Source organism: Amia ocellicauda, chromosome 1, assembly GCF_036373705.1.
Source record: "Amia ocellicauda isolate fAmiCal2 chromosome 1, fAmiCal2.hap1, whole genome shotgun sequence".
Taxonomy (NCBI): Eukaryota; Metazoa; Chordata; class Actinopteri; order Amiiformes; family Amiidae; genus Amia; species Amia ocellicauda.
Genome location: NC_089850.1, coordinates 32827806 through 32944878, shown reverse-complemented (window position 1 = coordinate 32944878; position 117073 = coordinate 32827806). Strand labels below are relative to the sequence as shown.

General features: G+C 37.7%; 4 protein-coding genes across 10 annotated transcripts in view; 2 read left to right on the top strand and 2 right to left on the bottom strand.

Annotated features, from left to right (window-relative positions):
• Positions 1 to 1284: 1284 nt before the first annotated feature.
• On the top strand, positions 1285 to 11602 carry pgm3 (phosphoglucomutase 3). Of its 2 annotated transcripts, none has more exons than XM_066702376.1 (13): positions 1285 to 1579; positions 2332 to 2540; positions 2699 to 2883; positions 4466 to 4533; positions 4723 to 4856; positions 4948 to 5143; positions 6118 to 6275; positions 6576 to 6659; positions 6916 to 7014; positions 7413 to 7532; positions 7926 to 8048; positions 8412 to 8585; positions 11034 to 11602. In XM_066702376.1, exons 2-13 carry the CDS (start codon positions 2334 to 2336, stop codon positions 11121 to 11123), a joined length of 1638 nt encoding a protein of 545 aa, XP_066558473.1. In that variant the 5' UTR covers positions 1285 to 1579; positions 2332 to 2333; the 3' UTR covers positions 11124 to 11602. The 2 variants fall into 2 exon arrangements, with proteins under 2 accessions (XP_066558473.1, XP_066558464.1); XM_066702367.1 differs by having other exon boundaries at positions 1528 to 1707.
• Positions 11603 to 12567: 965 nt separating this feature from the next.
• dop1a (DOP1 leucine zipper like protein A) lies at positions 12568 to 38942 on the bottom strand. Of its 4 annotated transcripts, none has more exons than XM_066702324.1 (38): positions 38608 to 38942; positions 34658 to 34848; positions 33302 to 33483; positions 32747 to 32917; positions 31703 to 31892; positions 31440 to 31538; positions 30864 to 30963; positions 30302 to 30411; positions 29702 to 29816; positions 29285 to 29405; positions 28864 to 28983; positions 28381 to 28495; positions 27619 to 27648; positions 26782 to 27015; positions 24649 to 25267; positions 24164 to 24438; positions 23833 to 23985; positions 22999 to 23099; positions 22378 to 22640; positions 19635 to 21651; positions 19400 to 19511; positions 18877 to 19092; positions 18408 to 18533; positions 18012 to 18146; positions 17831 to 17886; positions 17614 to 17718; positions 16945 to 17011; positions 16714 to 16858; positions 16264 to 16343; positions 15935 to 16044; positions 15641 to 15790; positions 15498 to 15559; positions 15140 to 15292; positions 14650 to 14786; positions 14399 to 14454; positions 14007 to 14171; positions 13609 to 13738; positions 12568 to 13152 (listed from the first exon to the last, which is right to left on the bottom strand). In XM_066702324.1, the coding sequence occupies exons 2-38, from the start codon at positions 34793 to 34795 to the stop codon at positions 12847 to 12849; spliced, it is 7464 nt and encodes a 2487-aa protein (XP_066558421.1). In that variant the 5' UTR covers positions 34796 to 34848; positions 38608 to 38942; the 3' UTR covers positions 12568 to 12846. The 4 variants fall into 4 exon arrangements, with proteins under 4 accessions (XP_066558421.1, XP_066558440.1, XP_066558430.1 ...); XM_066702343.1 differs by having other exon boundaries at positions 18877 to 19059; XM_066702333.1 differs by lacking the exon at positions 27619 to 27648.
• A 572-nt stretch (positions 38943 to 39514) lies between these two features.
• On the top strand, positions 39515 to 75237 carry ube3d (ubiquitin protein ligase E3D). 3 transcript variants are annotated; one of them, XM_066702301.1, is made up of 10 exons: positions 39518 to 39738; positions 46554 to 46753; positions 47477 to 47567; positions 48337 to 48568; positions 51917 to 51986; positions 55454 to 55529; positions 56200 to 56308; positions 56867 to 57036; positions 64669 to 64811; positions 74978 to 75237. In XM_066702301.1, exons 1-10 carry the CDS (start codon positions 39644 to 39646, stop codon positions 74992 to 74994), a joined length of 1203 nt encoding a protein of 400 aa, XP_066558398.1. In that variant the 5' UTR covers positions 39518 to 39643; the 3' UTR covers positions 74995 to 75237. The 3 variants fall into 3 exon arrangements, with proteins under 3 accessions (XP_066558408.1, XP_066558398.1, XP_066558390.1); XM_066702293.1 differs by having other exon boundaries at positions 39520 to 39738; positions 64669 to 64807; positions 74974 to 75237; XM_066702311.1 differs by lacking the exons at positions 64669 to 64811; positions 74978 to 75237 and adding an exon at positions 59123 to 59428 and having other exon boundaries at positions 39515 to 39738.
• Positions 75238 to 112270: 37033 nt separating this feature from the next.
• tpbg (trophoblast glycoprotein) overlaps positions 112271 to 117073 on the bottom strand; it is a 5816-nt gene continuing 1013 nt past the window's right edge. Inside the window, exon 1 of the mRNA XM_066702279.1 lies at positions 112271 to 117073. This exon is cut by the window's right edge and continues 1013 nt beyond it. Within this exon, the coding sequence (XP_066558376.1) occupies positions 116269 to 117073 (805 nt within the window). The 3' untranslated portion in view covers positions 112271 to 116268.

The window sequence follows — 117073 nt, the reverse complement described above, 5'->3', positions numbered from 1 at the left end:
TTATTTCTTGCTACTAGTGTCTAATGTTACAAACAGGCATCCAAACAGCAGGGTATTTCATTAATTCTTCTTGAATGTTCCACATTTGCTATTGCATCAGCAGGTGTAAAAAGCTGAGTAAAAACAGTTGTTGCTGGAGTATATATCTGGTTCAATGAGGACATGACAGAGTATCAGTCTTCACAGCCAAATGTGTTGTGATTAAGATCTGTTAGGGGAAAATCCCCAGGATTACTTTGTAGTCTGCAACCTCACCATCTAATTGATATGCCAACGTTTCTTCAGACTCCAGCAAAGCGTGGATACATTCTGCTAGCTTTTAATTTTTTTCTATGTGGTATGATTAAACAAGAACTATGACCCCCCCCCTCCACACACACACATGCCTTATGTTAAATGCTTGTGCTTTTAACATTTTAGATATAAGTATTTTGTCAGGCACGCTGTTTATATACTGGTATACAATATTGGTAAATGTATACTGTTTCATGTTTAATTGAAAAAGAAGAGGTGGGGTGTGTGTGTGTGTGTGTGTGTGTGTGTGTGTGTGTGTGTGTGTGTGTGTGTGTGTGTGTGTGTGTGTGAGAGAGAGAGAGAGAGAAGAGGTGGGGTGTGTGTGTGTGTGTGTGTGTGAGAGAGAGAGAGAGAGAAGAGGTGGTGTGTGTGTGTGTGTGTGTGTGTGTGTGTGTGTGAGAGAGAGAGAGAGAGAGAGAGAAGAGGTGGGGTGTGTGTGTGTGTGTGTGTGTGTGTGTGTGTGTGTGAGAGAGAGAGAGAGAGAGAGAGAGAAGAGGTGGGGTGTGTGTGTGTGTGTGTGTGTGTGTGAGAGAGAGAGAGAGAGAGAGAGAAGAGGTGGGGTGTGTGTGAGAGAGAGAGAGAAGAGGTGGGGTGTGTGTGTGTGTGTGTGTGAGAGAGAGAGAGAGAGAGAGAGAGAGAGAGAGAGAGAGAGAGAGAGAAGAGGTGGGGTGTGTGTGTGTGTGTGAGAGAGAGAGAGAGAGAGAGAGAAGAGGTGGGGTGTGTGTGTGAGAGAGAGAGAGAGAGAGAGAGAGAGAGAGAGAGAGAGAGAGAGAAGAGGTGGGGTGTGTGTGTGTGTGTGTGTGTGTGTGTGTGAGAGAGAGAGAGAGAGAGAGAGAGAGAGAAGAGGTGGGGTGTGTGTGTGTGTGTGTGTGTGAGAGAGAGAGAGAGAGAGAGAGAGAGAGAGAGAGAGAGAGAGAGAGAGAGAGAGGTGGGGTGTGTGGGTGGGTGGATGCTGCAGGAGCTGAGAGAGGGGCTTCAAACAGCACTGCACTGAAAGGACTGCATGCTTGGAATTGATATTACAGTCATACTCATTCATACTTAGACTTTTTCCCATATGCTGTAAATCATTTATAATTGTAATTAAAACATGCTTCTTTTTGGAGCCGGTTTGATGGCCTGTATTGAGCTCTCGTCAGCCGGCACTGCGGGCTCGAGGCGGGCTGGTTGCCACGCAGCGGGTCTTGGCGTTTGAGGGGCGGGGCCGCGGTCACGTGTCCGGAAGTGCAGCCACGTCGCCAGCGCAGCGCAGCTTCCAGGAGCGCTCGACTCATTTCTCACTACAGTAAGGAAAACTGAACATCGGTGTTTATTTTCTCAGGATCTGTTTTTAAATTTAATTTTGGCAAGGCTACGAAATCTCCTAACGGCAGGAATATAATACAAGTGATACTTCTATCTTAAGTGCTTAAGGTATAGACAGCTGGATTTTTTTGATCTTTGATTTCCGTCCCAAGTCACTTACGCTACGGTTTCCACACAAAGAAACTTCTGAATTTAGACTATTATCAACGACGATGTTCATAATCATGTTTGAACTAGATGCAAGCGCAATCATCTAATTACGTATTGTGCATTATGTCGCTTTTGTAAGTGCTATTGCAGTGATCAATATTAGTGATTAGTTTACATGATGCTGATATTTAATTTAAACTATGACCACTTATTTTAAATGTTTTTTTTTCGAATCACTACGAAAAATGTTGTCAGCTATATAAACTAAACATGAAATAATAACTGATATTTCCTAATAAAACATGACGTGGAACAATGTAGTCATCCCGGAAGACACGCATTGAACTCAAACTTAAATTAAATTGTAATGTATGTATTGTCACGCACATTCAAAGTCTGTAGCACCTGAAAATGTAAATCAATAAAATGGAAAGTGTCCGTTTAGTTTTATGCATATGTGGTATTAAATGCTTGATTAAATGTAAATGAGTATTATTAGCTGCAGTCTCTCTCTCTCTCTCTCTCTCTCTCTCTCTCTCTCTCTCTCTCTCTCTCTCTCTCTCTCTCTCTCTCTCTCTCTAGAAATGGCTCAGTTTGAGAAGGTATCCAAAAAGTCTGCTCTTCACCCTAAGCCTGCTGGATTGGTTCTCCAGTATGGCACAGCGGGATTTCGCACCAGTGCTCAGCAACTTGACCACATCATGTTTAGGATGGGACTGCTGGCTACACTGAGGTCCAGAAAAACTAAATCTACCATCGGAGTAATGGTTACTGCCTCCCACAACCCTGAGGTACAGGCTTTAAGACACGGTATACATTTTGACAAATGATTTGTCTTCATTTTCAAAAGTAATACATTTAATATTGAGTAGAGCATTTTGATTTTAAACATTAACAGCAGGAATCTGATGCCTGCCTCCTGTTCTAATCTGTTTTTCCCTCCATAAAGGAGGACAATGGGGTGAAACTAATAGACCCTATGGGAGAGATGGTGTCCGCTGCTTGGGAAGAGTATGCCACACAACTGGCTAATGCAGAGCAGGAGGGATTACTGAAAGCCTTAAAGGATATAATTGAAAAAGAAGCTGTGGACATGAATCAGGAGGGCTACGTAGTCATGGGGAGAGACACCAGGTAATCACAGGCGGAACGGGGCAGAAGGTGGTGCTGTGTGTAATTTGTTGAAAAGCGAGGCTGCCTTGTACCACCTTGTAAAATTAGCTTATATTCCCATCATTGCCATTTGCTTGATTGCTTTATCGACCTCCATATTGTTTCTTGCCAAACTGAATTTCAATTTCTTATCAAAATGTATTGGCTGAAATGGAGAAGTGGTTCTCCTTTGCTTATATAATTGGACATGTATATCATCATAATGTCTTCATCGGCCTGTATCGATCCACTGCTGGATGAAGGCCTCCCCAAGATGTTATACACTCACCTAAAGGATTTTTAGGAACACCTGTTCAATTTCTCATTAATGCAATTATCTAACCAACCAATCAGTTGCTTCAATGCATTTAGGGGTGTGGTCCTGGTCAAGACAATCTCCTGAACTCCAAACTGAATGTCTGAATGGGAAAGAAAGGTGATTTAAGCAATTTTGAGCGTGGCATGGTTGTTGGTGCCAGATGGGCCGGTCTGAGTATTTCACAGTCTGCTCAGTTACTGGGATTTTCACGCACAACCATTTCTAGGGTTTACAAAGAATGGTGTGAAAAGGGAAAAACATCCAGTATGCGGCAGTCCTGTGGGCGAAAATGCCTTGTTGATGCTAGAGGTCAGAGGAGAATGGGCCGACTGATTCAAGCTGATAGAAGAGCAACTTTGACTGAAATAACCACTCGTTACAACCGAGGTATGCAGCAAAGCATTTGTGAAGCCACAACACGTACAACCTTGAGGCGGATGGGCTACAACAGCAGAAGACCCCACCGGGTACCACTCATCTCCACTACAAATAGGAAAAAGAGGCTACAATTTGCACAAGCTCACCAAAATTGGACAGTTGAAGACTGGAAAAATGTTGCCTGGTCTGATGAGTCTCGATTTCAGTTGAGACATTCAGATGGTAGAGTCAGAATTTGGCGTAAACAGAATGAGAACATGGATCCATCATGCCTTTTTACCACTGTGCAGGCTGGTGGTGGTGGTGTAATGGTGTGGGGGATGTTTTCTTGGCACACTTTAGGTCCCTTAGTGCCAATTGGGCATCGTTTAAATGCCACGGCCTACCTGAGCATTGTTTCTGACCATGTCCATCCCTTTATGACCACCATGTACCCATCCTCTGATGGCTACTTCCAGCAGGATAATGCACCATGTCACAAAGGTCAAATCATTTCAAATTGGTTTCTTGAACATGACAATGAGTTCACTGTACTAAACTGGCCCCCACAGTCACCAGATCTCAACCCAATAGAGCATCTTTGGGATGTGGTGGAACAGGAGCTTCGTGCCCTGGATGTGCATCCCACAAATCTTCATCAACTGCAAGATGCTATCCTATCAATATGGGCCAACATTTCTAAAGAATGCTTTCAGCACCTTGTTGAATCAATGCCACGTAGAATTAAGGCAGTTCTGAAGGCGAAAGGGGGTCAAACACAGTATTAGTATGGTGTTCCTAATAATCCTTTAGGTGAGTGTATATAGTAGAGACTAGAGAGATTCATATAGATATATTTGCATCTAACTGAAACTTTTTTCCCTGTAGGCCAAGCAGCGGGAAGCTTTCACAGGCTGTGTTTGATGGGGTCACTTCCCTAGGAGGCAAATGCCATGGTATGCTTACATTTCTACGTAGAAGAGCAGTGCTGCTTAATCCTGACATTAAACGAAACGCACCATTCCGTGATATTAAGCATACTTTTCTCTGCTCACCCCTATAGATGCTAATAGCTTGGACCTATACCTGCTGATGGTGCTAGTGATTTGTGTGACTTGTGATCTTGAGTGTCACTCTATTGACAGATTACGGCCTGGTGACGACCCCACAGCTGCACTTTGTGGTTTGTTGTCAGAACACGCAGGGCAGGTACGGCACAGGTACTGTAGAGGGCTACTACCAGAAGCTGGCCCAGGCTTTCATTCAGCTTACAAAGCAGGTAAGGCTATTGTGCTGAATGCTTCGCTTTCAGCCCTCCACCTATATTACCTGCAAACATGGGGTAGAATTAATGTGTATTCCTTCCTAAGGCACCTAACCGCACAGACGACCAGAAGCACATTAAGGTGGATGGTGCGAATGGCATCGGGGCCTTGAAGCTGAAGGAGATGGAGCAGTTTCTGCAAAAGGAGCTGCAGATATCGCTTTACAATGATGGCAGCTGTGGAAAACTCAACTACCAGTGTGGGGCGGATTATGTCAAAGTACAGCAGAAGCCTCCACATGGTAGGCAAGAACTTTGGTACAACCTTATCAGCTGCTTGGGCCAAAGGTTGATCATTAACATGATTATTTTAAAGCTATAAAGCAAATGTCAGATGTCAGTGTATACAAAGAAGGCAATGGGATCTTGTCATTTTGCCCTCCATTCACATACATAATATAGAGGAAAACACAAGAGATCACTGCTGTTGCAGCTGTTTATAGTCCAAACTGACTTTACTCTGGCAGCCACTGTACTATATTGTAGTGTGATCTAATTCTGTTTAGTTTAGATTTAGCTTTGCAGGCAGAACTGAAAGTAGGTAGTGTCAACAAGTGTTCCTGCATTTTCTTTAATGTAGTGTTTCCTGCTACCAAGAAACGACAAGATAATACATGATTTTAATGTTGAGGTTTTTCAGGATTTATTCAGCTTGTATTTATGGTCTGCCTTGAAAACATTAAACACTTAGTAGTGGCAGCATTAGTAGTGTTTGTGTATAGGCTACTCAAAATGGACAAATAAATCACAATAGGATTACATTTACATTGATTTATAATGCAAATGTAAAAAAATCTAAGTGTGCTCTGTTTAAAAGCCATGGCTCCTGTTTAGTGGATGTATTGAGGGGAATCTTCTATATAGCAAATACCATTTCTAACCACAGGAGGGAGGTCATGTATATGAAATAGAGTAGGCATGAAATTGATTGACTTGTATATCATATGCAGAGTGGCATAAAACAAATTAATGAAATTATTTTTATGAAGGTTTTAATCAACAATGATCAACTTTTTTAAATGTTCCCATTGTCCTTTTTGGTTTTTACTGTATACCAAAGAATCTTCCAGTTTTTAGACCCAAATGTTGATGTATCATCATAGCTTTTGGCTGATATTTTCTAGAGCAGAGTTACACCCTTAAAACTTGCATAGAAAATATGAGACTGGCACATTATTTCCTTTTCTAACTGATATTTTCTTTTTTGTTCAATAAGGTCTCCAGCTGACAGTAGGGGAACGCAGCTGCTCTTTCGACGGAGACGCTGATAGAATAATTTACTACTACGTTGATGCGGCTAAGTGCTTTCACCTGCTGGATGGAGATAAAATCGCAATGTTGATCAGCACCTTCCTCAAAGAGCTCCTCGTACAAGTAAGTCACAAACATAGAGTTGACCTGGATAAGGCATTACATAGCTTATAGTTGCATTATCTGTACTTGGCATTGATTGAGGAATGTTTGTATGTATCTTCATGGACCTCCAAATGGAATGTAGTATATTATTGGCATCGATGTCCTTAAAACCTGACGTTGAGATTTACTGTCTAAATGTTTGTCTGCTTTTAATGATGAATCTGTGTCATAGTGCTGTGCCTCTGAAATGTGCACATTGTGAAATGCATTGTCTGCACTGAAGACTGTTTCTCTAGCCGTGTCCCTTTTGTTGTCCAGGCTGGCTTGGATCTACAGATCGCAGTGGTACAGACTGCTTACGCAAATGGCAGCTCAACTCGTTACCTTGAAGAAACAATGAAGGTGATTATAAGTTACTGCAGATGTGATTGAATTCTTCTACTTCTGAGTCATTCTGTGTGAAATGTATTTACTTCAATACATGATATGAAACGTAAATATGTGTATGTAATATTAGGGACTTGCACACCCTTAATGTATTTATATTGATGTATTCTTTCCACTTGTTTAAACAATACTACCAATCTTGTGTAATTTAGTGATATGTGTGCATGTGCTACAGAAGTGTAATGTGTGTATGTGTTTTTTGAATCCCCAGGTACAAGTACACTGTGCAAAGACAGGGGTCAAGCATTTGCACCATAAGGCTCAGGAGTTTGACATCGGGGTTTATTTTGAGGCCAATGGCCACGGCACTGTAAGTATCAAAATAGTCAGTAGTATTATTCTATTCAATTAGATGTGCTTATTTTGTCATTTTCACTTTGTCGCACACTACTGACAAAAAGACTAGAAACGCCAAACGCGGAGGGATGTTGAGTGAGGATTATATTGTTCAGGTGTCCTTTCTCTGAACCCTGCAGTACTAATATTGTAAATGCATTTAAATAATGAATTCATTCTTTATCTGTATTCAGGCTTCTTTGATACTTTATTGAATTGTCTAGTTTGAATGATAAAACCTATTTTGATGAAGAACATACGTTTTTCCCTTTTATCCTTAAAGTTGTTTTTGTGCGGCATTGGGTGTTGACTCCATTGTAAGATATAAAGCTCCTTCACAGCAGCCTGAATTGTGGCCCTCCCTTGTCACAGGTTCTGTTCAGCAAAGCAGCTGAAGAGAAGATCAGACAGCTGGCACTAGACCAAAATATAAATGATGAGAAAAAAAGGGCAGCGAAGCTCCTGGAGAATACTGTCAATCTAATCAATCAGGTGAGGAAATACTGAAAGAGGCAGGGATCTGAGTACAGAAGGGCCCTGTTCCAGTTTTATTGCCGGTCTTGTTTTATTGTGTATTGTTGTTTTACATTATAGAATCCCATTGAAAAGTAGACCATGATTACATTTTGTATAGATTACACATGATGCAGTAAATTACACTTCTTCATTTACAGTTTACAGTTACTGTAAACCTATGATGGTACTACTTTAGGGCAAAAAAGGAACTGTCAAATTCAACATTATGCACAAGTGAATAGGTGTTTAGTTTAGTTTGTTGGTACACAAAAAACAGTAATACGTTTCATTACCAGATATATCGCACAATATCTAAATTGTTGAGCACACGGTAATCACGGTGTCACCTGCTGTTGCTTTGTTTTGCAGACGGTGGGCGATGCCATTTCAGACATGTTGGTAATCGAGGCTATCCTGGCTCTGAAAGGCATGAGTGTTCAGCAGTGGGATGCCATGTATACTGATCTGCCAAACAGACAGCTCAAAGTCAAGGTCAGAGCCTCCTTTCACCTTTCAAGGCGGGAATGTTGTGTGAACATGTTTAGCATGATGATAATTTAATTATTCCCTCTGTTGCTAATGCCCGGTGCTATTATGTTACCTGCTTTGAAAATAGTAACCTGTTATTGAAACTAATATACAAAACGACTTGATGAATTAGGTTGGTCCAAATAATTAGTGCAAATGATATCCACTTAAATTAAAAAGTGTCTGAGTTGAGCTGGCGTGGTGAGCTGTGGAGTCGCAATTAATTAGTGACCTTTCCTCTTGAATACATGATGTCAGCTGCAGTTTTGCTTGATGAAATATTTACACACGGTATGAAATAGATGTGTGCTTTGTCCCGTCCTTTAGGTGATCGACAGGCGAGTCATTGAAACGACGGATGCAGAGAGGCGTGCCGTGACCCCGGCAGGCCTGCAGGATGCCATTGATGCTCTTGTGGGCAACTACAGCCTGGCAAGGGCCTTTGTCCGCCCGTCGGGAACCGAGGATGTCGTGAGGGTGTATGCTGAAGCAGACACACAGGTACAATCACTTCTACACTACCAGTCAAAAGTTTTAGAACACCCCCATTTTTCTAGTTTTTATTGAAATTGAAGCAGTTTAAGTCCAGTGAATAACCTGAAATGGTACAAAGGTAAGCGGTAAACTGCCAGAAGTAAAAAAAAAAAAAAGGTTAGGTTACAAAAAACTGAAAAACAATGTACATTTCAGAGTTATATACTGTTACTACACCCTCTTAAACATTATTTGGCAGTGTTATGTGCAGCTCCTGTGCATGGAAGTGACACTGTATTCCTACAATGTGCACATTGTTTGAAAGCTTATTCTCTTGGCTACCAGCGCGTTTCATTCTCAAACATCCGATTTACAGTTTCCATGTTGCCCGCCGTCATTCAGAGCCCGGGGGGTAAACGCGCAGTCTGCTCCGGGGTAGGGGATCTCATTCAGACAGTCACAGTAATCACTCAGTTTTCAATCAGTAATCAATCAGATTTCTTTGCAACCTAACGATTAATCCAGTATTATTATTTGATGTTCTATCAAACACAGAGAAGTTCAGATCCAATTATGTCAAATCATTGTGTATGAGTACACTGTAAACAGTTTTCCATCTTGACATTTTGAGCTCTCTATGGGTGTGTGTTGCTTCTGCCAAAACGTGGATGGTCTTGTTTTGATCAGTAGACTGTCTGGTTCCAGAATATGTCATAATTGTCAATATTTTCTGAGATTTTGTATTCCTACTCAGACCAAGTATCCCCCCACCCCCCCATTTCAGAATGCAGGGGGGTATAAATACAACATTTTTCACATCAGGGTCTCAGTATTCATGGGATACCATGCACTTGGCAAACAACATAACAGTGAAGAGCACACATGGGATTAAAGAGAAGCACATGGGTTTGGTGCCCTTTTAAGGGTACCAGAGGGGTTTGTCAGTTTAAGGAAATCTTAAGGGGTTAAATTTTGGTAAACAAAACAATTCCATGATTTATTTTTTATCTCCAATTGTTTATTTGTTCTATTCTTTAATATCAGTGTACATTGAGACATTAAACTGTGTAAATGTTAATAAAAACTGGAAAGATTGACTGGAACTTTTGACTGGTAGTGTACACTCACCTAAAGGATTATTAGGAACACCTGTTCAATTTCTCATTAATGCAATTATCTAATCAACCAATCACATGGCAGTTGCTTCAATGCATTTAGGGGTGTGGTCCTGGTCAAGACAATCTCCTGAACTCCAAACTGAATGTCTGAATGGGAAAGAAAGGTGATTTAAGCAATTTTGAGCGTGGCATGGTTGTTGGTGCCAGACGGGCCGGTCTGAGTATTTCACAATCTGCTCAGTTACTGGGATTTTCACGCACAACCATTTCTAGGGTTTACAAACAAAGGTGTGAAAAGGGAAAAACATCCAGTATGCGGCAGTCCTGTGGGTGAAAATGCCTTGTTGATGCTAGAGGTCAGAGGAGAATGGGCCGACTGATTCAAGCTGATAGAAGAGCAACTTTGACTGAAATAACCACTCGTTACAACCGAGGTATGCAGCAAAGCATTTGTGAAGCCACAACACGTACAACCTTGAGGCGGATGGGCTACAACAGCAGAAGACCCCACCGGGTACCACTCATCTCCACTACAAATAGGAAAAAGAGGCTACAATTTGCACAAGCTCACCAAAATTGAACAGTTGAAGACTGAAAAAATGTTGCCTGGTCTGATGAGTCTCGATTTCTGTTGAGACATTCAGATGGTAGAGTCAGAATTTGGCGTAAACAGAATGAGAACATGGATCCATCATGCCTTGTTACCACTGTGCAGGCTGGTGGTGGTGGTGTAATGGTGTGGGGGATGTTTTCTTGGCACACTTTAGGCCCCTTAGTGCCAATTGGGCATCGTTTAAATGCCACGGCCTACCTGAGCATTGTTTCTGACCATGTCCATCCCCTTATGACCACCATGTACCCATCCTCTGATGGCTACTTCCAGCAGGATAATGCACCATGTCACAAAGGTCCAATCATTTCAAATTGGTTTCTTGAACATGACAATGAGTTCACTGTACTAAACTGGCCCCCACAGTCACCAGATCTAAACCCAATAGAGCATCTTTGGGATGTGGTGGAACGGGAGCTTCATGCCCTGGATGTGCATCCCACAAATCTCCATCAACTGCAAGATGCTATCCTATCAATATGGGTCAACATTTCTAAAGAATGCTTTCAGCACCTTGTTGAATCAATGCCACGTAGAATTAAGGCAGTTCTGAAAGCGAAAGGGGGTCAAACACAGTATTAGTATGGTGTTCCTAATAATCCTTTAGCTGAGTGTATATGTTTATATGAATAGGGTGAGATCAGACCCCTCCAGGTGCCTGATCTGCACAGCTTGAACAGAAAAACAAATCCACTGGGGGGGTAGAATTGTTGAGCATTATTAATATTTGTATCTTTGCAATTGCAGGAGAACGCAGACACCCTGGCATATGAAGTGAGTCTGGAAGTGTACAAATTAGCAGGAGGAGCTGGAGATGAGCCAAAGCCACTACATTAACTACAGTCGACTCTAGTTTGTCCTGTATACGCTTTGAACTCAAGATGAATGTTTTCTGAAAATCGTATTAAGTTTTATAAAACACTATGTGGTGTTTATGGATGGGTGAAATTTGACAATGATTTTGTTTTGTAATGTACTGTTTAACCTCGGCCAAGTCAAGTGCTGCCCATGTCGTCCTGAAGCTTTGCTGGACTTCCCAAACAAAGCGATCCACACTAAATGAAGGATTAGTACACCATATTGTTTATTGCAGTGTTGACAATATTGGGTGATTGTATTTGTGTGAGAGAGGGATTCACTTGCCCATCACTGTTCTCTAATGGTACAGTTTGGGATTTTCTGTTTTTGTCTGTATTTTCCATGTAAGTCAATCATGGTGATATTTTTTTTAATTGAATGTTAATTCTATTGTATTTATATTTTTCTGCCGATATCAGCAATTTGTCCAATAAAGAAATTCATAATATTAACCTTAATGATGACTAACTCTGCACATGTGATCTAACCATCTCTAAATATGTTTGTACTAAAACAAACACTAGACTTTATATTTTTGATATTTGAAGGAGCTTTCCAAAATTGACCCTGTAAAAGACCTCTTAATCTAAAGAGCCTACTGCATACTGTATTTTTCAAATGTGACACTACCTTTGGTTGATAACTCAGAATTTAGGGAGGGGTTACATGATACCCTCACTCTTCAGTGTACTGTAGCCTTTAACTTGCCCTTAAGAACATACAAGTCTCATATGTTACTACATCCTATCTGTGTAAGTGCATTATGTTATTGAAGTTAATTTAAATATTGTTAATATTCTTTTATATAAAATTTGAGATTTGTATTCCCTAATGGCACAAAAATACATCCATATTTTCATGTAGAAATGTTTAATCAAGATAATTGAATGGAGAGCATATATGCAATAAACTGCTATCCAGATGACAAATTGTTTTATGCTGCATCATTCAAAATATGTTATGAATCTCTCTCATCACTGTGGCACTGAAAACTCCTAAGTAGCATTTTAAGTGAAACGGCGAACTGCCTGATCTTAGGTCAGTGGCCAAAAATGCATTCATATTCTGCTTTATATATAATCTTACTGCCACTTTCTGAAGTCTGCTAATGAAGTCTTTGGTTGAGTCTTGAGCATAAAGTATATTTTTATATTAGGGCTGTCCACCGTCCAGCTCTCCAGATCTGGACATATCAATGGAAGGTGGTTTTGATTGACATTTAAGATTCTGATTCTTAGCAACTGCCTAAATATAATATTTCCATTGATCAATACCATTCCCGTTAAATTCTTAAAACTAATTTTGTCTTAAAAAGTAAAACCCAACGCATTAAATATTGCTACAGTTCTCGTTCCAGTTCTTCCCAAAACCAAACAAAATGCATTTGAATAACGTGTTCCATAATTAAACTAATCCATGAATGTAATGATAAGATTCTTTATTTAGTAAGACAACAGAAGGGAATGATACAGTCATGTATACACAGGCCAAGGAATAAACCAAAGCCAGACAGTTATAATTTAGTCAGCCTTCACAGTTGTTCCATATATACAAATAAAATTATTTAAATTAAATACATACAGCTTTTAAATGTAAAATGTGTTCATTATAAATACAAAATGACATTTACAAATTTCCTTTTTTTTATTTTGTTCATTCATTTGTTTCTTCAGTAATCGATCAGTGCCATCATTCAGTTCACTTATGTTTTAATCAGTCCTTCGAGGAAGTCCTTCTCCACCATCTCCTCGATGTTCTGCCTGGCTTTGCTCCAGAACACTTTCTGGCTCTCCAGCTTGATGTCCTTGCTGGGGAAAGCGTTGGTGTTGAGGACAGGGCTCCCTGAGTGTCCCGCAGAGCGGCTCGTCACCTTGCTGTTGAACACCTGGCTGAGCACGTTGAAGAAGGGCAGGAGCTGCTCCATGCTGCGGATTGTGTACAGAGTCAGCAGCAGGTGGCCCGGCTCCCAGGCTATGACCCTAGCCGTGCAGTCCTCCTCGGGGTTTTTCTGTTTTAAAATGATGACAAATGAAGCACAAAACTCAAACGTAATCTAATAAGTAATTCTCTTGTGCTTGGTAAATGCTGCCCCCACTTGGTTCAGGAATGGAAGAACATTGGAAACACTTCAGGAAGCAACCAAGGCGTGTCATTGCTAAGCCTGGTGCTCTGTTTCTTCTATCAGCTGTAGCAATCAAAATACACTGCTTTGGAACCCAATCTGGAGTGCATATGAGCGTAAGTTTAGTCGACAGTTGAAGCGTTTCCCTTTTAACACAAGGTAGATCTAGTAGATGATAAGGAGGAACTAGACAAAGCTACCAATTGGAATAAAAGGGTAACTCATAATAAACTGAGCTGCAAAACTGCATTAGATATTGTAGGCCAGCCAAACTCAAAGAGAAATGCTCCCTATACTCTAACTATACAGTTAAGCTCTCTGGGGCTATAGGTCATGACTAACCTTTGCTCTCTTCCTTAACAGTTTTGCTAGGCGAACCACATAGGGCTTGAATTCCCTTTGGTGAGTTCCCTGTCTGCGGACCTCCAACCCAGAGTCATCGGATGCCTCGGGAATGAAAGCCCACCGATACCTGCAAAAGGAAAATGCACATTAAGCTTAAACAGAACTGACAGAAGTTGTATATGCACCCACAAGTTTGGATTCATTTTTCAGCTGCTCTACCATTTGAGAAACTGAGCAGAATGTCATTACCCTTGATTAAATACTCATAGCCACCAACAACTGGACTAGGTTTGGACACAATTATTTGTTTCCAGGCGAGTCCGAGCTGTGCACTGAACTAAACATGTTATTTTATGTTGACACTTCTGCACTATAAGCAAAATCTCCAAACTTACATCTGGAATTGAGGCAGGCTTTCAGAAGGCAAAGCCAGGGCCAAATCAAGGAACTTGCAGGCAGAGAGGTAGAGGTTGAGCCAGCGCTGGCTGTTGTAGGAAGTGGAAAATCCATTCCCCCCTGTGTAAGTGGTTTCCAAGCCTGCAACTGAGGGGCCAGCAATCCTACAAACAAACCGTTTAAGTATTAGACACCAATCGGGAAAGGAGTGTAACAAATTGTTTTTAAATCAGATGAGAGATTTATTTCAGAAAGTTGTATATACAATATAAGTCTCAAATTGCTATACACAGATAAGCTTGACATCAGGTTATGCTGAACCAGTTTAAGCCATATTTCTAGTTAAAAAACTGTACTGGAAACAAAAGTCATGTGAGACTCCTGTATTTACCTTGAAATGTCTTCATCAGCTGTGAGTTCCTGTTCCATGAGTAAAAACACCTGGACCTGATGGGAGTAAAAGACATTTGTTAACATTTACACACACACAAAATAAGTTTAATAAAAAAGCACATATTTAAGACTTGACCTTCCTCGTACCCACTGAGAATTTTGGTGAGGAGAGGTGTAACTGTAATAAGAACGAAAACTCTTTGTAAAGAGAGAAACCACTTCCACTTCCACAATAAGGCTCTCTCTCACCAGCTCTGTGATCATTGTGGGCCACAGGGAGGTCAGGTGCTGTGGAGACATTCGCAGGAGCAGGACCCGGAAAAACAGGAACACCTGTGCGTGGAGCGTCGGGACCTGGGGCAGGCGGAGGCTCTCCACTAAGCGCTCTGTCAGGATGAAAACACAGGCAGAAAATGAGGCTTTAATGATGATTAATACAGCCCCTGCTATGTTTGCTGTGAGTACAGACTGAGAAGAGTCCTCAAAGTTTACAAATGAGTAATATGAGTAAAGGTAAACTATTTAAATGCATAATTAGAGATCCATGTAGAAAATAAACTAAAACCAAAATTGTTGTATCCAAGATTGAATTTGGACTATGCTTTTATTGCTAAATATAACTGTCAATATAAGTACTGCTGCTGCTGCAGTAATTTTCTTTTAAGTGAATTTAATCTAAAAAGGAAAAGGTTTTGAAAGTGTCCTTGAACATCAAACGACAGGAACAGGAAGTGCTGACCCTGGATGTCTGGGAGGTACTTCTGGTACTGGTCCACCTCGCTGCTGAAGATGGTGAAAGCCAGTCTCTTGAGGAGCATGGCTCTCTGCTCCAGCTCAGCATCGCGATTCGTGAACAGGTTGAGGGAGCTGCTCTGAGCCACGGCCACCCGTGCTGCACATACATTAACACACACAGTTCAAACTCCAAGACCCAAAAACACATTCTAGCGTGGAAAATTAAAGCTGAAAGAGGTCATTTTTGCACGGGAGAGAGAATGTTATATACAGTAATGGTAAATACCAATGCTACCAAAGAAGTTCTTAAATAGCAGAACCTGTCCATTGTATTAATATCTCACGGTAGAAGAGAGACTTACTCATCAGGTCTCGGAATGTAGTTTTGTCATGCGTCATCAAGTGGTCCATTATGGCTCTCCAGCTACAAGACAGTTTCGAGGGTTTACGTTTCATGGATATCACACCGCGATCATATTATAGGCTAAAGAAGAACACAACTTACTGGCTGACACAAGAGCAGTCCATCTGGAAGAATGTATGGTCCATGAAGAGATCAAAGGCCTCCTTCTTCCAAGCCCTCCTTGTGTACTGATAGCCACTCAGGCTGCTCAGCAACTGCACACATGCACGATAGCTGGGGGCATTATGGGCACTGTATGAAAAGCACACGATTCGATCAGTTTTACCGATAGTGTCAATAGTGAAATTTGTATAGTGTCCAACTAATGTCCAGCATTACCCAATGGGGATAAAGACTGAGAATATGGTCTTGAGTTGCCCCAAGAGAAACCGTTACCTGTGGTTGCGGAGGTAGGGCACAACGTAGTGCATGATGTTGACCAGGAGTGGAATAACCCTCTCCTTCTCATCACTGTAAAACACCATGTCCAGGAGGTGAGCCAAAACCTGAAATACACAGCACTGTTAAAAACAGGAGTTTCACATCAGGCTGTGAGCACACAATTAGCTGAGAGGATAATTTTAACCAGTCCACACAAGAATAAGAATACAGTAAGCCAGCTGTCAAGCAGGTCTGAGCATTCACCTCCCTCTTGATCACTTATTCACTATAAAAATAAAAAAAAATCTGAAAAATTATTTGAGCAAAAGAAAAATAATCTTCACCTCAGAAAGCAAAGTCAACGCGTGGACACTGTACAGAGATGGAGTGAAGCTGGAGGCCTCCATCACTGTGAGCATCAGATCTGAAACACAGAACACCAGCATTCATTCAGGAATAATGGGATTTTTCACAACTGCAAAGACAATTCATTATGATAATGTGAAGTTCTGTTCAAATCTGCAGAAACTGTTATTGTATAACTGAAAATGTAAAATAACAGTAGTTATTAAAGAATAAATAAATAATTAAATAATGCATAAAGAATAACAAACTTAATATTTGAAGTGTCGCATTAACACTGCATTGCAGCTTGAAGATTTAAACTGAAAGACATCACAATCAGTAAGTGAAACCATTCTATTACCTGAATACATAAATAAACAATCAATATTGTCAATATACACAAATTAAAACATGGCACACAGTACACTTCAAGTCCAAAATGTCAGTACCTTCCACGTCCGTTTCCAGGCTAGCTCCATCTACTACAATCTGAGGGGAGGCCTTTACTTCCAGGTTCCTCCTCAGCCAAGTGGTTTGCTCCAAGGAAGAGCCAGCAATATTTCCAATAGCCTCAACTATTTTGTGTGTCACATCCTGTTGAAGACGAGCAGAAGAGAACCAGGTCAGACTGGTCTCTCAACAACGAGAGAGGAGGAACCGTTGTATCACAAAACACTCGCCTGCAGTTCACGTTGGTCCTTCTTATTTTCTAAATTGGGGTTCTTCAAGATAAACTCATTCAGGATTCTTTAAAAAATAAACACATAGAACAAATCATTCCAGTTTTTCAAAAGCACAAAAACGTATCATGTTACCTTTTCAGTCAAATAGGCACAATCCTACTTCATCACTTTCAATCTACATTTTAAATAGCCACAATTATAACACATTTTAATTACTTGCAAAGGGTTTTAGAAATTTCATCCATTGCACTATGCATGCCTAATCACAGAACAAGCTTCATATATGTTCACTAAAGCATCTTTTAAAAGCTAGGAAAGCAGAGTGATTTCTAATACCTCATTACTGATTGCTGGGGTGTGAATATGTGTGATTACTGTGTATTTAGAAATATATACTTAATTATTTTCAACATAATATGGACACACATTTTTTCCATATATTAATTTATGTCAGAAAATACTGAATGTATACTGAGCCTTTATTTGTTTGACTAAAGACGCTTTTAGCTACATTTTGTTGAGGGTATGAGGAGATGTGGAAGCGACTGTATAAATATAGCACTCTACATCTAATATCTGACCTTGATATACCTTTTTAAAATGAAACAGACAGCACAAACATAACACAAAACAATGCCATCGATTTGTGTGGTCTACAGCCCGTACCCGAGTATAAGAAACTGTCCCGGGGAGGGAAGCCCAAGCTGCACAGATTCTTTGAGTAAAGAGAGCAAGGATGGCCAGCTGTCCACCAGGTTTGACACAGGTATCCTAGGAGAGATACGAGATCTGTCAGCATTCTTGAAAAAGGTGAACTTCAATGAAGAAGACAACTGCTGAGAAATCAACAGTGGCAATGGACAAGTGTCAACTCACATCTCACCTTTGGACATACGCATAGAAAAACTGCAACATGCAGACTTCCAGGGACAAGTGTTTCTGTGAAGAAGAGAAATGTATTACACATCTAAGAAAGGAAGTAAAATAATGGAAAACATGTGTCAAACGCTTTAAAATGCAGAGGTATCTGGTGAGATAAATTAATGTGTAATTGCAGAACACACCTTATCCTTGGCTATAGCTGGTGGCTGCTTTAAAACCTCTTTCACAGTCTGCATCACCGTCTCTGTTCTCATTGCACTGATGGAGCGCACTAGCTCCACTAGAAGGAGCTGTTCTTCACTGGCTGTGGGGATGACCTGGAAAACAGATCCATCCCATACAATTTTAATGTTAAGAATGAGTCACATAACCATTTGCATTAGTCAGCATTTCTTTTCCTTTAACTTAAAAATGGAAAGGTTGTAGTATTCTGTAGTCACTTTTCCAGAGATACTCAAAACTACACAATTTACCTACTAAAATCATGACAGCAGTTTAGCATTGGTTGATAATAGGAGATTCAATGCTGAATCAGAAAACATTTTTAACTGTTATTTGAGCCTCACACCGTGACTTACTTTATTGCGCGAGGGGTTCTTGCCATGCTTCCTTTCGTTCCACACATACGCAATAGCTGCCATGAAGTGAGCCCCGTGGTTCATGGAAATGGGGCCCAGCAGCTCCAGAATCTGCTGTCTGAGGTTCTGCAACACACAGGAGCAGACCGAGCAGAGCAGACATCAATACTAGTGTAGTTGGAAAACCCACAAACACTTTTTATATCTATTACCGGGACATCATATATATTTGTAATACTTATTTAAAGCTTCCTATATTAAATTATATTATAAAACCATATATTTCTATATCAGAGTTAGTTATTTATAACTTAATTTATGGATTTATTTATCTTCATTTTCACCCGACACTACTTCAGATTGTATACCTCAGTTTACACAAAGGATGCTTTTGGATGGAGGAGCTAAGGTTACTTTAAACCCAAGATGACGTGATCATGTTTCCCGGGGGGAAGTAAGTCAGCAGTACCTTGGTGGAGCCCAGGTTGATGGTAGTAGTGGTGGAGGCCGAGGCCACGGCTGGCCGGTCGGTGCTGTCAGCCAGGTACAGGACGCTCCAGAGGAGAGTCACGGATGACATGATGGTGTGCAGGATGGACAGGATCCCAGTGCGAGCTTCTGACAGGTGCTTCTGGTCCACGTTTACCAATAGCTGCCACACCAAGAGAGATTGATGACGCCAGGGCTACTTACATTCAAGAGGTATAAAATGAAGAGAACTCTGAATGGTTTTTATTTGTGGCACTCCTTTCTGTCTTATGTTCGAAAATATAGAAACAAGATACTGAAGTAAAATGTACTGTAATTGGGGAAAATTCCCCTTTGGTATATTAGTGCTTTTTACAATGTTTTGAAATATATTTTATCATTGCGGTTCTATGCTGGTCCTCTAGTTCCATCCAAATCAGTTGTTACGCAATATAACGAAAGTAACACTTTTACTTCTCTCTTAGCATTGCATGTTTTACATTACATATTGTACATGTACTCACTTGATGGTACTGAGAAGATGGGTCTAGAAGGCAATAATGAATAATAGTGGTCATTCCCTCCAAAACGGTCAGAATCATGTCTGGTGGAATACATAAAGCCACCCATAGAGGTCTACATGGAGAAAGTGCAGAAAGAATAATCATGTTTATACCCTTCCTCAAGCACTGGGTATTAATAGAAATTGACTATTATCATTGCAAATACCACCCATTCATTTGAGAGATGAAGACGTACCTGTTTTGTGATAAACCCGTCTCGTATCTGTACTGCTGGATTAGGTTGTCTAGGTTACGACACAGCTGCATGGTGACTGATGCGACGACCCTCCTTAACAGTTTCCCCATATAGGGCAAGGTAGCAGTGATCAAGGTGATCCACTGTGGGTGCATCTTGCAGGTGTAATGCTGATGCAGCGCCCTGATTACAGCACAGAGGAACATGCCTTGCGAGGTAATGGGCTGGGAGTGTAAATACTGAAGGGAAGTCATGGGCTGCTGGGGGCTGATGTGCTCCACCTCTGTGCTGATGAACTCGTAGCCAGCTTCAGCCTCCTCTGGATGGACCATGACCCTGTGCTCCAGGATGATGAGGCTCTGCAGGAGACGCAGCAGCTGCGACTGGACCGTACTGCAGTTGTCAATCTCGTCCTCTGAGAAGTTGATGATGCTGTCTTCGGACAGGCCCTCTTCGACGGCTGCTATGTTTCTGCCTGCCACCCTCTCGCTGTGCCATTTCTGGGCGCTGAAGATGGAGGACAGGAGGCAGTGAAGGATCACCTTCTGAACCTTGCACTTTGACAGCATGTCTGAGATGAAGCTGGCAAAGCCCTTGGCCGATCCCTCTGTGACTTTGGTGAGCTCAGTGAAAAGCAGCATCAGGACCTCGATGCTCATCATCTGCATGTTGCGGTTGCCCGAGAGGTCCTGCTGCAAGGCGGGCACGTGTGTGGAGTAGTAGCTGCGCAGGAAGTACAGGCACAGTGAGATAATGATCTCGATGAACATAGAGCTGCGGAAGGAGTGGTTGTGAGAGTCTATGGGTATGTGGCTGTAGAAGTCTTTCCCCATAACGGAGATGCGGTGGCGGGCCAGCAGGTTCTGCAGGAGGGACAGCTGAGGAGTGTAGGTGTTGTTGATGCTGGTCGTGGAGATGGCACTGACGAAGCCGGTGGGACTTGCCTTCAGCATGGCAGTGATGGCCGAGAGAGCATGAAGAGCACGGGAGGAGTCGTACAGCTGAAGGTAAAGCAGGACATGCTGATAGAGGGGGTGAATGTTGAATCTTGGGGGTGTGGCAGATCGCCGCACTCCTGGGGAGCCAACATCACTCTCAATCTCTGAAACCTCCCCCTCTCCACAGCTGTACCAGTTCTCTAGGTCTAAGCTATCTCCAAAGAAGATGTTGGGCTGCTTGGCCTTTTCTGCTTGAGCTTTCTTCTTCTCTTCTTTTTTCTTGCTGCTCTTGACCTTGGGCTTGGCACCTGGCGATTTGTCCACTAGCTTCTCCATGATCTTTCCCTTAAGGCTGAGCTGGATACTGCTCTGGCTTCTCTTACGCGATTGTGGGTCTTCAACTTGTAGGCCGGGTTCAGGGGTGGCATCTGGGATGGTGACGATGGAAGGTGAAGAGCTGTGTCTGGTGATCATGTCAGGAGGTTCCTCGTCTCCAGTGTCTGAGGTCACAGAAAGAAACTCAGGAGTTCCATTAGCTTCAGAGTCAGGAACTCTTTCTTTGAAGGCAGCGTTTTTACTTTGCGTCAGGTCATAATAAGCATCCAACCCTGGTGGGGCTGAAGAACTTTCTGAGCTGGAGCTGTCAGAGTCTCCATGACTCCATACCACTTGACACTTTGAACCTTCCTCAACAATCTTGGTTACTCTGTCGACCAGCTCAAACACCACCTGTGGAACAACAACGTCTATTGACTCCTCCAGTACGGAGACTTGCGAGTTATCAGGTGTCCCTGTAGGGTTGATGCCGTCTGGCTCCTCAAAGCTGGTATTGTCCACTGTGGAGGAATGGGAACCTCCTGACTCAGAGCTCTGGAGGATCTCCATCTGCTGGTCAGGCAGGTCAAAGTCTGCCACTGCCAGCTGGAGGTTTTCACTGCTGGTGCTGAGCAGAGACAGGCTGTCACTAAGGGGATTCACAGTCAGGCTGAAGTGCTCAATCTCCTCCAGAGTGAGGAGTCTTCCGTGGCTCTCCCTCACAGCCCCTGCCTTCCCGTTTTCAATGGGCATCTGACTGAAGTCTATAAGGAGAAGCAGGCCAAAACTCATTTAAAACAGGAGAAGTTCAATATGAGTCTCGTATCAGCTAACAGCTTGCTAAACTACGGTTTTTGAAACAGACCATGGGAATGAAAAAAAAAAAAAAAATCTAATTACTTTAATTTCACTGCCTGACAAAAACAGTGGTTACCCATCATTTATAAAATGTATCACAATACTAATTGGCTTACTACATCTTCAGTAAGACAGGTACTAAATTACTGCCTCAGTGTTGCCTAGTGTATAAACAGATGGATACAAACAATCCTGCCAACTGCTAAGATTTACAGATTACAAAACATTTGGCTAACATAAAGATATGCCAAATAAAACGACAAAGACAAGTTGGAAAACAAGCATACAGAAAAGTAACCACGTCCCACTATGACAAAGATCAATTTCCTTGATGTAAATGAAACTCCTGGGATTTCTGAGCTAGATTTTGAGAAGACATGTTTGCAGACCTTATCTAACACCTGGCATAAGAGAAATTAAACAGCCTGATAAGCCTGGTGCGAAATTACACATGGTCAATATCTGAAACAGACAGTTGACATAAGGGTTCATAAACAAGCTCCAATAACATGTTCACAAAACCTAGATAAGAACACACAGTATTTTTTATCAGAACAAAGAAATCAGTCTTTGCAAGTATACAAGTCTCTATCTTTAAACTGAGCTGCGGGTGAATCACTGAGCCCACTCACTGTCTATGAAGTCGGAAGGCCTGGCGTAGCCGGCCACGCTGTCCTCCTCCTCATGGGGGCCCCGGGCTCTGCTCCAGTGGCGTTCGGCCTGGACTCGCTGCACGGACACGCGGTGCGTTTTGGGATGGAGCAGGAGCAGCAGCAGGGGTTCCAGTAACCTGGCGATGTCATGTCTCTGCAACACCTGGTTAAGCCAAGCCTGGCCCACAGAGCAGGTGGAGGCATCCCAGCTGCTCAGACTGTCCAGCATGATGAACAGGGACCTAAACACAGCAGGAGTGGAGGGGGGATTACAAGTGGACCAAAGCTTAAGGATGTGAATGTGAACTGAGGTCTCTACTCTGCGTTAACCTTGTTTAAATAGTAAATGTCACAAAATCAACCCAGATAATCTTGTACTCAGTAAAAAAAAATACAATAATATTAATGATTTAAAAACGAATTCAGAACATGTTCAATGTAAATGTAAATCACTGATTTGGTTTGTTGTATTTTGAAAAATAAGCCTTCAGGAATTTTAACCATTATCTTATTTTTCTTTTGAATGCTTCGCTTCGAATTAGAAAAAAAACAACCTTGAAACATAGATAACTTTAGAGAAACCTATTTTTCAAAGCCTACCTGTCGAAAGTGCGATTGAAAGGGGAAGATTTGGCGATGTTCAGGTCCCGGGTGAGGTGCCACAGTACAGAGAACTTCACATGTGCCTCTAACCGGATTTTCTGAAAATGGAACACAAAACCAGTAAGGCCAGAGTATGCCTGTACAATAATGCTGCTTGATCAAAATAAAATAAAGTGAAATAATGGATTTATTCAAGTTCTGTCACATGCAGACAATCCTAATGCTTTACAAAACACAATTTAAAAAAGCAAGGCCTTGAAATATGAAATAGTTCATTAGAAAGAAAAAAATCTGTTCAGTGTTGTCACATCTACACCTTAAATAAACCGGTATAGTCTGGTATTTTTGGTTCTGCTGAATTTAATGTTTTCCTAATACAGTATATAACTATTGAATTTAAATTTGCTGTGAATCTTAAAATTAGTTAATTACTCTTATTAAATGAAGTGGTTAACAAAAGATCTAATCTAAAATTAAGCAAGAATCTAACGTCATTCATGACATTGAAAAGTTTGATCAGATATAGTCTGCTAATCATACTGGCAACACAATATTACAGACCATTCATCATGTCTCTACTGCACACCAATTCTAATGAAGCATCCTTTATTTCACCCCCAACAAAATAAATCACTCTCAGATTCACTCAATCACCCTTTATGTTACATTTTTCATACGGTCAATGAGTACCAGCTGTCACATATTTGATCTGTAACACCTAGAACTTTTCATATATTGCTGTATTACTTTTCCTTTAAGGAGTCAACTGTGTGTATTTATTTCTTGTCCTGAAGAGCTGCCTTGTTCTTTCCAGTTACTACAGATCTTTACCTTGTCTCTGTGCATCAGCTGCTGACTAATGACATCCTCACAGATGCTGGAAGAAGGGACCATATTGTGCAGCTGATAGAAGAGCTCCACACTCCTCTGATGGTGCTGTGGGGTTCCTTCGCCCAGCTGGTTCCACAAAGTCAGTGCAATGTGCTGACAAACAACAGCAAAAGTCACTTACTGTGCAATAACAAAAACATTTCTCTACTTTTCAATTTCTTCTTTTGACACTATCTTGTTCTGGGTTTAAAGGGAAAGGCGTTCCAATAAAAGATGCCAGGATACAAACAAACCCGGTTGCCAAGGCTGTATAACATTAACTGTCCCTTACCTTGAAAAACTCAGTCTTTTCAGCGATGAATCGCAGGATGCCCTGGGTGAGCGGGGGCCTGATCACTACCGCCACCCTCCCCTGGCTCGGGCTCATGGGCTGGGCTGTGTCGAGGCTGCCCACGTTCTCCCCAGCTACCATTGCGACCGACTGCGTGAGCCCCACCAAGTCCATCACCAGAGAGATGGCAACCGCCTGGATACTGAACTCACTGGCGAAGCAGCAGGCATCCATGAGAGTCTGGAGCCACACGGGAGGCTTGACCTGCTCATAGTCTGTGAGAGAAACAAATACCAGCATTGCAGAAAAATAAAACTGGATTGAATCTGAACTTTTTAAATACAATTTTAGGGCACAATCCTAAGGTGAAAATACAACTAAACACAATTAAGTTGTTGCAGTTTTTACTTAATTGAGTGTCTTGCAACAAAAGACTTAGCAGAAGGCAAGCAGGACTCTGAATGGTAGCAGTGGAGAGGGAGTACCTTGCTGTGTCTCGGCCTGAGGCGAGGACTTCAGATTGCCCTCGGCGATGTAGACAGGGAAGCTCGAACACTCCAGGAAAAGCTGGCAGGCGGCGGTGAAGGCCCCCAGGCACTCCCTCTGGGCCGAGCGGGAGCTGGCCCTGCTCTTGGGTGCCGGCTCTCCGGCCCGCACCACCTCCCCCCTCACAGCCTGGTCGCCCTTCAGCACGCTGCAGAACTCACTGGTGAAGGCGGGGGAGGCAGCCGTGCAGGGTGTGATGTACAGCGTGACGAGGCGGGTGAGGAACTGCTGGAAGTACTCCAGGCAGCACTGCATCACCGTCTTCTGCTTGGCTTTGCCCCCGCGGGCCGACGAGGCGTGGCCCATGGTGGGAGACGGGTGCACGACGGTGTCCTCAGAGCCCACCGTGGAGGCTGTCTCGGTCTCGGAGGAGGTGCTCCCCACCGGCAGAGCCCCGTGCTGGCCCTGGCAGTTCCCCGCAGTGTGGTCGAGGTCCTCGTTCTTCTCGGCCTGATACTGCACGAACTCGGTGAAGCCGCTTTCGGAGGAGCGACTGCTGGGGGGGTTCTCGCTGTCTTCGAACACCTCGCTGGTGCTCTCCAGAGCGGCAGGGAAGAGCTAGAGAGAGATGAGAACCGTTACATGTGGGAAACTAAGCCTGAATTTCAATGATTAATACCAATCCACATTTATGTTTGTTTTTTGAGGTTTAAAAACCAATCTATTCAGCAGCAGAAATATAATTTAAGGCCATAATAATTAGACAATTATTGCTAAGTAACACGAAATTGTCCTGTGTTATACATTACAGAAATTAAATAAATGTGAAAATCATACCTAATTATTGAATATACAGCAAGACTCATTGCTTTAGCAAAATATAGCTCTGTTCAGACATACATATCCTTTATAACATTTACTTTACTCCCAAGGTAAAACTACTGTAGTGATTCTTCAACTTGACCTGAACTTCTCTCTCTCTCAATTATTAACCAATCTGTTCTTGCTATAATACAGTACTGTATTAATAATCTGACTTTACAACATCTCTGCTAAAGTAAAGTTTTCCTTTTACCCCAAAACTTAAGGAAGTTATCAGGTCAGCAAAATGAAAAAAGGACCTTCGGGGTAAATACAGTAGACACCAATGATATTTAGTGTGAAAGCAACCACACAGCATCCTTACAAAATACATGCTTCCTTGATTTAGGCAAAATCCCAGAGGCCCATGCGGCAGCTTGGCTTGCTCATCTCCAAGCTGGCTCAGATGGCCAACGACAGTCCCACAGTCCTAAATGTACGCTTGCACACCAATGGTAAGGACAGACATGCTAACCCTCTGAGGGCTGCAGCCACACGACTCTGACCCAGTCTGCTGCTGTACAGCATGTCTTTTCAGGGCCCCTGTAGGATTAAAGGTACGGATGAAAGGACTCAGCTGCTCCATGCAGCCTCTTGCCATGTGTCCATACCTTGGGAATCCAGGCAACTTTTTACGGATCACTGAAAACAGGCAAATTCAAAAGATGTGCTGAGGTAGCCGAGCCTGTTTACACTTTGAAACCTTGCTTTTTTGGGCCAAGAGATAAATCTTTAACGTCTGCATTCCCTGCTCACATGGCAGTGCAAGAATAAATACATTCAAGTGCCATACTTTCACCAGTGCACTTGTAGGTTTTGAAATAATTAGAGCATCTTGTTGTGTAAATACTGTAGTTTCTGTGGCAGATGCTACTGGCTCATTTATGACTTGAAACCCTACTTATCTCCCCCTAGGAAGTACATCCTACAGAAATCTTATTCTCTGACCTACTACCAACTACCTTTTTAGAATAAAATAATTCTAATAGTGAACTATCTTAAGTGTGGCACACATTTGTTTTCTAGACAGCTTTACAAAACATGTAGTATAATCAATGTTCTCTATTAACAAAGATGTATTTAAAACACTAACACCTAAAGTAAATTGTAGGCATGTGCATTTGAAAATATTTAATCACCATATTCATATTTTGCCCTCGGTTGGTAGAAACCAGAAGTACTTAATGGCTTGTGGCTCAATGACAAACTTAAATCCATAGCTGGAATCACCCATCACTTCATTACCCCCAAAATAAATAAGATCAGCTTACCTTTTTCTCTTCCTTCTCTCCGACTGAGCTAGCCTTCCCCACGGAGAACTGCAAGCTGCCCTCGGCTCCAGGAGACACCAAGGGCGGCTGCACTTTGCTGAGTATCTTGGAGCAGAGCCGCAGACAGTCGGTCAGCTCTGCCAGACCCAGGGCTTGGAGATGGCTAGTCAGGGCCGACACCATCCGCAACAGCAGCTGGGGCAGGTGCTCCGTCTGGATCTCGATGTATGTTTCCTGTGGATTGCAGAGAGGACAATTCAGCAGCTTCCTCCTTCACATCAACGCTAAAACTCAATGTGAAGAGGAAAGTAATTCTAATTAACTTCCTTTCCATTAAGGTTTAATAGGTTTTAGATGGTATCCTCTTACAAATCTGTAATTGACCTAAGCTCAGCGTGGGTGGATATAAAATATACAGCAGAGTTGATTAATAATTTTCTGCATATAAAAACTCAATTTAAATAAAATGTATTCTCTGGTACCTGTGTAACAAATATGAATGTATCTTCATATTCTAATAGAGAGACAAGTGTTGTGGTTTTGTATATTATTTTCCTGATAAAAACACAAACAATTATGTCCCTTTTAAGTGCACTGCTTACATTCATATCTCATGGTTTTAGGAGATCACAAGAGACTGATGGGAATTACATTTTCATTATGGTTCTGCTGTGCACACTAGTACAAGAATGTATGCTGAAGTATAGACAAAGTCATTGTTACCAGCTCCAACTCTAACTTAAAATATAATGAATATATGTTTTTAAGTAGAATTCAAAGCCTTAATAAAGGCTTAAGCAAGGCATGGAAAGATAGAAAACTGCAGAAATACCGTACCTGACAGATCACTCTCATACTTCTAGTAGGCTTTAAAAGAAGAAAGCAAAGATTTGAACAGAGAAGACAAGAAGAATAAGAAATGTGCGCCACAGAAGCAAGCAGTAACAATTCCAGTTAAGAAAAAATAGATAGAGGACACAAATAAGAAAGGAAAAAACAACAACTCATACTTCCTTTTATGCTTCTACTGATAAATGCTATTATTTATGTATACATTTGCTTTCTCTAACTTCAAATATGTACTTTTCAAATAAACAAAGAAAAGTGACAGATGGTAGCCAATATACACTTATACACAGTATTTTTCAAGTGGGAGACAGAAATCAAACGGTTTGATCCATACAGTCTCGGTTTCCAGTACTCTAAAAATGCTTCTCTAAAAACAAATGTTTTTTAACCTACACTCCACAAAGACACATTCTTGGTGACAGAGACATCTATTGTGTATTTTGTGACACAGAAATCAATGGTATTGTCTTCATCTTGGAATCCAAATCACGATGCTGTGATAGACGTAACATGGTACAGTGCTCAGAAACAAACGTGGCAAATGCACAGATTTCAGACCAAAAGAGAAAAAACTGCATTTTTTTTTTTGCTGGCAAATATATACACATTACTGATAATATATTTGTTTCACACAAACATGTAGAAAAAGCAGGACATGTATGTATGTATAACCTTGGGATAACGTCCAATGTATAATGCAACTATTCTTCCCTACAAGCTTTTCTTCAGATTGTGATTTGCAGATCTTACCAATGATACGATGTCCAACAGGAAGTCAACCAGCAGGCAGAACTCAATGAGCGAGAGTTCAGAAGGCTCACAGTTCCCACCGGGCCCAGCCTGCAGCCTTGCATTCAGAGTCCTCCTGGAGGGATTAAGAATCCATTAACTGCACCTTTCCCTGACCTCCAGCTCAGACAACCTACTATAAACAGACACTGAATGAAAAGGTAAACATACATGAAAAAGATGCAAGTCAAATCAAATCTAATCCTTATCAAGCGAGTGAGACATAGAAATGTATGTATGTTTCAAGAAGGAATAGCATCGCAATGCCTTATATTTAGCTTCTTTGTGATATGCCGTATTAGACATTCTACCTCTCAAGTCATCAGTTCAGCCGGAAAAGCGTCACACATTAAATCCTAGTGGATTTTTAAGATTGCGCATAGGTTTACTGAATATTTGCCTGACTGTCACTAGAGTGTGCAGATTCCAATCCTCATGACATACCGGCAGCACTCTTCAAACCAGCGGGCGATATAGTCCCACATATAGTACGGCTCAAAGGAGTTGAAGAGGAGGTTTGCAGTCTTAATTAGTTCTGCAGTTTTCTTATTCTCCCTCAATTTGCTGAAAAAGATCACAATGAACATGATCAGTGATGGAATAACTGTTAGAAAACATTTTAACCCCCCTCACCCAAAAAATAAACCAAAAAAAAACAGCAACAGAGTTTGTATAAAGCAAAACGAAAGTAATAATGCCATGTGGTATATAAAAAAGAATAAAAATAGAACATACAAATGGAAAGATGCTTTCTGCATTTCCAGAACAATGCATAATTTAAGATTCAAATTAAGAACTGCAGCTAAACAAATTATGTGAGTCAGGTATTCTTATTAAACTGATACAAAGCCCAGCGACAACCTACCTGCTTAACTGTGTGTGGTCCTTACTGAAGGGAGACTGTGTTTGCAAGTCGAGTTCAGCTTTGCACTGTGAATGCAGAGTCCTGAACACTTCAATCAGAACATCTTCCAAAATGGCTGGCCCTGGAATTACATATGTGAAAAAAAGCAAGATTTATTTTTTGTGGTTCAGATGCAAGGTGAGCAATGTCTGTCTCGAAAATGTACAAATAGATTTATTAAGAAGAATAAACATATGCACATTAGCTGATACTGTGTTTTTAAATCTTGGATCCCTCAATGACCAGTTCAAGGCTGTGTTTGGATCACTTGAATGTGAGTTCAGAATTTGAAAACCTTATCAATCTTTACTGCTGCTGCTGTGGTTAAAATGTCTATAAAATACAATTATTTTGATTTAATAGGTGGGTATAGATTACCGAGTTCAGGTTTATCCAGAAGACTTATTAAAATACGGAAGGGTTTAAGGTCATGCATGAGAACACTCTCCTCTTCTCCACCCATTGCTTTTCCTTGCAGGATTCCCACCATTGCCTGAAAGGAAAGAAACATCGTACTACTTACTGTATCTACAAAACAATTTAGAAAAGACAACAAAATGCACAAAACTTGGTAAACTTTAACTTTAAGAACAACAACAAAAAAACATTTTACACTTTACAGACACAATGGCAGATTTGTGTGGGAATCAAACCTCCATGCGGGACCTTGCATTCTCACGGGGCAGTCTCCACAAGTGATTTAAACAGATGGCAGATGTAAAAGAAAAATTAAAATCACTCCACTTGTACTGTGTACCAGAAGTATCAAAAACAGCATCCCAGTCTGAGCATATGAATGCGCTTTGTGTATTACACAAGTCATTAGGGAGGGCCCAATTTTCTGCGGCAAACCATGCAGATAAATTGTGTCGATTACTAGACCTTCAAAAGACCTACAGACTGAAAGCTTGGATGTGTAGGAGCATGAAGAGGGGAGATTAGCACTTATGGCAATCTCATTTTTCCAGCACACAATACCTGAACTAACATGTCCTTGGAGAATGTATTAAAGTAGTAGGTGGCGTGTTCCTCGGGATTGCTGTGCCTCGTGCTCCTTGGGCCTATTTTCACGCCATTGTTGTCAAAGCCTAAATCACAGGCACATACGGACACACAGGAAAAAATAATTGGAATGGTTAAGATACAATTAAAAACACATCAAAGTTCTTTAAAACACAAACATCACACAAACACCAGGGACTTACCAAGCGGTCATCCACAATCAGTCAGCGACAGAAAACAGAACAAAACAAAGAAACACTATAAAATATTGAATGAAAACACTTGTATGTATGTATTGATGCATACTGTAAGATTAATACACACAGTTAAAAACTTTAGAGGTGACAAACCATGTAATGGACGATGTTCATCATTACTTAAATCAAACTATTTCTAAACGTATTTGTGAAGTTTTGCTTTGTGTCGGAACTAGAGATTACAGGGGAGAATAGAATATGTTTACATTCAATTGATCAGTGTAGGGCACATACATCTGTGTCTTGGGTTAAAGACAGCAACAAGTGTCAGTAAAGCTTACCAAGAAGCCATGCATAGAGTCTGCGGTTCAAGGACATGTCCCTGCGCAATACAACGTGCAGTGCTGCGGACAATATCCGAATCATATCTGGACGAGTGGCCTTGGAGCAAAAACAAAACAAAACAAAACAACACAGAATCATAAAATAATGCATAAGCAAACAGCGACCAAAAATGTTAACAAGATCATCTCAGACTTTGCATATCAGATCACTATGGATGAGGTAATTCCTATTCTAGAATATAGAGATTTTTTAAAAGAATGAAACATATATTAGTAAATCAACAGTGGTTTACATTTGCCTATCCCTAATCATGATATTTAATATTGAAGTCTGAATATTTATCATTTTCTTAAGAAGAGGAGACATCTATACAATTATTGGCTGAAACACATACATACAAATTATATTTCAGATAAGCCTTTGCTCTTTGGATAATTACTTTAGGTAGAAGAATAAACACACTTCAATATCTTACAATACTGACCTACACAAAAAAATTAAATGATTGTGCAGAGATTCATTTAGATTAAATAATACATACTCTTTACATTTCAGTTACTGAAGCCAATTACCTGACTCATGTGGAATGGGAAACAGAACAGTATGAGGTCCAACGTGCTCCTCTGCACAAGCACACTGGAGTCCTGCACAGAAGTGCTCACAGCTTCAACCTGTATGTAACAAGGAGACAGAACCACAGTCAGTATTAATGGAATGAAACAACACACATGGCAGTCTATGGCTCTGTCAGTTCCATCTCCACATTTGAAAACAAAATCATGATGAGATGAAAAGTGTGGTAAAACATCTAAAGAAATGGTACAATGGACTTTACCATGAGCTCAATGTCACTGCCGATTATATACAGCTGGTCTTCCATGGAAAGCTTGCGATTGAGATGCAGGAGCACGTATGTAATCCCTGGCAGGCGCACCGCTGGGCTGGTCAGGATGCTGCCCCACAGGGCGCTGTAGAAAGCAGACTGCTCCACTGCCGAGGCCACTTTCTCCAGCAAGGTGTTTGTTCTGATATAAATACAATGCACAATGTGAAAGTAGGTTCTATGGAAATCAATGAGCAGCAGTGTAAAAAACTGGAAGCATTAGAGGCTAGATCAGTGTTCAGCAATAGGAATCCATATAATCTAAATTACAATATTAAGCTAACTGAATTAATAGTGACTCAAATGAAGAGTGGAATACTATCAACAAGTTTATCTATATACAATAGACTGAGAAGGAAAGCACACTGAGAACACAAACCAGTGTTTCTGAAATACTAATGAAAACCCTAACATGCTAACAAGAAACATGTATGTTTTTTTAATTTATGTGTACCTTAATACTGTGATCATTTAGATTTCCCTTTGATACACTGTGGTGCAATCTACTCATTGTAGTATTTAAAGAAGTGAATAAGTGATAATGATGTAAAAGTATTTACTGTCCATTAATATTTTATTCTGAATATAAAATATATGAAAGTCTTAGTCCTAGTCTGGACACTAATTAAGAGTACATTTGGAATTGCAAAGCTGGGCAATTATAAGAGATCATTATTTAAATACGATTGGAGATGAGCAACAAACTTGTTACATATTCAAATATATGCTTGTACATTATATATGTGCATAATCATTAGGGGAAAAAAAGGCTCATTGAAGTGGTGGTGAAAAACAACAACTCGGCTGGTCTCAAACAGTGGCTTTCTTATGAGTTTATTGAGGAACTAGAGCCAACTCAAGGAGGCAGGCAGACACTCAAAAAGAAGAACAGAAAACAGCTGAATAGAGAACAATTTCAGTGGAATCTAAAATACAGTACTGTATTGTGGCACTACATAGCTCACTGGTGTTGATGATAAGGTAACACTGCATTACCTGTCATAGTACTCTGAGCCTTCCTCTAAACCTGGGAGCACTCCAGTCAACAACCCCTGCAATCCTGGTTTGAGAGTTTTTCCCAGAGGCAGATAGTAGGTCTCATATAGGCCCAGGAGAGCTGGTTTTACAGACATGGCAGCATTGGTAAGAAGAGGAAACAGACCAGAGCTGAAAAGAGAAAAGAAAAAACAAGACCCGAGATATACAGTTTAGTTTTCTTTGCACTTATTTCTGTGAATTAATTTTAATAAACAAAACATCCGATTAACAAGCATTATTTCAAACTAGATAGGGATTTTAAGATTTTAAATAAAATAAATGTAAGTTGTCATCTGGATAGTGCTTAAATTGTTAAATCTCACAACTCAACAGTAAAGGCTTATTAAGCACTCACAAATAATGGATATTTTATAAAAGTATGCTTAACAAAAACTATGCACAAAATTGCATTAACAAAACGTATTATCAAAAGTTACTTATGTCAGTAACATGAGTGTTTATGAAAATAAAAACAAAAAAAAAGTGTAGTTTTGATTACACTAGGATAAGCACCTGTACAAGAAGAGGTCTTTAGCCAGCCGTTTCGGCCCAATGATCTTGAAGATTATTTCGTAGGTCTCCAGAGCCTTGCGGTGGACTCCGCTGGGCAGAGCAGGGTGAAGGCATTGTGCCAGCCTTTTCCCAATCGTTAGCTTTTTGGGCACAACCTGGTACTTGGCATTGTTCTGCAAAACCTAATACATAAATACATAAAATATATGCATCATAATATGCAATTAAAATAAAATGTATAGCATTGCTCAGCACATATAACATGGGTTTGTGGATTTGGGATCAGAGTTAAATTAAACATATACATCTTTCATTCACACATGGAACTACTGAATTCCAATGCAATGTAGAATTATACGTATAAGTGAAATCATTACATATTGCACGCTAATTCAACGTCATGACTGATCAGCAATAAAAGTGAAAAGTGCATTAACAAGGTTCTCCATTCATTCTAAAATGTTTTTACTCATATGCTCATTTTCTCAAATACAAATTAACCTAGTGGCTAGCTTTCAATAACCAAAGACTTTATAATATAAGCCACTCATCTATTTTTAGATTGCTTAGTTTCTGCCAAATCACTTATGTGATTTAAAGAACCACAGGATAATTATTGAGAGGCGGATTCCCTGTTGAGTGTCTTTCAATAGTTTTTGACATCATATTTTATTAGTCCTTTCCTGTAACAGTTCTATAACTCACCACAGAAGTAGCCCTATAATATAAATGCAATGCCACAATCTGTTATTTATTTATTTTCCTTTTTTCTCAAAAGCCCTCAAAACAAAATGACCATTACAATTAGGTTGCTCAAGCATACACATAAAAACAATGCATCTTTTAAATCACCTCTTCAGTTCCTACATATTCCTGTTTTGAAAGAAATTAAATGGTTTCTATACATCTATCAGAAGCGTGTATATTTACTGTGATAGGGTAAAGGCCCCGTTGATCGGCAGACCAGGTATGTCCCAACTAAAGACAGGTTCCTCGTTTTCCTTTTTATAATTTAATCCCATCACTTTCCAGCAGTGGGTTCTGTTCTCTGTGGGTGTCGTATCCAGGCATTACTCACCTCTGAGGCCAGGACAGAGTAATGACAAGTCTAAACCTAATTAGACAGCTTGTGTTTCTTCCACTGTCGATTAGGGATGATCATAAATCTCAAGCACTGTTGTTCCTTGCTCACTATTTAAGAACATTATAAGCCTCAGCTGTTATACATATCTTGTACAGTGTCTTGAGTTTTAGATTATATTCCATGTTTTTTTTTAATACTACACCAAATTAACTTCTTTACACTGCCTTGTTGAATGTGAGTCTCGGTGGTGTTATTATAAGAGGTGTTATTACCTTATTAAGCTTCCCCAGAGCAGATATCAAATCTGCCCACTCGCTGGAGTACTCAAAGCTTTTAAGGGCTTTGTCCACAGCAGCTACATAATTTCTATACTTTGAGTCACTGAGCAGTTCCAACTCCTCTGTATTCATCCTCCTGTACAATACTGCTACTGGCCGGCACCGCGCTCATGCACAATCATCACCTTGGGAGGACAGAAAAGCAGAAAAGAAGCGATTGCAAATGAAATGAAACCAATTACAATAACCCAATCAAACATACACAAAGTAGTGCTGTATTTCTGGATTAATTTGAGACTAAGGAATAAAACTAAACCAACACTGCAACAACTCTCTAATAATTTAATTGTTTCCTATGGAGAAAGATAAATAATACATCTTCTATAAATCACTAATATTGATAAACATGCAAAGCATACCACTACAAAATGCCATAAATTCTAAAAAGGACTCTCCTACACTATGGACATTTATATATAAATACACAGATCTCTGTAAAATAGAGTACTAAAGAGCTGCATTAATTGCATATTAAATGCACACAACACAACAATGCAATTAAACATCTGGAATTAGTTATGACATTAAATCATCCAGATTGCAGATGGGCAGGGAAACAGTCCACAGCTCTACTGCATTAATCACAATAAACGAAAACACAGTTTCAGATTAAAAAGGGTTCAAAATAATTTTGTACAAACAAGTAATTTGTAGGCTATACAAAACAAGCACACATAATAGACTACTGGTTGTCACCGTGAAGGTAATGATTAGAAACATTTACTATCACTAAACTTAATTGAAATACAAAATTTTGAGTAAATATTTACCAAATACCTACAAAGAACCACACATAATGACATTTTAGTTAATGAGGCGCTAATCTAATATAAGGAATTAAATGGATTGAACAAATGCTTTAAACAAGAAGATTATGTTAACAAAACAAAACAAAAAACAGAAGGGGAGGAGTAGGAGTGCATTAACACTGGGAGGTAAATGCCTAAAAAGAACGAACAAGGGTGTTAACAGGAATCTTTTCTTCAAATATGACAAACAGAAAACAAAGGGAGGCTGAAGTGACTAGACTATTTTTAATCTCCGCCACGCCTCTGTGTTTCCAAAGCTATGAACAGAATTCTGCAGTCCACTAGAGCTGGAAGTTCATTCATTCACAATGTCCCATGGGCAAGGGCTGTAATCAGACGTATACTACTGTTCAAAGCCATTGACTTATATTAACTGACAACAGGCTATATGGTTAGATAAATTACATGCCAAACATCTTCCGATTGACGATTGTGCTGATTTACAGTGACTTGCATGCAAAGCTTAGAAAGAGAAATGGACAGCACAAGCATATTTCCTTTTTCCACTGTGATGTGTACAAAGATTTCTGCACAATTGTATCATATCACATTTAAAGACAAACTGTAATAGTAGAAGTTAAATTACTCATCATTAACTGGCCTACTTTGTTATATGGTATTTAAGATCTTACTAACAGTAGTAATAATAATCTTTAGTTTTCCATTGCTATGGTCTCTGTGCATTATGTAACTGTATTCATATTTCTTCAGTATACAGAATGGTGCAACTGGTGTGTTTTTCCTATATTAAGGCTGCTTCATTACCCCAGATGTCAAAAATCATTCATTTAATTGGATAACCAAATCCAATGGTGTACAACACAGTTTTGATTAACAATAACTAACAAAAGGCTGTATGGTCAGTTGAGTGACATTTCAATGTATTTCAAGTGACGAGTGTGTTTATTTGTAGTTGAAGTGTCACTGAAATTGTTGAGTCAAGCAAAATACTGTCCAACTTTCAATATTCCCTGCAAGGTAGGGTTATGAATGAAGAAATTATAGCATAATTGTAACATTTTTGTAAATATTATCATCAAATGTAAATCAACAGTCATTCCATGTCAGCAAGAGCTTCCCACATCAAGATACAGATTTTGTAAATATTTAATACAGTCAGGTATGAAACAATACCGGGCAAAACATTTAAGGTCAATAATTATTGGTGTGCTGAAGTACTTGCAAAGGAGAAGAGACATCACTTTCAAATGTATTTAATTTTTTATGCAACTCTGAAACAGTCTGTGTTCTTTAGTTACATTACAAATGAGTTGAACAGGTCAACATATTTGTTTATAGATTCAAGTTTTAAGGACTATAAATGATTTGGTAATCTGGTCTCTTCTTGTTCCAGTGGTATAGAGAAATGCAGTTCTTACAAGTTTTTGATATTTAATTACAGATACAATTGTGTGTGAAACGATACTGAAATATGACTGAAAATTATCAAATTAAATGTATAGAAAAGTAAATTTAAGGATACTGAGCATATAGTTAGCACTGCTCTTGTGGCGACCAGTAGCAGGTGTTTGCGTGTCTGTGAATAACTTGCTGTTTTAGTGTTTAAGTGAGTTCTGTTTTTCCCTCTTTGTATTTAATGTTTAAATATTCAATGGTTGAAATTCAATCAGAAATTTTGCCTTTTTTTCCCCCCCATTTGTTTTGGTGATTAGTTTTAACCTTTTTTTCTTCTGAAGGACTTTGAGCTCCTACTTTGAGCACACCATGTCAGGGTGCCCAAAATAAGAATTAGGAGATCTAAGGACTCATTTGTACTAATGGCTATAAATAGACTGAATCTACTGAGGTAGGGGAGTCTGTTTTACTTCTGCACTTTAGCCCTGCTACTCTTGCACTTTACTTCTCCTGCTTATCTTTGTCTCATGACTGTATCTCGATGCCCTCTATGTACTGGTGTTGTATGTTGTTTGTTATTGTTGTTAGGCCACTGAATGTTTTACCACTGATTCCAAACCTAATATCCCCTTCGGGGTCAATAAAGATTTGATTGATTGATTGATTGATTGATTTTCCTCAGACATCACAGGAGCATTAGTCCAGAACACAGATGCAGCAGCAAACATTAAATGGCTATACCACTTAGAAAATATATTGCTTGGTTCATGTTGTTCCAAAAGGTCTATCAGCCATTCATAAATATGGCCTTTTCCCAAATTTACATAATGCAGTCATCCAAGTGCAGTCTTTAAATCTGACAGTACAGTTTGTAGACAGCTAAAGAGCTTCATACAAGCCAATTATTTAACTTAAATATGTGACCTGTATCACCCACTACACAAGCTAAGGTAGGGTGCATTTCTTGAGGTAGGGATTTTCCTGATTTGGCTGGATTTTACATGGAATGGTCCTATGGTTACACCCATCACATGCATATTTTCACAACAAAATGTATGTTTATATTTGAGCAGTGGCGAGTTAACACGTAGCAGCGAGAACAGGAGAAACACCACGCAGTACCAAATGAAAAGCATACCCGCGAATCGCAAACTACAAACCTGTATTTCTACTACTAAAAATTAAAATAGGGTACAAGACTGTCATTTAGGTTATCACGGCATATCAGAGTTTCCATTTGGTCTAGTCCCGAGTCTCTGAAATCCTAAAAAAATACTGACCATTCATATACAGACACAGCTGATTTGACTGTTCGTTGTGAATATGATAGAACCATACAATATACCATATTCTGTAAGGAAACCATTTTTAAAAATAATACATGTTTGATTCATTTTTACAATCCCACATATTACACCTGTCAAACATGCTCTCCGTTCTCAGACACACGGGCTCAGGTATATGTGAGATAATCAACGTGGCAGTAATTAAAAGAAGAAAACAAAAGCGAAACGAAAAACCACAGGTTTCATGAACAGAGTAGCATGAACAGTCATAATAAATTAAAACAATACACGCAATTTTGACTGACATTTCAGCATAATGGATTTGTGACTCATGTCACCATAACCCCCGGCTATGACTTTAGCCAATGTAAGGGATTCGCACAATTTGTAATTATAGGTATGATTAAAAATATGCCGACATAAAAGTGCTTACCGTTTCCAGGTTATAAACCAGTCAATAAATTATGGAAAGAACAAGAAGGCTGCCTACGACAGGGCAGGACAAGGATGGATAATAACAGGTATAATGACTATAGTATATTGGGCCCTTGACACTCGGGTAAACGTAGACACTACAGAAGGAAGCTAACAAAATACGCAATCGTGTAAAACTGGTGTGGATTCTACATAATTCCGGGTCAGCACAGTGTCGGAGACCGGCCCCTGGACGCTTACAGTCCTTCGCCCGTATTTCCTTGCTGCCCTGACTGCAAAGATGTATGGCTGTGAGACACACAAAGCCCAAGCACAGCTGACAGCTCCCAGACGCCACTGCGCGCCGCGGGCCGGACCGCTCACCGCTCCCCCGGACCCGACGAGCGCCGGCGCAGAGGTTCCGCGTCCGCCCTCCGCATACCTGCGCACCCAGTGCAGCTGTAGTCATCCATTTCAGCAGGGGAAATACGCTTTGTAAAGCAAAGCAAAAGGAAAGGGATTTCTCAAAATTAAAAATAAATGCAGAGAAATTAATACATGCATGTTGAAATAAATACACGAATAATAAACGTTGAACTAAATGTAAAATTAGACTGGTTTATACAGTAGAATAAATATAGCATTGGGTAGCATTAGTCTTTCATTGTATAAGTAAGATAAGACATGCATTATTATTATTATTATTATTATTATCAACCATTTCTTGCACATGATAGTAGCTGCTCACTTCAGTCTCTTTATTACATTGATTGATGGCGAAACGCAATTGTAATCAGAGCAATCTGTTAATACAATTAAGAATTACGAAACCCAATAATGTGGAGGACAGATGCACTGAAACAGCTCAGTGTCGCTGTTGACATTTCTGAGCATCTCAAAGGGTCGGACATATCGGCCCATGTGACCCGGACAGAAACGAGTTCTTCCGGGTCATTCTGTGTTGCGGTGCCCGGCGTGCAAACGTGAGTGGAAGTGCTCGTGTGTAGTTGCATGTGTGACACTTTACTTGTGTAAAGAAGCGTGACTGGTGTTACATGAAATACATACATAAAATGGATGAAACCGAGAAGCAAGTTGGTGTGTTTTTGGAGCTCAGGAAGAGATTACAGAGCGGACATTTAGTTTTGAGGTAAATATTTCCCACCTTAAACCCAGCTATATTAAGTGAATATGTAGCTGAAGACTACCGCGTTTTTGTGATGAATCCAACAGTATGCATTGTGTTTGTAATTGAACAAGGTTTTTTTTATGATCTGAAGACAGACAACTTCTTCACTGTTGTAGATGTGTAGTTAAAACCCCTTTGTCCTTTATTCATGTAAATACAGGTAAAATAAATATGAGAAATGCACATAAATACTTGGAATACAGACGTGTGATGTATTAAAGTCTGAGCTGTATCCACTGTGGAAACTAAATTCCCAAGCTGAGGAATGTACTGTGTGTATTTCCCCCCCAAAACAAAAGCACATGACTGAAAAGTTATCTATACTTTCAGTGTCAGCTGTTTCAGGCTTTAGGTTTGATAGCCCTCGAGTCGAAACAGTTTCTGTTATTTTCTGGATAAGATTGAGTTAAAATAGTGTCAATCAAATATTGGCTATACATACATAAAGATTGAAAGTTAACACCCATACACCATTAAAACAAATACCAATTGTTGTGGTCTGTAGTCTGTCTTGATGCTCTAATTAATCTGAGTATGCATTGTGACTGTCATCCAATAATGTAAGGAACATCATATTTTGAAAAAAAAAAATGTTTTGTAGGCCATTTTCAGAAGAAAAGTAGTAAACCTTAGCTTAAAATGACTGAAGTATTTAGGTGCTGTATTATGAGTTGACACACAAGAAAGTATTAGACATTTAAGACATTATATGTTTTCACACTTCTCTAGAAACACCTCAGTTATTCCAATTGTGAATTAAAATAATAATATTTTGTACAACAAGCAATTCCACTGCAAAATAATTGGCTTTGTTTTTTGTATTTTTTTGTATTTTATTTGCATCCATGCTTTTGTGTCAAGGACTCCAAGGGGAATCAAGGGCTCAATTATTTTTCAATGGGATTTGATTTGATCTTCTTACTATTAGTCAAACAAACCTTTGTTCTTAGCCTGGGCTCTTTCTAATTGACCTTGAATAAGGAATGCTTTAGATTTCATATAGCTAATGCAATTCTTTTTTTTGTTTTCTATTTCCATAAATGTTAACTGTTCAGCATTGTTTTAATCAATGAGGTGTTAATTATGGTCCAACATAGTTTTTTCTATGTTATTACTTAAAACATACATTTATGATCAAGCTGTTCAGTATTTATTTGTCTTTGACCAGGATTAATTTAAAGTTTGAACTACCATCCAAAGTCACAAACTATATGCAAAACTATATATATATATATATATATATATATATATATATATATATATATATATACACTCACCTAAAGGATTATTAGGAACACCTGTTCAATTTCTCATTAATGCAATTATCTAACCAACCAATCACATGGCAGTTGCTTCAATGCATTTAGGGGTGTGGTCCTGGTCAAGACAATCTCCTGAACTCCAAACTGAATGTCTGAATGGGAAAGAAAGGTGATTTAAGCAATTTTGAGCATGGCATGGTTGTTGGTGCCAGACGGGCCGGTCTGAGTATTTCACAATCTGCTCAGTTACTGGGATTTTCACGCACAACCATTTCTAGGGTTTACAAAGAATGGTGTGAAAAGGGAAAAACATCCAGTATGCGGCAGTCCTGTGGGCGAAAATGCCTTGTTGATGCTAGAGGTCAGAGGAGAATGGGCCGACTGATTCAAGCTGATAGAAGAGCAACTTTGACTGAAATAAGCACTCGTTACAACCGAGGTATGCAGCAAATCATTTGTGAAGCCACAACACATACAGGCGGATGGGCTACAACAGCAGAAGACCCCACCGGGTACCACTCATCTCCACTACAAATAGGAAAAAGAGGCTGCAATTTGCACAAGCTCACCAAAATTGGACAGTTGAAGACTGGAAAAATGTTGCCTGGTCTGATGAGTCTCGATTTCTGTTGAGACATTCAGATGGTAGAGTCAGAATTTGGCGTAAACAGAATGAGAACATGGATCCATCATGCCTTGTTACCACTGTGCAGGCTGGTGGTGGTGGTGTAATGGTGTGGGGGATGTTTTCTTGGCACACTTTAGGCCCCTTAGTGCCAATTGGGCATCGTTTAAATGCCACGGCCTACCTGAGCATTGTTTCTGACCATGTCCATCCCTTTATGACCACCATGTACCCATCCTCTGATGGCTACTTCCAGCAGGATAATGCACCATGTCACAAAGGTCGAATCATTTCAAATTGGTTTCTTGAACATGACAATGAGTTCACTGTACTAAACTGGCCCCCACAGTCACCAGATCTCAACCCAATAGAGCATCTTTGGAATGTGGTGGAACGGGAGCTTCGTGCCCTGGATGTGCATCCCACAAATCTCCATCAACTGCAAGATGCTATCCTATCAATATGGGCCAACATTTCTAAAGAATGCTTTCAGCACCTTGTTGAATCAATGCCACGTAGAATTAAGGCAGTTCTGAAGGCGAAAGGGGGTCAAACACAGTATTAGTATGGTGTTCCTAATAATCCTTTAGGTGAGTGTATATATATATATATATATATAAATGCTTCTAATTAATTGAAGCCAGCTGCACACTGTAATCTCTTATAGGTAGGTGGATCAAAGTTTTGGTATAAGAAATAGGTGATGCAGCATATAGCACCTCAATTTTCCACTAGGTGGAACTACTGAACTGTTTCACGGAAGCCAGGATTGAAACGGCCTTACCTTGCAAAATGTAATCGGCTTATATACAAAAATATTAGTGGTCCTATTCATTATAGTATTTGGAGTTACTTTTATTATTTTCCAGAGTTCATTAACTTAAAGAGTTACACAACAGCTGTCCTTTGTGAGATATTAATGTGCTTCAACTTATAGTTATTTTTTCTACTAACAAGCAAGCATGATTATAACAGTTGACTGTAATGGATGGGAAGTCTCATCTACAGATTGTGAACTTTTTTATTGAATTAATACGAGACAAGCAAAATGTAAGGCTGGAACTGGGAAAGCACAATGTTATAAAGAGCTGCTCTATAATGAAGCTATGTGCCCTTTTGTTTCTACTTGCACAATAAACAAGCAAAAAAACAGCATACACTTTATTTAATTTGAGCTTTTTTTTTAAGCATTCAACCACACATATTGTTGTGTTGGGTCTTTTAAAAACAAAACCTAAAACTATGTGTATATCTGTCTCAAACACAGATGGTGTCCAAGGCATTATGACAGTCCTGAGGCTTCTTCAGGGACAATCATTTTGTGATGCAAACTGGCAACTCACAGCAATGTGTTAGAATCCCTGTTATAGGCTAGGTGTTTCCTGCCCTCTTGTTATGAGATTCATGCCTCTGAGCAAAATGTCATGTAAATGGAAGCAGGCATCATCGCCTCACCAATGTATACCAGCTTGTTTGTTATTAAGCTAACTTTATAATTGGGAAGTGTCACTACTGACAAGCATCCATAAAGCTAATTGAAAGTAAACAAAAAATAATAACGTGTGATTCTATAGCATTCTGCATGGCCTGGTCTTTATCACTGCAGATGTCTCTGTGTGGGAGGTTACAAGATGCATTTGAATAACCCCTGTAGAGGTTGAATCATCTTAGATATAGGGAAGATATTAGTTTTTGGTGGGCAAACCTGAGTTGGAGTAGGTGGTAGATATATTACTTGGGAGGCAGAAAACAATTGCATGAGGTGTGGAATCTAAAGTGTAGCCCTTGAACTTCGGTGCTTCAGAGAGGAAGGTTGCCATCAGCACTGAATGCCATTTGAAACGGCATGTATTACTACACAGCTCAGAGCACAGTTTACTAGCCAGACTGTTTCAAATGCAGCAGAAGGTCAACATAAATCAAAGGAAACCATAGGTTTTATAGTGTTGTACGATGTTGTATCTATTTTAAATAAGGTTAAATATATTTGTATAAAATTTCTATAATGTTTTTATCTAACACCATAAGTCTGCACGATGGTGGTTTGATAAGAGTTTTTAAGCACATAAAGAACTGTCCCTTAGGTATATGTCCTGGAGTCTCCAGATTATATATTTTAACCAGTTATTGTAGGGAATTTTGTGACATTTAATTATATTGGTCCTGCAAAAAAATATACCATATGTATACTACCGGTCAAAAGTTTTAGAACACCCCAATTTTTCCAGTTTGTATTGAAATTTAAGCAGTTCAAGTCCAGTGAATAATCTGAAATGGTAAAAAGGTAAGCGGTAAACTGCTAGAAGGTTAAAAAAAAAAAAGTTTAGGTTACCAAAAACTGAAAAATAATGTACATTTCAGAGTTATATACTATGTTACTACACCCTCTTAAGCATTGTTTGGCAGGGTTATGCGCAGCTCCTGTGCATAGATGTTACACTGTATTCCTACAATGTGCACATCATTTGAAAGGTTATTTTCTTGGCTGCCAGCGGGTGTCATTCTCAAACACATCTGAATTACAGTTTCGGATTTCTTTGCAAATAGGCTTGTTTTGTTCAGAACAACTTCATGATTAATCCAGTATATATTATTTTATGTTCTATCAAACAACAGAATATGTCATAATTGTCAATATTTTCTGAGATTTTGTATTCCTACTCAGAAGAAGTATGCCCCCACTCCCCATTTCAGAATGCGGAAGGGGGGGTGTAAATGCGGGGTGGTATCAAAACAACATTTTCACATCAGAGAATGCTTCATATCGATATGGGATACCAAACACTTGGCAATCAACACAACAGTGAAGAGCACACATGGGATTAAAGAGAAGCACACGGATTTGGTGCCCTTTTAAGGGTACCAGAGGGGTTTGTTAGTTTAAGGGGTTACATTTTGTTAAACAAAACAATTCCCTTTTTATCTCCAATTGTTTATTTGTTCTATGCTTTAATTTCAGAGTACATTGAAACATTAAGCTGCATACATTTACACATAAACTGGAAAAATATTATCATTCAACATGTTTGTACTCCAGATTACTAGTCAAACAGTGCACATGGGATATTTATGTTAGTCGTTTCTAGGGATTTTACCCTGTACTTACTCTCTAAAGTTTCTTGTTCTTTGATTAAGGCTGGTGACCACACTCAGTAAAAAATAAAATAAAGTTTTATTAAAATTCTTTATAGATTCACATCTGTTCATTCTACAGGCTCATTATAAAATTGGTGAGCATGCTTAAGCAGCACAATGAAGTCAGAGAATAAGGCGAGGAACAGCAAATGAGGAAAAAACAAGAGAATAAATGTATTCTCTACAATTTTTAAGCACTCCAGTTTGGCTTTAAAAATTGTAGAAACTTGCTTATTAAAATAGCAATTGCTGACTTGAAATATCCTATTTTCTCGCAGTGAGAAGGACATCCCGCTCCATTAAGCCATGGGTGGCCAATTATAGCGTGGCCTTGACAGCCAGGGTCTAGTGGATGCCTTGGCCTCTTTCAGGCCTGTTTTCTGGCACAGCAAGGAGCACTGGACACACTGAGATAGTGAAAGTAAATGAGCAGCTTACCTGGGTGAAAACGGGAAAGCACTCATTCAGAAAGTGCTTCCTGTGTGTTTTGTAATAATTCTTGGCTGATTGTTTACTCAGCTTTAAAGCTTCTATTTCCCTAATTAGTGTTCAAATGTGTAATTACTCTACATGAGTTTTAGGTGAAATCTAGGGAACCAATTTTATACATTTCCACCCCAGCTAAAATATTCATAATATATCTTATAGAGCAATGGTTCTCAACTCTGGTCCTGGACGACCCCCTACTCTGCTGTTTCTTGTTCTAACCAAGCTCTCAATTACTTAATTGAACCCTTAATTGGAGTAATAATTTGCTTACATTTTACTTTTTAAATCGTGTACTGGTTGGTTTCTTCAAAAGATAATAAATTCCATGTACAATTTTATACTTATCTTAAAACCCCTACAGTTTAAAATAGCTGAACGGTTCTGATTTAGGAATTTATTTGTTAAATTAGGAGTCCAATTAAGTAATTGAGAACTCGGATGGAACTAAAAAACAGCATGGTAGTGGGTCCTTCAGGATCAGGGTTGAGAACCACTGAGTTTCACTTTGTACCTGAATTACTGTTTATAAATAATCAAAAACAAATAAAGACAATGACATCTATCTCTGCCTTGATTGTTGTCATATTGTAACATGGACAATACAGTTTCAGCTAAACTGACAGCAATATGGTATTATTATTTATGTTTAAAATACCATGTAAAATCATGTGCAATAACAGTTGGTTGATTTATATGTGTGTTTGCTATTGAAATAATAAACATGGACTTGAAACCTTTCTTCATTTACATCTGGAACCTCGGAGTGTCCTGGAGACGCCCTCTTTTATGCAAATGCCATGCACCAAGTGGGCCATATTTAAATTAGGTAGGGGGGCCCTGTACCATATTGTTAGTTACATTTTTATTTGCTGACAAATAGCAACATTAATATGATGACCAGAATACTGTGAAAAAATAATTTACTACCTGCCATATTTGGGCTGTGAAAGTTTTCATATTCCCAGTTGACTTCTATAGCAGCTTTACATTAGGCCACTTAACAAGCTCATTAACATTTTCACATGCAATCTATAAACACAAATATTTCACATGAAAATGAACCTTTCTTAAATAAAAAATGTGGACCACTTTCACAAGCTTTACTTTTCTGTGTGCAAGTGAATTTCCAATTCACATGAGAATAAGTACTCGTATAAGTGGGTCCAATATCAATTGTGATTGAAAACTATACTACTGCAGGTTATTGCACAAATCACAATTGAAATGTAAGTGTTTACTAATAGTACTTTTCTGTAACCCTGCAGCCCTGACCTTGCCAAAAGTGCATCGGAGGTGGATGTCTCATGTGGTCCATCATGCTTGCAAATTAAGACTCCTGGCAGCTTGGTGGATGTACAGCTTCCAGTAGGTGTCTCCGTCGTTGCGGACTCCTGCAGGGAAGTGCCTGGTGCAGCACGGGATGGGCTGCATATGAGGCTGCAACTCAATAGTGATCATGTCACAGGTACAGTCCCAGATGACATTGTGTTCATGGCAGGACCATAAAAAGGAATGGAAGACTAGGACCTCATATTGCTTATATTGGGTTGCAACTATGGTAAAACAGGTTAAAAAAAATAGAAACACTTTTTATAGGAGAGTGTATGCTTGAATCTGTACTTCTAAAAAAGTATATTTCTAATGTGTGTTCTTAGAATTCTTAGAAATACCTCCCTATATGAATAATCTCTTTGCTGTTTGTCTAGAAGAAAAAAAAAACTTGATGCTTATCAATGCACTAGTTGTATTGTAGTACAAAAAATGACTGCCCTTCTACTGGTCTTCAGTATGTCTTCTCAGAATAGAGCTGAATATATTTATTATAGCCTAAGGATAAGCTATAAATGTCACACAATGGGTTTAGTGAGTGCAAACTGATGCCAAAGGTTATTGCAAATCCACCCCCCCCCACACACACACACACATACACACACACAGATGTTACAAATTACTGTAATCACCAGGCATCAGACAATACTTTCAGGGTTCCAGGGTGTCTTGTGTGTATAGGCAATGCTGTTGTACAGATTGAAAAGAGAGGAGTTCAAGGACAATGGGAAACTCTGATACCTTTGAAGAGATTTCTTGTCATGTGTAGTCTGATATGTTTTCTCTGTTGGTTTATTTATAAGTTTGGCCAAAGCACAAGATTAACTTTTTTTCTTTTCTTTTTTTTTTTCTTTTTTAGAAGTGGTTCCAAGTCTGATTGAAAGTTTGAAAGCCCAGAAGAGTTATTGGTTTGCCTGCCAGTCATGTGGGGAAAGTGTCTTAATGGAGCGGTAAGGAGCAAGGTTTATTTATTTACAGGCACTTTGAAGGAAAGCCACTGTAGTTTAAGTGAACTTATAGTTTAAAGTTACAAGCAATAAAGATGAAATGTCCTTATGTTGAGATTACACTGGCTTAGATATCCACCTCTACTTCTAAAGTGAAGCTGCATTAGTTTTGTCCTACAATGACTGAGCAGTATGCAAGAATGAGGCCTCTTTTGTTTAGTGGTAGAGGACACAGGATTTTGCAATGTGAAAAATACATCTATTTATAACTTCTGAATTGATGATCTTCAGACACTTTCTGATTATTTATGCCCAATACCATTTGATGTTACAATACAGGAGTTTGATTCCTACTTCCAACATACTGATGCTACAGGACAAAGTTAAAAGGATTTTTAATTTTAGTATTTTTCTACTGCAAATAATCTATTGCCAAACCTATGTGTTTTCAGATGATATCTCTTTTATCATCCATATTAGGCCTAGGTATTAAATACATTGTTTATGCTTGCAATAGTGTTTTCAAAAATAAATCCTGCTTTCTCTGTGAAGATAATGTGTGAAGAAACATTGAATTGTGTTGTTTTCCACTTTATATCCGTGTTACTGCAAATAATACTTGAATATATTCAAAGCATTGTATATATGCAGCAGAGTACGATTGTGGTCATGAAAACTTTTGCTTTCTGTTGAAGTCTCTGCCATATAAACAAGTTAAATCAGCACTGTGTATTTTATGATGTGTGAAGATTAAGGCTTTGTTTAATTGCAGGGTGTTCCTCAGAGTGCTTCCATTGCCAGGTGGAAACTGGAATACACTGGTGGATGACTGGTGCTGCCATCCTGACCCATTTGCCAACAGGAAGCTGCTTCCCAGGAAGGAGGACTGCCTACTGGGGGACACCTTTATCCTGTTGAACTGGGACTGTGAGAGTAGCGAGACAATGACAAAGGAACCGAAGACCACTGACACACTCATCAGCCAAGACAAAGACTTAAAACAAGTAACGATCAATGTAACTTAAAACTGTTCATCCCAACAGCCTGTTTTTCGACTCTCTCCATCTCTCTTTCTGTATATATGCACATACAAATGGTTTTCAGTGAAAGTTTTAACACCCTTCGTTATGAGCAGCTGTTCCTTAGTTTAGACCAGGGGTGTGTAGATGTATGATGGTCACCCCATAGAAATCACTGCCATAGAGTGGCACTCAAATGTTTACACTTCACACACTGTTCAATTGATAGGAATCTTGAAAGTTTTCTGTAGGTTTTTAATTAACAATATTATGAAGTCAAATGAAGGATGTGATTACCTTGAACTCTCTCTCTCACTCTCTATCTCTGTATATTATATAATGTTGGCTAGTCATTTACGGTAACAGGTGCATCGCTGTGCATCACCTAATTCCAGTTTAAAGAGTGTCCTTTTATTTGAAAGCAATTATGAATGAATGAATGCATGATTCATCATCAGATCTCTGTGATTTATTTGGGCAGCGGACATGGGTTAACAATACTAATTAAAGCCTTAAAGTCAGGTAGGGACAGCCAGAAAATGTAAAAGTAGGCAGCTGTAGAAATGGTGTGCTCTCACCACCAATCAATATAAATAAATATAAACAGCAGGGATGGGCAGTATTTATGATACATGTATTTAAAATACATATTTTAAATACAAAATAGGATTTTGTAATTTGTATTTGATATGGTTGATGAAAATGGCTTCATATTTTGTATCAAAATACTTTAGTGATTTGTATTTTGTAGTTTAAAAATACTGTAAAATACTTTGTGAGAAGTCTACATGATGACATCATAAAAATGCTGCCTCTGATTGGTGCCAACTTGCCCAGACTTGTTGAGATCAGAACAGAAAATTGATCCATACCCGAAGAAGAAGGTCAAGGTGAGAAACGTGTAGGTTGCCAGCTTTCCATCGATTTTTAGCATACATTGCTACAATTTTTAACAGTTCATGTTAAGTTTTGGTGTTCGTTTTAGTAGCCTAGGCTAAATTGTTTAACACAATCATCTCATCCTCGGCTCCAGTAGAGCGTTTATTTTCCTTTAATGGACTGATCAACCGGCCCCATCGATGATGTCTAAATGCCACACTTTTTGAAAAGTTAGTTGTGCTTAAAGGCATCAGTAGCTAAAGAGACCTCTGCAATGTAGGCCACAGGGCACACACACTCTTTCAATACACTCCCTCTCTCACCCACACTCACACACAGGTTTGACTGTTTTTGGTAGAACTTTTGAACTGTTTTGGAATACCTGGTCTGTAGTATCTCTATTGTAGTATTCTCTATTGGAGTTTAAGTAATTGTTCTCACTACACTATCAATGTGTATGTGTCCTCTATACCTATATTCTGAGGCTCTCAATAAATTCAGTGGTTGGAGTTGGGTTAATACTCCTTGACAAGTTCTGTTGTTACTTTCTGATTATGTTTCTGGCTACATTTAAAATCAAAACATATTGATCATTTAATAATTGTTGACAAAGTGCTAAAATGTTTGTTTTCAACTTCCAGATAGGTGTCCAATGATTGATAATTAAATAATTGATTGCTAAATGATTGTACCGTAATTGAAGTAGCTGTTTAGTATGATCATGATTTTGCACACCATTGCATGAATGACTGCCTAACACATAATTTATTATTATATTTATGATTAACAATCAAATTACTAATTACTTAGAAACTAGTTGCTATGAATAAAGGTACCATCAGTTGTCGTCTTATGAATGACTTGTTTGTCATTGAGTCAGTGTTGCTGATGCAAAGTAGGCCCTTCATTACCAAACACCAAGTAACTAAATTAGGATACAATTATGAGTCATTAGCAAACTGTTAGTTAAACATTAAACTGTTGGTTACTTTAAAACTAACCTTCATCTGAGTGATCACAGGGAAATGTGAATTTGATCTGTTAACTGGTTAATGTCAGATTTATTGCACGACTCGTTAGACAGAGGAAAGCTGTTGCTATCAAACATTGTCTACTTAATCAACCGAGTCAGTGTACTGGTGAAGGGATAGATCAAATAGGCTGATAGATGGAAGGTTTGCGAAGTGATTTCATGCTCCCTTGTAAAAGTATTTTTAGTATTTTTAAAATACCAAAATACAGTAGTTTATTTTGATACATTGTGTGGCTGCTGTATTTTGAAGTTTATTTTGATGCACTTAAAATTAAGGTATTTGGTATCTTATTTTAAAATTCATTTTGATGTATCTTTGCCCATCCCTGATAAACAGCTTTTGTCATCATTAGAAAGGTTAAAATTTGCTATTTAAGACAAATTAAGTGAGACCTATACCTGGTTTCATGGTGGAGAGCCACACACTTATTATATTGTTTGCTTTGTGCTTTCAGAATAAAACTTTAAAAGGACAATCAAATATAATTGTTACAGTCTATTTGTTTATTCCATATATTTATAGTTATTACATAGTCTACAAATACAGTACTATTGAAAACGGTTGTGTGTTTGTGTTCGCATATTTAGCAGTTAATGATTTGTTTGCATTGCTGAGGTCGCTTATTTAAGCAGAGGGCAGTAATCAACATGGTTTGGAATCGGATAGCTCATATCCCATTGATATCACATTTAGTGCTTAAATGGTTTGCAGCACTCAGGGTCTGTAAACGGACAGTAAGTGGCAGTTAGTTTCAAGGAAAGCTACAGTTAGTGCAAAGCAGACGCCTGACCCAGGGTTACCCACTGCATTCACATGTAACTGCACTCATTAAGGCCTTCACCTGGCTATTGATTGTGTTATTTAGCTTCAACAAATACAGCTTGAACCCATGGCCACAGAATCCATTTCAGCAATAATTTGGAAGTGCTTGCTGTTTATTTCAAACTGAGAACATCTGGGTTATTTTATCCTCGGCTGAATGTTTATAATATATTTTGTTGTTCATGACTCTCATGGTAAATCCATTTCTGCACAGCTTTGAACATGTGATTCATGTTTAAATTAAATAAACTGATATTTTTTGGGCTGTTGAATGCTTAGGTTTCAGGCAGTTGTTTGTTTCATTTGAGTTCTGAAAACAAAGCTAAATTAGTGGGGAATTCAGTTATTCTATTGTTTTTATCAGGGAAAACAACAGAATGACTGAATTCCCCACTCATTTAGTTTTAGACCAGAAAAACACCATGTACGTATTTTAAATTGTTTTAGTAGACCATTCTTTTCATATTTTGTTGACCTTTTAATGCCACATTAAAAACCAGCTATCGTTAAATGATACATGTTTCTTAACTTTTGGTTGAAATTAATTAATCCTTCAGTGCCAACAATATAATAATTAATTGTTTTTTGTTCTCCATAGAAATCCAAGCAGAATGACAAAGTGATCTGCAAGAGTTGTGGAGCATTACTTGGAGAAGCAATATCACCAGGTACTGTGTTATTAAATTTCAGGATAGAAATGTTTCACCATAGGGTAAAGGTGATCACTCAGAATAACTTTGTAATGATTTGTAGTGACCCTTCCCTCTAAGTGGACCCAAACCATGCCAGGAAAATGCCCCCCACAGCATAACAGAGCCTCCGGACCTCCTCACTGTAGGGGTCAAGCGGTGAGGCCTGTACCGTTCTCTTGGTGTCACCACACATGCACTTGTCCAGAATATGGTGACAGATGACTCATCTGACCGTACCATGTTTTTTCCACATCCCTGTAGACCAGTGCCTATGGTTTTTGCACCACTGAACTCTCAAATTTGCATTTGTCTTTGTAATGAGGGGTTTATACACTGCAACCCTACTGTAATATCCCTCTCTGTGTAGTTCTGGACGGACTGTTCTTGCTGACACAGTCTGATCATGTCCTGCATTGACATTCTCAGTCACCTGGGAAAGAGTTGCTCTTCTGTTTTTCCTTACATATGCCAGTAATGCACAAGCATCACGGTCATCGAATGTGCGCTTTCAACCACAAGTTCAAACCCTATTTACTGATGTCTTTCCCACAGATCCAAATGCAGATGTAACTTTAGTTACTGTTCCTATTGAAACACTAGCCAGTCACACACTAGAGCAGTCTTTGTGACAGAAGCTCCTGCCATTTGTCACTTAGATCCTTTCCTCTTGCCATCCTGATCCAAAATCGAGCTCAACTAGGCCTGCTCAGCATTTTTGTACATGCCCCAGCGCATGATAGAATGATAATTGCTTAATTGTATCATGCAGTTTGCAGGCATCTGCATTTGTTATGTTCCTCCACTCATTTATTCAGGTTTTTCCTTTAGTTTGTCACCTGTCTGTATGTATATATAGCTATATATATATATATATATATATATATATATATATATATATATATATATATTATAATTATAATTGTTTTGCATTAGTGAAACAATCATTTTAATTCACTATATTTAAGATTCTTAATTATTATATATTAATTTATATAGAAGATTAATATTCATAATTCAGTGTAAAAAGTAAATGAAATATTAGGCAATAGGTTTGCCCACTGACAAAGAAATGATCAGTCTATAATTGTAATGGTAGGTGTATTTTAACAGTGAGAGACAGAATAACAACAAAAAAATCTAGAAAAACGCATTTCAAAAAAGTAATGAATTGATTTGCATGTTAATGAGGGAAATAAGTATTTGATCCCCTATCAATCGGCAAGATTTCTGGCTCCCAGGTGTCTTTTTATACAGGTAACGAGCTGAGATTAGGAGCACTCTCTTAAAGGGAGTGCTCCTAATCTTAGCTCGTTACCTCTATAAAAGACACCTGTCCACAGAATCAATCAATCAATCAGATTCCAAACTCTCCACCATGACCAAGACCAAAGAGCTGTCCAAGGATGTCAGGGACAAGATTGTAGACCTACACAAGGCTGGAATGGGCTACAAGACCATCGCCAAGCAGCTTGGTGAGAAGGTGACAACAGTTGGTGTGATTATTCGCAAATGAAAGAAACACAAAGTAACTGTCAGTCTCCCTCGGTCTGGGGCTCCATGCAAGATCTCACCTCATGGAGTTTCAATGATCATGAGAACGGTGAGGAATCAGCCCAGAACTACATGGGAGGATCTTGTTAAGGCAGCTGGGTCCATAGTCACCAAGAAAACAATTGGTAGCACACTATGCCGTGAAGGACTGAAATCCTGCAGCGCCCGCAAGGTCCCCCTGCTCAAGAAAGCACATGTACAGGCCCATCTGAAGTTTGCCAATGAACATCTGAATGATTCAGAGGAGAACTGGGTGAAAGTGTTGTGGTCAGATGAGATCAAAATCGAGCTCTTTGGCATCAACTCAACTCGCCGTGTTTGGAGGAGGAGGAATGACCCCAAGAACATCATCCCCACTGTCAAACATGGAGGTGGAAACATTATGCTTTGGGGGTGTTTTTCTGCTAAGGGGACAGGACAACTGCACCGCATCAAAGGGACGATGGACGGGGCCATGTACCGTCAAATCTTGGGTGAGAACCTCCTTCCCTCAGCCAGGGCATTGAAAATGGGTCGTGGATGGGTATTCCAGCATGACAATGACCCAAAACACACAGCCAAGGCAACAAAGGAGTAGCTCTAGAAGAAGCACATTAAGGTCCTGGAGTGGCCTAGCTAAATTGTTGTTATTCTGTCTCTCACTTAAAATACACCTACCATTAAAATTATAGATTGATCATTTCTTTGTCAGTGGGCAAACATACAAAATCAGCAGGGGATCAAGTGCCTCCATTAATAATTTGGTACCTGGTATAGTTGCCTAAATGGTTGCTTAGAAAATACTGAGGACAAATACGTGCTCAGATATGTGCGAGAAATATCTCTTATAAAAAAATAAAAAGTATTTCCTTTAAACAAGCTTAACTGTTTGATTGATCAAGTCTCTGAAATATGTATTTAGTTTATAGAATGTTGCCATTCCAGTGATGTTGACAAGTTAATAGGACTTCCAGCAGTGTTAGGTTAAACACTATAACAAGTTATTCTAATCTTTCTATAACAAATACATGTCAATAAATGGGATAAAACTAACTTGTTTAATTTGTTCCTTGTAAGGAACCCAAAGACCAGTAGAGTAATGGCTGGGCTGATGCACTTAAGGCCTCTTTTGTTGTTTCTTGTGGTTCACAGCGCTGAGGGGATGGTGATGTGTTTGAATCTGCCATCTATCACCCTTGTTTAGGGGAGCTTTGCAGAAAAGCTGGTGTAGGAAAGTGTAGGAAATATAGATCTCAGAAAGTGAAACTGTTAACGTTAATGAATGTTGTGATAGTTGACAGAAACAGCTGCTGGTGACTAAATAGACTGGAAGCCATTGACACATTATCTGGCTCTGGCAGGTTACTTGCCTTGGCTTTTCTCTTCCTGGCACACAGCCCCCTTTGAATAAGGGCTTCACTTACACTGGGAATGTAATACTATATTTTTTTATTAATAGCTGTAAAGACTTTGTTGTTATGATGATGATGATGATGATGATAATAATAATGTATTTTTAAAGGAAAATAATGTACTTGCATAATTGGCTAGACCAAACTTTGATCTACCAGTGAATCTGCAAAGTACAAACCTCTATCCTATTGCATTTTCATCTATTGTTAGAAGCTACTACTTATAAATCAAAACGCAATACATCTGTGTTTCACAGAAAGGTCAAAGTTTGTATTTGGTCTAGCCCTATGACACTATATAAACAGGATATTTAAAAAGTTTTTGTTTTGTACTTTAATATCCTTTCACAGAGTTCTATGAAGCTGACTGAAAAGTAATTTCCCTAAATAATTTGGTTAATACAGATTATTATTTTACAGGAAAATACATGGTTTATATTTTGAAAATAAGCAATTAGTGTATACTGCCATTAAAAAAGTGTGTGATCTTGTTGTTTTTAGACACTTTGAAGCTTTACATAACTGAGGTGACTGTGAGGTTATGTGAGGAAAATGAAAATCCCAGTGTCCATAACAGGTAATTAAGCCAGCATTGCATTACATGTTTTATTTTTTATTATCTAGGCATATTCAATTAAAAAGAGATAGGTATGTATACTGGGGGAACAAAGACCTTGACATTGTTTTATTTTCTTATAGTATTTTAAAGATAACATTTCCCTCAGTATACATTTATCTTGTGTGCCTTACCATTTGTGCGAAGAGAGTGAAAAATTACTTAATTTACCATTCACATGGGGATATTCTTATTGTAACCTAATTTTGTTACAGAGTGTTTCAGTGTCTGAGTGTTACAAATACATTTCTGACTTATTTTAATAGTAAGGTCTTAAACGCTTTAAAAGACCTTTAAAAGCCTTCAATGCAACTTTCATTTTTTACAGTATATTATCTGATCATCACATGATTTCTCATTCAGGTCTTGTCTAAACACAGTCATGGAAAGCACTAGATTATTCCACACAGCCTGTTCCTTTTTCCCTAAATTGTCAAATGTGAAATATAGTTTCGATTTAAATATAGAAACAAGATTTTTGCACTTTAAATAATTTTCTGCTACATACTGCAGGCACTTACTTACCTTTAATATTTATAATTTCTTTGATTAAGCATAACTTAGTTATGTCCTGGTATGGGTAATTGAAATATAATCTTAAAATCTTCTCTTTTTTTAATCCCTAAAACAGGTCTCTATATGTGGAAAATGTAATTGCAGCCAGACTTGTGGAATTGTCTACTACACAGAGTACATTTCGATTTTCAGTCCAAGATCCCAGTGGAAAAGCATATATTTTGGTAAAGGTTTTTATTGCAAGTATAGTGTTTATTTGGGTATTTCTAATTTTTATTCTTTATTTAATGAAATTAACAATCTTTTCACAAAAGAAAATCTATATGAGATGCATAAGAAAACTCTGTCTCAGAAAACTCATTCAGAAACTCACAATAATCACCAGCCTGAAAAAGGCTTTTATAATTTTTTAACTGGTTAGTAGTCAAAGCACACAGCCTTTAGCTATATTTTTGTAAATACAATTATTATTGAGTCTTTTGTGTCCCCTCACACTAGCATACTGACAATTTCAGGCATTGCAGTACCAAGCAGACTGAAGGAAGTGCCAATGGAGTACTCGACATCTTCAAAACTATTTAGTTTCCTGTCAAACTCAACAGCTGCTATTTAAAAAAAATATTAAATAACAAGGAGAACATTTTCTGTGTGTTTTTAACCATCTTTATTTTTTTTAATGGTGAAGGTAATGTGTTTGAGCCACAGGTATAACAAATGTGAAGGAGTAATTACTCTAAAGATTTATATGATTGTCATTGAACTGCGTTCCTCTGTTTTTACAGCTCTGGCTTTTAAACACTGACACACTCCTCGTTTCCTCCATGGAGACATCCATCTGTAGTAGTGCCTTAATTTCATCCCAAGACAGTTCCTGCACTGAACATAAATCACAGGAAGCCAGCAGTGTCATTAAAGTTCTGTACCTTCCTTGTTTAAAAAGCCAACACCAAGAGTAAGTAACATTTATTAATTTACTGAAGGAACTTTAGCTTGGATATACTGAGAAAAAAACATTTTTCTGTGCTTGTGTGTGTGTGTGCGCATCAGAATTTATTTTTGAACTGATGAAGTGATGTAGTATTCAACACTGCTAACACAGGTGTTATGAAGCAGTCATTGCAGTTCATGTATAAATAAAAGCATTATCAAGTAAACAAACATACACCTTAACTGGACATAGTCCTGATTTCTAAACCTATTTTCAAATTTCCTTTGGGCTCATTTAAGCATTTGCGTTGCATCGGCACAGGACTGACTTTTTGGTCCGTTGGAAATCATGCATTAAGCTAATATCTGTTGATTAATTATATTGTTGTTGTACATTGATGCTTCATCTTTGTAAATTACTTCTGAAAGCTAGAAAATGTGTGTAAAATAAATAATTATATATAGAGAGAAATGTGTGATGCTTAGATTGGCAATGACCATGTAAAATACTTGGTGAAATGCCCTTGGGAATTTTAGCCATATGCTGGAAGAAGTTAAAACAACTGCTTTTATCCCTTTCAATGCGAAAATGAATTATTTTTCCTGAGTTAAACTCTGTGAAATGAATTGTCCCGTGTTGGTGTAGAGCTCACCAAGCCACAGTATCCCACAGTTGTGTAGGCAGATTTTAATAGTTGACAACTGAACTGTGATTAAACACATAATGCTCTATCTAAAATGTAATGCCTTGAGGCCAAACATTAACCACCTTTTTTGGTAACCTTGACATGCAGAATTGAGGCCCCTTAAAATTACACACAGTAACTCTTATTGACGTGTCTTTTAATTTCAGTGAGAAAATGTATTTGGAATTTAAATTATTTGGAATCATGGGAACTTTAAATTGTAACCAATCATAGTATGAATGCAACATTTTTGGAGGAAGATTTTATTTTCCTACTTGCTGTAATTTGACATGGAAAAATGTTTATATCAAATATATTTGATATAATTCATTTTTTATACAGAAAGGCAATAAAATAAAGATGGAAAGAAGGAACAAATGAAATAAAAGCTCAGAACTTAATTTCTGTCCATGTGTTATCATGGTTGAGAGTATAGTGGGATAATAACTAAGAATTTCACTTCCCAATCTAATTGCAGTAATATGTTACTTTAAATGCAGTAGAAGACATTCTTAATACCACTGTACTATGACATTATTTTCCTCTGTATACATTGAGTAGCTATATTTTCATGTTATGAAGAAGAAGAAAAAGCCTTGCATGTTTTCCTCTTGCAATTCGATAGGTTACTCTCATGCTGAACCTAAATATGACAGAATAAATTAGGTTTTCAGCTAAATGCCTCTCTTCTCACATGCTAACTTGATTTTGAGATCTCAGTTTTGCTTCCAGCTTCACACCTGTTTTTGTTGTTGTTGTTTTTAACCTTTTACATACACATCAGTTTTGCTTCATTGCTTAAAAACCCTTGAACAGATTGAAACCCATTGACAGGCAGCCTTGTGGTGTGTTGACGTTTTTATTGAGCCATTAATTTTGTTCCCCTCCAGTATGAACATAACTAGATGTTCAGATTGTGGAAATATATGAGATGCAGTGCTCAGTGGAACTATTCACAGTAAAATGTCAACTCCCAAATATTTTATGCAAAAAGGTCAAAAGGCACCTGATTGCTGTTGAATCATTTGAAAATCCATTTGAATATAAATCACACTAAATCCTTTGGAAGACATGTTACATGTCCAGAGAGACTGCAGTAATTTAAAGCAATTAAGAGATGACATGGGTGCCTTTTATTGTGCTAAACCATCCTCTACCCCCCCACCCCCCTCCATCTACATAATTGTTGCATAACCAGTAGTAGAGATTCCTGAAGTGAAGCATGTGAATTTGTCATTCATTACAAAAGTAGCATGTAGACTAGAGCCTGTGTTACAATCAGAGAAGAGAAAACAAAGAAAAACACAAATGAGAGTCTCTGAGGGAGCAGATAACTTACAGTGACTGAGCCTAGAGGTTGAATGAAGAGGGGAACAAATTCCAATAGGCAGATGTTGGCTGAGGAAAGATGTCATGTTTCTTTAGCTGTGGATCTGGTGGGGATGAGTTGGAGCTGCTTAGCCTGGCCTCCAGACTTCGGTGGGCTATCTGATGTGAAGATATCTGGGCTTCTCTGACAGACCTGCTGTGATTGTAGAACAATATCAAGGAAGCCATATTTGTTTGCTTTCAGTATAGCAACTGGTACTGCTGGCCAGACCAACATTCCCTTTTCTGGTGTTATATTGATGGTATATTTATTCAAAATGTACATGCAAATAAATAAATGTGCTATCTGGATTGTTTCATTTCAAAAATAAATAAATAAATAAATAAGAGTGTAATGGGAAATTGATGTACTAAAGAACATCTTCAAAATTGTATTAAAACGTTGATGCCTAAATGCTTATAAGTAAACTAAATAAACAAAACTCCCAGTTCAGTTAATTAATACATTTTGTTTAGTAATATATTTTTTCCATGTAGGGCACATCTTTTGAATGTCTTGAGTTATTAATGGCATAAACTTTCTTATTATATTTTGAGATTCAAGGCTATTAGCACAAATTCAGTGTAGGCTATTTTTTGTATGGTTATTTTGTTTAGGGAGTTAACTATTGTAGAAGAAAATAAGAGGCTGTGGCTTGTATAACTTTTAGTATATAATATACCACCATGTTTTGGCAGAATCTAATTTGGCAATATCACAGTCCCAACAACTTTCTCGGTTTAGCAACTAGATATCCGATTGTCCAGAAATATACCCGTAGGCAGAAAGACTTGCAAACTTATTAGCTGCACATCTACCTGTAATGAAATATCAGCATCATGAGACCTGACAAGCCATAGATGGAAGTTATCAATCCTTGAAACACAAAGAGAATCATAGTATCAAAACTGTAAGAAATTAACCTGAATCCCAAATAAAATTTTGGTCAGCTTGATTTCTGGTCAGTCCATAACCTCTCCCAGCAGGAGAAACCATGACAGAGAAGCACAGTTGATGGATTTGCTGCAGCTATGTAAACTTTGTACTTTCTGGTGTGAAACTAAGTTTTTGTCATACCTTATTATAATGGTCACTTTTAATTTTAGCTAAACATTTTACAACTATAAGTCCATATCAGTTGATGATGGATGTAAAGAATTCACAAAAACATAAGGTACAAGAAGGTATACTGAAGTCATTTCAGTTCACACATTTCAAACTACTTATCAACAACTACGTGATCAAAATTAAAGCACTACTGGAACTGCAGAGAAATCCAGGTGTAGACCTGACACTTTACTGATTACCTCTGCAGAGCAGATGAGCTCCTAACAATGGGAGCGGCTAGTAGAGGTTATAGGCCATTACTGAGAAGAGACTTCCCCTCTGGGTAATGTGCTATCAAGACAATGACTATGCAACTCATTGTAGTTTTTTTAAATAAATAAATGGTACACAAATAATCTTTCCTATTGACATTCAAGAATCCCAAAATGATTGCTGCTTATCAACCTTAAAATTGCAGTTCATTAATTCCAAACGTTGGCAAGCTTCCATTAATCTATTATTAATTAGAATCATTTGTAGGCTACTGCTTTAACACCGCAGATCCACCCAAGTAGAAAATACATTGGATCCATCCATGAATGTAATTTCTCTCCATTGGTATTATTTGCTGGACTTTATTTTCATTTTGGGAAATGGATTATCTTTGGAAAAAACAGGCTGCTAAAAAGAACATTAGAGCCTGATACTTATTCAATGAGAATTTAAATTGGTATGGACTGTCCACCTACTCTCCTCACTTGCATCAATCTATATATTGTGCTATTTAAAGTCATTAGTGACTGAAATGCACTGCTACTCAAGACCCTTCCAGAGAGTGTTTCTGTCCACTCTGCACCTGTGTACATTTTCTGTAAACTGCATAGACTTTTGAAAGAGTAGTGCTGTGGAATTTTGACACAACTGCTGATATTTCCTGAATGATTTTTGTTTCATGACCAGTTTCCAATCCTCTGTCATTTATCACATTTTGATAAACAATTTGGAAATCTTGTGCTTGATTTTCTTGCATATACAGCTGGTTCCACAGACCTTTATTAACCCTAATCTTGGACTAGTGCTTATCAGAGTCTGCAAAGCCACTTCACAGTGTCTTGGAGCTTGAAAGAATATATTTATCGATCTATCTAGATCACCATCAGCCTATATCAATCCACTGCTGGATGAAGGCCTCCCCAAGATGTTTCCACTTGCTTTGATCTACTGCTTCCCTTTTCTGTGTCATGCTTGCAAAGTGTATGATTTCTTCTTCCCATCTTCTATGTGGTCGTCTTCTAGGTCTTTTTTCGTCTCTTGGGATTAATTAAATAGTTTCCTTTGTCCATCTTTGATCTTCTTCCAGTGTGTCTAGCCCATTGCCCTTTAACATTTTTATTTTTTCAATTTTGGTTTGTTCATGGATCCATTCTTATTTTTTTCTATATCTTCTTGTTATTCCAAGAGTATGTCTTTCCATGCTTCATTTTGTTGTCCGCCGTTTCTGTATCATTTTTGCATTAATGACCCAAGTTTCAAAGCTATAGGTGAGCACTGGTAGTATGCATTGATCGAATACTTTTCTTCTCTGGCAAATATGTTTCCATTCAACAGTGTGCTTTTTTTTTCAAAATATTTTCAATTCCATTAATACTCTTCTTTGGATTACTTCAATAAGACATTTGTGTTGATTTATTGTCCAAGGTAGCCTTAACTTTTGACTTCTTCAAGTATCTGTTGATTTACTGAAATGTTCTTATATTTAACAAAGCTGTTAAACATTACTTTGGTTTTGCTCAGGTCCACTTTTCTTTCTTGCAAGTCTCTTGTGTTTTTGCAAATATTCATCTGAGAATTGTAAGTTGTAAAATAAACTGTTTAACTTGATTCCCTTTTCTTCCCAGTCCAAAGTCTTAAATACTTCTTCAAGAGTTGCTGTGAAGAGTTTGTAGAGATGTTATCTCCTTGACATACTCCTTTGTAAATTCAAATTCAAATGAGCTTTATTGGCATGACATTCTGGTGTTGCCAAAGCTTACAGCAAATGTTGTACATGCTGATCTTGTCAGTGGCTTGGTGAGATGGAATGTTGATGTAGCTTTGCTGTAGATACGTTTAAAAAGAGTTATGTAGATTTACTCAATATTTAGATTTTTTATAGTTTGAATCAAATGCTTTCTTGTAGTCAACAATGCCCAGAAGGTTTATCAGTTTTCATGCAAATCACTACCCTAGTTGTTGACTCTCTTTTAATTTGATGAAGTTTGATGAACTTTTGGTATTGACATTCACTTGTGTTTTTCACTGTTTCATAAACTGAATTTGCATTGTGTACCTGAGGGAGTCCGAAGCAAGAGCGAATTAACAATGGGAATATATACATATTTTTAATTATTATGCAGGCAAGATAATATCAGAAATTTGCATGATGAAGAATGTTTAAAAAATGTAATTTGTGTTTAAGTAAATTTAAGACATTTTAAAGTTTTGCATGGAGAATTTTTGGATTCAAATGTAACCATTAATTACATCTAAAAGTGGTTCAATATCAGATCTTCTCAACCCGAAATTGAGCATTTATCTTATATAAAACTATTTGTTTAAATTAATGGTCTATGAGTCAGTATAATGTTTTTTAATGTACTGTAGACTGTATTATGTCTCCCAAGTTTCTCTTAATGTGTTGTTAATAGTTCACAGAATAATGTCGCATTACTACGCTTCATTTGAAAACATAACAAATGATTATAATTTTAAAAATGTTTTCACTGACATTTTTGGTTGTAGTTAAGAAAATGATTCTTAGCCAGGATGCCGAAAGAGAGAAGTAAGCAGGAGAGAAACTTCAGAAATGAATACAGGATTTTGAATGATTCTATCCAAATCTACATATATATATACAGACTGGTGACAAATTAAAGGAAAAACCAACATAAAGTGTCTCAGTAAGGTATTTGTTGTGCCACTACGAGCCACCAGAACAGCTTCAATGCTCTTGGCACAGATTCTATGAGTCTCTGGACTCTACTGGAGGGATGAACACCATTCTTCCAAAAGATATTCCCTCATTTGGTGTTTTGATGATGGTGGTGGAGAGCACTGTCTAACACATCGGTCCAAAATCTCCCATAGGTTTTCAATTGGGTTGAGATGTGGTGACTGTGAAGGCCATAGCATATGATTCACATCATTTTCATACTCATCAAACCATTCAGTGAGCCTTCGTGCACTGTGGATGGAGCATTGTCACCCTGGAAGAGATCACTCCCATCAGGATAGAAATGTTTCACCATAGGATAAAAGTGATCACTCAGAATAACTTTGTAATGATTTTCAGTGACCCTTCCCTCTAAGGAGACACGTGGACCCAAACCATGCCAGGAAAATGCCCCCCACAGCATAACAGAGCCTCCGGACCCCCTGACTGTAGGGGTCAAGCAGTCAGGCCTGTACCATTCTCTTGGGGTCCCACACATGCACTCGCCCACTAGCCAGTTGAGCGTCTGTGTGACTGAAGCTCCTGCCACTCGTGCCCCAATAATGACCCCTCTTTCAGAGTCATTAGATCCTTTCCTTGTGCCATCTTGATCCAAAATCAAGGTCAACTGGGCCTGCTCAGAATTTGTATACATACCACAGAGCATGATAGGATGTTAATTGCTTAATTGTATTATGCAGTACACCTGTTTGGAGGCATCTGCATTCGTTATGTTCCTCCGCTCATTTATTAAGGTTTTTCCTTTAATTTGTCACCTGTCTGTATGTAGTGTGGTGGTTTGCAACCTCAGAACTGCAAGCATTCTAAAATCATATTTTCTCTCTTATATGAGATTATGGTAATGTGGGCCTGGATTAAAAAAAAAAATACACAGTTGTCATTTGATGGTGGTTTTTTTTCCAGAGTACCCTTGTGTCTAGCCAATTGAAAAGCACCACCTTGTTTGGGAGTTTGTTTGGTTGGCAGGTAATCTGGGTCTTTGTTTATGAAGTCAGCAAATGATTATATGGAAAATACATTTCGTAAAGGCAACGCTTTCTTTACTTAACTATTCATTTTAGGGATTTGTATGTGTAAAGTGTTGTTTGGTATTTTTTGGTTTCTCATCATTCTTAATAGGATATGTAAAAACAGGATTGGATACTGCATGTGTACACTTTTTACATTTTTTCTATTCTTTTCTAGTATTCTTTTCTCATATCTTCTCTTACTGGGCACCCTTATGGTACTGTTACAAATAACGTGGTTTAGAACTAAGTGGTTAATATATGTTTGTTATTATAAATACCTGTATGTTTTGTTTAGTCTTTTACATTGCTTTTCATGTAATTTGCTGGTATAGTAGGGTAGGCTTATGTGTCTGGTTATAAGCCAGCACCAAATGACCTGCAGGACTGCAATACTTTTGATTTCATTGGTAAACTCACCTTAGTAGACATTCCTTTATATGTGCTAACATTGAGAAGTGCCATTGGGGAACATTACTGCTGTTTATTTTTGCCCTACAGAGTTCCTGCTGTTTGTATATGTATGACACTTTTATCTCTTGGATGTCCACCACAGTGTTATAGATGCCTGGGAGAAAAACATTGGGGTGCATCAGATTCCCCTGCCTAGGAAAACCTGTCATGACGTGCTGGAGATACTGTCAAGAAGCACTGCCACCCTCCCGCCGTCAATGCGGACGATGAATGCATTCCAGGCAAGTTAAAAAATGTCCCTTCCTACACATATATTATGGGTCAAGATTTAAGGTTACCATTTCTGATTAGCTGTTTTTTTTAGGTTTTGTAGACTGATTAAGCCTTCTTTTCAAAAAGAAGCTGCATCGTACAAGATGATTTGCATTACATATTTTAATGAACAGTGCCAGCAAATAAGAATGTTTTATACTGTTACTTTGAAAATCTGGGGGGGGGGGAATAAAAGAAATACGAAGTTATACACTTTTACAATTGGCTTTTTATATAACAGATAATTTAAAAAGTGTTTGGAAGATATGTATGATGATACAGGATGTAATTAATTGAAGATGTTCCTCTTGAGGTTTGCTGGGTGGGGAAGGGGGGATCTTTGCATTTTGAGCTTTTATGTAATTACCTTGGTTATATGATGTACTCACATGTAATTCCTATCCTTGACTCTTAAGACAATTTAAAAGTAATTACCGACTTTACCGAGTGCTATTTGTCATTATATTTAGACAGGTACTGACAAGTTGGTTGCAATTAATTGCACATCAATGAAAATACCTTTCAGAAGTTAAATTAAGTATTTTTTTTTCCCAAGCAACCTGCTAGATAGTTTGGGAAAAAATATATAAATCATTTTATATATATTTTTTGCTTTCTCCCTGAACAAAGCCTTTAAAAATGTGCACAACTGCAGTATACACTCACCTAAAGGATTATTAGGAACACTTGTTCAATTTCTCATTAATGCAATTATCTAACCAACCAATCACATGGCAGTTGCTTCAATGCATTTAGGGGTGTGGTCCTGGTCAAGACAATCTCCTGAACTCCAAACTGAATGTCTGAATGGGAAAGAAAGGTGATTTAAGCAATTTTGAGCGTGGCATGGTTGTTGGTGCCAGACGGGCCGCTCTGAGTATTTCACAATCTGCTTAGTTACTGGGATTTTCACGCACAACCATTTCTAGGGTTTACAAAGAATGGTGTGAAAAGGGAAAAACATCCAGTATGCGTCAGTCCTGTGGGCGAAAATGCCTTGTTGATGCTAGAGGTCAGAGGAGAATGGGCCGACTGATTCAAGCTGATAGAAGAGCAACTTTGACTGAAATAACCACTCGTTACAACCGAGGTATGCAGCAAAGCATTTGTGAAGCCACAACACGTACAACTTGAGGCGGATGGGCTACAACAGCAGAAGACCCCACCGGGTACCACTCATCTCCACTACAAATAGGAAAAAGAGGCTACAATTTGCACAAGCTCACCAAAATTGGACAGTTGAAGACTGGAAAAATGTTGCCTGGTCTGATGGGTCTCGATTTCTGTTGAGACATTCAGATGGTAGAGTCAGAATTTGACGTAAACAGAATGAGAACATGGATCCATCATGCCTTGTTACCACTGTGCAGGCTGGTGGTGGTGGTGTAATGGTGTGGGGGATGTTTTCCTGGCACACTTTAGGCCCCTTAGTGCCAATTGGGCATCGTTTAAATGCTACGGCCTACCTGAGCATTGTTTCTGACCATGTCCATCCCTTTATGACCACCATGTACCCATCCTCTGATGGCTACTTCCAGCAGGATAATGCACCATGTCACAAAGGTCGAATCATTTCAAATTGGTTTCTTGAACATGACAATGAGTTCACTGTACTAAACTGGCCCCCACAGTCACCAGATCTCAACCCAATAGAGCATCTTTGGGATGTGGTGGAACGGGAGCTTCGTGCCCTGGATGTGCATCCCACTAATCTCCATCAACTGCAAGATGCTATCCTATCAATATGGGCCAAAATTTCTTAAGAATGCTTTCAGCACCTTGTTGAATCAATGTCAAGGCAGTTCTGAAGGCGAAAGGGGGTCAAACACAGTATTAGTATGGTGTTCCTAATAATCCTTTAGGTGAGTGTATATATTTTCTTCAATTTTTGTCAATTTTGCAAATTAAGAAAAATATCTTCACTGGAATTTCAATTTAACATTCTAACTCTCTCTCTCTCTCTCTCTCTCTCTCTCTCTCTCTCTCTCTCTCTCTCTCTCTCTCTCTCTCTCTCGCACACACACTTTGTAAGGAACAAGGCTATTTTAGTTTTATTCTCAAAGTGACACTGGTTTGTCTTTTCTTTAGAGAGAGGTCGTGGCAAGTTGTATGCACATAGGCCTTCATGTGGTTTACAATGTCTACAGGAAAACAATGTCCATATTTAAGTATGCTAGTAGGCTATTCCTTGTACTCTACATGTATAAGAGTGCCAGCCTGCATTAATTTAGTTTAACCCTGATTCCTCAGCGGGACCTCAGCTCCCGCTGTCATGACACTCTTTCCGTGCTCATGCTGTGCCTCAGTCCTATAACAGATTAAGTAAGAGTTTGTGATTAATTAGGAAGTTAGCAGAGAAAAGGTAGAGCATTGGCTGTTCATATCAGTGTTTATTTCTAAAATTCATCTGACCTACTTATTTCAGTAAATGAAAAATTAGATGACAGTTGTTTTGTGCTGTTATTGGTCCAGTGAATGGATCCGCTCTGTCTGGGGAAGATGGCGTTAACAGGAATGTATGGTGATTCTTCCTGAGATGCCAATGCCTCAGCTCTTCTAGCACTTTATTAGTCCACAGCTGGGATATATCATCACTTACTTATTTTAAGACTGACACTTACAGCAATTAAGCTTTTGAAAAAGAAGTGCAAATCAAAACATAACCTGAAGCGTACTGCTGCAGTAATTATCCAGCCTTGTAGCATTTATGTAAGTAACTTAAGAGCCAAAGGCAGTCATTAATAACACCAGTAACTGACCAGCCTAATATATACACCAAACTGTTTAGGGCTAAAGGTGAAGCATGTCTAATTATTTTTGAAGTTATTTTTCACTGTTTCACTTAGATGGCAATTTAAATGTGGTTCTTGTAGTTAATTTTCACAGTGAAGTTTTTTTAAATACCAAAGCTGAAAATTAGATATCTGAAATTCAGATTCATATTTTTTTCTATATGTATTTAACCTCATTTAAGAGTGAAGTTGAATAAACAAACACCAAAAAAATAGCATTAAGCACTTATTATGTAAAAGCATTAGGAAGTTATGATTTAACAGCCTTCAATAAAGTTCATTTGTCATTACTGCTCATCGGCAGCTTGTGTTTTGTAACCTCTTCTATTTTTCATCTATCCAAAGCACAATTTGTAATCTCCATGATTAACCTCTCTGATTGGTTTCTTTACAGTCAAGAGTAGAGCTTGACCAATATAGGTTTTTTGGGTCCAATACCGATAATTGGGAAGCTAAATTTCCCAATTACTAATATTTACTTTTTTTTGTTAGCATGCAAAACAGACATTTTCTTGCGTGGGTCCCTCAACTCAAACCTCTCCCTGTCAGAGAAACTGTGTCAAATATGCACTGAAGGCAGGATATTTACATTTTTACATAATAAACTTAACATTAATGTTCATCATAAATAACAACCACAAATCAAACATTGTAAAAATAAATTAGAATGAGGTAGAATACAGGAAACAAAATATGAAAATATGCATGTTTTATACATTAGAACAAAAAGGCGTCAGGTTCTCTCAGGTCTCAAGTCCTGCTCAGTGCTCATACTGCGGATACAGTGGCAGGTTATAGCGCAGGCAGCACAGCATTTAAAAAAAATGTATTGTAAAATGCCCTTGAAAGTGTAATTTATTTAATACGTATGTTAAACGAATTGCAATATGAATCACATCCAAACACAACGTAGGATTTGAAATAGTTTTAAAAATATCATGTTTAGTTTCAGTTTTTTCATTTCATTGTCTGAGAGATGCGTTTTTCACTAATTTTCTTTAGATGTTTTACTGTGATCTGAGCTTGCTTGTCATTTGGAGACATTTTTTGTTTGCTGATATCGTCAACATCTTCAGTAAATATTTACTTTAATGCATACTGTTTTTCTTCATTTTAATTCCTATTGTTAATTTTGAAAAGCGATTTAATTAACTTTTCAGTAAAAATCTATGCCATAGTATACAGTAATCTTCAGTCATGATGAAAATGAACACTAATCAAAACCATGGATACTCAAATGCAGCACAGCCTTCAAAAACATTTTCTATTGGTTATGTGTGTTTTAGTAAAACACGTGTTTATTGGTTTATGAGCCCTGTGTTTCTCAGTGGGTGTGTGTTAGTTTCACCACGGCACTCAATAGAACGCGCGAAAAATAAAGCACCATAACTATGTTAAAACATAATGGTAAATAATTATAATAAGGACTGCAAAACCAACTAAACATGTATTTATTTAATGTCTGAAGTCTCACGAAGGATTTTATGGAAAATATATCACTGCATTATCGGTGGAATAAGTGCTGATAAAGATATTCATGTAAAAGGCCAGTATTGGCCGATAATATTGGTGCTCCGATATATCTGTCGGGCCCTAGCCAAGAGTTTAGCATTAAGAATCACATCCTGTATATCAACCTTAATTTAGTCTTCGTGTGAATGTTTGATCTGAGAAGGGCAGTAGCTGTCAGATTGCTTCCTTTTGGTCAAAACAGAGTTCAACTGATTTTATTATGTGTATCAATCTTATCGAGACAAGTTTGAAATGCTATTTTCATTTCACATTGCAGTGAGTTGTTTTCCAGCACTCTGTACAATAGACCAATATGTGCTTAGATGCTTAGTACAAATTATGCCTGCAGTAATTTAAGAGTGCAACAATAGGTGGTTTAAATCAGGAGTACAGTTAGTGTCTAGTAGCTGTGCTGTGCTTAAACTAATAGTTTGAGGCAAATTAATAGATCATAGGACAAGTGCAGTCTAAACAGGTGACTTATGAAGTTCAGGGATGTGGGGAGAGACAGTTCTTATGTTCGCTGGTATCCCGAACCACTGCAGACGGATTGAGGAGAAGGAAGCAAGTATTGGTAATGGCCACCAGAGTAGGAGCTACAAGGACAGGAGAGTTATAGGAAGAGATAAAGGCCTGTAAGGAGCTAGGAGGGAACTCATAGTTAATGGTTCAGAAGGCAGTTGGAAGCAGGCAAGGATTCACGCAGTATGTAACATGTAGTTCGATAAGATTTGATACACCTTATTTAGGTGTTTCTATAGCACTTTTTCACTCCACTTATGTTATTTCACTATATATATATATATATATATATATATATATATATATATATATATATATATATATATATATATATATATATATATATGCTATATATAGGCTTTGGTTTAATAATGACATGCATTAAATATTCCCCACATTTATGAGATCTGTGAAGCAGTGGTATCAGCTTAATTTTACAGAATTAATGGTGATTCTAAACTATGGTGGTTAAACTTCCAAATGTAATTGTAGATTCATCCAAGCCAAGTTGAGGACATAAATCAAAGATGGGAAAAGTAAAAATGTGGAGGGTGTGGATAAAGCAGATAGCAATCAATACGATAAAACCTTGGCTGCTGATGTCATGTGCTCCACCTAGAGTGAATCTGTCAGATTTATTTAAAAATCAATTTCCATTTTGACAACTTGTTTCATTATCTATCTGCTCAGGTATGTCTGAAAAATAATTGAATGAAAATGTATGTACTCCTCTGTTTCACAGTGTAACTTTTTTCAATGGAACTACATTGTTTGTTTGATAGGAGTGGCAGACTGGTGTATGTGCCCTGACATTCCTAAATACTCCTGCTTTCTCTGTGAATGTTCAGATCAGTACAAAGTTAAAAACACGTTCTAGTAATGTTAGTCTCATGCCTAACAAGCGCTTTTGTTTGTTTTTGTAAATGGTGGTTTTGTGTACTTTCCAGACATTTTATTTTTGTTATGAAGCATATTCAGCTACTTTGCCAAGTTCTAAGAGCAGTGATAACAAATCATTTGGCCATATGCATCAAAGACTAATTTCTTGGAAACGGTCTAAAGCATGAAAGAAAACTGACTCAAATATTTAGACTTAGTTTAATGTGCCAGACCTACAGTCAATGCCCCTTTCCCTGGGTTCTTACTTTTCCCTTGTTTATATATGTTCATGTTTTTTCTTATAATAAAATAAAACGTAATCTTATTAAATGTATTGCTAACAAAAGCACTAATATAAATTAATATGACCTTTGTGCGTATGAGACTGTGTCATTTCTGTTTATTCTCGTCCTGAGGATGTTGAACTAACCCCAAAAAGATTTTCCCATCTTTTTTCCTTTGGTAATCCTCACTCACTCAGCCTTTAACAGCTGGCACTTTATCTTCCTGTTTTCCTGTTAAATTTGAATTTGTTCCCATTTTACCCTACATTTGGACTTGGCTATTTCTATTCCTTTCTGACTTGGCAATGCAGCCACAGACTCACTGGACCTGGACAACTTTAAATGCTCTCAGTTCCACTTGTACAGCTGATTGCTTTTTCCAGATATGCCTTAGATCAACAGAATATACACTTGGCATTAAACACTCACTAACTTTAATGTTACAGCTGTTGTACTAATATGAAATTCTGATGATTACCTTGTGTAGACTGGTATTAGATACTTTTATAAATGTCAAATAAATGCTGTATATATAGTCCTTTGAATTAAAAATGGACTAAAAAACTGAATTCCAGTACCCTAATTTTTCAGCTCTGCTCATATGATATGCTAGAAGAACTGTTTCACTCTGTGTATTTGTTTTCTGTGAAATATGGAAGAGGATGTCCATACAAACCGGAAATTAAAATGCATACTAATATATATTATACAAGATTATGTTGTTCTAATAAACAATAAGATGTGTGGAGGATGTGGAAAAAAAATATGGAGAATAGATGTTTAGGGTTACACATAAATACTCATATAAACACATTATTTTAGTTCCTGTCTGCAAATCTGCATCATATTTAATTCACAGTAATAACTAACGGCTCTTGCAGTGCCTTTTAAAAGTGCTCTCCTGGAACCCGTCATTATTTACATATCTGCACATCTTAGCACTGTCACTTACATACTGTCCTGGAATTTGTTCTCTGACTTTTATCATAGATTAATCTGGAATAGTCTGAAGCTTCATGCTAAAAGAAGAGATGTGATGAAGCTTTAATAACCACATTGGTGTTTCTCTGAGCTCTATTTAACAGAAATAAGCCTAGACAATAAATGGAGGAGAAGGGGGAATTCTGGCCTGTAGATGTCATTTAATAATATTGAAACAGATGGCATAAAGATATTCCTGTTTTATTTCACTCCCCCTCGGTGGTGGTGTGTCAAACAAAACATAGATAGCTTGGAAATGTCTTGTTTTTAATATGTTTCCTTTTCATGTTTCCTTTATTAGTTTAAGTAGGAAAGTTATTTTCCATTATCTCTCAGCTGTTTTAAAGATACAGAAATGGATGAACTTGCAAAACTCTTTCAGGTGAATTAAACCAGGCATAACGATGTAAAAAACAGTATCTCCATTTTTGTCTCTAATTAGAAGGCTTTGGAGCCATAGTTGAGCGTAACATGCATTGATTAAATATCTAGTATTTGTATATATTTATATATATTTATATAGTGTGTGTTTGAATGTGTATATATATATGAAGGGGAATCTTGTTTTATAATTTAATGTTTTTTTTTAGTTTTTTTTAACAATAGTGGTATAAACTCCCACAAAGCTTTGAAATTGTGTAAATTTGTGTAAACATGACGCTTGTTTAAGATTATTTTAAAAATATCAGAAGACAAAAAAAAAAATCTGTTCTAAATTTAGTTTGAATACCTAATGTGAAACAGTTGTGAGAGGACATTTAAAAAATTAACTACTAAAATTGTAACTACTACAAATACAATAATATGAAGACAAACATTACCAGTGCAATAGCTCAGAGTTTTTGATGTAATGATTATGATGTTTTATGCTATGACGAACTGCTCCTCTAGTTCTTGCCTGTTGAACTGATAGTGTTCTAAACAGCAAGAACACGTTGCCGTCTAATTCTTGCTTGCGCTCCAGCAGTCCATTTAAGAAATGCATTTGATTTTTCTTTTTGTCTTTTGACACAGCCTGCTGGGTTGTCATTCTTTGTAATTTAACATCTTCATTACCTGCCCTTTCAAGCCTTCAGTCCTGTGTGATGCTCTATTATATGGGATTTGTACATTGTGTTACTCACTTCTCATTACTATATATATGGCTTATGTAACACGCAATCACATTTTCATAATAGTTTGTGATAAGCAAATCTATCAAAGGCAGTGTTTTAAAAAATGAAGATAAAGTGAAATGCATGCCATTTGAAATGTAAGATTAAGGCCAATCTGATTCCCCAAAATGCTGTACAGTGTGGTAAACAGTCATTTTAAAAATCTGCTGATCATTATGCATTTCTAAGAAAATTAACAGCCTTCGTTTACTTGTTTACCTCCACCTTTCGATGAGATTTCACAGATGAGGCCCTTTTAGCTTTTATCCCATTTATGCGATGGCTACTCCTTAGGTTTTACCTTGCCCAGATTGTGTACATTTTCACTGCCGTCTTCATTGTCATTCTGTCTCCCAAGAGCCCACAGTAAACAAGACTCTAAAACATAACCCATGTAGCGGGTAATCAGCAAACCCTCTTATTAAATTAAGTCTTTATCTAAGCTACCGCCTCTCCCATTCATGATGTCATGGAATAACTCATTAAGCGGGGCCTGTAACCGATATAGTATGATAAGGGACAAAGGGAGGCAGAGTAAGAGGGAGCCATGTTCTAAGGCTGTAATTACCTTTTCTGAATTGCTAGAGGAGTTTAAAACATGAAGACACTAACTTTTAATTACCTTTTCTCATGATTGATGAAGTAATATAAACTGTGCACAATATGTGGAGAGCTAATTAATGCAATAGTTAGATGTTTCTGAAACCAGCTGGTGGAAATGTCAGAATCCGGCGCCTGAAACACATTTGCCTGGCAAATTATACAGAGCTGTGCCACCATTTGCTTTTAAATTTTAATAAATTAACCTGGAAGGCTCTTGTATTTCCCTGTGTGTGTAGATACACTGCCTATAGTGACATCTCCCTTCATCCAGCAGCTATGATGTTTGTCCTGTTGGTTAAAGCTGTGTTTTTCCTTCCTTGTAGTATAACCAAACAACAGCAAATTACTGCGTTCAACAGTTGCACAATTTATATTCTAGTGAAGGTCCTCTCTTATTTTCGTTTGAAGAGAAGAGCCACCTAATTTCCTGTTTAGTGTTTATACATTTTTACGAAATAGCTGTAACAGGTGGTGATACACAAAGGAAGTACACAACCTCGCATACACTTCACTGAAGATTTATTGTGAACAAATGAAAGAATAATGTAAGTGGAATATAATAAAACCAACTCCTTGAACAAGTTGTAATATACACTATTGTACATGTGTAAAGCTGTGTTGACTTGTTACTGCAGAAAGCACATACATGACTGATGGTTACTTATTGTCAAGCCTGGACAAATGTACACAATGGTTCCATTGCTTCATGTACTGTATATTCTATTGTGGACCAGGTGTATTATGCACATTCTAAGTTTACTGTGTTCATGAAAAAGATGGTGAAGCTTAATAAAGTGTTCAGTAGACAACAATGAGGCAGTTCCCAATGAGACATATAAAGGCCAGTTAGACTAATTGCATTTGTTCATTCAGGAAAAACAAAACAAACAAGATGTGTGTGTCTATTTATTTTGTTCTATATTTATTTAGTTTTTTATTAAACAATTCGAATGGCCTCTACTCCGAATTGAAAAAGAAATCAAAAAGTATATAAAGTACTAAAGTCAGTTGTTTGGCAATGGGAATGTCTCCGCTTATAAAGATATGAGATGGATCGTGTGGTTTGAAGGCATATTTCCCGTATAGAAATTACAAATTTTTGACACAATAGAAGAGATTAATAGCTTGAACAGCCACACCACACAGGACATGTTTCCCACTAAAATCTATTGCTATTTTCTACTTTTAACTATTACTAATTGTAAATGTAATGCATCTACCTACTGTGAAAAATATTATACTGTGCTTCTAACATTGCGGCTGACTCAGTGCTCCGCCCACCTACTTTTTTCTTATTGCCAATCTGCATCACCTGGGTATTAGTTCAGTGATTCCAATATATGTATTTTTATTTCTGGACACATTAATAACATGTATACAGCTAATGTTCACTAATGCTTTCTTACAGGTAGCATTTATGAAGCTGTGAAGCCCCCAGGACAGAGGTCAGCCTCATGGGAAGTCTTGCAGAGCACACGTTTCATCAGACAACAGCCAGCTGGGAATATTCTAGCTATAAATTTCATGACTTAGATTAAATTGCTGTTGTGTACTGAGGCAGGTTAGTATGGCTATCTTACAGTTATGTATGCATGATGATGATTTGCCTCCATACTAAGGATGAAATATCATGATATCAAATATTTGTAACTAATAAATGTTTTTCACCCGGCTGATGCTTGAAATTATTTCTTCATGTATATCTATATACCAGTACAATACAATATTGTATGATCACCTTCATGGTCATGTTACAGGTTGTCTGTTCTGAAATACATGATTTGTAAGTCTCTTAAATCCAGCTAGTCCTTTGTCTGCTCTGGCTGTTCAAGGGTATCTGGCTTTTAAAGTTCTGATTGACTTAAATTCATAAACCATTTGCTTTGCCAACCACTATGCATGTCATATCAGCCTCGAACATGTCTACAGAAAACTATAATTTAACTAATTATATCCATTACTGAGTTTGAATGCATCCCTCAAGCACACTACAAAACACTTTTGACTGAAGATTGTATTTAAAAAGGTATTTTAATAGTATTTAACTTCTTTATGCTACTTGTGAGATATTTTTACAGACAATAAACTAAGCTTCTATACCTTTATGCGAGCACTGGCTGGCAGTTACATTGTACAATTATTTCACCATTTATATACATTTTACACACGCACATTTCACAAAAAAGGATTGCCATTCTGCAGTCTACTCTCATACCTCAAACCACAGTTAAGAAGGAAATGCATTCCAGTGCAATGAGACAGAAAGAAAGGACAGTTACAGAGAGATGCAGCACAGTCCATATGTTCAAACACGACACTGGATGGAATTTTCCACTGTGTTTTCCAGAGAAGTATTGCTGTAATACATCAAACATTATCATTTTCTATTTCCTCTGCTGTACTAATAAGTGCTATAATATTAGCTGTGCTGCACTAATATGGAGATGTATGGTAACATGAAAATGAGTCTAAATCTGTGACTGCAAGTTTGCTTGGAGCACAGCAAATAAATGTTTCCTTACTCATAAAATGATTACAAGGCACAAGATATTTACAAATCCATATATCTAAATACCATTTCCTATCCAACTAATGTAAACGTAACCCTGTTAACAGCACATTTAGGGTGAAACAGTCTCTGAGGAAAGATTGCTGGAAAGTGTAAGCTGGACGCATAAAAATAAAATCCTACTGCAGTATCTCATGACACATATTCTGCGGATTCACACAATAGTTTTATTTTATAGTAATTTATTAACAGTTTTCAAGGTCTTAATGGTTTGTTTAATTTGTTTCTTTGAGTTGTATTTCAGTTATAGCTAATTGTAGTTCATGTTTTACTTACTGCTATTATATTTAAACTGTGAAGAAAAAAAAAATGTCTTGATTGTGATGTACAGTTTTAGTTTATCCATACTGTACTTTGTGATATTTTAAATTGAAACAATATTGTATGCATCTGCATATCAATACAAGTCATTTTGAGATTCGCTTTTCCTAGATGCTTTTTGCAAACTTTCATGCAGTTTCATTATGTTTTGAGCATTAGATAAGTGAATGATGATGTTTATGTAAGAGGCTTGCAGTCTGGCACAACTTTGTGTTTTATTACTTGCTGAAGCGCAGAAACCTTTTATTTCTTTTTATTTGTAAAAATGTGAGTTGGCTTATATAGTACTCAGAAAAGGCAGGGGAAAGTTGGTATTTTGTATACAAAAATATTTTAAAATGTGACTGTTTTGTCTCTCTGTGTAGTTTACAATTTAGCTGTCCATATAGCAATCTCAAAATAAATACACACATAAGATGTCATGATTTTAAACTTCTAAAATAAATAGTTTTCCGCTTTTATTTATTTTATCTGTAGTGTGTGATAAGGCAAATGAGTTAGCGTAATCTTTTATCTAAAATAACTCTTGAATGAAAATAGTTTAGACTAGTATGCATTAGAAGGTCACACATTGCTTTTTTCTTTTGTTCCATTATGTGGTCCATGTGTCAGATCCCTTGTGAGTGTCATAAATCTGAGTGTTCTCTCTTTGAGGTAGAGATTTGTCAAGTGTGAAGAACTTTAAGGAGTTTTTCAAGGATAAATCCCCTTTCTCGTTGCGTAATGCTGTGATGCAGTCATATCTCTGCGGCATCACAAAGGACAAAATGTACTTTCTCTGAAGACAGAAATAAAGAGTTGACAAGGCAGTTCATTCACTGGCAAGATCTAAGGAGGAATATAGAGATTTTAGAGATAAAACTATAAAGAGGTGATCTTGAATATTCAATATAATCATGGTGCCAAAAATTATATATATATATATATATATATATATACTGCTCAAAATTAAGGGAACACGTAATCATCACAGTATAACACCAAGTTAATTAAACTTCAGGGATGTCAATCTGTCCAGTTAGGAAGCCTAAGCGATTGTGAATCAGTGTCACCTGTTTTGGTGAAAATGAAAGTGACAACAGGTGCACTGGAGAGGCAACAGCAAGACAACCCCCAAAAAGGGAATGGTTTTGCAGGTGGTGGCCACAGACAATTGCTCTCTCCTTATCCTTCCTGACTGATTCTTCTCTAGTTTTGCATTTTGCTAGTGTCCTTGTCACTACTGGTAGCATGAGGCGGTACCTGCAGCCCATTCAGGTTGCACAGGTAGTCCAGCTCCTCCAGGATGGCACATCCATACGTGCTGTCGCAAGAAGGTTTGCTGTGTCTCTCAGTACAGTCTCAAGAGCATGGACGGGCCGTTACACGAGCAGAGCTGGACAGGGCCGTAGAAGGGCATCAACCCAGCAGCAGGACCGGTATCTGCTCCTTTATGTGAGGAGGAACAGGAGGAGCACCGCCAGAGCCCTACACAATGACCTCCAGCGGTCTACCGGTATGCATGTTTCTGACCAATCTGTCAGAAACAGACTCCATGAGGGCCCGACGTCCTCTAGTGGGAGCTGTGCTCACAGCCCAGCACCATGCAGTTCTGCAGCTGTTAGGTACCGGGATGAAATCCTCAGACCCATCGTCAGACCTTACGCTGGTGCAGTGGGCCCTGGGTTCCTCCTGGTGCAGGACAATGCCCGGCCTCATGTGGTCAGAGTGTGTAGGCAGTTCCTGGATGACGAAGGCATTGATGCCATTGACTGGCCCTCACGTTCCCCAGACCTGAATCCAATTGAGAACCTTTGGGACATTATGTATCGGTGCATCCAACGCTGCCAAGTAGCGCCACAGACTGTCCAGGAGCTCACTGATGCCCTGATCCAGGTCTGGGAGGAGATCCCTCAGGACACCATCCGCCGTCTCATCAGGAGCATGCCCAGACGTTGTCAGGAGTGCATACAGGCACGTGGGGGCCATACATACTACTGAGTCACATTATGAGTTGCCGTGATATTTTTGTTCATTGACATCCGATTTGTGATTTAAGTGTTCCCTTCATTTTTTTGAGCAGTGTATATATATATATATATATATATATATATATACACTCACCTAAAGGATTATTAGGAACACCTGTTTAATTTCTCATTAATGCAATTATCTAACCAACCAATCACATGGCAGTTGCTTCAATGCATTTAGGGGTGTGGTCCTGGTCAAGACAATCAACTGAACTCCAAACTGAATGTCTGAATGGGAAAGAAAGGTGATTTAAGCAATTTTGAGCGTGGCATGGTTGTTGGTGCCAGACGGGCCGGTCTGAGTATTTCACAATCTGCTCAGTTACTGGGATTTTCACGCACAACCATTTCTAGGGTTTAAAAAGAATGGTGTGAAAAGGGAAAAACATCCAGTATGCGGCAGTCCTGTGGGCGAAAATGCCTTGTTGATGCTAGAGGTCAGAGGAGAATGGGCCGACTGATTCAAGCTGATAGAAGAGCAACTTTGACTGAAATAACCACTCGTTACAACCGAGGTATGCAGCAAAGCATTTGTGAAGCCACAACACGTACAACCTTGAGGCGGATGGGCTACAACAGCAGAAGACCCCACCGGGTACCACTCATCTCCACTACAAATAGGAAAAAGAGGCTACAATTTGCACAAGCTCACCAAAATTGGACAGTTGAAGACGGGAAAAATGTTGCCTGGTCTGATGAGTCTTGATTTCTGTTGAGACATTCAGATGGTAGAGTCAGAATTTGGCGTAAACAGAATGAGAACATGGATCCATCATGCCTTGTTACCACTGTGCAGGCTGGTGGTGGTGGTGTAATGGTGTGGGGGATGTTTTCCTGGCACACTTTAGGCCCCTTAGTGCCAATTGGGCATCGTTTAAATGCCATGGCCTACCTGAGCATTGTTTCTGACCATGTCCATCCCTTTATGACCAGCATGTACCCATCCTCTGATGGCTACTTCCAGCAGGATAATGCACCATGTCACAAAGGTCGAATCATTTCAAATTGGTTTCTTGAACATGACAATGAGTTCACTGTACTAAACTGGCCCCCACAGTCACCAGATCTCAACCCAATAGAGCATCTTTGGGATGTGGTGGAACGGGAGCTTCGTGCCCTGGATGTGCATCCCACAAATCTCCATCAACTGCAAGATGCTATCCTATCAATATGGGCCAACATTTCTAAAGAATGCTTTCAGCACCTTGTTGAATCAATGCCACGTAGAATTAAGGCAGTTCAGAAGGCGAAAGGGGGTCAAACACAGTATTAGTATGGTGTTCCTAATAATCCTTTAGGTGAGTGTATATATATATATATATATATATATATATATATATATATAGTCTCACAATATATATAGTCTATGAGGATCACCATAAAGTCAGTAATAGAAATGTAAATCTTGGGGGAGTACATTAAAAGTGTTGTAAAATATAATTTTGGTTTAACATTTAATGAAAACTTGTTGCTTATTTTTAAAAATAAGTGTAGTAATTGGGAATGTAACCATAAAAAGGGAATTGTCATCAACAATAACAGACATTAAATTACCCTTGTCCACCACATCAAATAAACAGATTTATTTTGCTTGTTTGATAAATCTCATAAAAACTGTCATTGATTCCTTAACCACGCATGGTCCAACATCTTGAAAGATGAGCAGAATAGTTTTTATATCCCAGGGAACTAGATTAGTCCAAGACAACACTATAAGTCAATAGTCCTAGGGGAAGCTTATTACCTATTACCAAAGCCTGCAGTTTATCTGCCTCCATAGTACCTAAAGACAAAGTTGTATTTCTTAGCATTTGCAGTAAGTAGCTATTTTTATATATAGAAATTGTCATGATTTTATTTTTATGGTTTTATTTGCTGACATGGTCAGCAGCTAATTAGACTAGTGACAACAATTACTTTTAAGATGAATCTTGGCTTTGTGTAAAACACAAAAAAAGAAACTGTGAAGAGGCCAATTAAATACCTCTGATTTTGCACAGGCAGAGAATGAATTTTTCTCTTCTGCTTTGCGGGTAGAGATATTAATGAAGCAGCACTAAAAATAAGCTGTCAGGAGCAGAAACCTAGGTGTAAGAAGCTAATGATACTCGCATGGTGGTATTATTTTGGAGAAATGCACAACTGACAGAAATTCCACCTGAGGATGTTGTATATCATGGAAAATTAGCATATTTTGCATTTCTGCAAAGTCTGAAGCTAAAGAAAATATGAATTTCTGTTATTTAAAATAAATAAGTTACAGGACTCATACCCATCCTTTTCAACACTATAAATGTCACAAAAACATGTATACAGCAAGATAGACTGTTTTGACATGTAATAACTGTAACATGTAAAATAACTTACTTGAAATTATAATATTATTTTTTCCCACTTTCCCCACCCATTTTATTATTTACCTTTATTAAAATGTGTTCTCGTGCTTTCATCCATTCTTCATCACACCATTATATTTTACAGATCCTCACATTTAACAAACTAAAATTATAGCATTAAAGTGACACTGTACCTTTCCTATTACCTATGCAGAAAATGTTTTGATTGTACTAGTATATATATATATATATATATATATATATATATATATATATATATACACTCACCTAAAGGATTATTAGGAACACCTGTTCAATTTCTCATTAATGGAATTATCTAACCAACCAATCACATGGCAGTTGCTTCAATGCATTTAGGGGTGTGGTCCTGGTCAAGACAATCTCCTGAACTCCAAACTGAATGTCTGAATGGGAAAGAAAGGTGATTTAAGCAATTTTGAGCGTGGCATGGTGGTTGGTGCCAGACGGGCCGGTCTGAGTATTTCACAATCTGCTCAGTTACTGGGATTTTCACGCACAACCATTTCTAGGGTTTACAAAGAATGGTGTGAAAAGGGAAAAACATCCAGTATGCGGCAGTCCTGTGGGCGAAAATGCCTTGTTGATGCTAGAGGTCAGAGGAGAATGGGCCGACTGATTCAAGCTGATAGAAGAGCAACTTTGACTGAAATAACCACTCGTTACAACCGAGGTATGCAGCAAAGCATTTGTGAAGCCACAACACGTACAACCTTGAGGCGGATGGGCTACAACAGCAGAAGACCCCACCGGGTACCACTAATCTCCACTACAAATAGGAAAAAGAGGCTACAATTTGCACAAGCTCACCAAAATTGAACAGTTGAAGACTGGAAAAATGTTGCCTGGTCTGATGAGTCTCGATTTCTGTTGAGACATTCAGATGGTAGAGTCAGAATTTGGCGTAAACAGAATGAGAACATGGATCCATCATGCCTTGTTACCACTGTGCAGGCTGGTGGTGGTGGTGTAATGGTGTGGGGGATGTTTTCTTGGCACACTTTAGGCCCCTTAGTGCCAATTGGGCATCGTTTAAATGCCACGGCCTACCTGAGCATTGTTTCTGACCATGTCCATCCCTTTATGACCACCATGTACCCATCCTCTGATGGCTACTTCCAGCAGGATAATGCACCATGTCACAAAGGTCGAATCATTTCAAATTGGTTTCTTGAACATGACAATGAGTTCACTGTACTAAACTGGCCACCACAGTCACCAGATCTCAACCCAATAGAGCATCTTTGGGATGTGGTGGAACGGGAGCTTCGTGCCCTGGATGTGCATCCCACAAATCTCCATCAACTGCAAGATGCTATCCTATCAATATGGGCCAACATTTCTAAAGAATGCTTTCAGCACCTTGTTGAATCAATGCCATGTAGAATTAAGGCAGTTCTGAAGGCGAAAGGGGGTTAAACACAGTATTAGTATGGTGTTCCTAATAATCCTTTAGGTGAGTGTATATATATATATATATATATATATATATATACAGTGAGTGAAAAAAGTATTTGATCCCCTGCTGATTTTGTACGTTTACCCACTGACAAAGAAATGATCAGTCTATCATTTTAATGGTAGGTGTATTTTAACAGTGAGAGACAGAATAACAACAAAAAAATCCAGAAAAACGCATTTCAAAAAAGTTATGAATTGATTTGCATGTTAATGAGGGAAATAAGTATTTGACCCCTTCGACTTAGTACTTGGTGGCAAAACCCTTGTTGGCAATCACAGAGGTCAGACGTGTCTTGTAGTTGGCCACCAGGTTTGCACACATCTCAGGAGGGATTTTGTCCCACTCCTCTTTGCAGATCCTCTCCAAGTCATTAAGGTTTCGAGGCTGACCTTTGGCAACTGGAACCTTCAGCTCCCTCCACAGATTTTCTATGGGATTAAGGTCTGGAGACTGGCTAGGCCACTCCAGGACCTTAATGTGCTTCTTCTAGAGCCACTCCTTTGTTGCCTTGGCTGTGTGTTTTGGGTCATTGTCATGCTGGAATACCCATCCACGACCCATTTTCAATGCCCTGGCTGAGGGAAGGAGGTTCTCACCCAAGATTTGACGGTACATGGCCCCGTCCATCGTCCCTTTGATGCGGTGCAGTTGTCCTGTCTCCTTAGCAGAAAAACACCCCCAAAGCATAATGTTTCCACCTCCATGTTTGACGGTGGGGATGGTGTTCTTGGGGTCATTCCTCCTCCTCCAAACACGGCGAGTTGAGTTGATGCCAAAGAGCTCGATTTTGGTCTCATCTGACCACAACACTTTCACCCAGTTCTCCTCTGAATCATTCAGATGTTGGCAAACTTCAGACGGGCCTGTATATGTGCTTTCTTGAGCAGGGGGACCTTGCGGGCGGTGCAAGATTTCAGTCCTTCACGGCGTAGTGTGTTACCAATTGTTTTCTTGGTGACTATGGTCCCAGCTGCCTTGAGATCATTAACAAGATCCTCCCGTGTAGTTCTGGGCTGATTCCTCACCATTCTCATGATCATTGAAACTCCACGAGGTGAGATCTTGCATGGAGCCCCAGACCGAGGGAGACTGACAGTTATTTTGTGTTTCTTCCATTTGCGAATAATCGCACCAACTGTTGTCACCTTCTCACCAAGCTGCTTGGCGATGGTCTTGTAGCCCATTCCAGCCTTGTGTAAGTCTACAATCTTGTCCCTGACATCCTTGGACAGCTCTTTGGTCTTGGCCATGGTGGAGAGTTTGGAATCTGATTGATTGATTGATTCTGTGGACAGGTGTCTTTTATACAGGTAACGAGCTGAGATTAGGAGCACTCCCTTTAAGAGAGTGATCCTAATCTCAGCTCGTTACCTGTATAAAAGACACCTGGGAGCCAGAAATCTTGCTGATTGATAGGGGATCAAATACTTATTTCCCTCATTAACATGCAAATCAATTTATAACTTTTTTGAAGTTTTTCTGGATTTTTTTGTTTTTATTCTGTCTCTCACTGTTAAAATACACCTACCAAAACAATTATAGACTGATCATTTCTTTGTCAGTGGGCAAACGTACAAAATCAGCAGGGGATCAAATACTTTTTTCCCTCATTGTATATATATATATATATATATATATATATATATATATATATTATTTGTTTCATTACTAGACATTGTTTCATTACTAGACTAGACATTACTCAATTACTTATTACTCCTGAAAGCAGGATAAGTGGTTTTGCTCTTCACTGTTGAGCTTGATGTAGATTGGTCTGCACTTTTCCCATATTGAGGCTAACAAAGTTAAATATATGCTCAAAGCAGCCAAAGACAGAAAAGGGAGCAATGAAAAATTGGATTCCTTCAACCAAACCTGGTTTGTACTCATTAGATGTTGGAAATTTTTGGGCTGTGTTTTTAATAATTTTCCTGTGGATTCTAGAAGTGTTTCTCTTCTCCAGGGACAGTCTTATTTTAGTCTGGCTGGACCAGAATCTTACTTCCATGGCCTTCCTGTTCTTGTACTATATGGCATTTATATATACTTAACAACTTAAAGTAGGGATAAACATTTTTAATCGTGAATAATAAGCTTTTATACAATCATAACTAAAGCAAAGCTCACCCTTGAAAGTATTTTAAACATACTGGTTACTACATGACAGGTTCATGAAGTTGCAACATAAAGCTATGACACCAACCCCTTATTGTATTATTATTATTATTATTATTATTATTATTATTATTATTATTATTATTATTATTATTATTATTTATTTGGAGTGCAGACGATGTTAAGTCACAGTCAAGGGCCAGGGGAAAGGGAGCATAGGGGAAATAAACAACACAAGTGCTAGTAAAGCAAGGCAAGTAGTATGACAAAACAAGTGCTATCTTACAGGAGAGTAAATGACTAAATTACAAGTACTGTCTGAAAAGATGTGTCTTGAGTAAGCGCCAGAAGGAGGTCAGAGACTCTGCTGTTTTGACTTCAGTGGGAAGGTCATTCCACCACATAGGGGCCAGGGATGAGAAGGAGCGGCTCTGGAGGAAGGGGAGTGGAGAGGAGGCAGAGTTAGTCTTCTGGCACTGGAGGAGCGCAGTGGTCTGGAGGGGATGTATGGAGAGACAAGTGTCTGAAGGTAGCTTGGTGCAGTGTGGTCGAGACAGCGGTAGGTGAGGGTCAAAGTCTTGAACTGAATGAGTGCCGGTATCGGGAGCTGGTGGAAGGAGCGGAGCAGTGGAGTAGCGTGTGCGAATCGTGGCAGAGAGAATACCAGACGAGCCACAGAGTTCTGGATGAGCTGGAGCGGTGGGTAGTAGTTGCAGGCAGGCTGGCCAGGAGGGAGCTGCAGTAGTCCAGGTGGGAGAGGACCAGTGACTGGATGAGCAGCTGATTCGAGTAGTTGGTGAGGAAGGGACGGATTCAGCGTATGTTGCTCGGGAACGCAGGAGAGCACAGGATCGAGGGTGACTCCTAGGTTCTTAGTGGAAGAAGAGGGAGAGAGTGTTGTTGATTCTAAGAGGATTGAGATGGAGAGGTCAGCAGAAGGTGAGGCAGAGTGGGGGAAAAAGAGGAGATCCGATTTGGAGAGGTTGAGCTTGAGGTGGTGGGAATGCATCCAGGTGGAGATATCAGACAAACAGGAAGAGATGGGAGAGGGGATGAGAGGGTCAGAAGAGGGAAAAGACAGGAAGATCTGGGCATCATCTACGTAGAAATGGTAAGAGAATCCATGCGATGAGGGGGCCCAGGGAGCGAGTGTAGGAAGAGAACAGGAGGGGGCCCAGGACAGAGCCTTGTGGAATGCCTGTGAGGAGAGGTTGGTGGGTGGATGAGGAACCTCACCATGTCGCTTGGTAGGTCTGGTCACTGAGGTAGGAGGAGAACCAGGTGAGAGCAGTCCCAGAGATTCCAAGGTCAGCGAGGCAGGAGAGGAGGATGGAGTGATCGACACGCCAGAGAGGAGCGAGGAATTGAGGAGGGAGGAGATGAAGGGGAGTAGACGAGTGGGCAGTGGGTCCAGGGCACACATAGGTTTGTGACCTATGAGGAGAGAGGAAAGTTCAGGGTCCAAGAGAGGTGAGAATAAAAGAAATGAAACTTGATTTGTGGGAGACTTGGGTGGGATGTTTGCTACTGTGATCCCTTCGTAATGGAGGGATCACGGTAGCAAAGACGTGAGTCACATGGAAAGATGCATGCTACAATATTTAAAATGTCTAGACAATAGAAAGATAAGAGCAATTAATTTAAACCAGTGTTTTGATTTCCACAGTATCCAACTCAAAATTATCCTTAATATTATTTAATAGGGATATAGATCAATAAACAAATTAACCATTTAACCCTTTATTTCTTTTTATAGGAATATAAGCTTGGGTTATAAAACTTTTACTGTTTTAAATGTGACAAATAAACCCCTGCTACGTACTGAAGAAGATTATGTTTTTTTTTGTTTTTTTTTTAATTCATTAGTCCAATTTGTTTTAAAAAAGTGAATGCCATGAATATGTTAATGATAGTCACATATTTCAAAGTAACTCAGGCATTGGGTTATTCTTGCTTGTGTTGATACGACAATATTACGGTAACTGCCTTTCAAAATATTTTAATTCCTAGTTGTTACTAGAAGCTTGGATGCTGAAAACTGTTTAAGTATGTATTTTCCTGTGTTGCAAGAAATTAGGAGGGCGATTTAGAGAGTTCCTCAAGGGTATGCCCAGTTACTGCCAAATCTGCATTTTTAAACAAATACATTGCAATACAATGTGGTCATCTTTGAGTATCTTTTCCCTGTTCGAGGAATGTGTTTTGTTCCTGGTTACCATACCCACTGTCCTGCTGCTCTAGTACGGTCAGCTTCTGGCACTGGGCCTGTGCAAAGCAATATCAGGAGTCACGAGACACCATTAATCTCTCTCACAGACTCAAACACAAGTGTTATAGGTTGGGGACACCTTACATGGAATGTTGAGCAGATACTTCCCTTAAGGCCTAAATTGGATGAAGATAAAGCTGATGCGTCTCTGCCTGCTCTATATTAATTCATTGCTGTCTGCTGTGACTACATCCAGACAGCTGTCTTCAATCCATTATCTTACCGAGGTCAATGACGGCTACAGAAATTCGAAGGGACTCACTTCCTGCTGCACAGATTTCCTACCCGACACCATATCAATATGGCACTTGAAATGCTGCCTTTGTGGAATAATATTTCTGTTTTGTGTTTTGGTACATGTGTTGAGGGAGGACATTCACTTGAAATTTAAGTAATTTAACAGCTTAAGACTTCATTGGATTAACAGTTTTTACTTAGAGTGGCCTTACATGTTAAATAAGTATATTAAACAAAACACATCCAAATGTCTATTCTGAGAGTAACCTAGAGGCTGGCAAGAGTTTGTAAAGACGCAAGACTTGCACGTGATAAATGCAAGTAATGGGATACACAAAAATATGATACAGGTGAATGTACAGAGCTAGAAAAGAGAGCAAAATTTCAAATAGTTGTAGAAAGAATAATGCACAGACTGACATTCATTATGTAGCATCTTATGGAGCACCAGCTGCTTTATGCCAGTCTTTAGCATGACATTCATGCAAGATGGTTTAATACAGAGCATATTGGATGGTGGCATGATTTCAGCAGTTCTTTGAAGGTTATATATAGAATACAAATACATAGATTTTTCTGAATAATATACAGAAATATATATAAAACAGCCTGATGTTACATTTTTGGGGGGTTAGGGTTGGGTAGCCCTACAAAAGAAACATGTCTAATCCATCAGTGGAAAACTGTAAAGTGAATCTAGGAATGGACACACAGTTGGTGGGCTCCTACAAGATTCAATTGGTAAACTTTTGCAATTGAGCCCTGCAATCCAAAGATTACATCTGCAGTGTCTTGCTGTGTCTTGTATTTTCAATTTAAATTCCATACTTTTTATGTTGAAATGGATTTGCAGTCAACATCTGTGTCTCAGCTGGATGAACCGTCAAAAGAAAGCACTGATTTTCAAAGAGGGGAAGCAGTGTCTAAAGGAGCTGGGCATTAGGTGGAGAAGTTACGCAAACGGGTGTGGTTGGTGGATTGGAAAATGAGCCTGTCTTCTCCATTTATATTTCGTCCTCTATCCGATAATATTTTGCAAGATGATCAATTCCACAGCCACCCGCCTGTGAGAGTCCTTAGACGATAAGGCTCATCATACTTCCATCTGCTTTTTTTTTATCAGAGCTGTTTTTCTAATGAATTGTTTTGGCCACTTCTTTGACAGCAGTTTTGCAAAGTATACCTTCAGTATAGAAGGTCATATCCTACTTATCGTCACAATATTGATTTATTGATTATTGATTTATTAATGTTTATTTTAGAATTAGGCAGCAAATTCTATTATGTTTTACATTAGGCATGATGTTCTACTGTGCATAGAAAATAGAAAAAAATAGATAAATTGGCTGTAGGTATAAGGAGCAATAGAGGGCTGTACAATGTTTTTCTGGTGTATGGCATGATATGTGCTCTTTTTAATGCTTAATGTAAGCAGTTGTTATCATGCATTGATCAATGTTGTGTTTCTTTAATATATTTTTCTCATTATTAGCAATGTTTTACAGTGGAATTCCAAGGAGGTTATTAGTATTCCTGATACACCACAATGGACATCCAGAGCCTTTATAATGTATGTATCCAGTGGGTTTCTGTGAAAATAAGTAACTCAGGTTGTGTTAGTTAACTTGAATCTCTCTGGTCACGAGAGATTTCCCTTTCTGTTTAACACAGATATGTATTCACATGTGTGTTGGAATTGTCTATCTTCCTTTCCTAAATGTGTTGTTTTTAGTGAGGGGGGTTGTTAAAAGGTACAGCAGCTTGTGAAAAGGTTTTTGTAAGATCCCTATGTGGCAGTAAACCCACTTTAGTATTTTCCATTATGTTGTTCTCATATGTGTCCTTGGAATAAAGTATAGTTATATATATATTCATGGATTCTGGAAGAATATAAAGGAAGGTCAAACTTTCAAGTTTATGAATCATTTTAGAAACTCCTGCCTTTCCACACACACAGACACAACAGGAAGTTCATGCTTTAAGGACATCCAGCATTCACTAGTCATACATACAAACAAAATGGTGAAATGAATGTAGGGATTAAATACATAATAGTACACTACACATTTTATACCAGTTAGATACCTGCCTAATTGTATACTCACATTTATTTTCTCACATTAATAGACAAATATTACATGTATACACATATAGATTCACATTTAAGACATTTGATTGGAGCAGTGCATAATGTTTGGAGGGTTTAGAGAATTTATTTATCCTTATATTGTGTTGACTAGCAGGAGCTGATGAAAACAAATGCCCCCTATGTGTTATATCTGAAAAAGCTTTGCCATCTGTCACAATACTCCAGGTATTTCTCTTTTGCTTTAACAACCAACCATTTAAGAAATCTGTCACCAAATAGAACATATTGTAGGTAAATAGTAGAACAAAGGATTTGTAAGGTCTAGTTCATCTTACAGAAAATGTTTGCTAATTAACTGTTGCCTAACTCTGCTTTACCAGGGGTTATTGATGTTGTTAGTCCCTCGAGAAAGGAAGTGCATTGAGGATCCAGAGGCATTTCAGCTTGGGGCACATTCCCAATATAAGGATCCCTTCAGTATCACTTGGGATCACAAATCATGTGTTTATCAGGTGTCACAGTTTAATGACTGCTCATTACCAGAAACATCTTAAGATTATTATAAACATATAGGCCTAAGGAAGTATACTTAATGTCCTAGGAGCACAAAACCCGCCTGATTCCTGCCATGTGAGTACCAGTTTTCATTTGAACATCATCCCAATCAACTTGAGAGTAATTGAGATGCCTTTTTAAATTATTGTTTTAACAGATATGCTATAGATAAAAACTGATAGTCATGCAATGTTTTACTTCTTTATTTATTTGTATCTAACAATACTGATTGTACTGATTTTCATCTGTTCTTGCTAAAACACATTTTAGTAACACTTCACCAAGGCCCCTCATAAGTGTAGAGGTTACTGTGTGTATGGGATTATTGTAGTTTAACAACTCTGAAAGTTAATGTAGAGAATAAAGTGTTTCTGTGTCTCAGCAATATGGTCTGGAAAGTCACTGAGAAATTCCCTGGTGGGTAACACTTCATTATGTTTCATTACCCTAATCTATCAAATTGAAGATTCTCTGGTATGGGAGGAGAATGAATTAAAAAATGCCTAAATCAAAATATTTTAGAAGCACTTATTATCTGACATAAAATCGAAGTAGCAAACAGCCTGATGTAAACTGACACTTTCATGTAAAGAAAGAAACCATTGTCTGACAGTACTGATCTTTTGAAAACAGCAGGCCGTGCTAAAAAAATATAAATAACCAGAATCCATAAACAATGAATACCTGTAGACATTGTTTAAATTGTATAATAGTCATTCAGAGTAAATAAGAAACTTCTTCTAAAGATAAATAGGCTGAATCCCTGAAAATATGTCTTGAAAATGAAATTGCTCCATTCTGCAAAACAATAACTCATAAAGCTCTTTACTTCTTATCAGATACAGAAGAATGCCTTACATTACAAAGGATATGAAAGAGTGCCTTGTCCTTCCCGAAGAAGCTCTATGTGGCACACATAATATGTGTAATAAACATTTTGAGAATGTTTAAAGTATTTTTTCTTTCCATAACAATTAAAATAAAACAGAAATCACTATTATACCCAGCAAATACAAAAATAAGACAAATAATCTTCATAGATAAATTTATGTTATGTTCCTATGTTCCATTTTTCAGCCCCCTAATAATTTAGAAACCTTAAAATTGATGGTAACGATAATGATTTATATTGACAAATATTTCCAGGAAATGCCCCAGTGATTTTTCCCAGAAATGCTATCTGGATTGCACAGTTGTTCCTCCCATTGTAGATGGAGTCCTCCCAAAACTAACAAATAAACAGCATGTTCCCATTATTACAACACCCCCACACAGTAAACTGTGCCACATCTGTTGACATTTTTAAATACTTTGCTAAAGAGTTAATGTGGACACCTTTGTGAGCCTAACAGGGTCTTCAGACAGAAGCTTATAGTTGTTCTGTCTGCTAATCAGAGTTTGACATTTTGAAAATTAGATGGGGAAAAAACAAAACGTTACTCTGAACTGAGCTGAAAAATAAAGTGATTCTCCCTTTGGAACATCGAACCTTTAAGATCTCTTGGGCTTTGTTTCCACTAGAGAGGGCCTTATAGCTGAAGAGTGCTCTGAAACATTTTCTGTTTGTGTCAGTGCTTTTAATTAGTACTACAGGAAGCCTGTCTTAGGTAATGCCGGACTGGCATTTAGTTTCATTTTTTAAATGATTCAGAGTTACATGAATAGCCAGAGGACCTTCACCATCTCTCCACTCTTCAATGAAAATGGCATAGATCCACTTTAAGTGTTACTGTTACACAGCAGTGTCAAGCCAAATTCATTATTTAGGTTTCACTGACTAGTCAATTATATAAAGTATATTACCCTGCAGAACAGAGTTGCAACAAATTTGCTGTGTGTTGTTGGAAATCTTAGCAACATTAACCCATATTTCCCCCTTCTACATCCCAACCATTTATTTTTAATGCTGTCATGTTGACTGTAGCACCATAAATATTATTATTATTATTATTATTATTATTATTATTATTATTATTATTATTATTATTATTATTATTAATATTAATAATAATAATAATAATAATAATAATAATAATAATAATAATAAATAATTACAATTACATTATAATTTCCCCATCAGTATCACGTTCCTTCCCCAATAGATGCTGTAATTCAAGCCAGCACCTGTCAAGTGCTTTGATTGGCCAATGCTTCAACCAACCAGGGCCCAAGTTCACCAAAGTTCACAAAAGCATAACAAACCACGGCAAGCAGCCCAGCCCAGGAGACAACACACAGCCAGTCCAGTGCACCACACACCATTAGTTACATTATTGTATTCCCAGGAGTCGGCAAAAGATACAGGCAGATGGATCCTCTTTAACTCTGCTTTATCCTTCTCCATATCAGCAGAGTCCTAATTATGGGCCTTAATAAAAAGCAAGCTAACTTCTACATCATTCTTTTACTCCTTACCAAGCTTTGGCAAAACACATTTGAGCCTCGCAAAATACAGATTTAGATGTTTGAGCTTTTACTTTCTTAAAGGGCCAAAGTGCATATTAGTTTCCTTTAAATTATTTAAAGGTCAGGCGAAACCTTTTGGTATAGATTTTGTTATGTTTCTGTGGTTATTGTTGCCTAGGGTACTGCATTCTTCATTTTTCTTGTATGCACAATTCATGCCAGACATATACACAGTTTTCTCCAAAACTAAAAAAAACAACATATATTTAATAACCGTTACCAAATTTGGGGTCATACCAACCTATAAATAACCAAACAGTAACCATTTAAATGTTTTGTGTTTGATGGAAACTGGAAATGAACATGATTCGATTTTGGGCCAATTCGACCTATGAACAAACTGCATCAATTTAGACATTTTGCATTTGCTGATTTTGGAGTGAATGTATCTTTGTATTGCTCATATTCTTTCTATTTTACCATAACTGATAGCGCAATGAGTGATAGAAAACTGTGACCTTTGCCTACTGATGGAAATATCCCAGAGCAATCACGAAGGATGGAGAGCGTAGGCACTGCTTCATAATGTTTAGTTGATCACATTCTTATAGTGGTCAGTGCAAATTCATTTTACAAAAACAAACCTATTCACTTTTCACTTGATTACATTTTATTTTGTTTCTGGTGGTTGGCTGAGCTGTCAGTTCAGTTTTTTTGACACTCATGTACAACTAATCAAAGTGTGAGTATGATTAAAAGAAAGAAAGAAAAAAGAAATTGTCATCTGACTGATTTCACAGAATGTCAAACAGAATTATCACATTGCTCTTCTGCCTTTAGGTTGGTTAAAAATGTGTGAACTTGTTGGTGTGGTTCATAGTGAAGGATTTCCTGGATACAATATTATTAGAACATTTTACCCAAATATATATACTGTATGGTAAGTTTTGGGATAGTGAATGCCATTATATACAATACTAATTATAAAGTAATAATAACTGGAATATTATTGTATGGCCAAGCCTTTCATGGTAATTAAGCAACAATATAAATTTAGCAAAGGCTTAAAGCTTAAACCGACGTGGCAACCCTAATATAGATCGTTATATATAAAATGACATCTAAAATATATTTTGACATAAATTCTGCAATAAACGTTTCAGAAAATATATCCTATAATGCAATTATTTCAAAATATATGAAATGCTGGGTTTTTTAAGTTCATATGAAAACGAGAGGTCAGCATGGATAACCTGGAGCCCAGTTACATCTCAGGTTTTACATTTCCAAAGACCTAATTTGTATTTATGCCACATCCACATGCACTTGTTTGAATAGCTCAGCTCGGTAATCGGCAAGTCAAGTCTGGTTTGAGAGATGAGGGAAATCCACCAATTTGAATGCCCTCAAAGCCACTTGCATTGAAGAGCAAGGAAACATTTCGTAACATAGATGCCGTTCGAAGCAGAGAGAGATATATTCATATTTGAACTAGTCCTAGCTGACCCTGGACTGCCTGGGGCATGCTTATATGAGACCCCTGGGGCTCATGTGTTGAACTCTGTCTTGGACTATGCACATAGTTGTTGCTAGGGAGTGTTGGATTTTTGCTGTTTGGGGGATTATGCTTGTGTTGATGTAAATAATTGGTACTTTAATTGGTCCCTCAAGTAGTCTGCCAGCTCTGTGTGTCTGGTTGGTGTTTGTAGTGTTTATGTATGGCCACCATGGCAACATGTATTTGTTTGCATCGTGGGAAGGGATCTACCATGCCACTGTAGTAAGCAGGGGGGGGGTTCTCACTAAGTCTTTGCTAACCATGGTTATTCAGTTCCTACACAAATTAGTTTGGGAAAAAAATCTAACAAAAAACTTTTACACTATTATTCCAATTGTTTAAGATCTTAAGGAAACAAAGTAAGTTACAGTTTTCTAAGTTACCCTGTTTCCAATTTCACACTTAAATGCCATAAATAAACAAGTCTATTGTTGACAATAATAACTAATCAATATGAGCATTACACAGTCCGTTATAAAGTTCTGTTTATTTTACATGGCAGTACATGGCCTTTATACCAAAAATATGCCATTAAAATAACTGTACTTAGCTGAAGCAAGAGGAGCTAAAGCTACATCTAAATAAATAAAATAACAATGCATATAAGTCCCTGTATTTGAACAGATATTGCTAGATAGATCAGATTTCAGCTTTACAGAATATAGTGATAATGTCTGAAAGCTGTGCTGGTTCAAAGCTATTGAACACGAGTGAAAAGACACTACATGTTCCCTTTTGTTTGCCTGCATTGTTTTTGAGTGATTTTCCCAAGTAAGCCAACAGAATCTGTAATGAAATATCAGGAAAATTATAAGTAGGGTTGCTATGAACCCCCAAAGGAGTCTAAATTTATTTGCTGTAATGGATGTAGAGAGAACAATCTGTTAACACCTACAGGATGAATGACCCAATTTTGTTCACTGAAGGTGATTGTGTTGTTTTTTTAGCTGGTGCTGTTGTGGTACTTTGTCAAATACACTTTACACCACAGCCATAGAGAGAATGCAGTTCAACTTAAGTAATTTAGTGTTTACCTAAAACATTAAAAATTACTCTGATCTGGAAATGAAAATGTACTACAGACACTGATCATGATAAAGTCATGTCTAAAATAGAATAGCAGACATTTTAATTGATCTAGGAAAGTTGTACAACCTGTGTCTCAGTCTGTCTAATCAATTGTGTTTACCTGCACATACATCTTTAGATTATTTAGTTTGAAATGGAAATATGGCAGCAGTTACATGCAGGTAAATAAGTAATGATAGCGGCGGTGCTGTCATGACATACTTAAGGTGGTTTTGACTGGTCTGGTTATAGTTGCAAATAGTTTTGTTTGAATACATATTAATGGCACAACAAAACATAAATTTCCAAAGCAGGAATTGTTAAATTAATACAGTATCAAAACATTACTGTCATAACTGTGACAGCATGTAAACACCGCCAAGGTTTCCTTTGTCAAATTATTGCTATGAAATGTGTACATATTCATTTACTGTCAGCTTATACATAAAGGCTTATTTTGTATGTTTAAAAAATTAATTAAAACTCAATTTCAATCCTTCTAGATTCTGAAACTTCAATATAGATGATTTTTTATTCTGTGGCCTATTATAATGAGTCATTTCTAAAGAGATTTCAAATGATTCTCATCTTGAAAATGTATTCTTGAAATGATGCCTGAATGAGTGATTGATCGGTGGAGCTATGTCATCAAATGAAATGTCTGCAGAACTATTGCTATTAAAGTCTGACTGCTTTGACTGTGCCACCAGTTAACAGAACATAATCTAAAGGAGATTTCTGACCTTCAATTCAGCTGAAGCTTAAAAATGTGCAGATTCAGGGAAATAAATGATTGCTTCCACAGTAAAGAACTAAGGACGTGCGTCTACCTTTTTCTGTTGGCTTTGCTTGAAATGATGTTCTTTATTGAGCAGGTTCCAAAACATTCAGTATTCATTCCTAGTACTTGATACAAAGAATTTTGGGAAATACGTGCCAATAGGCATTTTTATGATAGAGATATTGAAATGACAAATCTTCATATTCTCATACTTCAAGAGATTTCTACTCGAATCCTTGGTGATTTCAAAAATGCATTTTCTAGATTGTTTTATATGGTATGAATGATGCCCAGGTTATGTGCTACTACTCAGAAGATTGCTGTTAAAACTTATGACATGGGTATTAAGATTAATTAATGATTTATCAGATGTGAAGTGACTTACATGGTTTACAAGAATATGATATAATCAATATAGAATACTTAAAAAATACTGTGGATACATGGAGATAAAGAGAAATGCTGGATCACAATGAATGAAGAGCACAAGGGTGAAAAAATTAATACTCAGAAAGCAAAAAGTGTGTGATCTGCCAGGTCCACAGACTCAGTCTGAACAGATGGGTTTTATGGAGGCGGTGGAAGGTGATAAAAGTTGGTGCAGTCCTGATGTTCATGGGCAGCTGGTTCCACCCCTGGGAAGCAAGAGAGATAAAAGGACTGAGCCTGGGCAGTAGAACACCTATTGGATGAAAGGCATGACTAGTTGATATGTGGAGCAGGATTGGATAGCACAGGAAGGAGAGTAGTAGAGAGAGAGGAAGGTCCAGATTAATAGGTTTGGGAGCCACTAGGGATGGGAGGCCAACAGAGCATTAGAAGTAGAGGAGTCGCATGAGTGAAGTGAGGAAAACAATGCGAGCTGCAGAGTCCTCAATGAGTATAAGAGGTCTGAACACCAGGCAGAGCTGGGAGGCCAACCAGAAGTTACAATAGTCAAGGCTTGACTGAACTAGAATCGGGACCAGAAGCTGGGTAGAGTTTGCCAGGGAAGATACATGTTTAAAGTAACAAAGGGTACAATCCAGTATAATGCGAAATGTAGACAGTACCCAACAACACAGTTAATCAGATCCCAAATATATTTATTATTACAACATGCAGAAAGTTCAATGTTTGGGTCTACATAAGATACTGGCTGGGATGAACTCAAACCTTTGTCCCGTCCATGTACAGAAAACATTAAACCTGTACTCAGTGGCAGCATTATTTTTTGTAAAAGGCTCCTTTCCTCTAGTCATGAATGTAACTGCTGTGAGGTACAGTTTTTTCATTTGCTATCAGTGGGTGGTTCGAAGTTTAGATTTAATCTGGCGCCCTATCGGGATCCTTGTGAATTTCTTGTGTAGATCAAAATGTTTAACTGCTGGTAAAAAAAGCTGTTAACAGCTTTCCAGATAATAAAATGTGAAACTTGTTGCAAAATTAAATGTTCTTATTATCTCAGGGACCCAGCGGCTACAAACTGCATACCTTCATTACTCTTCTGTACTGAAATCACAGATCTTAAAACCTCAGTTAGGGTATACATTGTTACAGATTGTGACAGATGAACTGTACAACTGCAGGGCCTTTCGTCTTTTGTGTTTAATTTCTAATTGAGCTCTCAATGCATCACCTGAACTTGGTATTTACATGGATGGCCCAATGCAACTTTGTTTGCTATGGTTTAAACAGCTAATGATTTATAGCACATTAACCCTGTAGCACTGAAGCAGCACAGAACAGTATCGTGACTCTTGGCTTCAGTATGTTAGGTCGTGAAAATGTAATATAAATGTATATACTGTCCTTTCTCATTAACAATAAACTTGGCTTTCCTTTCTATTCAGCAAACAGTAATGTTTAAAAGCACACTTCTAGGTATCAGATTAATCTCTTTTAAAACCTAAAATGTGATTTTAATCTCCATCATTTCCTTTTGAGATAATATTTGTTCCAATCCACTCACAAGCTGGAGTCAATTAAATGAAAGCTTTGCATAGCATGAGGCGAGATCATGCTCTATGCTGTATGTCTCAGTTTACCCAAAAGAATAAGACTATTACATAATATGCAGTTTTAAGTACCTAAGACAATAAGATAACTGAAACTTCATAAGCTAAGGAAAAGTGGGACCCATTACTCCTGCAGTTCAAGTGAGCTCGAATGTATTGCTTTGACTGTATTCATTAGTCACACAAAGCAGCTTCTTTCAGGTCTAGTTATTCTCCTCGTCAGAAATAGCAATTATCATTAGTAATGTAAATGTACTTGAAAGACAACATTTACAAATGTCTAGAAATCCTTGCAAAGATTTGGATTACATTTTAAGCATTACAAATGAAGGCCTTGAAAATCAAGAACTCGGCTGAGAAATATCGCTCATAAATCCATGGTAAAACAATTTCATGAAGTTGTTCTTTATTAAAGAGAGTCCAGACCTCCAAAATGTAACAGGGAAACTATTTGAAATTATATTTGAAAGTATGTATTGCAGCATGCAGTATGTATTGTCTACTTTCTCTGATCTCTGTAACTCAATTTGGTGGAAATGGTTTTGTTCTAGACTCGAGATAGGCTATCTGAACTGGCGGTTCAGTTTGGCAGTCTGTTCTTAGTGACTCTGTAGCCTCATATATTTGAAAGTACAATTTACTGCTACAGTCCAGGAGTCTCAGTTGACCTGAATTTAACTCATAACCTTAAGTGACCCTTTGAACATTTCACCTCTGTTTGATACACATCAGCTGACTGCTCCTGCACAATCAATGGTATTGCTTTCCAGTAGTTTGCAATTTAGTTTTCAGATGTCTGTTATAGCCTGGGTTATGTTCATTTAAACCTACACGTGCTGTCAGTGGTTGTGGTGCCGAAACACCTGATATGAGCTTCTGTTTGACATCTGACGCACCATACTTGATCTCTCAGAGCATGATACAGTATGTGCCTCTTGTCTCTTGTGATGTTTCTCAGGTCTATCTGATCTTTAACATTTTAAATTAAGTATTACCTTTCACAGTGGCAGTGCTGTTTGCCGTTGCCTAGCCTTAAAGCATATACTCAAAGATAAAAGCTGTATTTTAATAGGATGTTCTCCAATTACACATATCTATTTTGAAGCACAATTATAGTTTATGCATATGACAAAAAATATACATGCATGTGGTTCACTTTTTGAATCACCTTTTTAAAATTAAAATATGAAAAGCACATAAGTATGAAGCTTTGGTCAATCAGGAAACAAAAGGCTGCAGACCTGACAGAATAATCTGTGTGTGTAAGAAGCTAAGAATTAGAATACAACACACTTGTCAGTTATAGTGAAGGACAGTTTTATGAAATATACAAAGTGTGTGTGGAAAGAGAAACCAACAAAAAAGCAACCTGTTTCAAAGGGCAAGACACAATGAGACAGCTGTGAATTTAAGATTTAAGAGGCATGTATGCCCTTTTGCTTTATGATATTGTTGATAAGAGAGAAAGAGAGCCCACTCCACATTTATATGTGCAAACATATGCATTCATGCAATGTGATATTATAACGTCAAATCTTTTCATACTCATTTTTTACAGATTGTTAAGAACATATGATGACCTGTAACATGTATTATCTCTATGAGGTGCTACGAAGGGATTGATTGAACACATATGTTATCATAATCCACTAGGAGGGAGCTGGCGTTTAATTAAGGGGATGTCACCTGCTGGGTGTCTGTTGTTCTCCCTGAGACACAAATTTTTCTTCAAATTTGTAATTAGTCCTTAAAGAGAACATGGCCGATACCTGCCTGTAAAACAGTTTGTATTCGTTTTAAGCCGTTTATCATTAAGATGTGTTTGACCTCATTCATATGTTTTTGGTTTTAAATTTTACTCAGAATCTCCATTAAAAATGCATAGTTTAATCAAGCATCCATTGAGTGATATAACATTGTTTGGGATATCTACAAATAGATTTGAACAATCTGCAAGGCTGTTTATAAAACAGATAGGCCTATAGTACTTAATTCAGACCAGATGCGTTCCGTAATGTGTCAGGATGGTTACTTCTTCATGAGTGGGTGTGCTGGGAACTGGTTTCCATTTATTAAAAAAAACAGTAAGTTTACAGAAGAGTATTGATAGAACTGAACACGCCTGGAGCTGGAAGAGAGATGCACTGCTAACTGTTACTGCACAACAAGAATGTAAATGTTGACCACAGTCTAGTACTAATAAAAAACACCTGGTTGGCTTTTTGCCATTAAAAGACATTGTTAATGCCAGCTGTTTCTTTTTTAATATGATGATGATAATAATTCAGTTATTCTTTAAAATGTGTGTTTTCCTTGACAAAGGCATATTATTATGAAAAACAATAATTTATTTCAGTTGGAAATGGGCATTTTGGTGTTCCTGCAGTTCTTTCATCTTATACTCAGGTGCTGTCCTGCTGTCTGCCTCCTCTGCTGATCTGAATTTGAAAGATTAAATGTATATCTGTTACAACTTTTATGAAAGGAACACTGTGAAAACACTGCACTGTGAAAATCGTTTTGCCATAATCTTTGTCTTTTCCCTCTGGACAGGACAACACTGAATGGGCTGTAAACCGAAATAATTCTGCCTTGTTTCAATTTTTAATATTGTGCAAGATATTGGAAATATATGTCCATTCATGCACATGAAGTAATTTAGATGCACACCCTGCAGTCATAACACTGGAATGTGCTGCTCTTCTGTACTTGTGATTTGATTAAAATAATGCATGTGAATCTTGCATAATATAGGCCTCAGAGAAGAAAGTGTTTAAAGTAGGACTGTGGTTGGTGAATTTACTTAGCACCCATTCACACGCCAAGCTGTAAACTACAAACATAGCTCTTAGAGCCCCTTCATCTCAGTATGAAATATTAAAAATATAGATTTGATATTCATAGATTAATTTATTGCTATTTACAGCATAGAAAGACTATTGCCACTTTAAAAGCAAGACATTATTTATGGAGTGCTTTCTCATTCAACAAAGCAGGTCTGTATAAGGGCATAATAAATTAGTCTTTATGGCCTCTGCATAGCTCAACAAATACACATTTTGATCTATTGACAATTTTACCTGACTTGTAGTAGTCAACTGTATTATATAATAATCTATAAATGCATTGCAGTAAACTGCTTACAAAACAGAAAATTACAAGAATTGTGACAAAGCTCTGTGCTTGGCAGATAACAGGTCATTTAAGGAGTTTGATTTTGATTTTTCTGTTCTGTTTAAAGGATGTTTGTCTTTCTCTTTCTCTGATTCTCTCTCTCTCTCTCTCTCTCTCTCTCTCTCTCTCTCTCTATATATATATATATATATATATATATATATATATATATATATGTGTGTGTGTGTGTGTGTGTGTGTATGTGTGTGTGTGTATGAACACATTATATCATTACTGTCATCAGTCATCATAAAAGGTATAATATCTGATTCTAGATTTGATAAGGTGGAGCATAATTTCCTTTAGCTCTGAAATCCTGCGTGCATCTCTTTAGTCAGATATGCTACTGTTGTATAAGAGAGCTTTGTCAAATATTCTTGTGTAAACTTGTCCTAAAACCTACCACCCACAAAGCATATCCTCATTCCAACCAACAAAACGAAACAAAGAAAAAAATGTGCAAAGCCACAGACTCCACTGCAGTCATAAATGTGGATGCAAAACACTCCAGAAAACAAACATAAAACACTACCATATGGCTATGTATGGATATAAAGTCAACATTCAAGTTTTTTTTTTTTTTCTAAACAAGGAACATCATCATCTTAAATAGTTTCAAAATATATCCTGTGTAATGTAAATTTATCCTGGAATTGTACATATATATAAAAATTATAATATTATACTGAAATCATACTTTTGTGTATGCAAACTATCTGTAGAGTGATGAGAACATACATATATTGTCAATGGGCTGACAGGAAAAGTATCCATCATTCATAAAAATAAAAAATAAAAAGAGGAGGGGGTTCTGTTGGACCTTCAGATTTAATGTAGTGCTTGTAGGTGTATATAAAAAAAGTTAAAAATATAATGGATTATGGTCTGCAGTGGACAGTTACAGTAGCCTACATACCTATTGATAAATGATGGTCCAGTTGAAAGTAAAATGTCCTAGAAATTCTTCCATCCTGAGTATTTAGTTCAGTACACCATATCAGGAAAGTTTATTTTCACCACAAATTAAAACTTATGAACTTTAATTTTCAGTATCAGAAAGGTAAGAATTTTCACTTAAAAATTAGGAATCTAATATTCGACACCTATCTTTGTGGTTGAGGGTGAAATATGATAAATATGACCTTGTTTGGAATTATATTCCTTGACTTTGACTTACATGTCTTGTAAAAATAAATGTATACAAAACACTGACTTTGATGATGTAAAGGAAATAAATGCGTTTATTTTCAAAAGTCCTCTGTGATACCTTAATCTGTGTCATTTTGTGTTTTAAGGAGGCCTTAGAAATTGACTGGAAAGCACAAAAGGTAGAAAAAGGGTTAATCTTTTTCAGGTCACAACATTTAAACAAGTTTAACAAGTGGCATAATTAAATCCAACACTCTATATTCCTTTAAAACTCATTTCAGTGTTGCCTTTACAGTAAATTACAGTGATTTAAGAAGCTAACAGTTTGCTTTGCTCGTGTTCCAAAATTATTCTGATTTAAGCAAAAAGTATACAAAACAACATTATTTCTTGACTATAAATTACCTCAGACAGCCCAGAGAAAGGGTTCTACTGAGGAAAAAAAAACATCAACAGTGCCAGCTAAAGAATAACAGAGACTTGGGGTTGCTCCACTTTTCTGTTTAAACAAACTGATACCGATACAAACCTCACAGAAAGTGTGAAGTAGTTTAATTTGAATGGTGTTTCTCCAGGATGTAATTTCTGTCACAAACTCAGTATATAATATCTGTGACATTGCTGTGGACACTCTCACTTTCATGATTGAGGAAATACATATGTGCGCTACAGTCCTCCTATTAGAATTCAAAGCACTAAAGGGATGGGCAACTCCCTATTTAAAATAACTTCTTATCCAATACACTCCAGGTCATCCATTTTGATCCCAGGATGCCAGTTATCTGGTGATCCCAGAAATACACAAGAAAACCACAGCTTGCAGAGCACTTAGTTAGTTATGGGGCCCCAAAATTGTGGAATGATCCTGCAGCCTATTAGTTTTTGTTTTTCTCTCCACTGTGCCTAATGGTTTGTTTATTTGTCTATTTGTCTATCGTCAATCTGTAAAGTTCTCTGTGGCTTCCCCGCGAAGGGCGCTGTACTAATAAATAATGTATTGATTGATAATCCTTCAATTATCATGCATTAATCACCACCAGTATAAAAGGTATGTAAGTTCTGTTTCAGCCTCAATAGGGGACAGGCATTTTTTTTTCTCTCACACAATTTAAAAAGCATTTTAATTTGGGAAACTGCAAATGACAAATGCTTTTGTTTTCTTTGCCTTTCAGAAGGCTTCAAGTACCTACTGTGTTTATTAGTCGTGTCTGTCTGGGCCATGTTTATTCTGATCACCCAAACAGCTGGCCTGGTGTTTCAACCACCAGATTTTCAAATGGACATAGTCCAATACGTGTTTAAGTTCTTTGCTTCTTTTGCCTTTTGATTCAATCATTAATCACTATGGTTGCATATGTTCTTAATACATTTTCTTTCGTATGGAGACATGCCTCAGATTGCATTTTCTCACCCATGAATGTGGTTCAAACATCTCATCAATCTGCTGGTTCCTCCAAACATATCCTGTTTTCTCCAATTAGTCATATATTTTTTGTATTTCTAAAATGACCACTTTTTCTGTCCATGCAAATATCTAGACAGTAGAATATTTGGGGGTTGTTTTGCAAACAGTAACAATACTATTAATTGGCAATACTATTAATGTGCTGATAGATTCTTTCGACTTCATGCCTACACACAAGCTTTATGCTTCTAGTATGACATCCAGCTGTAATACTTTTGTTATTTGTTTTCATCAGATCATAATCAAAACACACATATGACTCTGTGCAGTTGGAAACAGATTTTCCCTATTATGGAAATTAGTAATAAACATATTTCTCCATCGTTCACATCTCTCCAAAGGTTAACACTTTTAATGGTTACTCATTCTAAATGACCAGAGGTGAAAAAGAGGAAACTGTTTTGTGATTATTACTTTGAGTTTGTTTACACTTGCTGAATATTTGATGAGCTCTATGAGGCTATGTGCATTGCTTTCATAATTATTTTGTATTAGTACTTAGAGATAGAATAGAATAGAATTAGAATAGAGATTCTTTTCCCCTAGGTTTTTGAAAATGCAAATCCTTAATGCGGCTTCATTTTAATAAAATTATACAAACTCAAGGGCAGCATGGTGGTGTGGTGGTTAGCGCTGTTGCTTCACAGCTCCAGGGGCCCCGGGTTTGAGTCCCAGTTCGGGGTGCCTGTCTGTGTGGAGTTTGCATGTTCTCCCCGTGTCCATGTGGGTTTCCTCCAGGTACTCTGGTTTCCTTCCACCATCCAAAGACATGTGGGTTAGGTTAATTGGCCATGCTAAAATTGCACTGTGTGTGTTGCCCAGTGATGGCCTGGTGTCCCGTCCTGGGTGTATTCCCTATACCTGCTGCGATTGGCTCTGGCTTCCCTGTGACCCTCACCAGGATAAGCAGTTCTGATAATGGATGGATGGATTATATAAAATCAATAAAACTCTATGAAGAAATTATTGTTTTTCATCCATTCATTTAGGTTTTAAAAGTCAGAGAATATTATTAATGAAAATGTATTAATTGAAGAAGTGTTCAAGAATTTGGAGTGGGAAGAAAAATAAACCAAATTAAACAGAGTTTATTTGAACAACTTATGATTTGCAGATTACATTGTCACATTTGCAAAACACCATGTTGTTTAAAGAAAATCTACCCACTGGCAAAAGGTATTTGATCAGTGCATACTATGGGTGCTCACTTATGGCTGTGAAACCTGGTCACTTTATACAAGAATGATACAGAAACTGTGGATGACACAAGGAAGCATGGAAAGAAGTATGCTTGTAATAACAAAAAGAGACAGAAAAATAAATGAATGGATCCAAGAACAAACCAAAACATGTGACATCATTGAAAGAGTGAACATGTTAAAATGGCAATGGGCTGGACACACTGCAAGAAGAACAGATCAAAGATGGCCGAAGGATGCTATTGAAAGGATCCCAAGAGATTAAAAAGACCTAGAAGACAACTACATAGAAGATGGGAAGATGAAATCATACCGTTTGCAGGCGTGACATGGAAAAGGGAAGCTGTAGATCGAAGCAAGTGGAAACATCTTGGGGAGGCCTTCATCCAGCAGTGGATCGATATTGGCTGATGATATATACAGACAGCTGACAAATTAAAGGAAAAGCCTGAATAAATGAGTGGAGCATCATGATACAATGTGCTGCATGATACAATTAAGCAATTAGCATCCTGTCATGCTCTGTGGCATGTATATAAATGCTGAGCAGGCCCAGCTGACCTCGATCTTGGATCAAGATGGCACGAGGAAAGAATCTAAGTGACTTTGAAAGAGGGGTCATTATTGGGGCACGAATGGCAGGAGCTTCAGTCACACAGATGCTCAACTGGCTAGTGTTCTCGACAAGTGGGCGAGTGCATGTGTGGGACACCAAGAGAACGACACAGGCCTTACTGCTTGACCCCTACAGTTAATAGTGTTAATATCTGCTCAGTGTCCCCCCTATAACTTGTACACTTGGAACTAATTAAATGTTTGTGTTTGTTTATACAATCAATTCGTTCATAATAAAGTTTCCATTTATCTCTATCTATAACATGTATGCAAACATATTTGCAGTTCATTCTGAACATAGAATCTTATGTTTATTTTGAACACTATTAGCATAATATAAATTACATGTTTTTATGTCTAACAATGTTTTACTGAATAACTGTAATGTAGTCAATCTTTAGAGGCGTGAGCATATGTCGATGTTCCTCAACTAGTAATATTGATCAGACTGGTTTAATCTCGTTCTGTTATGTACACCCATCACCAAATTCCTTCCAACTATCCATTTACAAATAAATAAAATGATTGAACTATATCAAAGCTAGAGGTGACAGAGATTTGAAACATGCAAGAGATCACATATCTTCAGACACTGAACTATTCACCTGAACTGTCTCACTGTAAGAGACTACAGACGTTGATTGCAAGAAACTGACACTATGTAAAGCCTGAGGAGATCTCGTTTCAGTGAGGTCATAGACCAGTCTCAGATTTGCTATGACATAATGAAGATAAAAAAACACCACACAAACAATGAGATTATCAGGGAAAAAATAAGATAATAATAAGGTAAGTCAATTAAACATGAAAGTGGGTGGAATATGTACACTCTGATTCCCACGCAAACAATGGCTATTTCTAAAGTAACAGATACGTCGGAGTCATAGATTTGTTAGAGTAAAAGCTGTTACTTTTTCCTTCCTTGGTTACATTTTTTGTTTGTTTGATTAATTTAAAACTATTTTATTTATTTTTTATGGGCAAACTGAATGAACAATATAGTGTGTCTACTGTTTCTGGATCCATGGAAACTAATGTCAAAGGTCCTGTGGAAAAGTGATCAAACTTCCCATGACACATGACACGTTGCCATAATACATCCATTCACACACAGATAGTTTTCAGCTGGGGGAATTTCAAATCTTTCTTTCTTAAAATTTAAAATTGCATGCAATTAAACGTGTGTTCACATATTTTCTACCATGCAGGGCAGAAATAATTCCACACTTTATTTACTTTTAATGTCTCAAGACCAACTTTCTCGTAGCTTGTAGCTGTTGGACGTACTTTTGATGTTAAGCCTCCCTTGTTGAAGTCTAAATTTTAAATAATAATTTTGTAAAGGTTAATGATTGCTTTTTAACTGGTACAACATTTCATGTAATTGAAGGAGAAAAAAATGAATGAGTAAAACTGGATCTGAGTAACATGCTATCTTAATCTTAAAACCATTCAAATTCAGCTGCCAAGATATGAAGAGAACAATTACCATTTTAAAATCACAGTTCATATCTCGTACGTTATCTTAGATATTATGATTACACAAAAAATAAATGATCCAACATGCATTTACCTAAATGGTAACTTTTCTTTTCCAACACATCTGCCTTTTTGCGTTTTCTGATAAGATTTGAATCTTCAATTTTTATTTGGAACAACATTCTTACCAGGGTCGTACAGCAGTAATAATCAGAAAAGAAATCTCAGTCTTCTAAACCCTGTAAGCATTTTTTATTATGTTGAATTACCAATGGTAATAACTAAATTATGAAATGTAACAAAACAGAACATCAGTGCTCATTTCCAAACACAATTGCCAAAGTTTGTGTGTATCTGTATGATTTTAAAAAGCAACATTCAAACTTGCTCTTGAAACGGAAAACATGAACCTTAAACTCACCAGACACTGAAGTTACACATATCATTGAAATGGTGCACTTGAAGGTTGATCATAACAGATATCTTCATGTGTGGATTTTTGCCAAAGGGACTGTGGCCACTGAAGGGGACAGATGTGTCTGAAAGAGCTCTTAGTTCAGCTCCATCACAGAGGTTCTTTATTTTTCACCTGCTCTTCAGTGTTTAAGAGCAAAGGGGGAATCTGACACAGACAGATTTCACAACACTGGAATATCCTCTAAAGGAAACAGTTTCAGTCCATTCCCAATATATAAACAGAATACACCCCGAGGTTCTAAATTCCTTTTAAGTGTAATGGAACAAAAAGCAATGTCAATGTAATACAATGAAACAAGGAACAGAGGTCATATATGTAATTCCTCCCGAGGATCCTAACTTTGGAACTGAGACATGAATGTTAACTTCTCAACATCCTTGTTAGTATTCTGTAATGTTTTTAAATAAGAAAAGCAGAAGGTGTAACTGCTTCCTAGAGCTTCTGTAAATTACTAACAGTGTCAGCTTTCTTAAGTGGTGCTCATACCTGATAGGTTATGCTACCTACTGACATTGCTCGAGAATCCTTGGAAAGAGTTTCCAGTCCCTCTCCAGAGCATGTTTCTGTTTCTTAATCTTTTAAAATACCAGTTGAGTCCAAATGTGTCTTTTGCAGTATGCATGATTTTGTCTAAACCTAACTCTGTGGGTTATTCTTTGACAGGTGGGTTTTACATTACAGACTTTACAGTTTATGTTACTGACCACATATATCAATATTTAAGACAGCTTGTATTAGGTTTTTTCCACAGATATCTCCTGGTGGTTTAATCCAACATTAAACAAATTACATAAACCTGCTGCTTCTGTATGCTTTCCCATTATTTGTAATTTAGGGTCCAGTTTTAATGATGCAAAATGTATTTTAAGGATGGGGAAGTTGTGGTAATGCATCATATTAGACCTTCCCTTTAGTCAATTTAGAAAATGAATACCACAACAAACCGGGCAATTGTCTGTGGAATAATTTTCAGAAATGAGTAGAGTGTGTGCTGTCTGTTAGTGAAAATAATGGCTAAACAGTGGCCTAACAGACCAAAGGACTGTCTGAATTTATGTCTGGAGAATCCTGTTTTATTTCTGGATGAGAGGAAAATCCAGATGCTGCAAATGTATTGTAAATATCTCAGTGAGTGCCTCAATTCATCCCAAAATTGTGTAAAAAATGACCTAGCACTGTAGGTATTGTAAGCAGCTGCAGCCAACTGAACAAGAGTGCTGTTGAGTTCAGAGGTGAGCTTAATGAGACAATGGGTCCACACATCCAGTCAAAACATTAGAGAGGTATGTTTTTTGGAGGCATGCCATCTTGGATGTATGCTCAGTGTTAATGACTACCCAGAGTAGAAGTGGTCCCTAGTACTCTGTCTTTCGGTAATGCTAATACAGTCTTCACACAATAGTGGCAGTATAATATTCTCCCAGTATCACACACTGATCGTGTGGCTCAATATCTCGTTGCCCTTTTAGGTTCCTCTAGTTTCAGTCTTTTTATCCTGTGACTATCTTTCTAATCATCATAACTGAGATATTAAAACATCTTAATTGACGGTCTTGATATCCTTTCACACAGGCATGGATGTAGGGTAGAGCATTCTGCTAATATGGAACAATTAGGTTTTTCACCAAGAATAGACACTGAAAAAACTAAATGCTTTGGTATTTCATATTAATATATATTAAAAAAAACGAAATACTTTTTCTAAATATTGATAAAAATATTGAAATGAAATTATATGGGTAACACACAGAAATGCATAATGTAAAGTTACAATACTTCAGATGAAGAACCATATATAAGTACTCTGATGTATACAGTTCTTGTATTTTAAATTCTTCAGACAATAAAGGTTTACACCAAAAGTTATATGCAAAAAACGGATGTGGATGAAAAAAAAACATAACATTGGTGATGCAAACTGAATTATTTGATAAATTTCTGCTAGCCAATGAATATAAATAATTATGTTCAGTAGGAATTGATACAAATGTATCCTAAATGATAAATTAAGCATACATGAATACATTTATTCTTTGTATCTTGTTTTCCACCAGACGATATTCAGTTTTTCTTGTTTTCTTATTCCACTATAACATCCTCCTCCTTACTTTGAAAAATTGAATTGGTTAATAGCTACAGAATCAGGTCTGTTTGTGGTTTCTGGCTCATAAAAAAATTACACAGGTCCACAGCAGCAAACAGCATGCAGCTTATCTGTGGATAAAAATACCTCTTCTACATCTGTTTTACTCCAAAGTCTAATTTGGATTTTATTTAATTATTTAATTAATGGATGTTTATTTAGTGGGCAGTTCTGGGTAGCTGTAATATATATATAAAAAAAGGAAATGTAATAAAACCTAAACCGATCCTTTAATATTGTAATTAAAAAAAATCCAATAAATAATAAGCTCCATCAGCCCAACCTCGAGGAAAAACAAACAAATTCACAAACCCAAACAAACATGTACACCAGATGACTTTGACATTAGACTTGATAGATTGAAAGTGTGCAACTGCTTATGATGTCTGTTGTGTACAGCACTGTGACAATGGACACTACCAAGAGGTTTTCCATGCCTCCTCACAGGATCACAGGAGTATTCAAGTTTTTCACGCGCAAGTGAACCCATGGCTCAGATCCAGCAGAGTGAGGAACTGATGACTGAGTCTACAGGAAAGGGGGATTGTCTTTTGCCTTTCTGTTCTGTGAAGCAACTTTCCCATTCTGTGATCAAAAAAAAAAAAAATCCCAAAGTGGTTGGATGTTTCAAAATATGTTTAAGGAGCTGAAATGAATACAGCTGAAGATAATTTATTTGTTACCATGAATGGGAAAATCCTGTTCTGGTATAGTTCCAGTGTGCTATTTAGCAAGATAATCCTAATTGTTTTACACCTTTGTGAATATTTATGTACAACAACAATATCACACACATGTGGTGTTCTTCAGGAGCAAATTAGTGAATTTGCAATTCCATTCAAGTTTTGAAGAGTTTAGGGTTTAAGGACTGAGTATACACATTTAAGATATTTGTAAAATGCAATCTTTCTCTTTCTTATTGTTGGTCCAAATGTAAAACAAATTACATAAATGAGGGTCCTATAGTTTCTCAGTAACTGTCACTTGAAGAGAGGCAACTGATATTTTACATGTAAAGAACTCAAACGCACAGCAGTGATTTATGGCTCAGTGTAAGCAGGAGCGATCAGAACTGCTTTTAGAACTCGTATGTGCCATATAAACCACAGATCTTTTCCAATGTGTACTTAATAGGGGAAGTATCTATGTATCTAAATAAAGAAATCCAAAGTTTTATAAGAAACAAGCCTAAATCCCATCTTCTGTGGCCATAAACAAGAAATCCCAGCAGATACATGAACAGAAATCTCTCTCAGTAAGGTGCCATAGCCAGAAATAGATAGAGACACTGTAATTTAGTAACTGGCATAACCTTTGACAAACTGATCCAGAAAAAAATGTATTCACAATGTACAGTATTTTCAAAATGCATTTATATTTTCTTTGTTTCCATTTGTAGGAATGTCATTGCTTTTAGCATCAGCACATATTAGTATTGAATTAATGTATGAATGAATGCATTAATAAATACAATACATACATACATACACACACACACACACATATTCACAATCCATATTATATTTCATACCTGCTGTGACAATCTATTGAGGTGTGAGATAAAAAGCATAAGAAATATTAATTTGCCATTAAACTGTAATAGTCATTTTACCTCTACAGAAGTTTTGCAAACTTAATTTTCCTGTTATATTATCATGTTAATATGATTGCCTAACATTTAAAAGTGTACATGTGCTTAATATTCAGACAGAATGCAAGCCATCATAATGCCTATACTAAAGTTTGCTTGGCCTTCTCTTTGAATACCGGGCACTAACATTTTCATGCCCCTCAATGGACTCTGACTTTATTACTGGCATGAAAAAGTGGTAATGAATGTATCATCTGGCTATTGTTCAAGATAATCCACAAACAACAGCTCTGGATTTGAATCTATCTAAATTTCAGATGCCGTCCTGCAGCTGCACAGTTTAAATAAAATCCGTGATACAAATGCAAACTGGGAAAAGTCCGATTTTAATAAGCATGAAAGGGACTCTATACAGCCTTAGCACAGCCAAGTGGTTGAAATACTCCAGACATCAATTTTAGCCCCCTCTTTTGCCAGTTTCTTTTGTCCTGTTTATAATTACACCTGCTCTGTGATGCGTGACCACAATTTACAGTACAAACTCATTAATAAAAATCTGAAGAGCCTTGTTGAAAACAAGGCAAAGGCAATGGAACTGAGATCATCTCCCTGGAAACATGAGATAGGAAACATTTTCCACCTGTTCTTCAAGCACACAGAAAACCCCTTGATCTCACTGTGTTCTGCACATCCCTCTGTCAACAAAGCCTATATTAATTGGGGAAGGTCTTTGTACTGCTCTGAAGCCACTCTCACAGCCACCACAAACAAGTTATAATTTAACACTCTTCTGTGAGAGAAGCTCTTCTACTTGTAAACCTGGGGCTCAAAATCACAATGTTTTTGAGCACTGGCTGTCTTAAAAAATATATACATTAGGCAAGGAAATTTCCTGAAATTATGCATTATTTTGTTATAATGACCAATATTTACACACACACACACACACACATTAAAAGATACTCAAGTAGAAAGATTAAATGGATTGATATAGCTTGGGTGAGAAAAGCATTTGTTGTACAATAAGTAAATATTTGACATTATTCTACTGATAAAGCATGTTAATCTTTTAAACAGATACCTTTAATTAAAAGTCATACCTTTTAAAGAAGCAATGGAGACGTCATTACAGTTCTACTTTCGCAAGAGACTTTAGACTTGTTTCTTTGCTTGGAACAAGGTTGGAAGAGGGATTTCCACAAAAATCCCCTGCAATAATCCCACCCCCTCAAGACAAAGTAATAATATTCAGCCAGAAACAAAATTATTATTATTATATATTAACCTTTATACACTTTATCCAATGAGATTCCTGTTGCAAAAAATGTCTAGTTCATACAGGTTTTGGTAACTTAATGCTATAATTATTCGTTGGTTCCACATTCATATTTACCTGTGCAAACTTGCTGTAACCGTAAGGTATTTGTCAATCTTACTTTTATTAGACAATACACATACTCTCTCTCTCTCTCTCACACACACTCATACACACACACACACACACACACACACACACACACACACATACACACAGTATATGGTGGTAAGAAGTATAGTGACACCTGGAAAATCATACTGAAATAAGTCACTGAATTAAATTAACATTAACTTTGTCATATTAAAAGGCAGCATGACATTTTATTCATATTTTACAGCAAAACCTTTCACATCAAAATACTTTTCTTTGCTTACAACAAAAGTTCAACATGCTACAGGTTTGCTGTTATGCAGATGCAGATACAGAGAGAGTTTTATTAGGCTAGATGTAGAGAAAGATTTTAAAATGTGGTATTTAAAATGTCATAGCTTTCAAACCTTAACAGAAGTAAAACCGTATGCATGACTAAAACATGCATGCTGTTTATGAAGCTGGAATGAGCAAGAATAGTTTGAAGCTGTATCTGATGTTTATATCTGGTTCATAAAAAGAAAGGAAATGAAATGCAGCTCATCGTATGTGATGTATTAGTGTACAAAGAAAAACCACACAAAAAATAAAGTTAAATAAATAAAACTGTATACTGAGCAGCAGCATATGTAAAAATGACTAGGCTGTTTCTGTTTGCTTGTACTTAATTTATTTCATTCATTATGGCAGTTGTAACTGTATACCAACAACAGAATTTTAAATACTACATTTCAAACATTTGGTGGATTACCATAAAGAAGAACCTAAACTGAATCAAAACCATGTTTCCTAATTTGAAACATATGATCCTTCACTTTTTTCCTTGGCTGTTTAATGTATAAAAAGAGTGACACTAGATTTCCCAGGCAATTAATCCCATACTTTCAAGTTAATATTCAGATTTTATTCAAAAAAATAAAAATAAATATAAAGCACAATTCCTGATAAAAACATTGCAATACCCCTTGGTAGTATGATGTACAGTATCCATTTCAGTAACTTTTACAACACCGTGCAGAAATATTTGATCAAATCCAATTACCAAACAAGGTGCATCACAAACCTGCCCAGGCTTTGGCCATACATTGTCAGGTCATTTGATGATCATCACTGCAGCAATAATAACCAAGGCTTTCTAAAGTTGCTGTATACTGAGCTTTCAGATATATTCCTCTCCCGGGTAGTATCTCTTCTCTGCTTGGCGATAAGTTAAATTGTTGCCTTGAGGGTAATGGCATATTGCTTGTAATACATCTTTGCCAAACCTGGCCTTCTGCTGATCAGGACCAGACTGTCAGGATCTGCTCAGTTTACAACAGAGGGACTAAAATGCCTTTTTTGGACAGGCCAGATAAATGTATCAAAATAAATAAAAGAGCACAAGGGTTCACAATTCGTTCATACAAACTGCACAGCCCCAGAAAGCCACTCTCCTACTCTTACATTGCATACGTCACACAATGAACATTTGATCAAATCTCATTTAACAATTTTAGACCTTCATAGTGTCTGTTTCTCAAGATGGTCGCCATCAAACAAGAAACATAAAAAACACCTCAGTGGCAAAGTAGATTACAATACATGCGACAACAAATATGACATGGCCTTAGAATATATAATTGAGTTATTGCATTATTCAAGAGAAAAGCTGCAGGGTTTTCCAATTGTCCACGTTTATAAGCCCCTGTATTGTTGACTGTTACAAAGATGGGAGATATTGAAAAATATGGCACTCTCCCCATGTGCAGCGTGTCGATCCTCTGCCTTGATAGGAATGCAAAGAACATTTTTTGCAGAACAGCAAGGTCAAGGTTTTCCTATGGTAATCCGAGTTTCTTTCCTTGCGTTGGGCTGACTCGGAGGTGTTTATTTCATCTGTACCAAAAATGCTGTCAACATGAAAAAACGCCAAGTTACACAAAGGCCAGTCTAAAGTGGAGATATCAGAAACATAAGCCAAGCTAACATAAACAATGAGGGCAAACTTGCCTGCATTAAAGTCACAATTGTAAAAGCAGTGAGAATATAGATTTAAAATACTGTACTGCGATCACACACCCACACAAGAAAGCACGTTAAATTAATGTTTTAAATTTACGGAAACCTATATTACAAGTGTGCTTAAATTACAAAGCAATGTTTGTGTTAAACAAAGATGAACATCCTCTTCTATGATATTGTTTATGTTTTTATTTCATAGTTTTAATTTAAGTAATGACTTAAATGAGTAGTGATTAACAGGGATAAATGCCCAATCAAAATGTGGTGAAGGAATAGATTGGAGAAAACTGGTAACAATCAAGATCCGATTATCTATGGCTTTAGCAGGTCTTGGATATTTTAAGGAGACATCCACATCAAAGAGATTTCTTTTTTCAGTTTCTTTCATTCATTTATTTTAAAAAGTATACTGTTTGGGTTAGCAATTAACAAAATAAAAATAGGTCTGCTTTCATCTTATTTAACCTCTGAAAGTGTAGGTTCAATTCTTGGTAGAAATTCCTTTTAGTCTTTACTGGCAATTGCTCAATATTAAAATTGCGTTTAAAGGCCATTCACAAATTAATACCTAATTGAACACATTAATATATTTAAATACTAGTAGTTTTCTACACTGATTAAATGCAAGATCCCAGTCTCATTAGCTTAAAAGATTACACAGTATAAATAAAATGAAAATGCATGTTAAGAGTAATAATTTCTGTTCATTCATATTTATCAGTAGTTATTCTACCTGACATTCATTTCTCCTCTGTGTGTTTTCTGATATATCATTAAACTGATTTCAAATATGGATATATAACACCCCTACTATATTGACAAAATAAAATAATTGCATCTACAAAATATTCATAATGTACTGAATCGGCTACCCTAGGCTTTAATGACTATGACAATCATTTTGATATATGGAACACTATATATATATATATATTGTGTATACATTTTACAGACATATACCTGTCTAGTGTATAACAACACTGAAACATAGTAAATATTGTGTATTGTATTTGCTTAGATCTGGTTGACCTCATATTCATGACAAAAAAGGAGAAGGTCTAGATCCCCATTTGTTGCAGATTTGCAATTTGTGAGATTCTGTAGTGATCCTGTTTTATTCATATTATTAATTTTTTTAAATAGAAATGATTTTTACATACTCATTTCAGACCTAACTAAAATGAGACGTATATATTCAAAACCTAGAACAAAAAACCACTAAAGCCCACTTTTAAAAGGAACAGATTCCATTTGACTGAATAACCTTATCTGATTCTTGAAATTATTGTGTTCAATTATTTTGCAATTTTCTTGCTGAGCTGAAACAATTCTAAGTAATGTCCCAGAGCCTTTTATGCTAGGTCTCACTGACCACTTTTATGCAGCACAGACAGCTCTCTGTGGAAAACTCATTTCTAACCTTGTCTTTTGCCTGAAGCCACAACATTAATACTTTCAAGTTTCTTTTTGAGTTTTTGGGGCTTTAGCAGAAATGCATATATGCTTCATTTCACCAGACAGTTTTCATGAAGAATTTATTTTCATGAAGTAAAAACAAAAGAAACAAAACAAAAACAAGAGTGTTTACCATCGGAAATGCAAACTCCTTTGATCATAAATTTGGATATGTTGTTAGAAAATCAAAAATACATTAAAAAATATTCATAACTGCTGCACATACAGAACATGACATTCATGGTTCTGGACATCATGAAATATGTCTAATGTCTTCTTAGATACAAAAACTTAAAACAGTTAATGGGAAGAGTGGAAAAGGAAGATACTGCATTTTACATATGATAAATATTTATTAAGACACTGTATAGTATACTTTAGAGGAGTATTATGAAAAATCTGTACAGTCTTTGTAATTGTGTGGTATGAAAAGAAATAGATTTTCCAATGGTCTACAGTTTAAAGTCCTTTGAAAGGGCCCCCAGTACTCTAAGCCCTGTATCATGCAGCATTGCACAACATCAAAAGATGACAAAACACATCAGTGAACATCACATCATATGAGCACATGGTGGCAAGTTCCCAGCATGAACTAACTAAAAGTCTTTACTGTTAAAGAGGCTGGTTTCTATTAAGAAGGGCAAGCACAGAGCTAAACTTCTTTTTACTAGAGGATTTCATGCATAGCTACAAAAAGTCACCATGTCTTGTTATGGACATGTTTTCCACCTTTCAAACGTCAGAATTCAGACTTAAATTTGTTAACCTTGGGTCAGTGTTGATTTCATATCTGTAATGATATCCTTCCATATGATCTCTGCACGCATCTCGGATGTTGTAAAGCCACTTTTTGATGCCCTTCCTGTTCAGGTATAGCACGAGCAGAAAAATAACCCCAATCAGGGCTAGTACAATCCCCAGAAAGACATATGAAGTTTGCAGCACACTCTTCATGTCTTCAGAGAAAATGCAATGGAGCTGAGAAACATTCATTTTCAGCAACCTGGTGGTCTTCAGGTTGTCGGGAAAAGCACAGAGTAGGTCTGTCTTATCAGCCACAGCTTCTGTCTTCTGTAGCCAAATGACAAGATCTTCAATATTACAATCGCAGTCCCAAGTGTTGTCTGCTAGGTAGACTTGTATGCCTGGATGGAGGTCAAAGTCACTTAAAGTGGCATTCGTGAGCTGCTTCAAAGAGTTTTCTCTCAAGTCTAACTTCTTCAGTTGCAGGTTTTTAAAAGTTCCACCTTTTATGTTGATGATTGAGTTGTTCCTTAAGTAGAGGAACTTGAGGTTTGGCAGTTTTGATAAGGTCTCCTCTGTTACATAAATCAAGTCATTATCTGACAGGTTCAGTGTATCTAAGTTGAGCAAAGATCCATTTTGAACTAGGTCTGAAATTCCTTTAATCTGCTTTGTGTATGAGCTATTGAACACAGAACTGCTCAGATTGAATTCCTGCAAGAAAGTGTTGGAGCTGAAAACTTCAGAATTTAACCTGGAAATCCTGTTGTTACTCAAGTCCAGATGTCGGAGG

Excerpts from the sequence above, each read along its gene's own strand:
- pgm3 (XM_066702376.1), top strand. The coding sequence starts at position 2,334 with ATGGCTCAGTTTGAGAAGGTATCCAAAAAGTCTGCTCTTCACCCTAAG. Across the intron at positions 4,534-4,722 it reads CCTAGGAGGCAAATGCCATG|ATTACGGCCTGGTGACGACC; the intron begins GTATGCTTACAT and ends CTCTATTGACAG. Across the intron at positions 6,660-6,915 it reads ACCTTGAAGAAACAATGAAG|GTACAAGTACACTGTGCAAA; the intron begins GTGATTATAAGT and ends TTGAATCCCCAG.
- dop1a (XM_066702324.1), bottom strand. The coding sequence starts at position 34,795 with ATGAATACAGAGGAGTTGGAACTGCTCAGTGACTCAAAGTATAGAAAT. Across the intron at positions 30,964-31,439 it reads TCCCATTCCACATGAGTCAG|GCCACTCGTCCAGATATGAT; the intron begins GTAATTGGCTTC and ends TTTTGCTCCAAG. Across the intron at positions 16,344-16,713 it reads CCTGGAAACGGACGTGGAAG|ATCTGATGCTCACAGTGATG; the intron begins GTACTGACATTT and ends TCTGTGTTTCAG.
- ube3d (XM_066702301.1), top strand. The coding sequence starts at position 39,644 with ATGAAATACATACATAAAATGGATGAAACCGAGAAGCAAGTTGGTGTG. Across the intron at positions 47,568-48,336 it reads GAAAGTGTCTTAATGGAGCG|GGTGTTCCTCAGAGTGCTTC; the intron begins GTAAGGAGCAAG and ends GTTTAATTGCAG. Across the intron at positions 57,037-64,668 it reads TTAAAAAGCCAACACCAAGA|TGTTATAGATGCCTGGGAGA; the intron begins GTAAGTAACATT and ends TGTCCACCACAG.